The sequence below is a fragment of the Cornus florida genome, unplaced genomic scaffold, assembly GCF_030987335.1.
Source record: "Cornus florida cultivar Cherokee Brave unplaced genomic scaffold, ASM3098733v1 CherokeeBrave_3.0.0_Hap2_Chr08, whole genome shotgun sequence".
NCBI lineage: Eukaryota > Viridiplantae > Streptophyta > Magnoliopsida > Cornales > Cornaceae > Cornus > Cornus florida.
This window is the reverse complement of record NW_026775578.1, coordinates 17,568,333-17,693,362: the sequence shown is the minus strand read 5'-3', so window position 1 is coordinate 17,693,362 and position 125,030 is coordinate 17,568,333. Positions and strand designations below refer to the sequence as shown.

General features: G+C 34.1%; 12 protein-coding genes across 17 annotated transcripts; 7 read left to right on the top strand and 5 right to left on the bottom strand.

The window, feature by feature from the left end:
* Positions 1-17,778: 17,778 nt before the first annotated feature.
* Positions 17,779-28,281, top strand: LOC132270134 (histone deacetylase 9). Of its 3 annotated transcripts, XM_059771337.1 has the most exons (14): positions 17,779-17,934; positions 19,163-19,275; positions 19,400-19,517; positions 20,188-20,262; positions 20,339-20,558; positions 21,317-21,380; positions 23,710-23,802; positions 23,903-24,011; positions 24,156-24,205; positions 24,286-24,376; positions 26,655-26,725; positions 26,994-27,092; positions 27,691-27,757; positions 27,900-28,281. In XM_059771337.1, the coding sequence occupies exons 1-14, from the start codon at positions 17,898-17,900 to the stop codon at positions 27,983-27,985; spliced, it is 1,293 nt and encodes a 430-aa protein (XP_059627320.1). In that variant the 5' UTR covers positions 17,779-17,897; the 3' UTR covers positions 27,986-28,281. The 3 variants fall into 3 exon arrangements, with proteins under 3 accessions (XP_059627320.1, XP_059627321.1, XP_059627322.1); XM_059771338.1 differs by lacking the exon at positions 17,779-17,934 and having other exon boundaries at positions 19,162-19,279; XM_059771339.1 differs by lacking the exons at positions 17,779-17,934; positions 19,163-19,275; positions 19,400-19,517 and having other exon boundaries at positions 20,321-20,558.
* Positions 28,282-29,027: 746 nt separating this feature from the next.
* On the top strand, positions 29,028-37,363 carry LOC132270133 (alkaline/neutral invertase E, chloroplastic). The gene is made up of 7 exons (XM_059771335.1): positions 29,028-29,210; positions 29,763-30,493; positions 32,787-32,952; positions 33,039-33,250; positions 34,368-34,861; positions 34,958-35,006; positions 36,692-37,363. Exons 2-7 carry the CDS (start codon positions 29,840-29,842, stop codon positions 37,016-37,018), a joined length of 1,902 nt encoding a protein of 633 aa, XP_059627318.1. The 5' UTR covers positions 29,028-29,210; positions 29,763-29,839; the 3' UTR covers positions 37,019-37,363.
* Positions 37,364-37,540: 177 nt separating this feature from the next.
* LOC132270132 (serine/threonine-protein kinase D6PK-like) lies at positions 37,541-41,793 on the bottom strand. Its single transcript, XM_059771334.1, has 2 exons — positions 39,862-41,793; positions 37,541-38,593 (listed from the first exon to the last, which is right to left on the bottom strand). The coding sequence occupies exons 1-2, from the start codon at positions 41,577-41,579 to the stop codon at positions 37,720-37,722; spliced, it is 2,592 nt and encodes an 863-aa protein (XP_059627317.1). The 5' UTR covers positions 41,580-41,793; the 3' UTR covers positions 37,541-37,719.
* Positions 41,794-50,810: 9,017 nt separating this feature from the next.
* On the top strand, positions 50,811-51,763 carry LOC132268456 (zinc-finger homeodomain protein 10-like). The gene has a single exon (XM_059769301.1). It carries the CDS (start codon positions 51,089-51,091, stop codon positions 51,650-51,652), a length of 564 nt encoding a protein of 187 aa, XP_059625284.1. The 5' UTR covers positions 50,811-51,088; the 3' UTR covers positions 51,653-51,763.
* A 2,999-nt stretch (positions 51,764-54,762) lies between these two features.
* Positions 54,763-62,122, bottom strand: LOC132270124 (uncharacterized). Of its 2 annotated transcripts, none has more exons than XM_059771331.1 (3): positions 61,968-62,122; positions 55,115-55,274; positions 54,763-55,001 (listed from the first exon to the last, which is right to left on the bottom strand). In XM_059771331.1, exons 2-3 carry the CDS (start codon positions 55,271-55,273, stop codon positions 54,954-54,956), a joined length of 207 nt encoding a protein of 68 aa, XP_059627314.1. In that variant the 5' UTR covers position 55,274; positions 61,968-62,122; the 3' UTR covers positions 54,763-54,953. The 2 variants fall into 2 exon arrangements, with proteins under 2 accessions (XP_059627314.1, XP_059627313.1); XM_059771330.1 differs by lacking the exon at positions 61,968-62,122 and adding an exon at positions 61,208-61,368.
* A 7,584-nt stretch (positions 62,123-69,706) lies between these two features.
* LOC132270112 (uncharacterized) lies at positions 69,707-71,248 on the top strand. Of its 3 annotated transcripts, none has more exons than XM_059771317.1 (5): positions 69,707-69,852; positions 69,964-70,285; positions 70,516-70,626; positions 70,759-70,839; positions 70,939-71,248. In XM_059771317.1, the coding sequence occupies exons 2-5, from the start codon at positions 70,061-70,063 to the stop codon at positions 71,011-71,013; spliced, it is 492 nt and encodes a 163-aa protein (XP_059627300.1). In that variant the 5' UTR covers positions 69,707-69,852; positions 69,964-70,060; the 3' UTR covers positions 71,014-71,248. The 3 variants fall into 3 exon arrangements, with proteins under 3 accessions (XP_059627300.1, XP_059627302.1, XP_059627301.1); XM_059771319.1 differs by having other exon boundaries at positions 69,952-70,285; XM_059771318.1 differs by having other exon boundaries at positions 69,948-70,285.
* Positions 71,249-86,649: 15,401 nt separating this feature from the next.
* LOC132270094 (dehydration-responsive element-binding protein 1F-like) lies at positions 86,650-87,789 on the top strand. The gene has a single exon (XM_059771298.1). It carries the CDS (start codon positions 86,760-86,762, stop codon positions 87,537-87,539), a length of 780 nt encoding a protein of 259 aa, XP_059627281.1. The 5' UTR covers positions 86,650-86,759; the 3' UTR covers positions 87,540-87,789.
* A 6,672-nt stretch (positions 87,790-94,461) lies between these two features.
* Positions 94,462-95,871, top strand: LOC132270088 (stress-response A/B barrel domain-containing protein At5g22580). The gene is made up of 2 exons (XM_059771293.1): positions 94,462-94,668; positions 95,413-95,871. The coding sequence occupies exons 1-2, from the start codon at positions 94,550-94,552 to the stop codon at positions 95,609-95,611; spliced, it is 318 nt and encodes a 105-aa protein (XP_059627276.1). The 5' UTR covers positions 94,462-94,549; the 3' UTR covers positions 95,612-95,871.
* A 209-nt stretch (positions 95,872-96,080) lies between these two features.
* On the top strand, positions 96,081-99,168 carry LOC132270087 (uncharacterized). Its single transcript, XM_059771292.1, has 3 exons — positions 96,081-97,406; positions 97,495-97,599; positions 98,873-99,168. The coding sequence occupies exons 1-2, from the start codon at positions 96,854-96,856 to the stop codon at positions 97,596-97,598; spliced, it is 657 nt and encodes a 218-aa protein (XP_059627275.1). The 5' UTR covers positions 96,081-96,853; the 3' UTR covers position 97,599; positions 98,873-99,168.
* Positions 99,169-101,680: 2,512 nt separating this feature from the next.
* Positions 101,681-104,347, bottom strand: LOC132270083 (uncharacterized). Its single transcript, XM_059771288.1, has one exon. The coding sequence runs from the start codon at positions 104,172-104,174 to the stop codon at positions 103,275-103,277; it is 900 nt and encodes a 299-aa protein (XP_059627271.1). The 5' UTR covers positions 104,175-104,347; the 3' UTR covers positions 101,681-103,274.
* An 11,187-nt stretch (positions 104,348-115,534) lies between these two features.
* Positions 115,535-120,676, bottom strand: LOC132270079 (probable 2-carboxy-D-arabinitol-1-phosphatase). Its single transcript, XM_059771286.1, has 9 exons — positions 120,186-120,676; positions 118,840-118,945; positions 118,486-118,702; positions 118,261-118,379; positions 117,212-117,310; positions 116,899-116,952; positions 116,720-116,818; positions 116,494-116,610; positions 115,535-116,182 (listed from the first exon to the last, which is right to left on the bottom strand). Exons 1-9 carry the CDS (start codon positions 120,572-120,574, stop codon positions 115,817-115,819), a joined length of 1,566 nt encoding a protein of 521 aa, XP_059627269.1. The 5' UTR covers positions 120,575-120,676; the 3' UTR covers positions 115,535-115,816.
* A 424-nt stretch (positions 120,677-121,100) lies between these two features.
* On the bottom strand, positions 121,101-124,180 carry LOC132270077 (probable ribosome biogenesis protein RLP24). The gene is made up of 5 exons (XM_059771284.1): positions 124,089-124,180; positions 122,613-122,720; positions 121,910-122,023; positions 121,664-121,800; positions 121,101-121,563 (listed from the first exon to the last, which is right to left on the bottom strand). Exons 2-5 carry the CDS (start codon positions 122,691-122,693, stop codon positions 121,392-121,394), a joined length of 504 nt encoding a protein of 167 aa, XP_059627267.1. The 5' UTR covers positions 122,694-122,720; positions 124,089-124,180; the 3' UTR covers positions 121,101-121,391.
* Between the last annotated feature and the right edge of the window lie 850 nt (positions 124,181-125,030).

Here is a 125,030-nt window from a genome sequence, read left to right as displayed (position 1 = left end):
GAATATAATATTTTGAGAAAGTCAAAAAAAAAAAAAATATCATATTGTTTGGGAAAGTAGAATATAATATTTTGGGAAAGTGAAAAAAATATTATATTTTGTGGGAAAGTGTAAAACTGTGAACGACCTTTTGATTATATATATGTGTGGCACTGTTAAATTTTAGTGTACATATATAAAGATCTTTCCATAAAAGAAAAAAAAAAATTAAAAGTTCAGTGGGGACAGTTGCCCCCACTTGTCCCTCTGTGGCTACGCCACTGTAGGCTAGTAACCCTAAAGTAACTACGGTGTCGGTATTATCCGGCGTGATGTCCAAGTATCCACTTTGGTTTGATTTCACATTTAAATTCCAAACTTGATAACTATGTGATATTGTATCTCATTATGCCATGTTAAAAGTTCCAATGTCATTTTAATAGCATGGACTAAATTATATTAAATTGTAAACTTTGTAATAAGTTAAACTTATGCATGCTCATTCCCTACGAGTAAACTTGTTTACTCACCCCGAAGTTACTGGGTGTTTTTCAGGTAAAGAAACTTTATTTTGGGTTGCACAATATTCTTAGATTTGTTAGAACTCTTTGAGTACTTTTAGTGAGATTGAATATGCACTTGTTAGCATATCATGAACATTTTTGGTGTATTGTATAAAAACTTGTATTTATTGTCTAAGCCATGTAATGTGCACTTAAGTGCATCTTTTGATACTCTTTAGATGTGTATGTAATGAGACCAAGGGTTAAAGACACTCATATGCCATGTATGCTTCTTTATTTTCGTAGTTTGTTCATGGAATACATGGGGTTTCATGCATTGAAAGGTCATATTTTGCATATGACATGCCATGAGGTCGTAAGCTATTGTAGTACGTCTACTTTATCATATTACGTATGCTTACATATTCACTTTGATACATAATACCATTCTTGATGAAATAAAAACTTAAGGTTGCATTTTTTTGAGTTTTTACCCTATTCTATTCCAGGGGCATTTCAAGTATTTAATAATGTGTTTTTTTTTTCATTTTTGCCCGTGTTACCGAGTAGAAAACTCAATTTCGGGGCGGGGGGGAGGGTTCTTCTTTGTGTTTTTCCAGAAAACGTCACTTGGCCCTCAAAAACCCATATTTTTCCGAAAAATCCTTACTGCCAGGTTTTTGTTGATTTTTAATATAAGTGTACTTGGTACTATTCATCGACATTTTTTTGAAAAGTGTGACGACCGATCCGAAACTTCCGGGGGTCTTGTGGGTGTATTTTAAGATTGTATTTTTAATTTAGGCAATTTAAAAACCTCCCGAAGCCCCATTTCCTTTCCTTGGGCAGTAGCTCGGAATAATTTTAAACTTTTTGACCTAATTTTGTTGGGGTATTTTGGGCATTTTACAGTACATTTTTTTGGTTTCCGTTCGCGTTGTCGGGTAAAAAACTTGATTTGGGGGGGGGGGGGAGGGGGGGTTATTCTTCGTGTTTTTCTAGAAAAGTTCATTTAAGGGTCCGTTTTAAGCCTCAGTTCTGGAAACTTGGAAGAAAACCCTAGCTGCCAGCTGCACCATGCTCGTGATCGTTTTTGTTTTTGACATTTCTCCCTCGTCCGGACTCCAATTCGAGTAAAAAATTTTTTGAACTTGACTAATTTTTTGTCATCTATCCAACAGTGTGCTCATTTGTACCCGGATATTCCTGGATAATTACCAGTTTACCCTTTTAGCCTTAAGTGCTCGTTTTTCTTCCTCTTGCCATTTCTCCTTCGTCCGGACTCCAAATCATGTGATTCTTGAGTCCATCTTGATTGGTTTGTCATTGTCTCTCTAGTGGTGTGCTCAATAATATTTGAATCTATATTTTAAAAAATGACCATTTTGACATTGGGATTATTTTTTTGGTCATATTTCTGATATTTTGCTTCCGCATTCGGATCCATTAACGGGTCAGCACATGACGCACTGGGTTTGAAAATCCAGGGCCATCACAGGTGGTATCAGAGCTCTTAGGTTCGAAAACCTTAGGACGACGAGTTTTGGGTGCATATCATGCTTTTGTTGATCTACTTTGATAAATACATATGTTTTTGATAACATGTTTTGGCATTGTAACATGTTTATGTGTTTCTTGGCAACACACTTGGTACTATAACATATCTTTATGCTTATAGGCTTTTGTGTTTAAAAAGCATCATTGTTTGACATATATGCTTATTTGCTTAAGTGCTTAGTTATTTAAAGAGCTTTCTTTGATTGCTTTAGCATGACCGTAGGTTGCTTACCTTATCTTGCTTCGTGTTACATGCATTTATAGTGTGAGTTGCACTTGGTCATAATAGTTTGTGTTATTGTTGACCTCTTTCTTTGCGTACATTTAGCATCATGGTTGTCACGCGTGGAGAGTCTTCACGTCACGGCGTTGAAGAGTAGGTGGATGACACTGAGTTTACGAGGGGTCCAGGAAGGCCTAGGATTCCAGTTCGTGGAATGGGTCCTAATCTACCACAAGCTTCGACTTATGAGGAGCAGATTGCACAGGGAGTGGCTCTGGGGATATCATAATCCATTCAACAGATGTTTCATCAGCATATGGCAGGGATGCAGATTCTGGTACCGACACCAATTGTTAATGAGGCATTGGACTACTTCATGAAGTTACAACGGGTCAAGATCGACCAGTTTGCAGGGAGTATGGATCCGCTTGCTTCAGAGGCATGGTTTGATCTCATAGTACGCAAGCTCGATAACATGGCAGTGCCTACAGACCGATCGAGGATCTCCTTGACAGCCTCTATGTTCATGGGAGATGCCGATATCTGGTGGAGGTCTATGACCAATATCCACGATGCGGAGGTGATGACTTGGGAGGAGTTCAGGGCATTGTTCTTCGACCGCTTCTTTCCGAGGACTATGAGGCAGGACATGAGAGTGCAGTTCACAGGTCTCTATCAGGGCAGGATGAATGTCATTGAGTATGAGATAAGCTTCACTTCTCTTTCCCATTATGCAACGGAGGTAATAGCTACCAATGAGCTTAGGACAAAGAAGTTTCAGGATGGGTTGTATCTTCAAATTAGGCCACGGATTTCAGTGTTGGATTTAAGGACCTACAGAGAGGTGGTGCAGAAAGCTATGTTGGTTGAGGCAGGGGACCGAGATCAGATCAGGATCAAGGGTTCATATAAGCAGCCTCGTGGAGAGGCTTTAGCAGTATCTGTTGGGGGTCAGTGGAAGAAGGCTAAGGCCGAGGACAGTTTTCGTGTTCAGGGACAGTCATAACAGGCTCGGTCTGCACCCACGGTTCCTGTTTCCTCGAGGAAGTTAATTTGTCACCACTATTAGTAGCCGGGGCACATCAAGCCTCGTTGCCCACAGTTGTAACCTTAGGGCAGTCGTTCTTAGATGGGTAAGTCTTCAGCTTCGACGCAGAGGCTTCAGGGGTTTGTAATTACTATAAGCAGCCCGAACATTTCAAGAGAGAGTGTCCACGTTTACAGAACAGAGCATAGAGTGGCACCGGTTCACAGGCCACACAAACACAGTCTGGAATTTTTCAGTCGGATTTTAGGGTGCCTCAGGCACCACAGCCAGTGGCGCCGTCAGTTGGTTCTTATCCAGGTAGAGGTTCTGCGCTTACTGCTTCCGGACATCAGTCGGGCCGCTAGGGCAGTTCTCAGTAGTCAGGGACTCAAGGACGAGCTTACACATTATGTAATACCCCTAATTTTAAAAAGGATATTCCTGGTATTTAATGGTATTTAATTTATTATTTAAGTGCATTTTATTTGATTATGTGTCATTATTATTTTTTATTAGGTGCTTAATTGTTTTCTTTTGTGGTGATTTAATTTATTTCTTTTGTGGTGATTTAATTTATTTAAATGATATTTATTTTTAGTTATTTGATTTGAATTACTTGTTAATGTTTTAATTATTTAAGTGGCATTAATGGTTTAAGTGTAATTGGTTTAGTTATTTGATTGGAATTACCTGTTAGTGTTTTAATTATTTAATTGGCATTAATGGTTTAAGTGTAATTGGTTTAATTATTCTATGTGTGTCTTATTTTATGTGTGTCTTATTTGGGTTTAATTGGGTTTACTAATTATTATTCTGTTCAATTAGATTATTTGTTAAGTATTTAATGGTGAATAGGGTAATTAGGTAAATACATCTAACTAGGGTTTTAATTACAGTATAAATTAGGGTTTTATATTATAGTCGTCGTATGTTTCTACGTTAATTGGATGGGCCGGTTAGGATTGTAAGTTAGACTTAAATGAACCTAGGGTTTAGGAAAACTCTATAAGTATAAGGTAAACGTCTGTGTAGGGTTTTTTTTAAACAAAGCACACGTTTTGTGGAAGTGGAGAAGGAAAAACGCAGTTTTTCACATTCTGCCAAGGTTTGATCAAAGCTCCGATCCCGCTTCGTCCGTGGTCCGATCGAGCTGAATTTTGGAGGAGAGGTTCACGACTCAGTGACGCACAATCTGAACGGTGGAAATCAGAGTTTGACCTCGGGAACAGTGATTCGTACTCGTGAACAGTAACTGGGTCGCACAGGTTTTTTTCCATTCTGCCCAGATTTCATCAAACATCCGATTCCGCTTCGTCCGTGGTCCGATCGAGCTGAAATTTGGAGGATAGGTTCATGACTCAGTGTCGCACAATCTGAACGGTGGAGATCAGATTTTGAGTTCGGGAATAGTGTTTCGTACCCGTGAACAGTAACCTGATTTTGGAACTCGCCGGGATTTTTTTAAGAAGACGACGTTGAAACTTTGAACAAAAGTTTCTGAGGCAAGATTATATCCTTACTCTTTCCCTTAGGCTTCATACTCTTTGCACTCTTAAATGATTCCAGGATTAATGAAGATTAAACCAAACTAAAATGATATATGTTTTGCTATGAAACTGGTAGTTACAGTAGTGTTGTATGCTTGTTCAACCTAGACTAAGCATGTTTGTGGATGCATTGTGATTCTGTGGTTCACGTTTTTCCTTACCACTGCTAGTATAAATTATTGGAAGGATGGGTCTAGATGATAACTATCTTAACTTCTGTAATAGCAACTGTTGGAACTTAAATACTAGGATGATTTGAGTTTAACACTAGATCGGTTTTGTGGAACACTATAATTTGAGCATGTCTACATACATACTGTGAATATTATTTTGATGCTTACATTATCACAGTTAGTATCAACTGTGGAGGTTAGGATTTTGTGATACATACCCTACATATCTGTATGTCATTTGTAAGGTGTTAAATGGAAGTTTTAATTAATTCTGTCTTTATATCAGACTAAAGGGAACAACTTAAATTGGGCATGTATATGTTGTTGTTGTGACCTTGTTTATCAATGTTTATTTTATCACTGCTAATATTGAATGTTGGATGTTAGAATTTAGTTGATATATACTTGATTTATTGGTATTATTGACTACTGGAGGATTGGAAAGTAGGCACCGGTATGGGACGGTGGCATACTAAGGATGGGTTTGGTTTTTAAATCAATACCATTACCCACCTACTTGGAATAAGAATGGGATTAACTAAAAGTTAAGTCCCGTGGATTTGTATTGTCATGGCAACTACTTGTTGAGCGGCAATACCAGGGATTTTGGATGGATTTTATATATGTACTGTTATGGTGCCTCGGTATAAGCTTGAGCCTCAGGACCGATGGCTAGGGAGCGTATATGCATCTGGATGTGTAGCTGGCTACGATGGTTGGAGGTGTACCCTGTTTATGTATAGGTACATATGCCCACTTCGTGTGCGTTTTAGCATGTTACCTCTATTCAGGTTGAGACCGGCCTGTAGTCCAGTGAGAGTCCTTTAGTGTGACTATATATATATTTACGGACTATTAGTTATTGTTGAATTGTTTAGGATGTACATGCGTATCGGGTCTCTGTTTGGATTGTAGTAGTATAGAACTTGCGCGTGGGCCTGACCCACTTCTATTTTTTCAGGTACACGACAGTTCCAGGCTTAGACGTGTTCGTGCTGAGCAGAGGTCTCTATTCACTCTTCCGACGATGTAGGACTCTCTTTATAGTTTTATTTCTGGATGTTTATTACAGTTGTTCTATCTTCCGTTTGGATGTTTAATAGGGGTCCACTAGAGATGGATTCCCAAGTTTGTAAACTGATGGAGTTTTGGAGTTTGGGTTTGATGGATTTTAATAATTATAATATTTTGCGGATTCTATTTTTAGTTCCTTCCAGCTTTAATTTCATTTCTTAATTTATTTTGTATTCCGTGTTCATTATAAAATATTAATTGTTTGATATTCCCTCGGGTTTGGGCCTGTGCCTGATTAACCACATGGTAACGTCTCATTCCACCATATAGTATGATATTGTTCGCTTTAGGCCTGAGCCCGCATGGTTTTACTCTTGGGCTTTACCCCAAAAGGCCTCACACCAATTGGAGATGATGCACTTACATATAAGCACTTCACCTTTCCTCTACCCAGGCGATGTGGGACTTGTGCACCCGTAGCTCGCCAGTGTGGTAGCCTGACAGTGTCTCTTGCACCCGCCCACAGCACACCCGCCCAGAAGGTCATCACAATATATGCATCGGGATGTATAGCTGGCTACGATGGTTGGAGGTGTACCCTGTTTAGGAATAGGTACATATGCCCACTTTGTGTGCGATTTAGCATGTTACCTCTATTCAGGTTGAGACCGGCCTGTAGTCCAGTGAGAGTCCTTTAGTGTGACTATATATATATTTACGGACTATTAGCTATTGTTGAATTGTTTAGGATGTACATGCGTATCGGGCCTCTGTTTGGATTGTAGTAGTATAGAACTTGCGCGTGGGCCTGACCCACTTCTATTTTTTCAGGTACACGACAGTTCCAGGTTTAGACGTGTTCGTGCTGAGCAAAGGTCTCTATTCACTCTTCCGACGATGTATGGCTCTCTCTATAGTTTTATTTCTGGACGTTTATTAAAGTTGTTCTATCTTCCGTTTGGATGTTTAATAGGGGTCCACTAGAGATGGATTCCCAAGTTGTAAACTGATAGAGTTTTGGAGTTTGGGTTTGATGGATTTTAATAATTATAATATTTTGCGGATTCTATTTTTAGTTCCTTCCAGCTTTAATTTCATTTCTTAATTTATTTTGTATTCCGTGTTCATTATAAAATATTAATTGTTTAATATTCCCTCGGGTTTGGGCCTGGGCCTGATCAATCCGTGTCTCGGATCCGAGGAGTATCTCACATTACCACAGGCCGATACCTCCGCAGGGACTTCTACAGTTCGAGGTATCTTTCCAGTTTTTAGTTATTGGGCTAGAGTTCTTGTTGACACGGGTGCGTCGCATTCATTCATATCTGCTTTATTTACATATTCTTTGGGTCTAGAGGTCTCGCAGTGGGATAGTTTCCTTTGTGTTGACACACCAGTTGGGGGTCCAGTGTCTGTGGACTGTGTTTGTCGGGGTTGTGCTATCGAGATAACTAGGCGGATTTTAGAGTTCGATTTCTTTGTTCTCGACATGACGGGGTTTGGCGTCATTCTCGGGATGGACTGGTTGTCCTTTTTTCATGCCACGATCGATTGCTTCAGCGGGCGAGTGTTTGTTTACGCTCCCACGGGAGATTGTTTCCACTTCGTGGGGGAGCGATTACCACTCGACGATGATTTTCAGCATCGGTGATATGAGTCGCCACTGGTCCTACTTAGCTAGCCTGTTAGCCGACGAGGATAGCAGTTCGGGCTGTGTTTTTCCAGTAGTTGCTGTGGAGTTTCTTGATGTCTTTCCAGAGGAGTTGACAGAACATCATTCTCTTTGGGAAGTTGTCTTTGCATCGACGTCATTCCCAGTACTGCGCCGATCTTTATGGCACCGGCAGAGCTTGATGAGCTAAAAGCTCAATTGGATAACTTGAAAGCTAAGGGCTTTATTCATCCTAGTGCTTCACCCTGGGGAGTACCGATTCTTTTTGCGAAGAAGAAGAATGGGTCTTTGAGACTTGCATCGATTATCGCAAGCTGAACCATGCTACGATCAATAACATGTATCCTTTTGCCTAGGATTGATGACTTGTTTGATCAGTTAAAATGAGCCACTTGTTTTTCAAAGATTGATCTGAGATCGGGTTACTATCAGTTGAGGGTTAAGGATGAGGATATATCCAAGACCGCTTTCCGCACACGGTATGGCCATTACGAGTTTCTGGTGATGCCATTTGGTTTGACTAATGCTCCAGTAGTTTTTATGGACTTGATGAACCGTGTATTCAGTGACCATCTTGATCAGTTCGTCGTGGTTTTTGTTGATGACATTTTTCTCGTATACTCAGCTTCGGTGGAGGAACATGAGTATCATTTGAGGACAGTGTTGCAAATCCTTAGGGATAATCGGTTATACGCCAAGTACGAGAAATACGAATTTTGGCTACCGGAGTGAAGTTCCTTGGACATGTTGTGTCAAGGGGCGGTGTTGCAGTGGATCTGTCAAAGATTGAGTCGGTGATGGATTGGGAGCGTCCAAAGACAGTGTTTGAGATTCGGAGTTTCCTTGGCCTAGCTGGCTACTACCGGAGATTTGTTCGGGATTTCTCTCGTTTAGCGGCACCTGTGACTTGACTTACCCGTAATGGGGTCAAGTTCCTACGGAACGAGGCATGTGAGTTTACTTTTCAAGAGTTGAAGGTTAGGTTGACATCGGCTCTAGTTTTACTCATTCCTGAACATGGTTTGGGTTATGTGATCTTTTGTGACGCTTCACGGGAAGGTTTGGGTTGTGTCTTGATGCAGACAGAGCGGGTGGTTACTTATGGGTCTCGACAGTTGAAGACTCACGAGTTGAACTATCCGACACATGATTTGGAGTTGGTAGTAGTTATCTTTGCCCTGAAGGGGTGGAGACACTATTTGTACGGGGAGAAGTTCAAAGTTTTCTTTGATCACAAGAGTTTCAAGTATCTCTTCTCTCAAAAGGATTTGAACTCGAGACAGTGCAGATAGGTTGAGTTCATGGAGGATTACGACTTTGAGTTACAGTACCATCCGGGTAAGGCCAATGTAGTGGCCGATACTTTGAGTAGGAAGTTACGAGGGACTCTTGCTAGCATTTCTGTTCACAGATGGAAGATGTTAGAAGAGCTCGCAGATCTTGGCGTACAGTGTCATGAGGATGTTTCACCGGTTATTTTGTTTAGTCTTGTGGCTCAACCGGCACTTGTTAGCAGAGTTATTGAGGCACAGTTGGAGGATGGGGAGATGAAGGCCATCCATGTTCGGATTTCAGGCGGCGAAAATGTAGAGGGTTAGACCTTACATTCAGATAGTGGTCTCAAGTACAAAGGCATGATGTTTGTTCCTTTGTCTTGTCGTGAAGACGTTCTTCGAGATTTTCACCACTCTCGGCTCGCAGTTCATCCTGGTGGTATAAAGATGTATCACAATCTGCGGCGACAGTTTTGGTGGCAAGGCATGAAACGGGATATCCAGTTTCACAGTTTATGGCCTGATGTTTTACTTGTCAGCAAGTGAAGGCAGAACATCAGCGACTGGCGTGATTGTTGCAACTATTACCAGTAGCTGAGTGGAAATGGGAGCATATCACTATAGATTTTGTAACTGGACTTACGAGGTCTCAAGTAGAGAATGATGCCGTTTGGGTCATAGTTGATAGGTTGACTAAGACGGCCCACTTCTTGCCCATGGCAGTGACAGACAGTGTAGAGAGACTGAGTGGACTGTATATGAGGCAGATCGTTAGGCTTCACGGGGTTCCTGTATCCATTGTTTCGGATAGGGATCCGCGGTTCACATCTCACTTTTGGCAGGGTTTTCAGGAGGCTCTTGATTCGGGGCTTCACTTTAGCATGGCATTCCATCCTCAGACTGATGGTCAGTCAGAGCGCACCATCCAGATATTGGAGATATGTTACGGGCTTGCATCTTGGATTTTAGGGGTAGTTGGGAGGATTAATTGCCATTAGTTGAGTTTGCCTATAACAACAGTTACCAGGCCAGTATTGGCATGGCACCTTTTGAGGCGTTGTATGGCAGACCTTGCAGATCTCCAGTTTGTTGGACAGAGGTCGGTGATACCATTGTCTTGGGTCTTGACATTGTCATTGAGACTACAGAGAAAATCAAGTTGATTCGGCAGCGGTTGGCTACCGCATAGAACAGACAGAAGAGTTACGCTGACAGGAGGAGACGATCCTTGTCTTTTGAGGTAGGGGACCATGTCTTTCTTAAGATTTCTCCGCGCAAAGGGCTTCTAAGATTTCGACAGACTGGCAAGTTGTCTCCTAGGTTCATTGGACCATTTAAGATTTTGGAACGCGTCGGTGAGGCTACTTATCGTTTGCCGTTAGCGCCAGGCTTGGATAGGGTTCACGACGTCTTTCATGTCTCTATGCTGAGGAAGTATAAGCCGGAACCATCGCATGGTCTGCGGTGGACTGAAGTGGTTGTTGATGAGGATGTGACCTACGAGGAAGGTTCGGTTTAGATTATTGATTCATGGATTCAGGTCTTGCAGACTAAGACCATCCCATTGGTTAAGGTCTTGTGGAGACACCACGACATTGTGGAGGCTACCTGGAAGCTCGAGCAGTAGGTTCGCTCCCGGTATCCCCACTTGTTCTCTCTTTCAAGTACGGCTTGATTTTGGGGACGAAATCCCTTTAAGATGGGGAGGTTGTAAAGACTCGGTCTTTTCCTTGTTTCTTTTTTTCGGCAAAATTTTTTTAATTATTATTATTATTTTTTTTTTCCCATTTTTTTCTTTTTCCCGATTTTCCTTTTTGTTGCATAACCTTACCTTTTGTGCTCGGATTTGATTCCGGCTTTGCATGCGTCCATGATATTTAATTTTTATGATATCTACATTTTTACTTTTGTATAAAAGCATGCTAAATGTTTACTTTTCTTGTAAAGGGCATACATGCATAACTTTTGGTAATTTTCTCAAACTTTTGGGGTTTTAGTGTAATTATGCAAAGTAATTATTTTTCATCTTAGGGATCATTTTGTAATTTAATTTGGAGGATATTTTCAAAAATGACCTTTTTGTAATTTACGAAAAATGTGACAAGTGTCACATTCTCATTGTGCCACTTGTTGGCATTAGGGTGAGGAGACTTGGAGGCATAATCTTATGACACATGGAGGGTGGAGATTCACCCATTTGTTGGCCTAGGATTGGACCACATGTTGGCTTGGATGGTTGACAAGTATAGGCTTGATATTTAATCTAGGAAGCTTACTTAGATTCATGACAAGTGTATGACTCACCTTTAGTCTTGCAAGTGTGTGTGTGAGAGGTAGTGCAAGGGCACATAGTGAGTGGAGAATCCCACCAAATTGAACTTAGGGTTTTCATTTCATTTTATTCATTTCATCTCTTTCCTCTCAAGAACCCTAACATAGCCACCATTGAAGATAAGCTTGGTTTAAGGCTTTGACTTCATTTTTTACCACCTTTCATTCACCTTAGATCATTAAGTTTGGAATACAAAAGCCTTACCTCATCTTCCTCTTCGTAACCCTAGAAGGAAAACTTGAAATTCCTTTGCTTTCCTTGAATTCAAGAGGACCAATCCTCTTGTGAGGTAAGGGGTGTTCTAAATTATGTCTTTGATGTTTTATATGTTTTAATATCTTGATACAAATGGAATACATGTCTCTAATCTAAAATTTAAATGAGTAGTTAGTTATATCTTGCATGAAATTTAGCTAGGACATGATTTTTGGAAAGGCCATAACTTGATTCATAACTTATGTTAATTTGAAGTCATTTAGAGTTGTTTTGAAATATAGAGGAATTAGTTAATTAATTTGATTAATTTTCATTTATGTGTTCTTATGACTTAAATCAAGTTTTGAAGTGATATATGTAATGATCATGATAAGTTCTTGAACATATATTAAATTGAGTATGTTTAGATGATAAATTAAAATTAAAGAAATTAATTGTTTTGTTTAATTAATTTCTATCCTTGTTATGTGAATGATTTGAATATATATTGTATGTTAATTGCATGTTTAAATCATAATTCTAGACTTGTATTATAATTGTGGGATTATATTCTTAATATTGATGGACATTGTTATAAAGAGTAACAAGTTGTATAATGATTATTCACATTCTTCATGCCATTATAGTTGTGAACTTAGGGCATGTATTGTGTTTCCAAAATTGGTTTGTGCATGGTTGATGGCTTTACATTATATATATATATGTTATGTTAATATATATATGTTGTTGCACAAGTTGTTGATTTTGGAAACTTGGGATGTCGTTATTATGACTAAGGCTAGGGTATGGTTCTAGTACGGGGGATTGTCCCTCTACAAGTCTAGTGCACACATAGGGAGGTTACCCATAGGTTAGTAACCATAAAGTAACTATGGTGATGGTATTATCCGGCGTGATGTCCAAGTATCCCCTTTGGTTTGATTTCGCATTTAAATTCCAAACTTGATAACTATGTGATATTGTATCTCATTGTGCCATGTTAAAAGTTCCAATGTTATTTTAATAGCATGGACTAAATTCTATTGAATTGTAAATTTTGTAATAAGTTAAACTTATGCATGTTCATTCCCTATGAGTAAACTTGTTTACTCGCCTTGAAGTTATTGGGTATTTTTCAGGTAAAGAAGCTTTATTGTGGGATGCACAACACTCTTAGATTTGTTAGAACTCTTGGAGTACTTTTGGTGAGATTGAATGTGCACTTGTTAGCATATCATGATCCTTTTTGGTGTATTGTATAAAAACTTGTATTTATTATCTAAGCCATATAATGTGCACTTAAGTGCATCTTTTGATACTCTTTAGATGCGTATGTAATGAGGCCAAGGGCCAAAGACACTCATATGCCATGTATGTTACTTTATTTTCATAATTTGTTCATGGAATACATGGGGTTTCATGCATTGAAGGGTCATATTTTGCATATGACATGCCATGAGGTCGTAGGCCATTGTAGTACGTCTACTTTATCATATTACGTATGCTTGCATGTTCACTTTGACACACAATACCATTCTTGATGAAATAAAAACTTAAGGTTGCATTTTTTTGGGTTTTTACCCTATTATGTTCTAGGGGCATTTCGGGTATTTCACAATATTTTTTTTTTCATTTTTGCCCGCGTTACAGAGTAGAAAATTCGATTTCGAGGGGGGGTTTCTTCTTTGTGTTTTTCCAGAAAACACCATCTTGGCCCTCAAAAACCCATATTTTTTTCTAAAAAATCCTTACTGCCAGGTTTTTGTTGATTTTTAATACAAGTGTACTCGATACTATTTATCGACTTTTTTTTGAAAAGTGTGACGACCAATCCGAAACTTTCGGGGGTCTTGTGGGTGTATTTTAAGATTGCATTTTCAATTTAGGCAATTTAAAAACCTCCCGAACCCCCATTTCCTTTCCTTGGGCAGTAGTTCGGAATAATTTTAAACTTCTTGACCTGATTTTGTTGGGGGTATTCTGGGCATTTTATAGTACATTTTTTTTGTTTCCGTTCACGTTGTCGGGTAGAAAACTTGATTTTGGGGGGTGGGTTTCTTCTTCGTGTTTTTCCAGAAAAGTTCATTTAAGGGTCCGTTTTAAGTCTCAGTTTTGGAAACTCGGAAGAAAACCCTTGCTGCCAGCTGCGCCATGCTCGTGATCGTTTTTGTTTTTGACCTTTCTCCCTCGTCCGGACTCCAATTCGAATGAAATTTTTTTTGAACTTGACTAATTTTTTGTCATCTATCCAACGGTGTACTCATTTGCACCTAGATATTTCTAGATAATTACTAGTTTACCCTTTTAGCCTTAAGTGCTCGTTTTTCTTCGTCTTGCCGTTTCTCCTTCTTCCGGACTCTGAATCATGCGATTCTTTAGTCCATCTTGATTAGTTTGTCATTGTCTCTCCAGCAGTGTGCTCAGTAATATCTGAATTTATATTTTTAGAAATAACCATTTTGACCTTGGGACTATTTTTTTGGTCATATTTATGATATTTTGTTTCCGCATTCGAATCCATTAACGGGTCAGCACAGGATGCACTGGGTTTGAATATTCAGGGCCGTGACACAAATTGCACAAAAACCTCCCCTTCTTTCAATTTTTGGCATGAAGCCCTCAAAAAAAAAAAAAAATTTGACATCAAATCTCCCTAACATTTCTTTTATTGATGCAACATTGCACCCCTACTAACTTAAATGCCCCTTGAGGATTTTCTTTTTTAAAATCTTTTTCAATTTAGGTTTCTTTTCCTTAAAAATAAAAAATAATAATAGAACTTTTAAACAAAATAAAAAAGTGCACGCCATTAAAAGGATGTAATAGTGAAAAAAAAAGGTCCTTTAATATATATTAAAGAAAAAATAGGTTTTCTTTAAAATAATTTAAATTTTAAGTTTTCTTTTCTCTTTTAAGTTTTAAAAAATAAAAAATTAAGAAAAAATTAAAAATTGTTCCACTATATTTTATTTTTTTTTAGATGCAATCATTAATTTGTTTTTGCATAAATCATTTTTAACAACGCTATGATGACTGATGAGTGAATTATTTGTCCGCTTTGGGCCTGAGCGGGCACGATTTTACTCCTAGACTTTACTCAAAAAGGGATCATACCAATTGGAGTAACACACCTTAACCAGACGATGTGAGATTGTGCACCCGTAACTCGCCAATGTGGTAGTCTGCCAGTGTCTCGCATCTCGCCTATAGGATCATCACAATCCACCCCTTTGGAGGCCCAATGTCCCCGTCGGCACAATTCCGACTGGGTCAAGATCTGATACTATTTGTTACAACCTATTCTACCACATGGTATAATATTGTTTACTTTGGGCCGAGCTCGCACTGTTTTACTCTTATTAGGCTTTACCCCAAAAGGCCTCGTACCAATTGGAGTGACACACTTATATATAAAGTACTTTACTTTTCCCTTACCCAGTGATGTGAAATTGTGCACCCATAACTTGCCAATGTGGCAGTTTGTAGCGTCTCGCACCCGTCTTCTGGATCATCACATATAATATGGTATGAAGAAACCCCTCTCCCAAAAAAAAAAAAAAAAGAAGTTGGAATTGTACGACAAATTGAAGTGCTTCCAAATAATTTAAACATGTTCATTTTTACTAAAATGCTACTCTCACACCAAATTAAAACCCAACGGACTCTGATCACCATTTCCAAAACGGGTTTTCAAGAAAAATAAAATTGAAAAAACTAACAAAAGAATGCGCAGAATAGTCCAGGGAAAAAATTATAAAAAAAATGCATAGAATACAAACGGAGGAGACAGCAAAAACTCAAACACCACCACCAAATTAGCACCATATGCACTGCAACGCCTACAATCAGCAAGCCATTAATTGCACACCAATTAGCACTATTTTTTATTGTTGCAACTTGCAACATTGCACCTAAAGACGAAAATGTCTCTTAACTTTTTTAAAATAAATTTCATTTTAGGTTTAGGTTTATTTTTCTTAAAAATAAAAATAGAACTTTAAAAAAAAATAAAATTTGCACACCATTAAAAGGATGTAACAGTGACAAAAATGTCCCTTAATATAAATTAAAGAAAAATTAGGTTTTCTTTCAAATAATTTAAATTTTACCTTTTGTTTTCTCTTTTTAGTTTAAAAAAATAAAAATATATATATATTTGTTCCAGTTACAAATTTTTTATTTTTTATAGATCCATCATTCATTTGTTTCTCAAAAATATTTTTTAATAACGCTATGACGCCTTATGAGTGAATTAATAGAGACTTAACTACCGACCAAAAACAAACTTAACTCGTCCGAAACCTCTATTCTCAAATTGACATTTCAGTTCACCAACCCACACCTACCTAATATATTTGAATTGAAGGTTATATTCACTCGGTGATAAAATGTGGTATGGTATGAAAAAGCCCCCTCGTAAAAAGAAAAAATAAAAAGGTAGGGAGGGGACGAAGGTTCTCAAACTGACTATGTTTGTAAGAGAAAAAAAAAAAACAGATAAAATTAGTTAAGAGAGAAAATAAAAGAAAGGAAAGGAGATGATATAATTAGCTACTTATTATGTTTAGTTGATTAATAAAGAAAAAGAAATAAAATTATACTATTCGTAATGAAAAAGAAAAGAAACAAAAAAATATTATAATGATTTTACCATCATATCCTTTTTCATAAACTGTCTTTTATAAAATAAGGGCAAATTTGATATTAACAAAATTTCATTAAAAAAGTTGGCATTTCCTTGCCTTTCTTTCCATATACTTTCATTTTTTTAAGGATAACAAATCAACATGGTATATATAATAGGGGAAACTACGTATAAGTAGACTTAGTACCCTTAAATAACAAAATAGTCTATTTTTAAAGTTCATTTTTTAATTTGATTGAATTAAATAAAATAATTACAAATACATCAATAATAATTATTAAGGTTCAAAACACCCTCCAAACTCTTATTCTAAAATACCAAAATATCCTTAGAGTAATATAATTTCAAAATACCAGATGTCAATGAAGAACTATTGAATCTTGACGGTGGATCATAAGTTTGGAAGGAGCGTGAGTGAGAAAATTTGTGAAGAAAATCAAATCCATCACAACAAGCATGACAAAAGATTAGGGAATATCTTACAAATCCATTTTTTTTTTACACGGCATTTTCTCCTTCTTTATATGTACTATTTACATGTTTATACATATACCATATCTTCAATTAGATATGGTCTAATTTTTTCATTCTTTTTTATTTTCTCTTCAATAGTAAAATTTGGGATCAACCCTAGATGTTTATGGTTTAAGTTGTGACTCTTGTTCTTAATTTTGAAATAGATTTTCACTCTTCAATGAGACTTTCTCTCTCTTCAATTAAATCTTTTCTGATTTCAAAAATTTCTGAAATTTTATTTTATTTTATTTTATTTTTTTTCCCGGGTTATATATGTAACATACTGGATATAGATCAATTGACCCAAGAACCAAAATTTTCACTTTATCCTTTATTTACTTTTGGTAAGCAAATCATTGTAAATAAAAAGATGAAGCTTAAGCCACTGTACAAGAGATATGAGGAAGACAACAATGACAAGCCAATTCATCAAGGTGGTTGTTCATATTGGAACGAGAGGGAAGAGAGAGAGACGATGAAGATAGAGAGGGGCACGGAACGAAGAAGAGAAGATAGAGGGAATCAAACCAAATCTAATTGAAGAGAGAGAGAAACGTCCTTTTGGAAAGAAAAAAAAATGATAAGAGCGATGATGTGTCCATGCCGTGTACGAATCGGACCAAATTAGGCTCTAAAATATTGAACCAAGTATTATTATTCTTATATAATTATAAGGATATTTTAGTATTTTAGAATTAGAGTTTGAGGGGTATTTTGGACCTTAAAAATAATTGTTGATGTATTTGTAATTAATTTGCTTAATTTAATCAAATTGAAAAATAAACTTTAAAAGTATACTATTTTGTTATTTAAGGCTACTAAGTCTACCTATACATAATTTTCCTTATATAATTTGTTTCTTTCAAAATCCCTCTGTTTCCTTTATTTTTCTTTAAAAATTAATGCCAAACACAATATTCCATTCCCCTCCATTTATTTTCCTTCCGATACTCTCCAACCAAACTAGCCCAAAGGTGTCGAATAACTCAATAATCCTATCGACTTGGCCCGGAACATCTTGGATATGGGTATTAAAATCCAATACCTACCCGGATAGCTTATAGTCTATTGGCGCTTACGAGCTACTGTATTATTTTATTTTATTTTATGTTTTTTGGGAAGGGTCAGCCAAAAAAATTACCCATCTCATTTTATAAGCTCAGTAGAAAGTCCGGAAATGGCGAAGTCGTCATAAGACTATTTCTTCTTCTCGCTCCTGTCCGTTGGCCTGCCCGCTAAAATGCGCTCCAAGGACAAAATCGCATACTTCTACGATGGTATCACTGTCTTCTTTTCGTCATAATTTTGTTTTCTCGTATATATATATATATATATATATATAATACATCTCTGTACATATATATATAGACAGTATATGTTGATCTGTTTCTCTTTCTTTTTAAAGTTTGAAGCGTTCGAGATATCTTGTATTAATCTCCCAAAACTCGTTCTCAGTTTGTGCTTTTAATCGAACACATGAGGTTTGGTAGAACAATTTCCATTTTCAGTGACATCCAGTTATCAAGATTTGAGTTGATTGATATTTTTTTATACTTAAAACATATTAATAAATGGATTACAGTATAGGGTTCTTGTTTACACTGCACTTCGTGCCATCACTGGTCACCTATGAAAATGAACTATGTATATGTTTTTACCAAGTATTATTATTTTTTAATTTTATTTTGATGATGTTTAGCTTCAGTTTTTTTTATAGATAATTAGAGAATACATTGGGCAAACCCTGGATTTTTATTAATTAGAAAAATAATATTATCCGGTCAAATATAAGTGGTGGCCTACTAAATTTTATGATGGTCAATCAATCCATTTTCTGATGATTAATCAATCCATTTTTTTTTTCCAACATGGATCAAGTAGAAGATCAGCTGGATAAAGCTTCCTCTTATGCTTATAAACGGTTTTGGCTATATCTTCTTATCCGTATATGATGACGTATGATGGCATAAAAATCACATGAATTTGTTATTGAAAGTTATTAGAAGCCAACAATGGATAAGTTATTTTCGCTTTTATATATATATATATATATATATATTATAGATACTTACTATAATTGAATAGAAACTTAGCTTAACAAACAAATCAAAGTTGTACAAATTGTGTGATACATATCAATGATGTAAAACACTTGAGAATTTAAAATTTAGTTGGAAAACGTTGAAATGGAAATTTTCCATATGATAAAGCTTTATTTTTGATGTTCCAAGTAAATCGATTAGGCTGTTTGAATTTGATCTTTTGTTTATGTCCGAGACTCTGAGTGGATATTTTACTGGCCTCTGCATAATACCATGTATACATCATTTATACTCGAGAATTGTCTGAAGTTCATGGGGTGCAATTGTAATTGCCTGCCCCATTCTGTCCACGCCCGTGCATATATATTTATTCGGTTATTTAAAAAAAAAAATATACGGATGTATCATAATAGGTCAAAACTTCAATCTTTGTGTCACTAACTGTAAAGAATGTTTACTGCAGGGGACGTGGGCAGTGTGTACTTCGGGCCAAACCATCCGATGAAGCCACATCGTCTCTGTATGACTCACCATCTTGTTCTCTCCTACGAGCTCCACAAGAAGATGGAAATTTATGTTGGTATTTTTTAGATTAACTATGCCCTTTATCCCTTTCTTATATATAAGTGCCAGTTCATTATTATTATTGTGTGAGTATATAATCTTTTCTATTGTTAATGCTTTTTGTTACAAAATGCAGAGGCCACACAAGGCATATCCTGTTGAGCTTGCTCAGTTTCATTCAGCCGATTATGTCGAATTTTTGCACCGGATAACCCCAGATACTCAACACTTGTTCTCAAATGAATTGGCAAAATGTATGACTTAGTTTGCGGAATATTATTATTTTTCTGTGTGCTTAAATCATATCAAGAAAATTTGTCATAGTACTTTAGTATTTCTTTAAATGACTGACCTTCTTAGTTATTTTGTGGTGAGCTCTGAAAAATCTGGGCTTAAGTTCTCTCAGTTGAACACTTGGTTATATTTTTTGAAAATAAAAAAGTTTTACATGATTCTTATTTCGGAATATAATATAAATGGAGTATGATTATCTATCGTGAGTGGCTTGAACGTAATTATTTCCCTTTCATGACATGATCCTCTACATATTTATTACTGTGTATCTATCTTAGTTCTTGAATTAATTATGTTCCTTGTCTGATGGATTGGAAAAATAGTTAAGTTTGGGGATGGTTTGGTGTAGAAAACCTGTGTGCTCGAAGAGAATTTTGATAGATTGAGTATTTGGCACTTGTTGGAGTGTTTCTAGACATTCTGACACGTGTTGTAAAGTCAATATCCATACGTGTGATTTGTTGAGACAAACCTTTGCCTCGTCTCTTATCATTTAGGAAAGAAGTTAAATAGTCAAATATATATTTTTTTATTTTATTTTTTATCACAAGGGCCTTCATATATCTTGTTGACTAGTATGCTTTTTCTATTGAAAATTTGAATGTTTATCCCTTTTATTCCCTCCTTCAGATAATCTTGGAGAAGATTGTCCTGTCTTCGAGAATTTGTTTGAGTTCTGTCAAATCTATGCAGGTGGAACAATAGGTAAATTCAATCCTGATGGTATTTTTATTTAAACTGTCTATATATTACCTTAACTAAGGCTAATGTTTGTTAGCAGACGCTGCACGCAGATTGAACAATCAACTTTGTGACATCGCTATTAACTGGGCTGGTGGATTGCACCATGCAAAGAAATGCGAGGCTTCTGGATTTTGTTACATCAATGATTTGGTTTTGGGAATTTTGGAGCTTCTTAAATATCATCCCCGTGTTTTATATATTGATATAGATGTGCATCACGGTGATGGTGTAGAAGAAGCCTTCTACTTCACTGACAGGTAATGCAATCTTTTTTATTATAGATTGCAAATTCTTTATCGAAAGTTCAATGCCGACCAGGATGCAGGATTAACTTTTAGAAATTATAAATTCATTTGAAAAGCCATTTACATGATATTTAGTTGCTTGCTGTTATGAAGTCAAATGATCTGGCTGCTTCAAAATTGCTGATTCAGCTATACCTGCTCATTGTTTGAACTGTGTTGATATAAGAAACTGAAAAGGTACATTGCTTAAGCTAGACAAGTAATAGTTGGACTGTTGCATTTTTTTAAGTTGGTATAAATGTAAATTTCTAGCTTGCAAGCTGCCAGATGGGGCTTTGGGTCTAAGATTCAAAAGTGGAATGTTTTGTGCCCAAACCAATGACCCAGAACTTTGCTCTTTTTATAGTTATTATGTACTAGTCCACATTATTTGATTGCATTAAATTTGCTCAAACAACATGCCTACCAAATAACTCTTGTGGTCTAGAGGCTGAGTTTGACAGCTTTGTTGGGCAACTCTGTTTGTGCAATATGGTGTGGTTATCACTTTAAGAATTTATTGTTGTAGTTATTTGATTACCTTTTAAATGTCGCAGATGCAGGGAATCGGTCAGCAATTTAATAGTCATGAGTACATTTGAGATCATTAAGACAAAGACAAATTCTTTCAGAAAGATAGATTTTATTAAGAAACTTAATTTTCTAATAGAGTCGATATATCTTGGAACCTGAATTGATTTGGAGTCATTTGGTGATGTTTAACATGACAGGGTGATGACTGTTAGTTTTCACAAGTTTGGAGATATGTTCTTTCCTGGAACCGGTGATGTTAAGGTACTTTTTGTGCTTTGTTGCTATATTATTTTCTCTTAGTGGTAACTGTTGTTATAGGTCATCTTGTGGACAGTTTTGTTTCATTCACTTTCATTTGATGCATCTACTTTTAAAGCTCCAAACAGCATCTATTTTAGCCTCAGTTGTTTACCTTTTAAACTGTGACTTGTTTCTTTTCCTAAGATTATTTGTGGTTACTCAAAATGTGCAAATATTTTTTTTTTAATGAAAAATTATAAATATTGGTTTTTCAATTTGTCAGCGATAATGTTGACACTTGGTGGTTTTGAACTTTTGGTATATAGTAACTTAACACATTATTCCTTTACCTGGTGCTGCAACGTCAAATAAATTTTAAGGACAGATATAATGCAAGTGTGTACATGTTATAGCCTGTAGTAAATTCAATGCTACAATTACCGGTCCCGATGAATACATGAATTTAGGCTGAAAATATGAAATCTGGTTGGGCAAATTTGTCCAAGTTCCAGTGGTGAAGGCTTGTTTTGACGAGCTACGGGGATCAAAATCAGGACCTACTTTGTGATTTTAGTCTAGGAAACTGAATGGAAGTGTCAAGGATTCTGTTTTAATTGGAAAAAGAGATATTTTCTTACTTTTTTGCAGTATCTTATGTTATTTATTTATATTTTATTTTTGGAAATAGTCGTCTGGGTGTCAGCTTAGGGTTGCTAGTTTGTTTTAGCAACCACATCTACCTTTGCTCAATTGTTTATAGTTCTAGGGTTTGAAAGCTTTATTATCATGCTTCAGACGTCCAGAACTTCCACTTAAATTACCTGCTGTTTGGTCATCTTAGTTGCCTATTTGTTGAATTGGTTCTGAAAATTTTGTTCAATTGGTTCTGAAAAAAATGTGAAGCCTGCTACTGATATTTATTAAAATTCCAAACTGAATTTGAATGAACTGAAAATGGAGTACGATTATAAGTCAAAGTTTAATTCCACTAAGGTCACCTTGTTTAGTTAGTTTTTATTTGAACTTTGGTGTTCTAAATTATGGTTTTATCTGTTATGGTTTTTCTGTAGACAATACTGCAGTTCACTTCTCTGAATTGTTTGATATGGTTAGCTCCATATTTAGTTTTGGTTCATGAAAACAATTTATTTTGGGTGTTTCAGTGAACATTTGTTCAAGCAGTCCAAGTTTGCAATAGTAATTTTAAGTTTTCTCTAATTCAGTGGAATTCACAATTTCTTATGTATGAGAAAGTATTAAAGGAAATAAGTATCACTGTGTACAAGCATGAAGTGTAAATGCTAAAGGTCTTCATGTCAGAATAGCTTGCTTCCGCCTAATTCTTCATTTCTGGAAATTGTTTCTGTGTAGAGGTTAAATTAAAGATGCTATCTAATATCGTATTTAAATTTATATTCAGGTGAAAGCCTTGACTAGCTGGAACTGTGTTGTATTAATATTTCTTTGCTGGTGATCTTTTTTTTTGTACAATTCTATACTATTTTTTTCTGCTGCAAGTTCTATTTGGATCAATTTCTTCATCACCGTCGTACTCACCTCTTATAGAAATTAATATTGTCTTATGTATTCAGCAGCAGAATCAAGGATTATTAATTTCCCTATCCCACAAATTCATCCTAAAGATCATAAATGGACCTGTCTGTTGATTTTTAATTCAAAGCAATCATTTATCTTTAATTTTTCTTGAGGGATCTATCTATCAAGACGCGACTGTTTTTAATTTGTATATTGTGGTGGACTTACTTTTATACAAGATTTTCATATATATATATTTTTTAAAATCATTTTTTTCCCCCATAGTTATATGACTTCTTTGCCATCCTGCCTTTTCTTCTCAAAAAGTCTTATCTTCGTGACAAATTCCCTGGAGCCAATTTCCTAGTGACTGTTAAATTTCTCTGTGCCTACCCTTTATCACGGCATAGTGTTTATTTTGTCACAGTGAGTTTTTGGCAGCTGCAGTTTCATAAAGTTATTTAAATCTATCAACTTTCTTGCATATCTAACTGGGAATAATTGCTCTTTTCAAACAGGAATGTAGGGTGGCTAAATAGTAATATGCATGAACGGAAACAATGCATGGTTTCCTTCCAATTTTCCTTCCAATCAAAATGAGACATTTGAATTTTATAAACAACTCACCTGTTAATCCAAATCTTGTTGTTCCTGTTTACTATTTTTGAAATTGTATTGCAAAGGTAAGGATTTGGGTGCATCATAATATTCACTTTATGGAGATCAATCTAACTCATGTTTAGATTATGTTTCACAATTTACTAGTTCTATATTTGTTTGATTTTGAGAGTGATAGATCTAATTTGTTCTGAAGGAAATAGGAGAACGAGAAGGAAAATTTTATGCTATAAACGTCCCACTCAAGGATGGAATAGATGACGGCAGCTTTACTCGACTCTTCAAAACAGTAAGCTTTGATTAAAATTATAAATTTAGCATTAATACGTCTTTGTTATGATTTGACAGTGTCAAGTGTGACTTTTGGTGCGATGCGTCCATTTTTGTAGATTATTGCCAAAGTTGTTGAAACATATATACCTGGCGTGATAGTTCTCCAATGTGGGGCAGATTCGCTTGCTGGTGACCGCTTAGGCTGCTTCAACCTCTCCATTGATGGTGCTAATTTACTTGTAAACAGTTTTTTTTTTTTTTCCCTCCTTTAGATTATTGTCAAATATTGTACTGTGTGTTGCTTGTCTTCATGATCATTTCTAACATCTATTGAGCTAATTGGTGGTTTCATTGCGAATCGTCTTACAGGGCATGCTGAATGTGTTAGGTTTGTGAAGAAATTTAACTTGCCATTACTGGTAGGTTTAGGATTAAAAACTTCTGCCTTTGATATTAGTGTCTATGAATTTGGCATACAAAGATGGATTTATTCCTGCAGGTAACTGGAGGCGGGGGTTACACCAAAGAGAATGTTGCTCGATGTTGGACTCTTGAAACAGGAGCTCTTTTGGATACAGAGCTTCCCAATGGTATGCTGATATTTTTTTCCTATTTTAATACTTGTTTTGTATGAAATTAAACTCTGATGAAAGTACTTATAAATTTGGCATGATATATTATTCTTTGATATGTAATTTGGGCTCGTGATGATGTAGCTTTTGGATGCTCGTGGGATGTTGCGATGGATTCATTCTTTGTTTTGGGATTATTATTCAATAAAAACGATATATCACAAATGATAGAATCCCCTCTGCTAGTGTGTGTGTGTGTGTGTATTTTGGTGCTATATGTAATATTTGTGATAATTTCTGCACCTGAAGGTGTTTTCAAGGTAAGAAGAGGTTGATGGAGGAAATGGTGATTGCTAGTGTGGTGGAGGGTCGTTCGAGAATCACTTAATCCACCTAAAGTAACCCATGCTCTTCTTCTCTATCTGTTGATTTGCGGATTGAGTTTGGATTCATGGCCAATCCACAGATCAATTGTGGCCTATCCATAAATCAGTAATTTTGAGAGTGCAGATCAGCATTGGTCCAATAGGAGGTTGTGCATTTTGGGTTTTTATCTGACTTTGACTATGTTTTAAGATGGATCAGCATGCACCTGATTCTTTCTTTCTCATTATGGTAGAGGACTTGAAGCCAAGACCATCTAAATGTTAGAAAAGTCAGCAACCACTAACCACATTTTTTTTTCTTATTTTGGTCAGGTAATCACATTAGTTTGGCTGCCAAAATTTGGTTCTACTTTTATTACTTATGACAGTTGCATCATGCTACATATTATCTAACATTATATTATGCATAGGCACATATTATCTACGTATTATGTATTTTATATATTATAAATAATATATGCATGTACTATGTACATGAACATGTATGTATTTACATATTGCATAGGCACTCTGGACGTTTGGTAATTTCAAATTTGACATGCTCTCCTTTTCTTGCTCAGCGTCCTGGGCACTTGTGTTCTCTCTCTCTGTTTTTTTTTTTTATTTTTTTTTTATAGTTATTTCTGTCATTTTTTTGGGTTTCTACATACTCTACAGTTTGGAGTTAATTTGATGTATTAATTTCGTTTTCAGAATAAAGAGACTAGAATTGATTTTTATTTATTTTTATTATTATTATTTTTTTCACTTGATTAGGAACAATGTTGTGAAACTTTTGAGTCATTTGATAGCTGTTGGGGGTTGTTCAAGACCATACTATTAAGTGCTTTCTGGAAAAAAACTGAAAAATGGGCTAGCCAAGCTTGAATTCCTTCTTGCTGGCCGTTGTAAGAAAAACAACTCTGTTTAGATCTGAAATCTTTCTGAAAATGTTGGAGAACATTTACCAACTCTTATTTTATCAGCATACATGTTAGCTAGTTGAGAATTGAGATAGCTTGACTGGGGGTTCACAATTTATTACCAAAAGCAAGTAATTATCATTAATAAAGTCAAGAAAAACACTCAGAATAAATCACCTCTTCCAACACAGGAGGATAACCATTATCTAACACAAGAGTAGCTTTCCTCCTCAAAGCCCACTGACATAGAATATGTGATGCTCTATTCCCTTCACGAGGAGACCACACCAACCACAAAGATTGATACTGCTGCACCACAGAATACACATCATCCCTGATCACACCAATTGACACCAGAGTGGTGGAACCGCCAGTCGCGCTCAATGCCCCCCCACCCCTCTCCTTCCATCACCACACTAACAGAGCCCCATTCCACCGTCCATTGCATTGCGTCCTAGCGACTGAAGGTTCGGCCATCAATGCATCTCTGATGCCTTCGAAAAAACTCACCACTGCTGTCAAAACCAACCCCTGAGCATCGACTGGGGGCTCATAATTTGTCTGCTTGCTTTGGGTAGTATTATGTGTATCATTTATTTCGTCATTGATATTACCTATTGATTTAGTTACTTATTCATAAGAGAGATTACCTTTACTTGTCCATGTGTTTTCTCAATTGTTTATACTGATCAAACCAACAATCAGCAAGTTGCGTATGTCTATGCGCAACCATATCTCTTCCTGTTCAGGTTTTGCATCGTGCTCCTCTTTTCTATTGCCAACAAGGGTATTTATGTTTTTTGAACTTCTTGGAATTTCTTCAGTTGATGATTTTCCATGAGTATGGCTGCTTAAAATACAAGAATATCTTAGTTCTGCTTTAGGAAATGCTGGATTTTGATGCACATTCTGGACCTCCTGCTTTTTGTTATTTTTGGAGTGCAATGCTTCATTAGTTCTGCATATAATTGACATATAATTTGAAATCTTTCTCTTGTTTATGTACAGAGATTCCAGAAAATGAGTATATTAAATACTTTGCCCCAGATTATTCATTGAAGATTCCAAATGGGAACATAGTATGTTATCTCCTTCTTCATCATGTACTTATGCTTTGTTTATTCATTCAGTGATCCAAATATCACGTGCCAATTTTATGGCTTGATGCTATATACTTATATAATACAGTTGGGTTTAGATTACATAAGAGAAATTCAATCAGAGCATGTTAACTTGGGTGGTTCTATTTAATTTCACTGATTGTTTTGTTAGGTTTAAATTGAGCTACAAAGATCTTAAACCCTAATACCCTTATGAATTGTCATTTCGGTTTTGCTGATCAAACAGGAGAACTTAAATAGCAAATCTTACATTGGTACAATCAAAATGCAAGTGATGGAAAACCTTCGTTGCATCCAACATGCTCCGAGTGTACAGATGCAAGAGGTGAGTAGCATGGAAAGAGTCGCCCTACCGTAAAAACATTTTGATAAGCTATTTTATCAAGAAAAGTTATTTTCTAGGCATTGTTACTCCTGAAATTTTGCTTTCCAGCCCTTGCTATTGGTAGGTCATCTTAATTATATTTTATACTTGAGAATTGAAGAAAATGCAGTTTAGAGGTTGCATTTGCATTGCCGTTGCATGGCAACTGATAAATCTGCATTCTGCTTTGGTTCTAAGTTCTAACCATCCATGCATAATAACTTCTCTCATTTTTCATTGCTCAAAATAGAATCTGCTTGACTGGTTTCCTGAATCCTGATGTTCTATGGAAATAAAATAATTCCATTTGGTTTTCGGTTGTGTCTAGATTCACTAAGCAGTATCTTAGATGCATTCATGGCCGATTAAATATATTTTCATAGTTAACAAAGATCCATTGCCAATTTTAAATGATGTAATATGTTGAAATCCTAAAAATGTCTCATTGTATAATTAAAAATATTTGGTTCAAGACTGGAAGTTGACGACGTAATTTGATCATAGGCTAGGGAATATGTTGACGATATGGTGTGGACTGAGAACTAAGTTTTTGTTGTAGGTTCCACCAGATTTTTACATTCCTGATTTTGACGAAGACGAGCAGAATCCTGATGAGCGCGTAGATCGTAAGAAAATTCCTGAATTTACAAACCTGCAAACACAGCGCACACTTTCCCACTGTTCTTACCACTTCTTCTTCCTTTTTTTGGGGGGAGTTGCTTGCAATATATTCTGCTTATTTTCAATTCTACCAAACTGTTTTTCCAGAACATACACAAGACAAGCAAATCCAGCGCGATGATGAGTATTACGAAGGAGACAACGACAACGATCATAACATGGATGACGTATAAAATTAACCTTGGGAAGAATTTGAAGATGAATATTGTGAAGAGGGCGATCATAATGATAATGATGTGGATGATTTGTAAAACTATTTTTCGGGAAGATTTGTTTTTAGGTTACATGGGGGGCAGATGTAATAGTTTCCTACTGTGACTAACACATCATATTGTTAGAAGAATTTTTTGTTTTTCTTCTTTCTTTTTTTTTTTTGGTTCCCACCCCTCCCTTACTTGGGGTTTGTTAATATATCAAGTGTATCTTGAACTAAGTATAGCTGCTCAAGTATTTGACTCTCTATTTTTAATGCTGTGGACTTGTTCTTTTCGGAAAATGGCAAAGCTTAATAAAGGAGTGAAAAAAGTTACATTCAATGATGTGTTCGATTGCATGGAATTGATGCCTAGAAAATGGAATTTAAACAATTTTCTTCAATTCCAATTTCAAGACTCCATACAAACGAATATAACATTTGTGTATTGGCGACTTAGAGGTCATCTATTTGAAACTCCAGGTGTGAAATTTCAGACATCCTAGTTTTTATTTTTCTTTGATTACTGTATTTGAATCCTTTCAGGCACCAAACTCTTAATCCTTTTGTGTCAGTCTCTTGAATGAAATCCTTAAAACCAGGTATTCCTTCTCATGCCTTCAATAAACATGATGGAAATGAAAAGCAGAGAAAGGTAGCTAAAACAATATTCAATACAGAATGGTAAATATTTGGGAGCTATAAACACCAATTAGGGCGAATACAGTTTATTGATGATTGCAAATGAATCAAGTCCATTTGAACTTCAATTTATTTAAGCTTGGTTCTTTTGTTTGTAAGAAGAGAATACAATTTATTCATGAAAAGTAACATAATATATTTACAAAAAAAAAAAATAATAAAAAAACACATATAAATTATTATATTTTAAAATTAAAATATGACGAAATAAATTTAAACGTATATCAAAACGAGTGAATGTTCAAGATATATTTAAGTGGGACCAGCTTGAACATATGCGAGGATTAGAACCCTCGGTTGGTTCCTAAAATATTTGGGTTGAATAATCATTTTCTTTTCTTTTTTACAAATATCCGAGTAAGGTATTAAAGGTGTCTTCGTTTCACAGAGAACCGGTGAGCTCATGTAAGTAACCTACAAAGGCACGACCAAAACTTTGACTGAACATCAGTTCCGAACGCCTTATATTTTCCCGAGCAAATACGCAAAAACAGACGAATCAGGTGAATGAATAATCATCTTTAATTTTCTCGATATCCAAGCGGAAAATTTTGATTCTGATTCTGATTCTGATTCTGATTCTGCTCAGAAACCTGGTTTCCATGGAAAACACAGGATAATACAATCAATTTTATATTTAAATCTTGTTTAATTAGGGGAAACATAGAGTTGGATTGTTGAGTTACCATTTTCTTGAGAATTTTTTTTGGAATTCTGGATAATTTGTTTATATTTGCTTCAAGTATTATGACTTTATATTGTTCAGTTCATTTGTGTCCATATAAAGCTTTATTACTTTGACTCATGTGGTTTTGTGTTGTATTTACGTTTTATTTTTTGGTTCAGTTTTGTATCATTTCAATGTTAATTTAATCTTATGTGATATAAGGTTTTATCAATCATTGTGAAACAGTATATTTTGAATTATTGGTTTCCAATTTCCACCTATGCACGCATATATTCAGTGGGAACTTCACTATTTTGATTTATGGGGCTTTTATTTTGTATACAAGTTCAAAACTTCGTGTACTTCAATTTGTTGTGCTTTTGTGTAGGCACAACAAGCAAATCAAGTGGTCATCCTCGAATACATTGTGTTGAAAGCATAGTCTTGATCCGATTAGTTGTGTCGATGGCTACTTCGGAAGCAGTTCTTCAGGTTCTATCAGGGACTGTGCCTTATCAATTTCATTCCCATCCATGTCTTGAGACATCAAACTCATTGGTTTCTTTTAAATGCCGGAAAAGTAGTAGAACGGAAAGAGGTTCCATGTTGATGAAACGGTTAAATTGTTCGAAAATGTCAATAAAAATGAAGAGGATCTCGGCTCTTCATTCTATAGATAGTGTTTCACATGAAAATACTGTAAATGGCCGACTGGAGTCTGTGAGATGCAGGTGCCAACAGGCTGGTAGTGTCAGTGAGGTAATTGCGGAGGATGGAAATGGAAGTTTGGTTAATGGCGCAGCTGATGTTCGAAACGTTCAAAAGCTTGAGGGTGTTCGACGGTTGAAAAAAGAAAATGAAAACCTTGCATCCATTAAACTACAAAGAGTCAATGTTGATTCCATCGAGGATGAAGCATGGAATCTGTTACGGGAATCCATTGTTTATTACTGTGGCAATCCTATTGGAACTATTGCTGCTAATGATCCTTCTGATTCCAGTATTCTGAACTATGATCAAGTTTTCATCCGTGACTTTATACCTTCTGGGATAGCTTTCCTTTTGAAGGGAGAGTATGATATTGTAAGAAATTTCATCCTTTATACCCTTCAGTTGCAGGTAATGTAATCTCTTCTCTACTTTTTCATGTAGCAATTACTTTTACTAATTTCCATCATTGAGCATATGTTCATCAAGTTTTATAATAATTATTCTTTTATGATAATTGGCAAATCTAACCTGCTTATAATGAGAGAGGCTATGAATCGATTCCGGATTAGATATAATTTGCTTCCATGAAGCCATTTTATCTCGCCTTATTTTTGTGCTTGAAAATCAACTGTTCTTGCACCACCCTGCCATTCAGCGTTCTGTTCTTGCCACCACCCTGCCCAATCTCGAAATGATTATATGATGTATAGAAAAATGGAGCATGTTATAGTTCTGCGCAACCTTTTTAGTTTTCCTCCATATAGAGTTATCTTCTTTATAGAATTTATTTAGATATACTACTCTCACTCGCTTAAAAGAAGGCTTTATTCCAAGATTTGCCAGATTCTTCATTTAATAGTGTTGATGAATATAAGTTGAAGCTCTAAATGGGTGAAATTAATGAATGTTCTCAATCCTAAATTACAAGGACACTTCTATAAAGGAATTGTGTTGAATACGTGTCTAAGAGTGGCACTTCTCAGACACTTGTAGATATGTGTCAAAGAGTCCTCAGATATGTTTGTAGCTAGAAATAATTTCACGATCCTGGACAGCAGGACGGTTCTCAAACACTATGTGCTGACGCTTATAGGAGTCATGTCTAACATTCTTAGAACATTGGTAAAAGCATCCTAGGATTGAGAACCTAGGATGGTTCTCAGTCTAGTACATGTATGATGCCATGGCACATGTATGACATGACAACCACTTTCGCTACCTAGGATCGATAACACAAAAGGATGGAGAGATAGCTAGTGATAAAACTGGTAGAATTGGAGTGGGATGGACAAAATAGAGACAAGCTAGTGGAATTTTTTCAGATAAAAGAATAACACATAGACTAAAAGGAAAATTGTGTAGGATCGTTATTAGACCATCTATGTTATATGGAGCGGAATTTTGAGCCCTAAAAAAGAAACGGGTTCAACGCATTCATGTAGTAAAAATGAGAATGTTAAGGTATAGAGTGGAGCAAGTAGAAAAGAATCAAAGATAGGGTCACTAATGAGAGACAGAGAGAGAGAAAAATTAGGTGTAGCATCCATTGGTGATAAAATTAGAGACTAGACTTAGATGGTTTGGACACATACATCGGAGACCTAGAGATGCACCGGTTAAACGAGGAAGGCTAGTTGTAATAGAAGGTAAGAGACGGAGAGGGCGACCAAATTTAACATAGAACAAGGCTATTATACATGGCTTTAAAAAGTTAAATATAGTAGGTGAAAGGACATATAATAGAAAGATTGGAGAGAGAGAATCCATTCGCAAGGATGATGATGATGACGACGACGATGACAAGAATACAATTATATAGAAAAATTATGTATACATATATGTTTTTTTGATACTTTCCTTGATGGAAGAGAAAAAAAAAAGAAGAAGAAGAAGAAAGAAATATGAAGTTTGAAGCAGATAAAGACCATAGAAGGTATTCATCACAACTTCTCTGCTGCTAGCATGATGAGCTACCATTAACTAGTTCTCTGATATCTCATGCGGGTATGAAGAGATTCTATATATTGGGTTTAATTTTGTTCTGTCATTTAAGGCTCAGAAGTTATCCAAAAATTTACATAAATTATAAAGCTTGTATCCGAAACTCTTTAGTCAAATGCTGAGTTTAGAATCCTGACCTCTCTCAGAGAAGGTCTCTTGGTGCTTCTCCCTTACCACAGACCAATAGCTTAATGGTTCTTTGGTCCTTATGCAGTAACCCGCTCTTTGAGGATCACTAGATATCCTCTCTTGGAGGTTTACTTCAGTATATATTACAATAACCTCAACAAATTTCACTCTTAACTTTCAGATAAAGACTTTTTTTAGGGAATTATAAAATTTATACACTTAATGCAAGAAAAAGCCAAATAGTCTATTATAAGTAATACCACCACTTGAAGATAGATCAATGGCATAATAGAGATTTCCGTCTTCAATATTTTTGTGATTTTCTTTCATGATTAGATCAGTGTTCAGAATGATATTTCACATGCAATTTTTTACTGCATGGTTTTGTTGAGGCCTTTTTATAGTCTTCAATCCCTTTTGAACATGTTACGGAATAATGAAAATTTTGCTCATGCAAGGCTCCTTGGAAGCAATAATCTTGCTTTTTAGCATCATTGCCTTTCTGAATCTACTTCTTCTTAACTTTATTAGTTTACTTTCATTTAGCAATTCTCTCTTTGTATGTTCACAGAGCTGGGAGAAGACCATGGATTGCCATAGTCCTGGTCAAGGACTGATGCCTGCCAGTTTCAAGGTGCGCACTGTTCCACTTGATGGTGATGATTCCGCAACTGAAGATGTTTTAGATCCCGACTTTGGTGAAGCAGCTATTGGTCGTGTTGCACCAGTTGATTCTGGCAAGTTAATCATTCCGCTCTAGAAGTTCTCTTCTGTAAAAGTAAATTTGGTTTTATGAATAATCATGACATCAGTTGAGTTTCAGGATTGTGGTGGATTATATTGTTGCGGGCATATGGGAAATGTTCCGGAGATCTTTCTGTCCAGGAGAGAGTTGATGTGCAAACTGGAATTAAGATGATCTTAAAGCTATGTCTTGCTGATGGTTTTGATATGTTTCCGACCTTGTTGGTGACTGATGGTTCTTGCATGATAGATCGCCGCATGGGAATTCATGGCCACCCCCTGGAAATTCAGGTAGATTTTAATCTTTTGTCTCTAGGATATTTCATCTGCATTGCAACATGGAATTTCTTGCAACTTGTACATATGTACCACATCATTGACTTGTATGGCTTATTCTAGTCACTTTGCATGAAATTCCATTTTTTTTTTCTGTCAGGAGACTGCGATCATTCAGGACTATATATGTAAATAAAACCTCTTTCGACTGATTAAACTGCATGAAGGTGGTGTCATCCTAAGCTTTATCTAGGATATATACTTAATATTGTGGCAAAGTGGTGCAACCAATGTACCTGTATGTACAGTAAAAGAAAATTTAAATTCTCTATATAATCCAAAATTTTCTCTCTAGTAGGATTTTCCTCCTCTATAACCCAACTACTTAACAAACTAAAAAATCTACACTTCAGCTTATGAATAGGCTGCACGCTTACACCTCATCAAATTGTCAACAATTTTGTTTGTCCCAAATGCACTCATGAGACAGAGAGGAACTCATCTCACGTCTTCCTCCTTTTATTCATGTTCTTCCTCTCTATCCTTGAAAACATCCTAGCAACTCAAACAGTAGCAAGACAAAGGACTGCACTTCCTAGTCACCTTGCAATGAACATGCAGGTTTTTCACTGATTACCCATTCTCCTTGTACATGCAACAACCAATTGGGAATAATTTCACCATTACATCTCTAATTGTCAATAGTGATCTTCCGATTTGACGCTGATCACCCTATGAAAGCCGCTTTGCAAGGAGCTTTAGAGAGGCAACAAGGCAACTTTTCTGAGAATGTCCATGGTAATTTTGAAATAACACTACATTTTCCAACAAAATGGAGAAATGGAAACAAGAAACACAATCACCATTAAAGTTGTCTAGCTGTCATGCACTCCAGATGTTCAATCTGAAGCATATTGGTGGAACTTGTTTTAGCATTTGCTAGAAGGCCGTGAAAAATTCATCTAAATTATAATAGGAATGTAGAATTACAAGAAAGTATTAAATAGAAAAGGGATGTGATATTTAGGTTAAATCCATGCTTCAATGTTGTTCTGGAAAATGTTGAAGCTTGTTACTCATGTTCCTTGGCATCTTTTATCATATATAAATGCAATATTGCTTGTTCCTGCAGGCGTTGTTCTATTCAGCACTACTTTGTGCACGTGAGATGCTTGCTCCTGAGGATGGGTCGACTGAGCTAATCAGAGCACTCAACAGTCGTCTGGTTTCACTGTCATTCCATATCAGGGAGTATTACTGGACTGACATGAGAAAGCTCAACGAAATATACCGTTATAAGACAGAGGAATACTCATATGATGCAGTCAACAAGTTCAATATTTACCCAGATCAGATTCCTCCTTGGCTGGTGGAATGGATGCCCAATAAGGGAGGCTATTTGATTGGAAACCTGCAGCCTGCTCACATGGATTTTCGTTTCTTTTCTCTCGGAAACTTATGGTCCATTGTAAGCAGTCTTGCAACAGTGGATCAGTCGCATGCAATATTGGATCTATTTGAAGCAAAATGGGCAGATTTAGTGGCTGATATGCCATTGAAGATATGTTATCCTGCTCTTGAAGGTCAAGAATGGCGAATTATTACAGGCAGTGATCCCAAGAACACGTAATATCTTTATCCTAATGGATATGATGTTCTTTCGTTTCTTAATTTTGGCATCTTTTTTTATACATCACGTTTCTCCCTTGCTTTCTGATGCAGGCCTTGGTCTTACCACAATGGGGGTTCCTGGCCAACTTTGCTCTGGCAGGTTAGTTTCATATTTTTTGAGATTCAAGGTTTAATTTCCCAGGGGTTGGGTTGGGTTAGTTCTCATTCTGTTTGTATGGAGTTGGGCCTTCTATTGTATATCCTTAATATTTGTTCTGTTTTAGAATGGATTCTTCATTCTTCTTGCATTGTGCTTCCTCCTCATTCTATCTATATAATTTTCTGGTTTATCGCAAAAATGGAAAAATCAAATAGAAAAATTATAAGCAATTGGCCCTCCTTGTGAGATGTAGCTTGGGACCTTGGGTGATTTCCAAATTTTCCCTCCGCGGGTGAGGTGTAGCTCAGGTGATGTGCAAATGGTGCTCATGCAGTGGAAATGCGGAAGTGTGCTGTCAAATGTACAAATTTGGTTTAGTAGTTTGCCTTAATTGTTCTTAAATGCTTTCACTGCTTCTCCTATTTGCCTATTGTACCATCACCAACTTTTGTTCTGACAGAGTAAAAATTGAAAGTATACATAAAGCATATTACAGGTGGGGTTTTGGGGGGTGGGTGGGAAATAAATGCACTATAATCATTCTCAAACAAAGCATATTAAAGCATAAACTGTATGCGGTCAAACTTACAAATTAGTTTTGTGCCTTTTAGTTCTCATTGTTTTTAGTGTGATACATTTTTGTTTCGCAAGTTCTAAAAATTACAGGTTCGCAAGTTCTAAAAAATTACATGTTCTTAAATTATCTTGTCATTGTTTTTAGTGTGATACAATTTTGTTTCGCAAGTTCTAAAAATTACAGGTTCGCAAGTTGTAAAAAATTGCAGTTTCTTAAATTATCTGGTCAAATTGATTCCTGGATGTTTATGATTATCTTGCCGATAATGATCTTATTGAGACCATGCCGCATCAGTATGCTACAGTTACCACCATAGTGATTGAGGACCTACAGATAGACAGCAAACTGAAACCCAGTGCATTTTTTCAGGAACATGTTTGGGAGCCAATGTGGCTTCCTTTTCCACTCAGTTTGGACTTTATTGGTTTTGTTACTTCAGAGTAGGTAGTCAACAATGAGACTAATAGGAAAAGAGATGATAGGCTCAGGGAGAGGTTCTGTGAGAAAACATGTCAGGTTGCGCTCCTTTTATGCTTTTCAGTGTTTGACTAGACTTCGTGAAGCAAATGTACGTTTCAAGTATTTTGAAACCCTTAGTGTAATAGCATGTAATGCAAATAAAAGGTATTTAAAGGGGTTGCCTAGTTGACATCTGGCAGCCATGATCCATGACGCCATAGTCTGGTAAATAGTTGATAGTGATGCAGCGAGGAACGGAATTGATGTTAAATAGTAGTTATTTCTTTCTACCCTCCTTACGTTCAATTATTTTCAACCTGTCAGAATTTTATTTAAAGTCACAGGAGAACTCAAGGGGTTGTAATGAATCAAGACCAGGGCCCACGAGCTAACGCAAATTAAGTAGTCTGAGATCTCTACTCAATCCAGCATCTAGGCAGACAAATAAATCACCCACATGATTGTGGTAGAGCATTTTCCATATGGTTGGATGTTGCAATTTTTTTAATATATGATGTATTTTGGTAGTAGTTGTATACACACGAAATATGAATGTATTGTTGTTTAGCATGGTATACCTGTTGTTGGTTAGCATTTCACGCTATCTGGGGGAGTTGATGTTAATAATATAATTACATGCTTGTTTCAGCTAGCTGTAGCCAGCATAAAGATGAATCGACCGGAGATTGCTGAAAATGCTGTCAAGGTTGCTGAGAGATACATAGCTAGAGACAAATGGCCCGAGTATTACGACACCAAGCGAGCAAGATTTATTGGAAAACAGGCACATCTCTTTCAAACATGGTCAATTGCAGGATATCTAGTGGCAAAGCTTCTCCTTGCCAATCCAGAAGCGGCGAAGATCCTGGTAAATGTAGAGGATTCAGACCTGGTAAATGCTTTTTCTTGCATGTTGACTGCCAACCCAAGAAGGAAACGCACCCGGAAAGAATCGAAACAGAGCTACATAATATGACTTTGTATAACAGATCGTGATTCCCCATTTTAAATTGCAGTCAGCTAGATGTTATTGGAAAGAGTTTTATGCGAGAGTTTCCTACCCGAAAAAAAAAAAAAAAATTGGACAAAAAAGAAAAAGAAATTGTAGAATTATACACGGGTGCAATCACGTGTCAAATAGATTTCAGTTGCTGTAAAGATGATGCATTATTATATAAAAAAAAACCTCAGCAATATTAGTTAATGCCCTTTTGTTTCTGTTTGTGGAGATTTTTATTTTTATTTTTATAATTGTAATGGTATTATGTACATTGCAGATTAATTTAATGGATCATTGTAATAAATAATAATGTTATTGGTTTGTTTTGTCTTTTTTAATTCAATCTTGCATTTGACTGTGTTCACAGTTTCACGCACCACTTCTTAGCAGTGTCTGATGAACGAGTGTTCACATACCTCTAATCTTTTTGTCCAAACAGCCTCATATTACTACAATGCTTATAGAGGACCAAGCTCCTCCACTCATCTCTCTTCCGAGTCACAGGGTAAGTATTTCGTATTTGATATAACAAGCTCAACAACTTGCCAGTAATTCTCCAAATTACATGTATACTACTATATGCTATATATATCAATTACAACAAGGATAAGAAACCTCATGTTATAAAGGAAAACCACTATGTAACACTTTCCTTTCGCTCATCATCATATTACTCGCTAAAACATATCAAACTCTAAATGCTCTTCCGTAATTTTACTTTCCTTCTGACATTTGGTGCTCTCCTTATTCTGCAAATACATGTCTGAAGTGACGACATTCCCAAAATCACAGAATTTAGGCAGCTCCGGTGGTATTGCACATCGTATCAAAGCCCAGTTGAGGCCCTCAAAGAATGAGTGCTGTTTGATCTCAGCTGCTCCTTTCACAGAACCTAACCGATTCTCAGGCTCCTTCGCTAATAGCCCTCTGATCAGATCTCTGGCATGAAAACTAACTATAGGACTTTCGGGGAACTTGAGACTATGGGAAACAACATTGGCTAACGTGTCCTCATTTCCAGGGCCCTTAAAGGGTGTCTTACCGTAAATTAACTCGTACAGAAAGATTCCGAATGTCCACCAATCGACAGCACTCCCATGGCCCTCTCCTTTTATGATCTCTGGAGCCAGATATTCATGAGTTCCAACAAACGAGTTGGACCGGGCACTGGTTGGCTCTGCTACAAGCTGGGGCAGTGGGCTGACCTGGGCAGCTAGATCAGATTTTAACTTTCGGGCTTTTGCCGTGGCAGATAGAAGCTTAGGGGTGAAGCATGGAACATGCCAAGAGGGTTGGAGGCAGAAAGGGTCTATGCAGCTAGATTCTGTGCATGGGCTTGAAGTCTTTTTCGATGGTTTCGATGGCTCAACAACAGGTGATGCTGATTTGAGCACTATTGGACTGACAGCGCATCTGAGTGACAAGTCAAAATCTGATAGCATGATGTGACCATCTTCTCGGACCAGGATGTTCTCTGGTTTTAAGTCTCGGTATACTACTCCAAGCATGTGTAGGTACTCCAATGCAAGGAGGACTTCAGCAACATAAAATCTGCACAGGTAAATCATTAAATTAGACCAGGAAATATAGTGTGATGCAAAATTATGGAGATAAATATGTTGCAATCCTATTAAAAAAAACAGTAAAAGGACCACCAGAGCATTGGCTTGAGTGTTATATCCTCAACCTCACGAAGGGGAGGTTGAGGGTTCAAGCCCGAGTGGTGGGCATGTGTGAGTGAGTAAACTTTACCTATCGACTGGGGAAAAGAAAAAGATAACATGTAATATGGATGGTTAAGAATGTGTCAAGTACTCGTGCTAACAAGATGCAACATGGCATAAATAGGATGTGTCCAACAAAATGCTGTTGGACACAAAACTGACAAAGGCAAGGACATCATTCCAGATCAGTTCTCATAGACACACCTCTTGCAAAATTTCAAAATGTGAACAACTCTCATACTAGATACTATGTTACTTTGAAACGTCATCTTACCAATTGTTTACAAGAAGAAAAATGCATATCGACAATTCAGTCACTTCTGATGTCAGGTTGTATGAAACAGGCACCCTGATGACTAATACACAAGCAATCAAGTACATTCAACATGGCAAACAAAGGACAGAAACTCATTCCTGGGCTAGCCAACTCATTCCATCTACTAATTAACCATTGCATAATTGAGGTTCAGCCTTCCATAATCTTTCACTGGTTAATTCCACTAGGACCGTTTAAAGACTAAATATTGGCCAATTAATTCCACTAATTCACAGAGATTTACTAGGCCCCAGAAAGGTACCAGCTTCAGTATCCCAAAATTAAAGATAGAGCTTTTTATCCCACATAGAGCTGTGGTTTAGCACTTGACCTATTAACCTATAAATTATCCTGTTTTAAGATTTAAACTTTTGCTTGTAAATGAAAACCTTCATCCACATCGTGCTATAAATGCATGGACAGAGAAAGTGAATAACATATCATGGATCATCTCTTAAGATATTCTGAAATTCTAACAAAGATTTTGGATGTCGGTCATCTTGTAAGATATTTTTATTGCCATCCTACAGCTATATAGATTAATTAAGATTAAGCATAAAAGAAAGGGCAAGCGTTTAAAAGGTAGATAATCAAGACCACATGATACGCACAGACCAATTACTCAATCAGACATGGTTCAGACTTCACAGACATATATTTTTTTTTCCTAGTTGACATAAATTAGTTTTGAGCTGGTCACATGTAAAGTAAATGTCATTTTTAACTTGACAGAATATGCATCAATTATCAGCAATGAACCTCAACTTGAAAATGCCTACCTGGCTGCTTGTTCAGAGAAACTCTTGCCAGGTTGCTTTTGCCGGAGCACATGCAGATCTCCACCTGGACAATATTCCATAGCCAGACACAAAAATTTGTTTGTTGTAAAATGGGCATATAGTGTCGGGAGAAATGGGTGATCCAACATCTGCAGTATCTCCTTTTCAGTTTGAGCCCTTGCCAATTTCTTCCTGGTAGCCAAAAACTCATTGTCCATAACTTTCAAAGCAAATAGGCAATTTGTGCCACTTAGCCCAGCAAGGTAAACAGTTGCAATGTCCCCGCTACCAAGTTTCTTGAGGAGCTTAAAATGTCTCAAACCTAAGCTTCCGTGCTGCTTCTGAACACAACGGATGGCTTCCCATCTCAAGTCTTTTGACATGTGAGGCCTATAGCCACTACGGCTGGACCCACTTAGAGAGCTCTCCTCACTAATGCTTGTACTACTGCTACATTCACCAATGCTACTTTTTGAGCTGAGAGAGAACTCCCCTTTTTCTCTTGATCTTGAACTTTCATCAGCTTCTGTTACTACAATTTTACTCATGTTTCTACAATCTGAACTACAACCTATCTTGCTAGCACCAGAACCCACAGCAGTCGAACAGACTTCAATGCTAGATGCTTTCACCTTTTCTTTACTATCATTCTTTGGAGTATAGTTGGTCGTCTGGCAACCCATATTACTAGCACTGGGACCCAAATCATTATTGACTCCATTACTTGATTGATTAAAACTGCTGGAAGCAGAAGTTGGATCCTGTTTCAATTTCTTCTTGACAGATTTCTTATTCCCAAAAACAGGTTTGATTAAATGTAGGCTTGCAGACTTGATAACCTTACTGCCAGTGTCAACGCTAGATGGAGGAGATACAGACTGCAACTTGTCTTTCTCCTCCTTGTCTGGCCTTACTGATTCGATCAGAACTTCAACCGAGGTGGGAACAATCTCATCTACCATTGGTAGTTTCTCGCTACGAGTGCAAGAAGAAGAATGCGTGGATCTCAGCTTTCTATTCTGCACCAACTCTGCCTCAGAAATTTCATTCTCAGCACCGGTTGGCAAAGGAACAATTTCACTCTGCGGCAGTGGTTTGTTCATGCTTTCTTTTTGTGTAGACACATCCGCCGAAAGAGAAGAATACTGAGCAGTTTGGTTTGATAGTTCCACCTTGGACACTTGTTCAGTCAGCTTTTCATGGAAATTTGATGTGCTTGTTCCAGGAACAAGGGAGATTTCTACCAAATTCCCTTTACCTTCATTAATGGGATGACCAGACTCATTGGCCTCAACTACCACTGCTCTGTACAACTTTTTGATAGTTCCAGCTTCTGAGACCCTTGCTGAACCTGGTGGTTTGGACAACCTCTTCATGGCAGCCATCTCTGACGCCTGAGAGATACATAATCCTCTTAGAGCCTGCTTTAAACTCACAGACTCTGAAATTCCAATTCCTGATGCTTGAGATGAACCTACTCGAATTGGTTTCTTCATAGCACTCTTGTAAGAAGTGTTTTTACCAATTGGTGGACTCAGGCCCCTACGAGACATCCTGATATCTATTGCCTCAAAAAGCTGATTAATATCCTCCTCTATAGAATACTTTTGTCCAGGATTCAGCAGACAATGCTTTCTAGCATTTTCATCAAGTTTTGATTCAGCATCTAATTCTTCGATTGATTCAACAATTTCACAACAACCAGACGAAGTACCCATCTTTCCTTGATTAATTCAAATACTACAGAAGGTAGATGTTTGCTACAAGTTTACACTAACCCATTTCTGACAAAGCATTTCGGAGATAAAGAAGCCCAGGAATTAAGAAAACACAACAAATTCCCTTAAGTTTTCTTTAATCAAACTGAATACAATGATTAACGAGCTAGTAAAAACCCTTTTACTGTGTTCATAATGCAGCAGCTTCCAAATCCTGCCACAATCACCGACTTTCAGAAAAATATGCAAGTCAACAGTTTCATAGGGAAATACTCACAACTCATATTCAATACCAAAAAAGTCGATAACTCTATAATCATTCTTCCTATCGATAGCTTTTGTAAATTTGCTATGATTAAAATTTTCAGTTTCTGAATTGTCAGCCGAGCATATGATTCAGTTTCTTCTCACTTCATAAATTACTTATATCGGGATTTTTTATTCCGATTCACGTTGTTCAAAACAATTAAGTTTAATACAGTAGATGTCACAGAAAACAATAACCAACTACGTATCCAAATTTCAAAATAAAGGAGAAAAATCTGGTTTCATTTAATTTTTTCTCATTAAAAACACTGACATTCAAAAGAAAATATAATAAAAATTCACAACCCCAAACCATCATTTCATATCAGCTAAAAAATTATTTATTTGACATCAACTTATGACTGATTTCAGGTATAAATTCATATTTTAAAGGTACAAAATAATTCAAACAATTATAAAATTTTCTTGAAAACATAGATTAGTAAGAAAATATAAGTTCATTTAAGACATTTTATTGATTTTATTTATTTATTTTTTTTCAAGGAAGAGATTATATTGATGAAACTATACTTAATGTGAATCGACAAATTAACGAATAAATATCCAAAGTTACACAAACAAATTCACACTTTAGTTTTAGATCAAGAATCAAAATATGCATATGCCGAAAACAAAACCCAAACTACACCATAAAGTAGCAAGAAAACAGAATATTCAAACAGTACCGCAACCGCGAAACAAACCAAGAATTTAATCAAATCAGCACAAACAACATATGATCCATATATATATAGAGAGAACCGATATATGAACTTGCCTGACAGGAGATGAGAACCGCCGAATCTATGATCCGACAAGAAGTTTAGAGAGAGGTGTGCTAGAAGAATTAGGGTTTTTTTTAGAGAGAGAGAGACTAGTCACTGTATAAGCGAAGGAAATTGAAAGAAAAGAAATTTTTTGGGAGAGAAAGAAAGTGTTGGGTTGAAGTTGAAATTGAATGAGGAGAGAGAGAGAGAGAGATAAAGTCGAAAATATTGCTGCCAATCACGAGAATCGTCACTGTTTCTTTCCTCTCCTCTCAAATTTGGCGGAAGAAAAGTTGAAGACAAATGTGATATACATTAATAATGTACTACTCTTAGATATACATAGATACTGTATATATATATATACTGTATTACACAAACATATATATGCATGTATAGACTATAGAAGTATAGATACTAGGAAATAAAGCTATTATAAATACTTCGCTATATTCTATGCTAATATTATTAGTATTATTTTTCAAGAAAGAGACACCTATTCACTATGTTATTATTATATATATTTATATATTTAAGAAAGTGACACTCACAGACTACGGTGTTCTGAATAGCTCACATTTCCAAATATGTTGTTTTTCTTTCAAAAAATTGGTTTTTTGATGATTTTTTTTTTTTTTCAGTTGGATGAATATGAATTCAATTACATGTACATTCATATAAAGTTTAATAGAGATACACGTGTATATGCCAATATATTGACCTACATTTATACTACTATAAAATGTCTATAACTTTATATTAAAATGTTTCATAGAGTATTATTTATGAATTTTCAACCCAACAAATAAAAAGAAAGAAAGAACGTTTTACATTAAAAAAATATAATAGTAATAAATTATTTATTCCCTTTTTACAATATGGTAGAGCATAGCATCAAATTACCAAACAAGTTGTGTTTGGATAATTCAGCAATGGTGTGGACAGACCTTTTAATTATTATTTTTTTTCTTTTTCTTAAAGGCATGTCAGATATAGAACTATAAAAGTCTCCAAAGTCCAAACATATAACAACTGGCTTCATAACCATGGACCAGCAAAATTAAAAAGCTTACATAATAATTTATGCACATAAAGTGATATAGTTAGGATTTTTAAAATGATAAATGATGAATTTTCCCATAATATGTCACAATGAACTCGCGGGGGTAACTTAGTAAATAAATGGAATTTTGGAACAAACCCTATTAAGATTTTTCTAGAATGATATATGATGCAATTTGAACCATATTAGAATATGACAAAATAAACTTATATGTGACCTCACAAATAAATGAATTTTTAGAGCGGAACATAAAATTAAAGACATATAATTTTTGTATCATGTAAAATAATAAAATATAACTTAACGGGGTTGGCCTAATCGGTGAAAACTTGAACGGAGTGTCTCATGAAGTATTATATATCAGCTTCAAACTTCTATAAGTAAACAATATTTATAGGTGTACTTACACGGGTTGTGTCGGGCTAAGTCCTATGTGAATATATATATATATAAGTACAAATTGTTAACAAGCTTAGAAACATACAATTTTAATTTGTGGGCATGTAAAACAATAGAACATATTGGAAGCCATTTTTCACATGCATTTCCTTCCTAGCTTTTTATTTTTTCTCTCTAAGAAAAGCAAAGTTGAATAGAAATAGTAAAAAGGAAGTTGAAAAGAGAAGGGAAAGGACAAGAGAAAAATAGCTAGGCCGCGATGTGTTTTCAAAAAAGAGAAATAAAAAATCTTTGGTGTGACAAATTTAGGTTAATGCATGAGTAATGATGAGGACACTATGATTAAGCTAGCGTTATAACCAAGGAGAAGATGCTTTTTATAGGCTTGAAAAAACCTAGCCAAGAGCAAATTATAATGCTCATCCTTTTACTGAATTGAATTGATTGCTTTGGAGCCTCTTATTGTTTTACCCATTACACATACATATATATATATATATAGATATAGATATATATGTACGGTAGTGACATAATTTCCTTTAAGTGGGATTGGGTGAGATTGGTGTTATATATATGGATTTTAATGCAAGGCTTATTCAATGGAAAGTAACAGGAGAACCACCATCCACGTTGTTATCATTAAAGGAAGGAAAAAAGAAAGAAAGAAAAGATGAAGGCAAACTAATATTAATGTCCGTAGTATATATATGTTTGTGTAATACCACTTAATTAATTATTTAAAATAATATTTATATTCATAACAGTTCTTTTTATGTTTTACTTGGTTCTGATGCATACGTGAATAGGAGATGATGTCAGAATCACAAATCTCCTACTCTTAAATACACACACATATATATCTCGAATGTCATGACTTAGATTATTTGTCATTTTTTCAAATTAAAAAGTCCAAATTCGACATGCCAGGAAGAAAATTTTATGAACATATTATATATTTGTGTGTATATGTATGTATATACAGTATATTAGTCTTTTTGCACAAGTACTGGCTTGTATGAATGGAAATGAATTTTATGTACTTTGTTTGTTAAACCATTGAATGCAATTCAATTTAAGTAACTTAAGTGGCATTATTGCTCAAGACAACTGCATAACTTTAATAACATTTATCATGCAAGTCAACACTGATAGTGATCTAGACTCTAACTCTAATTCCAAGCGATGTTGGGTGTGTGGATTTTCTTTTACTTTTGAAAAAAAAAAAAAAAAAAAAAAAAAAAAATTGTGGTATAATTTTTACATGACTTCAATAATAAAATGTAACAAAAATAAAGGTAATTTTATTTATAGATTAGGTGTAACATATAAGCGCTTGTTCATTTATTCAAAAGTTTAAATTGTTGAGTCGTACTGCATACCCATTCATTTATACCCAATCACTCTCTTATCTAAATTCGATATGCGACAAATCTCTTTTCGTAACACTGAAATTGTCATACATCAGCATAACAAATTATTTTGTGTTAAGAAATAAATAAAATAAAATATTAAGATGATATCATTCTCGATTAATATAAATGTAATTAAATGAGTCCGACTTTCAAACATCGCGTCACACCACAGTTGTTACCCAATATCTATCAGTTCAAAATCAAGCGGAATTGTAAGCATATGACAGGGACATTAGTGTGTTTTGTGGTTTTAACTAGGTCTGAAGAAGCTAAAGCTATTCAGGCGTGTCATATGTTGTTGTTACTTACTACAACTGATATAACACTTTAGTCAACTGAAAGTGACTGAATACTATATAAGTATCAATTGGGGATCATAAAATACTATTGTTAATTGTATGAATGGAAAATGATAAGCTAAAAACAGACAAGTCATTGTGTCCCTTCTTCATGTGTTTAATCAAGGGCCAAGACAAAAAAATTTAATTAACTGCAAAACAAACTAATTATATCCTAGAAATGTTTGTGTAATTAAAGTTAGACAATGTAATTAAATTAATCATTGTGATATTATGTCTGGGAGCGTCGAATTAGAGCCTTGGATTTAAAATTGTGTCCCTTCTTCATGTCTTTAATTAAGGGTCAAGACAAGATTTCTTAATTAACTACAAAATAAACTAATTAAAATTAGACAATGCAATCAAATTAATGTTTGTGATATTATGTTTGGGAGGTTCGAATTAGTGCCTTAGTTTTAGAATTGTGTCCCTTCTTCATGTGTTTAATTAAGGGTCAAGACAAGATTTCTTAATTAACTGCAAAATAAACTAATTAAGTTAAACAATGCAACCAAATTAATCTTTGTGAGTTTAAGATTAAAGTCCGACAATGTTAGAGTTTGAACTTTGGTGCAAAATTTTATGGCCCGTAGATCTACCATATGTTACAAGATATGGTATATAATAAATCTATGAATTTCCATTAAGCAAATTTTTTTTTATACATGTCAATTAAGCAAAATGGTCAAGAGTTCGAACGTCTAAGCACAGGAGCCTGCAGTTTTCAATACTAGACCCGCCTATCACAATTGTCCACCCAATATATATATATATATATTATTAGACTTTAAAAAATACTGTATTTCACTCACTTCTGACTTCACTTCGCCTATTGCTGGTAAGTGGTAACTACAGTTCGCACTTCATCTAACATTCTAACCATCCAAAAAATATTATAAACATGTTTTTTTTTGGGGGGTAAATTATGAGCCCAGTACACAACTTTTTAGTTCCCTATATTCTACCAAATTGATGTTTCACCTAGGGCCCTTATGTGGCCGAGGCCCAATATGATGGCCCAAGTTGAATGATCTTCTTTTTTTATGTTGGGTAAGTGGGGGACAAAGACTCGATAGAACAGTAGAAGGAAGTTAAACAAAAAAGAAAAGAAAAGAAAAGAAAAGAAAAATATACATGAAAACAAAATATATAAAAGACAGGGAAGCCTAGGCAAAACGGACATCACCTGGGGAAAACTTGTAATCAACAATGAGAAGTTGATTCTCCAATCCCAATGGCCTTATTCAAGCAAATCAACAATACTCCTTAATTCGGTACTAAAAAGATAGGTGGATCAATTGAAATTGATTCACATGAAAAAAAAATTGCCAATTACATGCATTGATAAGTTATGGCATCAGGGTCACGGGATACTTGCATGTAATGACAATTTCCATACACACACACACATATATAAAATATAGATACATATATTTTCAAAACGTATCCAATCGAATTGTAATATTTATTTTATTTTTGAGTTTCGAGGTTGGAATTGAAACAAGTGCTAATTCACCAGATTTATATTTTAATTGAGAGCTAGTTGTCTTTAAGTCAAAACAGGTATATTTTGACCTTTAAGCGAAAGTACAACCGGTTGCACTTTAAACACAACCGGTTGCACTTTATGTAAGTGAAAAACTAGTTCTCAGTCAAAACAAAACCAGTTGTGTTTACTCTAACTAAAACTTGTTTTCAGATTAGCTTTCCAGAGTAAGATCACATTTTAAGGGATTAAAGTAGTGTGAGCTTGTGACCAAATGGGACAAGCATTAAAGTGGTTGGATGTCGAATGGTGCACGCCCAACCCACCATGGGTAGCAATCAACTCTCATGAATTGTTAAACAAAGTTGATTTATGCTGTCCGTATTAACCTCAAATATAATATTAATTACAAATTTGTTTTCCCCTAACTACACGATCTCTCATAGGCTTCTCCCTTCACTTTTTTCTCAATACAATGAAATCTCATCCTTACCTAAGGCAGATATTTCAATTGGCAATTTCAAAATTGGATGATTATGAATTTGCGAGAAGGGCATGAACAGTCTATGAATCAAAATCTTGGAGTTGTAAATGAAATTAGGAATCTCAATCTTGAATTGTTGATCCTCACCCTAACTGAAATCAAGGGTATTTCTTTGTCGTGGATGTCAATCTTAGTAATATTGTTGCCTCCTGCATTCTTAATTATTATTATTTTTTTAATTTACATGTTCTTGCTAGAATCAAAAGAGATTTCTTTGAGATAGGAGTGTTCAAGGATATGCATGCTAAGAATAATTTCAATGAGCTTCTACTTCTCAAAACATCACCTAAAATTACTTCGAAAAGTCGCATTCACCAAACGGCTTTTCTATTCTAAGTCCATTGCGACAAAGTAATTCCTTAAGGCCTTTTTAGTTAAAGGACTTTTTGTGTTTGAAAGCTCCCCCAAACACTTAATTTCCTAATGGACTTTGGAAGGGAAGAGCAAGTTTAATTTAAAAATGAAATATGGCCCAAAAAAAATCTCTATTTGACAGGCTTCTTCATATACCTATGAATTAAGAAGAAGAAGAAGAAGAAGAAGAAGAAGAAGAGGGAAAAAAAAAAAAAATAAAAAATAAAAAAAAGGAAAATGTGAGCTCTCTATCAACTCACTAAAAGAAAATGGTTTTTCTAAAAAAAAGGCATTTTTTATTTTTATTTTTTTCTGCTCTTACTTCTTTTTTTTTTTTTAAAGGGCAATAAATCTTATCAATTTTTGAATATGCCAATTTTTGGGCTCTTTATTTCCTTCAATTTATTTCTCATTTTCATAATTTTACTATACATGCAAAAATTCGTCAACTTAAAAAAGTTAAAAAAATAATCATAACACATTTGGTAAAGGAATCAATGTAATGGAAATAGGAATAGACGGAAATTACACATATCTTTATTAAAGGTTTATGCTTCTATTTTTACAAATTTATAGAAGAATTAGGATTGGACTTAGCGTTACTCGTCGCCAATATCCTTCCATAACCGATATTGTTTCCTTCTCCACTTCTACCGTATAAAAGAAGTATATGGGTCAACTGTTTGGCCCGGAGACTGGTTGCTGGGTTAATTATTCATGGGCCTATTTCACAGGCTAGAAGCATGTCTTGCTCCGCATTGGACCTTGCCTTTGGGCCTAGTATGTGCCAAGCCCAAGATGTGGGCTTCATTTGTTGATGTGTCAGATTCTTATTGGGGATAAGATTTTTTTTCCCACATCAAGAGTTCTAAATAGATACATACTGTTGGCCTACTAAAAACGATAAATTAGGGCACTGTTTTTGTAGTATTGTGTAGGGAAACAGATTATTTAGTCCTACCAAAAAGGCCGAATATCTTATCATGTAGCATAGCAATGCATGTGAATTGTGAACAGATACCACTCACTTTTATGACTGGACACCATTGAGTTGCAGAAAAGGAAACAGATCAAATGTTCCCCAAAGCCGACGACATTCTGCCGACATGTCAACTGTACCCTCAACCCGTAAACCATGCCCTCCACAATTCCCACATAAGATTACAATCCAAACAAATGTTGGGACATGACACCCCCTAAATCTATAATCAAAACAACGTCATTAAATTAAGAATACATCGTAATTGTATCGTTGTTGCGTATTCAATTTATTTACACTGAATGATAATGTAGCTCGACTTCTTATTTGCTTACTAAAAAAAATCATATAAATAACAAATAAAGAAGAATAGATTTCAATGCTATAAATTTAAATAGTGATTTATGTTTAGTGTCAAGATATCTGGTTTGAACTTAAGTTGCATTCTAAATAAAAATGATCTATTTTAATTCATATAATCCACGTGTAATCTAAATTCTGTATTCTTATAACAAAAATAGGATGATTTTGAATTATAACTCGTACGTAAATTGACTTAGATTGATAGCATTTCTTCATCATTTAATTAGTTAAAATAAAAATTCAAAATTAAGAAAATAAATAACTAATCGAATTCAATCTCGAGTCGAATTAATCCAATCATCTTAACATTTAATTTATTCGTATCAATGATCTGAGTTGAAATCTTTTAAGACGCGCAACACTTGTTCTATCGCATTTTATGGATCCCGACCATTACTAGTGTCCACTCATCCCACTTTCAAAAGGATGTAAATGGACAAATTGAGGTCACCACAACAGTATGTGGCTTCCCCATTGCACAGTAAAAATATCTCGCACATGTGCAAAGGTACAAAAGCACTTTTGCTGTTTTTGTTTGTGATGAAATTGGAATTCTCGACTTCTTCTTCTTCTTATTTTCTTTCATTCCCAACGTGCATTATTGAGGCCCATACCCATGAAGGGTCCCCTCGTGTAAGAGACCATGAAGCCCATCACTTGTTTTATTTTTTACAAGTAGGGATTCACTTTATTTGCATGTTATCCTACGAGCACCCAAAATTGCCTACAACATTATCATCATTTACTGCACAGAATATTTGTGTTCATGAACCAGGACAAGCTGACTCACTTCTCTTTTTTTTTTTTTTTATTCCTTCCTTTTTTTTTTTTTTTAGGTACCTTCACTTTTTCCAATAATGTTAATTAATACGGAGTATTATTTTGTTTTTATTTTTAAAATAACACACATACTAATGGCTTGGCACAATATTTAAATTATTTTATTGTGATATGAAAATCACGTGTTCAAAAGGTAAACTAGCCTTTTTATATGGAGAAATAAAATTGCATACATTTTACCCTCTCCCGACTTACATACACGCGACCCCCTTCGTATCCTCTAATAGAAAGAGTACAGTACGGCATACCAGGCCCTGCGACGCAATAAATACTGACACAAGGACTCCCTCTCAATTCAAATGAGACTGGGATTGACAAAAGCCCACAATAAATCTTGGTGACGTGTGTATGAAATTCTTAGTGTTGGCAATATTGCATACACTAACGGAAAAGCTAGGAGGTAAGATATATATGTATTTCAGATCAACCATACATTTTACTATCTATTTCATGAGTAAATATCAACCATACATTTTAGATCTACTCTAGCAGATAGTAAAAACCATATGCTATAATATACCTCATTGGCAATGTAAATACACAGACTCAGCTAGGATCATATTGTAATTCACCATCTTCCTTACCTTCATCCATTTATATGCTACTGCAAATTAACAAAACAACACTCCAATTGTGTGTGTAAGAGAGAGATCTAGAGATGGAAGGAGACAACTCAAATGCACTCTACAGAGAGTGTTTGAGAAACCATGCGGCCAGTCTCGGCAGCTACGCCACCGACGGCTGCGGGGAGTTCACGCTGGACGACACTTCTCCCGGTGGCCTCCAATGCGCTGCATGCGGCTGCCACCGCAACTTCCACCGCAAACTGTCCTACGCCGCCCCTAGAGGAGTGAGCTGCAGCAGCGGCGCCCGTGATCATCATGATCAGGACCACCCAGAAATGGCTGGCGATATGATGATGATGGACTGTGGCGGTGGCGGAGGGCGGCAGGCGGGGTCGGATTTGCCGGAGTCGGAGAGAAGCTACGGGAAGAAGCGTTTCAGGTCGAAGTTCACGGCGGATCAGAAGGAGAAGATGCTAGCATTTGCGGAGAAACTGGGATGGAAGCTGCAGAGAAAAGATCAAGAAGATGAGATTGAAGGGTTCTGCAGAGGAGTTGGAGTGAGCAGACAGGTATTCAAAGTGTGGATGCATAACCATAAGAACTCTGCTTCTTCTTCTACTGCCTCTACTGGCAATGCCTCTTCTCTTACTCAGTAGAGATCGAGCTAGAGACAAGACATTTCTATTTTTAGGTTTTTTTTAGTTCCTTTTTAGGTCATGTTTGGTGAATTTTTTTAAAATTATTATTATTATTACTATTTTTGGGTATTTGTGGGTAGATCTAATCTTTGGTTGTGGCTTCTTATTTTTATTCTTTTATTTTTAATATAGGTTTAACAAAAATGAGAATGGAATTAGTACTGCAAGGACAAATTGATGATATATATTGCAATATAAATAAAGGATGTTTGTTGACCAATATTGATAACTAAAAAAACGAGAAATCTATTACAAAATTATGTCCGGCCCAAAAAATAAAAGAATAATTAATAAAAAAGAGGTCATTGTAAATTGTAATTACTAGTACAAACCTAGGTGAAGAATTACCCTTGCATCATTGTATCATGTTTTTGTGTGCTCTCTGGTGCCATTAGCTTCAAATTTGATAGGCGATAGTTTCTTTAACATTGTTGTATAAAGGTCAAATGTGGAATTTCAGTTCATTGTTCTACCCGCTCATCTTGGATTCTTGGTGTGCTTTTGTAATTACCAGTACAAACCTAGCTTACTAAAATCAACTTTATACCATAATCTTATACTCTGTATAACAAAAACCAATATTAGTATTGATCCCAGATCCATGAGAGGGGGTCATGTGGTATGTTCTATTGCATAAAAATTAGGGTGGTAATTAGGCGGGATGTGAATATATCATGAATTTTTTTGGTGATTTGTAGGTCGACAAGTATTAATTTGACAAATCAACTCGCATCTAACCCAATAACTGTAATATTTTCAGAGAAATAAACTCAGAATTATAGTGAGTTTAAACCTAACTAAAAGCACAAAATGGTACCACTCAATTTGTATTGGAAAAAAAAAAAAAACAAAAAACAGTCACTCAAGGCATTGTACCACTCAATTTCTGTTTTACTCTAATACAGTAATGATCTTTGCAGTAGAAAATGTTTTTCATGATTTTTTTAAATTATTAATTATTTATAATTAGGATGCAATGACGTTAACTAATTATGGCTATTGTACCACTCAATTTCAGGTTTACTCTGTCTCATTCCCATTTTCAGTTGGGGTAGCTTAAGTTTTGACACAACTTTATTAGTGAAAAAAAGAGTGTGTACTCCTTTACTTTTTGACAATACTTGTCTTCGGAAAACAAAAAAATATCTTTCTTCTGGTAGGTGGCTCAATAAAATTTTAACACGTGTCTTATAAAAAGAAGTAATATTAAAAAAATAAAAATAGATTAGAGCTAATTTTTAATGGGTTAATCGGTAAAAAAAAATTTCGAGCAAATCTCCCCGATAACTTCCAAACCCTAATCATCTTTCGCGTGTCTTCTTCTTCTTCTTTCTTTTTTTTTTTTTTTTTTTTAATTTTTAATTTTTTTTTATTTTATGAAACCCTAGTTCAACCGCAATTCATAAATTAAAAAAAAAAAACGAATTCACAGTACCAAACACACATCACCACTCACCAGTTTGCTTACTGTCTTCTTTATACTAAACCTTTTTTTGCTCAAACACGAGGGATAAAAACATGGAAGAAGTGTTGGCTTTGTAGATCAAAGCTTTAAATATACAAGTATTTTATGAAATTCTTCCAGAAACTTTCTATCCCTCTTTTTGTGATTATGCAACGACTTACACAGAAGATGGTAGGGTGATGAAGACCTATTTGCGAATCTTTCTTGTAGTTGGAGTTGTTAGAGAAATCAGAAAGGGTTTTATTTTAGGAAAAATTACATATAAATGGAATCAAAGTTCCATATTTACTTAGAAACTGAGTCAAAGTTCCATATTTCTCTAAAATGAATTGCTGAGGTGGCACATGATTTTTTACTGTTTAGAAATTGTGGTGCCTAAAATACCCTTCCGCGAAGGTACTACTTTTTTTTCGAATGTACTACTTTTTGGCGTCCAGATACCATATTTTTTAAACACCCGCGAATGTACTACTTTTTCTCTGAAGGTACTACTTTTTTGAACTGAATGTACTACTTTTTTGTTAGGGAATGGCATTTTAGGCACCATAATTTTCTAAACAGTAAAAAATCATGTGCCACCTCAACAATCCATTTTAGAAAAATATAGAACTTTGATTCAGTCTCTAAGTAAATATGGAACTTTGACTCCATTTATATGTAATTTTCCCTTATTTTAAACCGGATTAACTCGTTCACATTCGAAACCTGCATGCATGACTTCCTAAATCTAACGTAGTTTATTCTAAATAAAGAGCACTAATAGCATAGCAAACTTGTTAACAAATCTTTATAGACACCACAGATATATATATAATACTCTCTATAGGCTAAGCACATGCAATTTCAGAACTTCGAACGGTTTTGTTAAGCATTACACCAGTATTCGTACCCCTAAACCATGTTTCACCATGGCATGGCTTCTTCAGAGTAGGAAACACCCCAAGCAACACAGCAAATCTCCTCGCTAAATTCACTCCTCTTATACTACCAGAACATAAAGTTCCAGGTTTTCTCGGATTACGAGAAGAATTGAACTTAAAAGTTCTGGAAACTGCAGAGCAATGCTTTGCTGTTGCATTGTAGCCACCAAGCAAGCAACGAATAGATTAAATTTCCATTTCAAAATTGGGTTCTAGGGAAATAATTCAAATCGTCAGGATTCCTCTACATTAAGGAACAGTTCGAATTAATCAACAACTCAAAATGTTTTAGGTTCTAAAAGCATTTCCGAACTAAAAGGCATGTGACCTAATGTTATCTTCTCTCCTTTCAAAGTGGAAGGTGGAGGGTGGTGGTTCAAGTCTCTCCCCAAGAGCATTGTCGGAGTTATTTGCCAAGGGGGAAGGGACCAAAAAAAAAAAAAAAAGGACTGAATGGTCAAAGAAGTGAAAACATATTCTCACCATAAGCTAGACTATGCTGCGATTTTATAGGAAATGCCCCGACACAGCTTCTATGAAAAATATTAGTCTCAAATAGAGATGCAACAAGCAAATCAAATCTACAATGACAGTAGTTCAGTAACATACAAGATGCCCATATGCACGCACTCAAGCCTATCAGAGATTTTGTCATGCACAAAATTATTTTCTCACAACTAGAATTTAAGGCAAAACACCAATGAAAGTATTTTCTGTGTCCAAAGTTAAACCAATGTTGCATATTAACATGTCTGCAACTATGCAATTATTAGAGGTAAAAAAGTAGGAACTTAGAAAATAACATCCAAGTTCAAAAGCATGTGTTTTTAGCAATTAAGCAGCCATAGGAATCCTCTTTGAGCAGAGATAATCTTCATTCTTTCTTTCCAATCCCAAGAGACATATTATAGATTCCCCGTCCCTGGATGGGTAACATGTTCAAGAACATTAAACAGAAATGATGCATCAGAATTAATTCTATATAGATATGGCCAGAAAATAAGCTTTAAAGAAGAATCAGAAGATTGAACTTACAATCAAAAACAAGGAAGCCCCTGCCAAAGCAACAGGAATGGCAACTGAGGTAAGCTTATCATATGGACCTTTCAGATACGTGTGCTTGTGGACGCTTTGGAAATATTTTTGCTTCTCAATAAGCTTCTCTCTCGCTCGAAAGGGTGCTTCTGTCGTCATCCTACATCGTTTAGCGAATATATGAATTTAGCATCCACGCATAAAAATAACTACACAACTCTCTCTCTCCAGAAAGTACGCACATACTTTTTTCATAGATATATACATATACATATATATGTATCCTATATACAGCTTCCTCGAGTACTTTGTTGACTAAGGTACAAAATTTCTACACTCCAAATGCCCACAAAGAGGTAGGTAGCTAACTTTCCTGGATAACGAATTAAGCAATGCTAAATTTCCTCAAATAAATATTGTTTCCATATGCCTCTTCTTGTTTGATCCAATACTAACAGCATCCAGCAGCTGAGTTTCAAGAAGATAATTCGTTTTCGAGAAATGAATCAATTTTATTTTTGTGGATAATCAATCATGTGATGTTAAGTTTCCTGAAATAAATAACATTACCATGGTAGCAGAATAATAGTGAAGAATATGACTGTAATCCTTGAAATCCTTTTGGAGGTACTAAACAAAATTATTATTATTATTTGTTTTTTTATAAGTGTACTAAACAAATTGAAATCACCATAATGAATGTTCGATCTAGTACTAAGACCAACAAGTAGGGTCACACAAGAACCACACTGCAGACCCAAAATAGAAAGGAAAATAGGAACTTATCCCATCTACTACACTACTACACATCAGCTGAACCAGTTTTCTAATAAATCTACATATCACCACTAAATTTTTGTTTGTAATTACTTGTTTGCTTAAGAACAAGAGCTGAACTGAAAGATACTCTCCAAACCTCATTTTCAATCAAAATTGAATAATATCAGAAAAGCACAAATGTAGAAAATTATTGGAAGTCACAACTTTACCAATTCATATGTAAGATGTTTTAAAACAATAAGGTAAATTCTATTTTATTAAGATGCTTTTCTTTTCACAATAATCATAGGTAAAGTTTTAAGGATTCAAAAAGCAATCTCTCTAAGCAACTAATAACCATGTAAGTTCATCAAAAGAAACCAATTCAAATAACGTTCTAATTGACTAACATATGGGTTCTTCCCAGTGAACCTTAATCCTTTCGTTTGAAAGTAATTTTTTTTTCCTAAATTCGTTTGAAAGTATTCATTTTAGCTACATGGGAAAGATCCCTTCTTGGTTTCTATCAACTAAATGAAGACAAACACATAAACCAAAAAAAAATTTGAATTTGTGTGTATGCTATAGTATTAATATACATATGTAAAGTATGGAGGAAGGAAAAAAGAAAAAAATCACAGACATTAGCTAATAGAGTAATATTCTACTCAGTCCATTTAAAAAAAAAAAAAAAAAAAAAAAACTATAATTTCATATCCACAGCCCATAACTTCACATACAAATATAAATATAGAATTGCACATTACGTGTACAAACATATATACACATGTAAAAAGATTGTAGGCTTATGTTATCTAACCAAGGCCAAATCTAGCTTGGATTGGGATCCAATTTCGTTCCAGATCAAACCCTAGAATCAAAGGGGGATAAAAACCCAATAATTTGAAAATGGGGTCAGCTCACGACAAGCAAAGATCATTAACTTGACACCTCTATCATCTACAGCTCCTTTTGGAAGTATATCATATAGGCATCAAAACCAATAATGATAATAACCATAATACATTCTCAAAAAACAAAAACAAAAAATCAAAATCAATAATATGGAACACAGCACAGGAAATGAATCAACAGTCAACAGAATACACTGAAGATCCAAAAAAAAACCTAATAATACTAGATCTAATCAGTTAATAGAGTAAATAAAGAATATCACAAACCAAATGAGGAGAGCAATATCAATTACGAACACGTATAGATATAATCAGATGATACACAACTACAAATAGATACATATAGAACGAATCAAGCTTAATCAGCTTATAGAGAAATATATATATATATATAAATATGTATATATCCACACATACATACACACCCATAGGTATAAGTAAGATAATAAATATAAACGCAAAAAATCAAAATTACAGGTGAAAACCCTACTCTTGAAATTGGGTACGAAGATGAGAAATGGACTTATGGGAATGTGAGAAAGTTGGAGTCAGGGAATGTGAGAAGCACGAACACAAAATGGTGAGCGGAAGATGCTTCGTGCACAGCTAAGGAATCGATGAATAAATGGATGTGAAGAAGATGTAGGGACTTGAGGTCCAATACAATTAGTTTCGGCTGGTAGAGCCTAGTGTTTGCCAGCGAATTGCCAAGTCACTATCTAGATGTTGAGAAATGTTAGTGTTTCAGGTCCACCATGAAATCACAACTGGAATAGTTGTTAAAGGCTCAAGGCGCACTAAGGCGCCAAAGGTCTTCTGGAGCCTAAGCGCAAGGCGTAGTATAAGGCGCGAGCTTGATCAAAGTAAGGTGCATGTATATAATAATGCATATATTATTATATATATTCACAATCAAGTTGTAATTGCAGTTAATGTAAGTAGTGAACCATAAATTTATGAATTTTGTCAAATATTTCATAAAGTTAAACAATACGGTATATGATATAGAACCTTTTAATTTAGTAATCAATAAGTAAATAAGAAAATGATTAAAAAATACAAGGTGCGCCTTTTTTGAGACTGGAGCCTACTAAAAAGTGTGAGCCTAAGGACTTTATGTGAGCCTAATTGAAGGGGCCTAGCCTGTAGTAGGTTGAGGCGCTCTAGCTAAGCCTGGGGCTTTTTTGGAGCCTAGGCGTGCCTTTAACAACTATTTACTGGCGTGGAGGTCAACCAACTTAGTATTCACATGTCTAACTTTAATCAAATGGGCTTTTCAAAATTTGATATATAATAGTATATATTTATTTCTCATTATTATTAGTCGTATTAACTTAGGTGTGTTGTTTGATAAAATTGAAAATTATAAAAATTTTAGAAACTAATTTTAAGAGTTGACTCAGTTTTAAAAAGATAGGATGGACGAGCCATTATCGCTTGTTTTGTTTGGTTTAGTGGAAGAGAAGGCTCTTGTTTTGTTTGGTTTAGTGGAAGAGAAGAGAGGAAATCGACACCTTCACAACTTGGTTAGAAGGGTGAGAAAGAGATTTTATATATTTTTACCATTATATTCTCATTATCTAAATTAATACAAAAGTAAGCATTAAATTCAAAGGCATGCAAAAATTGAAGGATAATACCGTCATTTTTGGATGGATGAAAAATGTCATGGTCCACCGAAGGGCCTCTGGCCCAATGGTATCATTTCTTCTCTCCAAAGGGAAAGGTTGAGAGCTCAAGTTCCATTAGGGACATATTGTACAAAAAAGGGAAAATGCTATGCATCATCTACAATTATTATATTTTTAAATACCCCATAATAGGTGACCGGGTACTGTATTATCGGTACCCCGGGTTACCCAATACCTGTTCCTCATCTACCACCCTTCTCTTCGCCCTGTATACCAAACAATGGATCCTACTCCATTCTTCCCTCTGATCCATCCTTTCTCACTTTCCTCCTCCCTTGATACCAAACAAAGCAATAAAATTTTTAGTGGCATCTGAATTAATTGAGTTATCAAACATATTTAATCAAATTAAAATTTAATTTATTCATGATTATTAACTGATTGAATTATCAAATAAAACCTTAATATAACTTTTTGTTTGTCTCAAATAAAAGACTCCAATAATCAAGATTAATGCGCCAAGAAAAAGTTGCCAGGTGGGTCTGCAACTTTATTCTAAGGGACATCAATAGCCTTGATGACTGCTATGTTTCCAATATATTTCCACAAATTTGGATTTGCATCTAACCACCAATGCCCGATAGGTCAGTTGGGAGCATTAAACTGAAGATCTGAAGGTCGCGTGTTCGATCCACGGTCACCGCAATGTGCAATTTTCATTGAAGTTTTAATGCATTGTCTTTTCTCAGACACAACATGGCATGGGTACTATAGATTTCTGTATTAAGATCTTTTTCTTTTCACAATAATCACAAGTAAAGTTTTAAGGATTCAAAACGCAATCATTTCATATGGTTTCTTCCCAGTGAACCATAATCCTTTCCTTTGAATGTAGCTACATGGGAAAGATCCCTTCTTGGTTTCTATGAACTAAATGAAGACAAACACAGAAACAAAGAAAATGAATTTGTGCGCTATATATAGTATTAATATACCTATGTAAGTACAAAGGAAGGAAAAGAAAAAAATCAGACATTAGTTAATAGGGAAATATTCGACTTAGTACAATTTTTTTAAAAAAAAATAAAAAAAAACCCCTTTAATTTTATATCCATAACCAATTTCACATACAAATATATATATATATATATAGAATTGCACATTACTTGCATAAACATATATATACACATGTAAACGATTGTAGCCTTATGCTATCTAACCCAAGCCAAAACCAGGGCCGGCCTTGAGATTCCAAATATTTTGAGAGACTTTAGGCAAACTTTCAAATGTGAGGCCCTTAGTTTCACACGCAAAAAAAAATTATAAGAGTGCAAAATTTTAACATGGCATTTTCAAAATTCTATAGCTAATATAATTGTGCGCCTGTGCATTGTGCATAAGACAACTAACTAATAACTATAAATTTATCACCACCAACAAATAATTGTGCGCCTGCACAGTGTGCATAAGACAACTAACTAATAAGTATAAATCTATCGCCACCAATAAATAATTGTGCATTTGTGCAGTGTGCTTAAGACAACTAACTAATAACTATAATTTTTTATCACCACCAATAAATAATTGTGCACATGTGCAGTTTGCATAAGATAACTAACTAATAACTATAAATCTATTATCACCAATAAATAATTGTCCGAATGTGCAGTGTGCATAAGAAAGCTAACTAATAACAATAAATTTATCAATTAAAGAGTGCAAAATTTTCACAGGCACAAAATAAAAAATGAAGAGGACAATTTACTAGAGACAGAAAACTGCAGATTCTTTTACATTCATTGTTTATATAGCTACTAAAATTTGATGATTACAGATGACAAATATATGTGGAGATGTGGCGACTATATATATATATAGAAGGCTGAACTTGTAGTACTGAAGAAGTAGTGGGACTTTTAGGTTATATGTGGCATCCACTATCATATATAGTTTTGTGTTTCACTCTTTATATTAACTACACTACATTTTGTGTGTGTGTTTTTTTGGGAGACAATCACCCTTTTCTTGATTTCAGGATGAGGAATCAACTTTAGTAGCAGTGATTGATTGATCATTGCTACAGAAGATCTGTGCAAATTAATAGAAAAATCATTAACTTTTGTTTTGTTAAAGCTTGCTCTTGATTTCCATGTGTTTGTTGTACATTCTGATGGCAAGTGCTTTGACAGTATTATTAACTGAAATTCTAGCTGAGCCAACTTCACATAACATCAATAATGGTAGTATGTATCTTCATATAAAAATAAAATATAAAAAAACACTTAATTTGGCACTTTTAAGTATGAGAATAATTTAGAGATCGAAAAAGTTAATTATTACCTCAACGGCTCAACCCACCAGAAGGGATCCTTGATTTTCGTAGGATTGAATGTGAAAATGCAAAAAATAATGAGGAAAAGGGGTATGGTTGCTGCTGTTGTGAGATTGGAGTGGAATTAGGGAGAGGGAAAAAAAAAAAAAAAAAAAAAAAGTACCTGCCATAGATTATGGACTCGATCGCCATGAAAGACACATGTAGAAAGGCACACATTTATTAAAATACTAAGAGAACCTTAATATATTCATTCAGCTTTTGATAGCCATCACACACAATGACACACACACACAAAACCCTAGCTACTTTTCACTATTGGAACAAAGGTAAAGGCCCGAATCAAACGAACCAAAGTTAGAACAAATCAAATGATGAGATGAACGAAAGAAAGAAACATATATAAAAGATCGATTCACGCAAAAGGAGAGAGAAGAGAGAGACAGGATGAACATACCTTGTCACCTGAGGCGATGGTTGAGGCTGCGCCCTGAGGAGTGTCGAAGCAGATTGTGTCGGCTGAAACTTGCCCTAACTTTTTATATATATATATATTTTCCATCCCCTGTGGGCCTCAAAAAATTTGAGGCCCTCCACAATCTAAGGCCCAAGGCGACCGACTTGGTCGCCTTGGCCCAGAGCCAGCCCTGGCCGAAACTAGCTTGGTTTGGGATCCAATTTCGTTCCAGATCAAACCTAGACCCAAAGGTGGAATCCATAAGCCAGTAATATTAACATGGGTCAGCTCCAGGCATGCGAAGATCGTTAAATCCGCACCTCTATCATCTACAGTTCCATTTGGTGGCATATCATATAGGCATAACAATAATACATTCTCAAAAAAAAAAAAGGAAAAAAAAAAAATCAATAATATGGAACAGAACACAGGAAATGAATCAATCAACAGTCAACCGAATACACCGGAAGATCTTAAAAAACCTAATAACACTAGATCTAAACAATTAATACGGTGAATAAAGAATTTCACGAAATAAATGAGGAGAGCAATATCAATTAGGTACAGGAATAGATACAATCAGATGGTATACAACTACAAACAGATACATATAGAACAAATCAAACTTAATAGGCTTATAGACAAATATATATACACACACCCATATATAGGTAAGATAATACATATAAACGCGAAAAATTAAAATGGCTCAGGAAACCCTAATCTTGAAATTGGTATGAAGATGAGAAATCGGACTTACGTGAAGGAGATAAAGTTGAGTCTGTGAAAGTAAAAAGAACAGCAAAGGACGGTGAGTCGAAGATGCTTCGCGAGCGGCTATGAAATTGACGATGGAATGAATGTGAAGAAGATGTAGGGAATTTAGGTCCAATACAATTAGTTTCATCCGGTAAGGCCTAGTGACTGCCACCGATTTGCCATGTCATAGTCAAAGATTTATTTTTTTTGGCGGAATTCACCTGACCCCATCGGACCCATCCCATACTGCAAATTCGAGATACCGTTGATGGTCTCGTATCTCGGCAACAATTTTAGTTGAAGATTATAATGACGATAGACGGATTGGATTCGCTAGATTGAATTTCATCGTAAAAAAATGTTACCACGTGTATTTTAATCAAAAGGGCGTTTTGGACTTCATATATAAAATGTTATATTTATTTCTTTCTATTTTTTTTTATTTCATTATTACTATTCCGTAATAACTTAGGTGTGTTGTTCCATAGAATTGGAAATTATAAAGAAAAATTCAAAGCTCAATTTAATAGTTGACCGTAAGTTTCTCATTTTGTTTCCTTCTAACAACACGAGAAGAGAGCAAATAGAAGCTAACAAATCCACGGCTTAGTTAAAGAAGGATGAGAAAGAGATTTTACATCGTTTTTACCATTGTATATTTCTTCTCCGGAAGTGGATGAATATCAGTGTATAAATGACTAAATTATATTTCGATAATGTCAAATTAAATGAAAATTCCAAATTAGGCTTCTTAAAAAATGTACACGGAGATTGTTGCTATGACCATTTGCTGTAATATTCTGAATTTTTTTATAAAAAAAATATAAAAATAAAAATGTAATTGGAAAATGGGTTTAAATGTATAGATTTATGGTCGGTGGGAAAATCTGAAACTTATGTGAGTTGAAATTAATGCATAACTACAATTGGAAATAAAAAAATTGGAATATGTTGCATTAGTACAAACGGAGTACAGTATAATGTGGAAAATAAAAAAGCAGAGGCAACGGAACGTGTGTGAGGGAGGGAGGGACAGAGAGTAGGAAAATCTACCATTCAAAGGCAAGTTAATTTTGCACTATATTTCTATATATTATTGTAATCTATTAATTAGATGCTAAATTTAGAATTGCCTTAGATTATATTAAATTCACGATGGATTTAGTTGACGGGAACAAGCATGTATGAGACAATGTTCTTAGTATATGAGTTTTAGTACCTTCATAAAGAGATTTAGATTTGTGTTTTATATATATACCTTTCTGCTAACACTTGATTTACCATTTGAGATGATATTCAGTAAGATTAGCATTTATATTCTTCTCATTTGCTTATGGGTTTCAACTTGCAATGGAAATCGGTTGTGCATAAAATTGATGTGGATAAGGATATATTATTCTCAAATAAAATTGTTACTCCGTATATGTTTTGTGTGGAATTTGAAGGACATTATCTGATTAGTTGGACAGGTGGTCTTAGACTCTACGAGGACTTTGCTATAGGCATGGACTGGGACAAGTTTCTTTGGGAGTGCACTACCTGGTCATTGGGTTGAGCAAGCCTTTATTACGTGGACATAGTCTGGAACCATACGAGTGAGTAAACGTATAAGCTCAGTCGCATGTGTATTTTCGATACTTCGGGACTATGCGATGCAAACCACCTTGTTAGATTATGGGAGTGTTTAATTCAACACTCATGACTTTGAGAACAAACCACCTTTTTTTAGGGGGAACTCAGGGCTCATGTAAAATATAAGTGGAAATTTTAAAGTTAAGCTAATTAAGATGATGAGCTAAGAATTTATAATCAAATTAGTCTCTTCGTGCTTTGAGTACGGAAGTAATTTTGGTGGTTTTCATGAATGGTGTTTTGCCGTGGAAATCGGGTCGTGACAAAATGATATTAGAGCTAAACCTAGCTGGAAGTGTGGTGATAGTGACGATGTAGACAGTGTGCGTGGGCGGGTGCCGGGCACCGGCGAGCTACCACAACCAGGCTAGGTTGCGCTATCTCTGTGAGTAACGCAGTGTGGAAGCTGTTAGTTGATTTAGTTGTGATTAAATCTCTAAATGACCTAGATGAGAATAGTATGTTAACTTGCCCAATTTTTTTGATTGATTAATTTACCTAAGCAATATGATCAATTAAACATTCACAATCACAAAGATAAATACTGAAAAGTAAAGCAAGTAAAGTTAGAGAGATGACACCAGGATTTTAGCGAGCTGTCCCGAGCGTAATGATAACTTGCATGTAACCGCTTGCTTCCTAGGCTGCCAAGTGTCCCATGACTTTCTACTTGAATGTAACCGCTCGCTTCCTAGCCTGACATGTGTTTCGTGACTTTTCACTTGTATGTAACTGCTCGCTTCCTATGCTTCTTAGGCTGCCATGTGTCCCATGACTTTCCACTTGCATGTAACCACTTGCTTCCTAGGCTACCACGTGTCCCATTACTTTCCACTTAAATGTAACCGCTTGTTTCCTAGGCTGCCACGTGTCCCATGACTTTCCACTTGTATGTAACCGCTCGTTTCCTTGGCTGCCATGTGTCCCATAACTCTCCACTTGCATGTAACCGCTCGTTTCTTTGGCTGCCATGTGTCCCCATGGCTTTTCACTTAAATGTTGTAGTACCTTTCCATTGGAAACAACTAGGGCAATCTTCTACTAGAAAGTGGAAAAATATGGTGTAAAAAAAAAAAAAATTGATAATTGAAGGACATTTTTCTCACTTTATCCCACATACATATTATATAATCAATGTTCTCACAAGCATCCCTTTGTTGGGGCTTGAACCCTCCCCAATCTCTCTTTTTAAGGTACTAGTAATAATATTGTTTTTATTGCTAGTTTACATGTGATTTTAACAACAAAAATCCCACAACTGTAGTTATGTGAGTGAATATTTACCTGGGGTTTGGGGCAGCACTAGAGAGAGAAACCCCAAACCCCTCAGATCCTCCAACTCTTCTTTTCATTTTGATCCAGTTTTCTATTCTTTGTTCATCAGAGTTTTCTTTCCTCCTTTGCATAAGAGCTTTCTCTTTTCTTAAGAGATTATCTGTTTGTTAGAGTGTTTTCTTTGGATTTCCTCTTGTTCTTTTATTCCTGATGGATTCCTTTCTGGTGCTCTTGGGTTTTCCTTTCACTCTTTGTCCAACCGGCAACTGTGCGCAGCGAGATGTGAATCTGGGGGTTCTCCATTTTGGAAGACTTGAGGACCCATCAATGCAAAATTTTCTTTTAGATCCATATCGCTATAAGTTTTTGTATTTTTATGTTAGTGTTATCTTATTATGGTGTCTTTTGCCTTTCAGATCTCGTGGTTTGCCTTTATTCTCTTTCTGGGTGAAGGCTTCACCGTTTCGGGCTTGGTCGGCGAAATCAATTTCTCCAACTTCTTGGTTGCCGACGCATCTGGGTTATCCTAGTGGGATGCTCTGTTCTTTGATTTGTTGGCCTGTGGTAAAGAAATTTGGGGTACACCATTTCTGTTGGGTATTCAAAAATGGATGTTGTTATTGGTGTTTTCTAGTCACGGGGTTTAGTTTAAGCAATCCGTGGCCTGGTCAGTGGTTCGGCTCCATTCGCCAGCGGCGTGCTCATGGGGTTTGCTGGTTTGTGATTGTCGGTGGCTTGACGACTGGGTCGACTTGTGCTTCTTCGGCTAGGGATGCCATGACGTCATGGCTGATGTCATGCACATTTTCTCTAGAAGTTGTCTTTTGCTTTTTTGTGGGCCATAGTCATGAGTGTTTTTGGATTATGTGTGAGGCGGTATAATTTGATAAGTAATCTTTTAAGTGCTTTGGTGGGTCCAAAATTTGACCATTCTGGACATTACAGGGCTCTGTTTCTTTTTCTCAGTTATTATCAAGGATGATATCTTGACATTTGGGGGTGTTGGTTTTGATGTTTTGTGTTCATGGCACTGAATGCATTTCTCTGTTATGATATGATTTCATGTTCTTGCCTATGGATGCTGTATGACTTTTTTCTTGCCAGGTTAAAAAAAAAATGTGAATATTTACCTAACACAAAAAAAGTGTTTTTCAGAATGAAATTGCCATAATCATATAGATTTTGTTTGGAATTGTGATTTCAACAAGAATAAAAGCACGTACAGTAACAACGTTTTGTTGAAGGAAAGTGTTAATGTCAAATAGTACATTGAGTAGAAAAGAGATTATATAGAAGTTTGGAAATGTTGGAGTTGTTTTGCACAATTAACCGGATTTGATACCAGTTATTGTGGCGGAAACACAAAATAAATAACGTTGTTCAAGGAATAATCACAAGGAATCACAAAGAAAAAGGAAATCAACACAAGATATAGATGGTTCACCCAAATCTTAGGGCTACGTATATGGAGCACATCGAATAACGTATAATGATCCTCTCTTTTTTTTTCTCTCTATTTTTACCACATCTTAAAATCTGATTGGAGTTAATATATATAGCCCCAAATAATTTGTCCTACAAGAAATTGTCCTTTGTAGAATCCAAAATCAATAAGGAAGTTAAAATAGATCAGGAAACTGAATTTTTCTTAAAATTCAGCAGTCTTGAAATTTCCATATAATTAAATCTTCCTAAAAATCTTTTATCTAACCAAACTCCACAAAACCACAACAAGAAGACCTAACGATACTTGGAACCAAGGTAATGTTTGGCGTGGCTTCTTGGAGCTCTAAAATAGGCTTTCAAGTCCAAAAAGGCATTCCAAAAAAAAAAGTGTTTGGTAGATGATTTGTAAAGGACTTATGCCGGGAATGGAAGTCATTAAAGCCCGTTAGACTAAAAAAAAAAAAAAAGAGCTTTTAAAAACACGTTCTCGCCAAGTTAGCCGTATATAAGTAATAAATTATACTTTACAAAATTATCCTTACATATTATATCAAATTTTTTATATTAACCCTCAAAGTCTATCAATAAATTGCAACCGATTTTTCTCTCAATCTTTTTGTTTTGCTGAAAGTTACGGAAATACGAAGAATACCGATGAAATAGAGAAAAAGAAGAACTCCAAGCCAACAAACATCAAGTCGACAAACATTTTTTTAGTGCTTGTGATTTTTAATACTACCATTGATCGTATAATTTTTCTGCGTTGAAAGTCTTCTTCTCCCATTCAAATTCCATTATTATAAGAAGTTTCTTATTTGGACAAGTACTCTAAAGAGTCTTCTACTATCATTCAGATTCCATTACTATAATACTTTTATTGAATGAGTTCTATAAGGAGTCTTGAGTTTTTTTATTTTTTATTGCTTGAAAGATTAGGAGGTTTAATATGTAATCACTATAGCAATGTTACACGTAATTCAAACTTCTTAATTCTGGACAAAGAAAATAGCCATGGCCATAGCATCTGCATTTAACCCTTAGATCCGAAAACTTTTAATTTCAAGGTTCATTTTCTCTACAATCTATTGTTTATAAATAGATGTGTGCGTGCGTGTGTGTGTGTATATATATAAGTACGGAATGCATGAAAGTTATGTTGTCACGGTTTTCCAAAAGAGACATTCTTTTTAGGACAGAGGGAGTATTTGATTAGGGAAGTATTTCAGTAATATCTTTGGAGAGAAATTTTTTAGATTAATTATAAAGGATAAAAATGTCAACTTAAAAACTATGTCAATTGTCGAAGAAATTTCAAAATTACATTCAACAAACAACTTTTTTTCTTTTAAATTCCTTTCATTGAAATACATTTTGCAAAGGCCTTCAAATGGAAGGAATTGTAGAATTTGGAAGCTCCCCCAAACAGAGACCCAAGTTAATTTCGTGCATATACAATATAGAGAAAGTCTACCAAAGATAGGAATCAAAACAGAATAGGAAGGTAAGTTACCAAAATAGATCTGAAGACCTTGAACCCATTCTGGTTGAACCGGTTCAAGTTGACTAGTGAGTTTTTGAAGAAAACAATCTTTTACACTTGAGCCGGTTCAAGTTGGTCAGTGAGTTTTCAAAGAAAACAATTTTTGACACTTGAACCGGGTCAGGGTGGTTGAACATGTTCAAGTTGGTCAAATTTGAAAACCACTAAAAAGTCTCAAAGGTTGAACCTGTTCCAAAATACTTGAATCAGTTCAAGTTGGGCAGAATGTAAAGTTTTCCTAAAAACATAAGTTTAAACCTCTAAAGTGTACTCACATACCCTCTTACCCTCTATAGCATTGTTTTCATCATCCCGAAGTATATGAAGCATGAACATTTGAATTTCTTCAAATCCGCTTCCGATCTTGAATCTTGAAATTTTGAACCGAAATTTTATAACTCGATCGGACTTGTTTTAACAACAAAATTCGCCAATTACAAAATATATATCTCACATGAGAAATTTGGAAAAGTAAGGCAATGACCTTAATGTTATATCTTTCCAATTATTATGAAATAAGTTTGATCTTTAAATTTGGGGACGAAATTTTTGTGTAGGAGGAAAGAATGTAATTTACTGATTTTTTTTAAAAAAAAAAAATAAGTGTAGTTGGAAAATGGGTTTAAATGTATAGATTTATGGTTGGTGGGAAAATCTGTAACTTGATGAGCTAAGGATTTACAATTGAATTAGTTTCTTCGTACTTTGAGTACGGAAGTAATTTTGCTGGTTACCATGAATGGTGTTCATTTGTTGGTTATTATGAATGGTGTTCATCTCACGTTGCCATGGAAATTGAGTCTTGACATTTGCATTAAAAAGTGGCTTCCTTCACAGCATTGCATTCAGAAGCAAAAAGTTGGATGCATACTTTACCAAAATTCTCTACTTGCTTCTACTTTCTAAAAACCAAAAAAAAAAACATAATTCACTTTGGATTTAGCTTTATTAAATTGGTTTGTCCATCATTAATCTTTGCAATCTGTAGAAAAATTGTCTCCCTTGAAATGATAGAAGCAAATATAAATTTGCATTTAAATATGCTAAACAGAGTACAGATCATAAAGTCCATGGTCATTGAACAACAAAAGCAAAAGGTTGATAATCATCAATTGCCAGAAAGGATCTTCTTGAATGCATAAGATTATTAGAAAGAATGCAAGAACAGAAACATCTGTGATCTTGGATAATCTCTATCGTCTGATCCACATATATATTTCTTTATTTCAGTTTAGAAATTGCAAAACAAGATGAGACGTAATCAGAGCAAGCAAGTCTTAAAAGTAGTCCATAGATGATCATAGCATGTTAAAGCAGTAGATTAAAAGATAAAGATAAAAGGCAAAGGTTCTTGCTTAGAAGCCCAAGCAAAAAGGGTAATCATATTTGACAAAGGCACCTCTCTCCTACTTTGTCTTGGTCCCTAAGGCTCTCATTCATGTCATGTGTAGGTGAGTCCTTACCCCCCACACACTCTTCAATAAAACTTCCACACCAAACACCACCCCTCTTCAAGAAAAAAGAAGATTTACCAATATTCCTTGGGACTATTCAACATACACACACACACACACACACACACACACACACACATATATATATATATATTGAAATTATATCCCTAATTTGGATAAAATTATGAACCCCCAACAACTTTTGTTTTATACACTTATACAATGTATAATTTAGCATATATCAGGTATTGAAGTGTCATAGTCATGAGGGCATAGATTATCTATGTAGAGTAACAGTAGTAGTTAGTTGAATCTGTCAATATATATACCTACTTAAGAAAACAGCTCTCTTACCAGAAGAAGCCCATCTAGAACCATCATCAAATTTTCAAATAATATATGAAAAAGAGAAATAATTCAAGAATTCAACAGCAGTGTCTTCTTTAATTAGAACTCAATAAGGAAGTTGTGAATGTGTTTATCAAGTGGGTGCTCAGGAATGTATGCTGTCACTAAACAAAGATGGAATCCTCTCTAAGGTATTAAAATGAGTGGGCAATTTGGTCATTTCACTTGTTCTGTTGTAAAGAAAGCTAGTTGGTTTCAACCCTCTAAAGTTAGCCTTGTTTATAAGCTAGCATTTGTAACAGGGGAAAGAGAACCATCATTGCAAGCACAAAGGCAAAGAAGAGAGAAGATAAAAGATAATTACAAGCAATAGAGAGAGGAGTTTTGGAGGCAGCAGCAATGGCAACCCCGCCACAAGTACTGCGAGTGAAGAACTCGGGAATAGTCAATTACAATGGGAGCCCAATAGAAGACAGGGATGAGGAGATTTCGATGTCAGCTCTGTCTACATTCCGCGCAAAGGAAGAAGAGATCGAGAGGAAGAAGATGGAGGTTAAAGAGAAGGTTCAGGCTCATATTGGTCGCGTGGAAGAAGAGACTAAACGCTTAGCTGAGATCCGAGAAGTAAGTTGAAATATATTTTCATACAATCATACTAATGTTTACATTAAGATGCTTACATAAACAAACTTTGGATCAAAATCATCTTACAGATATATGAGTCACATATGCTTTTTGTCTTTTTATCTGCAATATTTGTGCATAATAAAAATACTAATATGTGTGTATATATATATATATGTATACTTATATTGTGGTCTCAATCATTAATGATACAACTTAATGTCTATTAGGAGCTTGAAGCTCTTACGGATCCAATGAGGAAGGAAGTTGCAATTGTACGTAAGAAGGTGGATGTGGTTAACCGAGAGTTGAAGCCATTGGGACAGATCTGCCAGAAGAAGGTTAAGCAATACAATTCACCTTTCACTAACATTCCTTTTTTGTTGTTATATTTACATCCATCATATGACCTATTAAAGTAACAGTGTAGTACTTGTCAACAAGTAATTCTTTTTTGTGAAAACTTTTGACAGGAAAAAGAATACAAAGAAGCACTAGAAGCTTTCAATGAGAAGAACAAGGAAAAAGCTCAACTAATCACCAAACTAATGGAGGTGAATTTACTTTGCTTTGTCTGCAAGTGAAAGCACTTTACTAAAATTACTACATGTATTTGTAATAATTTTTTTCTTACCCTCTCCTTTATTTGTCAGTTGGTGAGTGAAAGTGAAAAAGTGAGGATGAAGAAGCTGGAGGAATTGAGCAAGAACATAGATTCCCTACACTAAGTGAGCTGTATTTAGTATCTCTATTGTTGCATTTTGTATAATTGATTGTTTTATGTGTCTGTATTTCATTGGTTATTCATGGAGGGTTTATAGAGCCATCCAAATAGATTTGCTATTACACATATCAACTTTGGACCTTCTGATTGTATTTTAATTCTAAATTTGACCATGTAACATAGCCTGCTGATTCATATTTTGAATACTACAGCTAAAGAATTTCCAGTTGTATATATCATGAACTATGCTGTCAATCCAAAAACTGAAATTGTACCCAAACACAACAAATAACATGATGCTAGTTGAATGGAAGTGTAAAATCATCGCGGTATCGTAATTGAAAATTTCTTCCTTTTCATCATTTGTTCTGCCCCAAAATGATTTTTCATGGAGTTTTTATTGTTTATTATGATTTGTAGTTACTTAAAAAAAGGATTAATATCTAAGTGGAAAAACATGGGACATTTCTGAGGGATTATCAGATAAGAAAAATACCCCCAAAAAAAATACTTTCAAAGTGATTTAAAATTAGCCCTTTACAGAGGGAACACTTCCATTCCAGATCATATTCAATTGGCAAAAGAATTTCATGCTATGAAGCTTTTCTATGTGGAAAAATATCAGATTGAATACAGAAGAAAAAAGGAGGTCAAATAAATAATTCACATAAAATGTATCCAAACCCTCGTAAATGGCATTGTCTCATAACATTTAAAAATTGAATTTGGTTGAACTTCAATTAAAGATTCGGAGTTCAAATACTCTTTAGGTCAGGAAATTTTTCAGTAATTGTTCAATGCATGTGGGACGAGAGATGTATGTGTCTGGTGGTGGATTATGAGGTACCCATTCTAAGAGGCCTAACACTACCATTGTGACTCAAAAAAAAAGAAAATAATAATAATAGATTGTTGAAATCTTTTTAAGAAATAATTACAGTGAAATATGTTAGCTAAATAGTTCAATGAACATCATGTACTTTCCTCTTCGTCAATTTTTTTTTTCCCTTCGATACAAATAAGGTTCTTCATTAGTCACTATTATCACGAGTTATGATTTAGTGGTATTTACTCTCCTTTCAAAGAATATTGTGAAAGTTCTTTATCACGACAAAAATAAATAAATAAATTTATCACTACCCATTTCTTTCCCTGAACAATTCAGGAAGGGGAACATAAACTCTACAAGGCAGTTCCAAACACATGTAAATCCATAACTTCAGTTCAAGTTTGAAACCTATTTCTTGGGCTTTAGTGGTCTTGTTTGGCCCTTGGGCTTTTAGCTGGTGGGCTATCCTTCTTTTAAAAAAAAATTTGGTTTGTTTACCCATATATTACAATAAATAAATATATAGAAATCGTCAATTTGTTGGACTTGGATCCATGTATTATTTTATATGTGGTGTTGAACAAAATTTTACTTGGAAAACAAAAGTATTCTTAAGTGGTAACTTAACACGTTTGGTCCAATAAAATTTTTCTCATTTTTTACTGAACAGTATACATATAAAATTCAATTCAGAAGCAATCAACAAATGGCCAGGTCTACTTTTTGGTGAGTTTAGATTCATAGCATATGAGGTAAACATTATAAATATAATAATAACATGACCTATTTGTTACTAATATTCAGATTTTAAGTACGATTATAATCTACATATCGTGAACACAGAAATAGAATAAAAATTTTGAAAAATATTTTTGGGATGATAAAAAATTGAGTAGCAAAAGAAAACAAAAATTAGTTAGTTATCACTACAGCTATAAGCGGTTGGCTTATATAATTTATTGTGCTCGAAAGATTAGGTAGAGAAGAAGAAGACAAGGGATGGGTTGTTGAAGATTCAAGCAACAAAATTTTGTCAGGTTAGTTGATTAATTAAAGAAATGATGCATCATTTTCATGACATTTTCTTATTAATTATCTGATAAACATGTGGTTCTCTTCTTTCTCCAACAACAATGGAAAGAAATGTCAAAGTTCGGTAAATTTACTTTATTCAGTAAATTTGGTTGGATTTAAGGCCTTTGCTTTTAAAGATGTGATTAATTGTGGTGGAAAGAAAAATTTAGTTTGGTTTTGACTAAGGTTTGGATGTAAAAATATTTTTTTTTAAATATTTTTTTTATTTTCTGGTATTTGGTTGTTTTAAAATATTTAAGAATAAAAAAAATATTAAAATTTAATAAAAATAATTTATTCATCAATTTTTTGTGAGTTATTTTATATACCCTATTCGATAGAGTCAACTTCAACCTTTGCAAAACAATGAAAAAATAAAAATTAAAAAATATTTTACCTGAAAAAAGAAACATAACCTAAGTGAAGATACCTTTTTCTCTTTAAGGAGAAGACTATGAAAATGTAAACAGAATGGCCTTTTATATATATATATATATATGAGTAAAGTATAATAATAATAATAATAAATCCCGTGTTGTTAATTTTCTGCAAATAATTCATAGCAAAAAATTCTCTAAATTATAAAAAATCTGCAAACAAGAGTTACAACTTACAAGGCCATGGCGTTGTACTACAAAATTACAAATATACCCATTGGTAAAACCAGGTCGTTTTTTTGGCAAAATTCATTTGTTTAGGCTTCCAATAAAATTTTGCCTTCTGCTGATAATCTTTAAGATTGAAAAGGATAAGACCCACCAACAAGTGTTACCTACCCGATTTGAAAATGACATTTTCACCTCATCTCTTATTGGACCACCATTGCCTCCTGGTTCTCTTTCTCCAGTTACTTTATTCATTATGTGACGAAAAAACACATGAAATTTGTGAAGTTAATGTTTTGATTAAGAGTTTCGATAGTTTGAAAGGGAAATATATTGGACGATATTTATGTGAATGGAGAAAGAATGTCACTTTTCGTAATAATATGTCACCTCCCACCAATATAAAATAAGAGCTAAATATATTCAAAAGTCTTTTTTTTTTGGGTCAATTTTCCTGTAAAAATCTAAACTTAGTAAAGAAAAAGAGTAAAAAAGAAGGATGAAAAGAAAACCTAATTGATTTTTATATTCTATTTCTCCCTCAACTCCATCTCTTTCTTTGATTCTTTTCCTCCGTTTAGAATTTATACATTTTTGCTTCTATTGAATTTAAATATATCATTCTATCTTCGATTTAATTGAGTAAAGAAATTCCAATAGCCCTTTCAATTGTAAACTCTCCTCGGAATTCTCTCATGCATGTTCAGAACTGTGGGAAAGGAAACACGCATTATATATGTACACATAACATATAGTATGTATTATGTATATCACCATGCAGAGATCAATGGGAGTGTGGAAATAGCGATCAATGGAGAGGGAACAGGAGTTGAAGTTGGATTAATAGGGCAAATATATATATTTTTAATTCTTGATAAATTTAATTTTTGCGTGCTGATCCAATAAATGATAATAAGTTTTTTTTTTATTAATTTTATTTTAAAGCAATTCACTAAAATACCCTGTCTCCACTGAGATTTGAACTCTAATATTTCTTTAAAAAATAGAGGCTTGGTACCATTGCGCTACTAGCCCTTTGATAAAATGCTTGAGCATGTAAAGGTAATTGGCTTGAGTTTGGCCTTTAGACCAGTCACTTTGAAATATACCAAAAAAAAAAAAAGAAAAAAAAAGGGGGGTTTTTAACAAAAATAATAATAATAATAATTGAGGGGGTTGTTTGGCCTGTAAAAGTGGTCAGTTCCGATGGAACCAGATGGGTGTGCCAGGAACTACTGTAGTTCTAAAAAGAGATCCAAACAATATTTCAGATAGAAGATTGCGAGACCAGATGATTGTGATGAGGTATGGAATGAACAACGTTACTTTTGAAAGTAATTGAATGGACTGTAAAATTATCTAATGTAAAGTAAAGTGTGGGACTTAGGCTAAACATATTGAAAATGCATTGCAATGAAATAAAGATTATATTGAAATGCTATTATAATTTAAGTTGTGTGTGTTGAACAGGCCTTCTAAGTAACAATAGTATGCCCTATTTATAAAATTTAGTAATGGTGGCTTGCATGTAACCGCTTACTTCCTAGGTTGCTATATGTCCTATGACTTTTCATTTGAATGTAACCGCTCGCTTCCTAGACTGTTATGGATCTCATGACTTTTCACTTATATGTAACCGCTCGCTTCCTAGGTTACCATGTGTTCCCTAACTTTTCACTTATATATAACCGCTCGCTTTTTAGGCTGCCATGTGTCCTATGACTTTCCATTTGCATGTAACCACTCGTTTCTTAGGTTAGTATGTGTCCCGTAACTTTCCACTTGCATATAACCGTTCGCTTTCTAGGTTGCTACGTATCCCATGACTTTCCACTTAAATGTAACCACTCGCTTCCTAGGTTGCCAAGTGTTCCCATGACTCTCCACTTGCATATAATCACTCGCTTCGTTGGCTGCCATGTGTCCCATGACTTTCCACTTTCATGTAACCGCTCGTTTCTTTGACTGTCATGTGTCCCATGACTTTCTACTTGAATGTCGTAATACCTTTTTATCGGAATCGATTAGGGTAATCTTCCACTAGAAAGTGGAAAAATATGGTGTAAACAAGGGTAACTAAAATAATAATGATAATTGAAGGATATTTTTCTTATTTTATCACACATATATATTATATAATCACTGTTCTCGCAAGCATTCCTGGGGCTTGAACCCTCCTCAATTTCTCTTTTTAAGGTACTAATAATAATGTTTTTTTTTTTTTTTTTTGGTTAGTTTACATGTGATTTTAACAACAAAAATCCCACAAATGTAGTTATGTAAGTAAATATTTACCTAACACAAAAAAAGTGTTTTTCAGAATGAAATTGCCATAATCATATAGATTGTGTTTGGAACTGTGATTTCAACAAGGACAAAAACACGTACAGACTGTACAGTAACAACGTTTTGTTGAAGGAAAGTGTCGAAGTCAAATAGTACACTTCCATGTTCCTCACGAGAAAGATGAGTTGTAGAATTTAGTGGGGCTGCGTCAGACTTCTCATACTTTTCAAATTCACATCACTCACCATCGGAGCTCCTCTTTATCATCTTAATATTTTAATTAAAAAGCATGCATCATATATAGTTTGGAGAGATATATATATATATATTGTAACACATTTTATAGAAGGCAATATGGATAAAGGTGTTGGTTTCTGCATTGGGAAATTGGATTATATTAGTGTTGATTTTTGAGCTTGAAAGCTACTAAAGAGCTTTCTATTACTGGAGTTAACCGTCGGTGCTAAAAAGTCGTACAAGTGTTGAATTTCCAATGGTTTTTAGTCACTATTGATTAACATGTGTTGATTGCTTCATTTGACACTTTTGGATTTCTTCTATAAAAAATAATAATAATAGTCTATATTCGTAATAACAAAATTTTAAAGAAGAAAAAAATGTTTAACATATCATAATTAACTTATATAAATTATAAAATTAAATTATTTTACTTCAGATAATATATTCAAATATGTTGTAAAATAATAAATTTTTGAAAATTAAGAATATTTTATAATTTTGTTTATATTTGAAGCTGACATCTGATGCAAATACACACACGCGTAAAAAGTAAAATAAAATATTTTGAAGAACTTGGCCCATGTGTATTCTGCTTGCGATTTTATTTAATATTATTTATAAAATAATATAAGTCTTCAAACTTCAATTACTTTTTATTAAAAAGACCAAAAAGTATATTATCTTCTATTCTATTTCTATGGACTAGCAAGGTCTAAAGTCTAAAGCAGTAGCCCCTGAATTCAGTAGAAAGTGGAAGGGTCGTGTTTTTTGCTACCCATGTCATTTTCTCACCTGCTTTGACAAATTCATCATCTGGAAATTCTTTTACATGAAAATATTAATAATAATAAAAATGCTTCTTGTCCGCTTATATGAACACGATGATAAGTTGAAATCACATTTAACACGCACAATAAGGATATAAAAATAAATAAAGGTAAAAAGTGATAATTATTTAATCAATTTAACTAAAATAGTAACCTATAGCTATAATAGGCACTAACTCCATTGACATCCTATATTACCTATGAAAAAAATATGCAGTGTGTAAATAATTTTAATTTTCAAATCCCAATTGTTGACCTCCCAAACTTAGGCTAGGGATGCACAGGAAAAATATTAAACCAATAAATTGGATGAGATTGAACCGAACACAAGGTCTAGTCTGGATCTATAATGAAACCGTCCGGTTCCGATTTTATAAATTAAAAAATTATTAGTTACGACTTGATTCTAATTTAGAGTTCAAAAGAACTAAACCAAATCGAATCGAACCGTTCGTAATATATATAAAATTTAAATTTTTGTAATATATATATAATGATGTCTAAAACCGTAAAATTAATCATTCACTATAGTTTTAGTTCGTTCTAATATATTTAAAATGAATAAAAATCAATTTAATTTTATGATAAGTCAAATCCGTGTGCAACTAACTCAGACAACTACTATAATATTCAACTAATGTGAAATGAGGAACTTGAAAATGGAAAAAACCTAGTCCAAATATTACGGCTTTGACTCTCTCACAAGAGTCCAAATCGAATCGAACAGTTCGTAATAAATATATAAAATTTGAATTTTCATAATATGTATATATATATAATGATATCTAAAATCAAATCGAATCAAATCATTCATGACAATTTTATCCATTCTAGTATATTTAAAATGATTAAAAATTAATTTAATTTTAAGATAAATCAAATCAAACATTGTGCAGCTAACTCAGACAACTACCTATAATATTCAACTAATGTGAAATGAGGAACTTGAAAATGGAGAAAACCTAGCCCAAAGATTACGGCTTAGACGTTCTCACACGAGTTGGCGCGCGCGTGTGTGTGTATATATATATATATATTGTTCATATAAGCCTGCTCAGTGTGCCTTAGATGTGCGGATAGAAATGTTGTGAAATGAAATTTCTATGTGCGCATAGAAATGCTCAGTCAAGACCTAAAAATTGCAATGAAAGTTCACAGGACTCCGTCAATTCCGCGGAGACAAGGCTGGACCACAAAATAAAGCTGCTGGAAAGTGGAATATATTTGGACCACTTCCCAGGAAACATGGACTTCACTTCACACGTAGGACACAATTGAACACTGTTATAAGTAGGGCAATTTCGGGACGCAATTAGGATGGGGACATTGACATCCACGTGGCAAAAATGCTTTAAGGATGTATTTATTTATCTGTATTTTGGACATTTTCAAAATATTACAAAACAAATAATATAAAAATGTGAGTTAATAGGAAAATAATATAAACTTTTAGTATTCCTAAATCTAAATTAGTGATTACATTCATGCTAAATTTTACTAAATAAGCAAACAAAATAAAATTTCCTATATGCAATATTATATAGTTAATTTATTAATATATCCAAGCCCTTGCTGTATATTTTTTATATTAATTATACGACGAAATAATGAAGCAATAATGTGTCAAACCATGTTCTCTTCATATTATATCTATATTTATAGTTAGTCATTCTGAAAATTGCAAATTTGCAGGTGACTTCTTCATCATTATTATTATTATTATTATTTTAAAAAATTCTGCAACAATCGGCAAAATCATATTTTCTTCTTTTTCTAGTGTCACACTTTCTTTAAGGGCGTTTCACACAAGACAAATTTTTTATTTTTGGCTAAATCAACACAATTTCTTCTTCTTACTTCTTTATTGGCCCTGTTTTGAGACACACATTTATTTACACACACACACAACACACATTTTTATATTTGTATGAAGGACCGAAGGATTGAATTATCTCATACTGAGATAAAAACGAAGCAACAATGTGTAAAACCATATTTTCTTCATTCTCCAGTGTCACTTTTCTTTAAGAGCGTTCCACACAACACAAATGTTTTAATTTTTTTTTGTAGGTAATTCAACACAATTTCTTCTTCTTACCTCGGCCATGTTTTGAACTATTCATTATCACACCACATACACACACAAAACACATATTTTTATTTCTTTCACATTTATGATGTAGACTCCACTTCCGGAACCTTAATTATCCTCATCATGCCATAATAATGTCTTGTGTTTTATCCATGTTTCATAGAAAACGTGATTATTACAACTCAATTTTTGGCACAAAACCTATTTATAAAAAAAATAATACCTACCAATTCACCGGTGAGTAAGAAATTCACACTTAAATAAAATAATATTACAAAATACAAAAAAAGATCTGAATGATGAATAGAAAGCATAACTATTAAATGTAGTGATACATCGATATTTATTTTCCGCCTAAAGAAAAAGAAGATAAGAAATAAGCAATAACAATTTATCCTACAATTAACAAATTATCAATTAAACCATGTGAACCAGATTTTATGTAACTGGATGTACGTACTTTAGATAAAAACGATTGATAAGTATATACAAGGATTATACATTAAACCATAACAAATAAAAGTCAAAACTTTCAGTATTAGGGTTTCAGCGGAGTAGTTTGAGAAAGGAAAAAAGAGGGAGAGAGTTAAATTAGGATTTGATTTTTCCATAAACATTCAATTTTTTTTTTTTTAATTTTTATTATATTGTTAATTTATTAATATATCCAAGTCCGTGTTGTGTATTTTTTATATTAATTGTACGATGAACGAAAAGATGAAATGATTAAATTATATCATATTGAGATAACAACGAAGCAACAATTGTAGGCTAAAGAATCCAAATCCGCTTCGTAGAGCGACCTCTTCCGACTTGGATCGACATGTTGCAAAATACACGTGTACGACAAACCAAAACAATCATCCTGTCTTTTTGCCACATATGTTAAACACGTGATTGTATACCAATATGAAATAAATGAGCTCTGTTAATGCCATATAATTACAAAAATTAGAAGTGTATTATAGGGGTAGTATTTCCTCCTTTTCAAAATTTTTATTCATTTTTTTAATTTATTTGGAGAAATCTCAAAATACATGTCACATTTTAAGAATAAATATACTATTTTTTGTAAATTCCTAAACTATCATTTTGACTAAATAAGTGGACTAATTACAAAATACAAGTATTATTTTACCTTTTAACAAGATAAATTTATAAATTTACTCTTATTAATACAATAAAAAAAATTGTACCGAATTGTATTATAAGAGTAGTATTTCCTTTATTTCAAAATTTTTATTGTATCTTTTTATTTTGAGATGTCCCAAAATATATGTCACATCCCAAAAATAAATATACTATTTTTTTTAATAATATTCTTAAACTATCATTATCATTGTGACTAAATAAGTGAACTCATTACAAAATAAGAGTACCATTTTGCCTTTTAACAAGATAAATTTATAAATTTATTCTTATCACTATAATACAAAAAAAAGTAATAAAAACTCACTATAAATATAATAAAAAGTTAGATTTCACAAACAGTCCCAATAATTTTGGGACAAAGAGAATATTTACTTTGACAAATTACTCATGCACATATTTTATTCACAATGAAATTTGATTCTCAATTTTTTTTACCTTGAAAGATAAAAAAGATGGTACTAAATTCCAAAAAAGCAATTGATCATGCGAGTATGTATAACATTTTTGTACACATGCACGTGTAGTTTTGTAAAAATCTTGATTTTTGGTCGTTCTGTCCAATGGTCCATTGCTTCCACTGTCAAACTTATTTGGATCTGCTTGCTTCTTTTGGGATATCTGCGACATGATACATCCCTCTGGACATTATGGAGCCTTCTTTATAATGTGGTCCAAGAGGAGTCTCCTACCACGGAAGAGTTCAAAGTGATAAATTATTTACTTTAACTGTTGCAACGATAACTTGTGGAACATTTTTTATAATGTGGTCTAAGAGAAGTCTCCTTACACAAAAGAGCCCAGAGAGGGAGAAATTATTATTGCAACGAAGAGCAACAAATACTCTATCAAAACACATAATTAACTTTTTAATTTTAAGGTAAAATACAGCTACACCTCCTGAAATTTGCCAAAAGAACACTCAAAGAAAACTTATTCATTTTTTGGACAAAGACATTCCCTAAGATTACGTTTGGTGTACAGAAATGTAATGGAATACAACTTGGAATAGAATGAGAATAAGAATGGAATGGAATGAGTATTACCATTCTAATATTTGGTGTGACACAGTGAATCGTTTTGAGATGAAATAATTATTACCATTCTATTGTTTGGTTGACTATCATTAAATTTAGAATGGAATGATTTTTTTCAAAAATGCCCTTTTCATTGGCTTATATTACTTTTTAATTCTGACGATGAATTATTGAAATATTATAAGATGCCCAGTACTGCTATTGAAAAAAATAAAGAAAAATCTTAAAATAAAATAAAATATTATTTTTAATGAGATATTAATCTTAATAAATGACTGCAAAAGGAAAAATATCTAAATATCTAGATATTAATCTTAATAAATCAACCACTAGAGCACTGAAGTCATAGGCCAATAGGTATTTTGCTAGATTTTCCATTCAAATTTTTTTTGTAGATTTCTTGAAAATTTTAGTTTTGATAAAATTCGAAAGTAAGGTTCTCCAATCATATAACGATGAACTTGACAAGGGTCAAAAAGTCAAATAAGTCTACTTTGGCTCAAGATGATTATTAAATTTTATTTTATGTGATTATTAATTTTTATTTTATATAATCATTGCTTCATACGTAAATATTAGAAGAGAGAAAAATGGAGAAATCACACAAACGTTTCAACACAAGATACAAAAAAATAAATAAAAATAAAAATATAAAAGAAAAATAAAAAAGTGATATATTAGGAAGATAAAGAGATTAATACATACTTATCAAAAAAAAAAAAAAAAAAAAAAAAAAAAAAAAAAAAAAAAAAAAGATTAATACCTGCAATTTTGGTTGGAAGTCCTGCAACTTTTTATCAATAACAGTTCTGGGTATATTCAGAAGAGAGGGAAGATGAAAGATTACACCTTTACCACGTCTAATAAAGAATCTTGACAAATGTGAAAAATAAAATGTGAAAGATTTTGCCTTATTGGAATGTGATGAAGGGCTTATTAGGAATATTATAAAAAACTTTAATCTTACTATGGAATGGAATGGTCATTCCATAGGTTTAGTGATGGAATAGATTTTCATTCTCTAGAATGAATTTTCATTCCATTGGAATGGTCATTCCATTTCATTCCTGCACACCAAACAAATGAATGGTTGGAATGGGCATTTGTAATACCCTTAATTTTAAAATGACATTCCTAGCATTTAATTTAATTATTTAAGTGCGTTTTTCCTAAATTATTTGTTTATTTTTCATTAAATTGTGTGTTTTATTTATTTGTTTTTATTATTTTATTTAACTGACATTTTATTTAATTTGTGACTGGTTTAATTATGTGCTTATGTGCCTATTTAAATAAATTGTTTTTTTAAAAAAATTAACTGTTGTTCGTGTTTTGGTTGCTATGTATATTAGATGTATGATTTTATTTTAGTTTTTAATTAATCATATGAGGGATTTAGCCGACTTAAGGTTGGTTTTGTATTAGAATTAGGGTTGTGCTGAAGCCTATAAATACAGTATTATACGTTGGTTTAAGGTTACAAGCAAAACCCTATTCACTACAGTGAGACAGAGAGAACTTTGAGAGATTTCCAGAGAAGTTCAATGATAACTGGACGAAATGCTTCCGGGTTGAACCAAGAGCACCGGAGGTGTAGAACAGGAGTCTCGGACGTGGACGGAAGCTTCAGAGACGGTGGTTTAGAGTTTCAAAACTGAAACTCAAGGCAAGTCTTTGTTCTATTCCTTCCATTTAATTCGTGTTCTGTGCATGCCTAGTTAGACTCTAGGGATTAATTAAGCATTAAAACAGATTAAATTAAAATTAATATTAATCTTGTAAGCATGTTTGAAACAACTTTTAAATCGTCGAATAAATCTGTTTTTGTGTTGAAAGTTGTTCTCACTTAAGAATCTGTTTGCATTAGTTTTAATCTTGCTTAACATTAGTGTATTTGGGATTGGATGCATACTTATAATTAATTCTAGGACATCAATTGAACCCTGAAATAAGTTATAAAAACTGTACAGTGACTCTGAACTTCGCTGAAGGCGAAGAAAACGAACAGGTTAGGGTATACGGCTCACCCAAAAGAGGGAGCCGGCTCTAGGGCTTGGAGAGTCGGCTCCACATGAAGTGGAGGCTGCTCCACCAAGGGGAGAGCCGGCTCCTTTGTTTTAGGAGGTGGCTCTACCCTATTTTCTTGGTTTTTCCGTGTTCTAGGTTTGGTTTGGACAGTAGGGGTTGGTTCTAAGTGTTTCCAGATGCTGTGAATGAAGAATAGACCCGTTATAGACTTGTAAAAACTCTTTAAAAGCATGTTAATGCTAATATGTTGAAGCATGAAAAATTAGAAGGTTAAACAATAAACCTGTATGTGGGAAGTTGGATAATCAATTGAAACTGCTTCCTGTTTTTCTAAAGCAATTTGGTTTCTTCGCATGATTTAATATTGTTAATCATGTCTCAGTTGTGTTATAAGCATATAGTTATTTATCTGAAAAAATAAGTATGCTTAGATGGAATTAATTGATGTTTGTTTCTACTGTTTGTTTGCATCAATTATGGTACTGTTTGGAGGAATTAAATGTGTAGTCTTACTTCATTTATATAAAAGACTGGAATAGGATTTCTAACTCTTATATTGGATGCATAATTTGTCATACACATGTTAGACTATATTTATGCTAATTCTGGAGTATGGTTGATAAGTATCTATTACTGTTTTGTCAACTTTGTTAACTAGAGGACTGTATGTACCAGTATGGAACGGTGACATACTAGGTATGGACTAATTTAAATATTAAGTCCTACCTAATTTGGATTAAGGTACGGATTAACCATCTAGGTTAAGTCCATCATCTACTTATGTCATATCAACAATATAGTTGAATGACTTAATGTGGTTTCAGGACGGATGATTATACATATATCAGACCACTACACAGATGGATGGTATTTTGTATTAGGAGGAGTACGGACTTTATATATTTATTATATGGTGCCATGGTATGAGCTTGAGTCTCAGGACTATGGTTAGGGCGCCTATATCGCCTAGGATGGATAACTGGATATAGGTGTTGTTCCCTAGTAGGTCTAGGTACTCATGCTCACCTTTGGGTGCGTTTTCGCATGTTGCCTTCTGTTCAGGCTGAGACAGACTTATTGGGCTAGCGAACGTCCTATAGTGTGTACTATATATACATATATAGACTACTCTAGATATTGTTGGGCTATCTAGGATGTATCTGCGTATCGAATTACTGTCTGGATTGTAGTAGAATAAGACTTGCATGTGGGCCTGACTCACTCTTTTATTTTTCAGGTGTTCGTCAGTTTCAGGGTTAGAGCTTGAACGTGCAGTGCAGATACAGACATTTATTCCTCCGACTACGTAGGAATCCTTTTTATGTTTAGCTTTAGATTCTATTTATGATGTTTTAGTTTCTATTGGGATTTTTAATAAGGGGTCCACTGGATGGATTCCTGAGTTGTTAAACTTTTGGAGTTTTGGAGTATTGAATTTTAATAATTATATTTTCAGGATTTTAAATTAGCATTCCTTTAGTTTATTTTTTTTATTTTTTATTTCACTTTGTATTCTGTATTAGGTTTCATATTGATTGTTTGATATTCCCTCGGGTTTGGGCCTGAGCCTGATCAACCCATGTCTCGGATCCGAGGGGTATCACAGCATTCCATTCAATTCTATTTCTGCACACCAAACGTAGCATAAAGGTTTAAAAATGGACAAAGACACCCTTTACATGAAAATTTGACCAAATTACCCTTTGACTGTTTAGGAGATTTTTTTAACTTTACAATTTAATAAATTGGACCAATCTACCCTCATGAATAAATTATGCATAAAAAAAAGTAAAAAAAAAAAACTTTATTTTGTTCACTTATTTATTTATTTATTTATTTTTATTTTATAAATGTCTCAACTTCTTAAAAATGTAGACGTATAAAATGATTTTTTGATTCAATACATATATTTCAAATAAATTATATTTTGTTATTGTTTCTTTTCTTTTTCTTTTTATTTTTAAATTAAGATGCTTAATTCTTTCATTTAAAAAAATTAAACTAATTTTTTTTTCCTTAAAAACAAAAAATATGATACCAATATAAATTTATGCATCTTAAATTATATATAAAATATTATCCATTTCCCAACATAAAAGAAAATAGGTACCAGTATAATTTTATGCATGCCTTTGTTTTTATTTTTATTTTTTATTTTTTTCCCTTTTATGTTGTGAAATACATAATATTTGATATATAATTTAAGATGCATAAAGTTATACTGGTACCATATTTTTTATTTTTAAGGAAAAGAGATTGGTTTAATTTTTTTAGATGAAATAATTAAGCATCTTAATTTAAAAATAAAAAAGAAAAAGAAAAGAAGTAATAACAAAATATAATTTATTTGAAATATATGTATTGGATTAAAAAATCATTTTAGACGTCTACATTTTTAAGAAGTTGTGACATTTTTAAAGTAAATAACAAAAAAAAAAAGAAAAAAAAAGTGAACAATATAAAGCTTTTTTTTGTTACTTTTTTTTTTTTTTTTTTATATATAAATTGTTTATGAGGGTAGATTGGTTCAATTTATTAAATTGTAAAGTTAAAAAAGTCTCCTAAACGGTCAAAGGATAATTTAGTCAATTTCTCATGTAAAAAGGTATCTTTGTCAAATTTTGAACCTTCAGGAGGTGTTTTTGTTCAAAAAATAAGTAAGTTTCATCTCAGTGTCCTTTTATCAAACTTCAAGAAGTGTGGCTGTACTTTACCTTTAATTTTATTATATGTTCATTTTACTTTGATGAAGTGTTTGTAAATGTCCATTGCACACTCCTATTTTCTTAAGTAAGGGTGAAGTGTTATTATTGAAACAAAATGCAGAGTTTTTTTTTTACATGCAAATATTATTAGTGAATAGTGATTGAGTCATGATATCTTTTCTAGTTTTCTGTAATTTGATTGTATTTATATATGACCTTCATAGGTTATTGTTATTATTATTATTATTGATTTGAAAAACTTTTCAAATTATAAAAATAATGAAAAATTATAAATTTAAATGTTTTAAAAAATGAAGACTATTCAATATATTTAACAAAAAAAATAAATAAATAAATAAAGATATATGGTACCAGGGACATCACCAAGTTAGTCAAGTTGTGAGTGACTTAAATCGTATGGTAATGCGTGTGCATAGGATAGGCCCACTAAAAAGGGCCACGCAATCACTTACATCCAACCTAATTGTAATTGATGACGTACGGTCGAGTTGGAAAGTGATCGTCTTGGAGGCGCTCACAAACCGTCCACTTCAGCTGCTTTTTTTTTATTCACGTGACTTTTTTATATCACATAACATTCACCCACGACTTTCACGTGAGCCAAATATCGGCGTCACTCACGTGGTTTTTGCGTGTCCCACACCCTGTTCAATTCGCATGACTTGTCGTTGCTCATTACATGCATATATATAAATATATCTTTACTGTGTGCACTCATATAAACACACACACAAAAAAAAAAAAAAATAGTCCGTCCATCTTTTTTTTTTTACATTACACTATATATATATATATATATATATATATATATATATACTTTTTATACATATTCAATTCAAACTACTTTATCTCTCTAGATGAACTCTGAAGAAGAGTCTTCTTCAACATCATCATCCTCTTCTTCCTCATGCGACATTATCAGTTGCAACCCTAATTCTCTGTCACCACTGGTCTCGCACAAGCGAAAGGCCGGAAGGAAGAAGTTCAGAGAGACCCGACACCCCGTGTATAGAGGTGTCAGGCGTAGAAACGGGGACAAATGGGTGTGTGAAGTTCGCGAGCCGAACAAGAAGTCGAGGATATGGCTGGGCACCTTCCCTACCCCGGAAATGGCAGCTAGGGCACACGACGTGGCTGCACTAGCTCTTCGAGGTGAATCCGCCGCACTCAACTTCCCTGACTCAGCTAGGGTTCTTCCGCGAGCCAATTCATCTTCAGCTAAGGACATACAAGTTGCTGCTCTTGAAGCTGCTAGGGCTTTTGCTTTCAAGCCAGCAACACCCTCTTCGTCGTCCTCACCTGGTTCATTAGGGTTTTTGAGGCAAGGGAAGAGCTTAAGGAAGGCAACGAGACCACGTCCTATTGCTATACCACATGATAATAACCAAAGTCAAGAAAATGTTTTGGAATTGGTGGGTAAGATGGAGTTGGAATTTGTTAAGGGATCAGCGGAGGAGGTTTTGGATGCTTCAACCACGACGGCGGCGTTGTTCTTGGACGAGGAAGCGTTGTTTAATTTTCCGGGTTTGCTTGATAGCATGGCGGAGGGATTGATCCTGACGCCACCGGCGATGAAAAATGGGTTCAATTGGGAGGAGGTGGATTGTGACATGGAGTTTACTTTGTGGAGGGACTAACATGTGCTTCATTTGTTCATCAGTTGACATGGAGAGAGAGAGAGAGTGATGCATATCGAAATCTTGGCAAAACTGGGTTAACTCATATTGTTTCACAGGTACGTTATATTATATAGGTAATTAGATCAGGTGTACATTTGGCCTATATCTTCGAATATGTAATGATTGATTACAAAAATAAAAATAATAAAATAAAATAAAATTAGAGGCGAAATGATTACCGTTCGAAAAAAAGAAAAAAAAAAAGAAACTCTCTCTCTTATCCTTACCACCAAGACCATGTACATACCATATAACTCTACCAGTATCTCATTTGTTTTAGAAGTGGAAGGCTGAATTAATGTTCAAGTTCTCGTATGGATTATGAATTTGTGCGTTTGTCCTTTCACTTTTGATATATAATAAATTTTTTCTATTTTTTTTTTTTAATCTTGGCAATTAAACATATAGCTTTGTTCAAGAGTGATGGAATAGTTAGACCTTTAACTTTTCATTTTGAGAGATAGATAAGATACCATTAAATTAGGACCTTAGTGATGGAAAGGACATCGAAATTAATATTATTTGAGGGGTTAAGAGACCTCTCCTTCGTTTTCATTTCCTTTATCTTCTCGATCATTTTTTAAAGGTAAATATGATGCAAGTTCTCCCTCATTTATCAATGGGGTAATTCACCTCGATGTTCATAAGCTCTCCTTTCCAAATGGACAGTAAATAATAATAATAATAATAATAATAATAATAATAATAATAATTAATGCACAGTGACAGATGGGCATAAAAAAAAAAGAAGTGTAATTGTGTGCTGAAGAAGATAAACAGTGACAGATGGACATTAGGTTGTGGTTGGGCATAACTCGTAAGCTTATGCTTGGCAAGGGTAATAATGTCTTTTTTAAAAATTAGTGGGTCGCATGACTTCCTCAGTTTCTTTACCGTCATTGAACCATCAGAAAATTAACAGAATGTGATTTTTTGTAGCAAATAAAATAATTTAGGGAGTTAAGTGTCATAACTATAGAGAGTTTATTGGGAGAGAGAAAATTGTGCAGGGAAATTAATGCCCTTAACCCCATATTTATTATATCTTACCCGTTTGTCGGTTAGATTCTTCTCTCCTGTTTGTTTTTTTTTTTTTTTGGCCTTTCTTCGCTGGGGTTAGTTTGGGGTTGAGAAAGTGAAATGTGACTTTTTACTTTAAATTAAATTGGGCCTAAGGTTATATAACTATATAGTGTATACGGGCTTTGGTTGTTTAGCCTTTTAAAAACGCTCATATTATATTGGCTTTGGGCTGTTTAGTTACTTGAGAAGGCTAATATCATATGGTTGGGATGGGCCAAAACTTTTAAGACTTTAAGTTAATATGAAATGGGCTTAGAAATAGAGTATAATATATATATATATATATATATATATATATATATATATAAATTCATGAGCTCAAATCGAGCCTATTAACGTGCTTATTCACGAATTAAAGAACCGAGTAGAAGGGGTTTGAGATTGGTTCATTTATTAATCGGACACATAAATCTTGTTTGGATTTGGTTCGTTTATTAAACAAACGAACATAAACCAAGCCCTTAAGCAAGTTGAGCCCGAACTACTTGTCAAAAGGTTGGCTTTTTTGCAGGTCTAAGTGTCACTATTTTGCTCCATTTTAGGTATTTTTTTTATCTCTTAGGTAATCCAGGTCTTTAAGCATCGTAGTCAATAATTTTAGTTTTTTTATATTCTGAAATATAATCGAAAAAGAAAGAAATAGTTCCATCATGTTTATATAGAAACATATATTAAGCATGGATAATGCCAAAATTCCGAGAGGGCCTCTTCTTGACCGAAAAATTATAAGTTTCAAAATCTTTTCAAAACCAAATAAATTTTCATTATTTTTTTTTGCATTTTTAAAGATTTTTTTATTATGAAGAATTAATTTTTATTTCCTTTTCAAATCCACAATTTCTTACCATAATATAAGAATTTTGGCAATATTTATGTTTAACAGAGTAGATATATTGCTGGATAAATTTTTTTTGGGTTAAAGATTGCTGGATAATTTTGATCAATCATTATGAGCATGTTTAGGATTTATTCATTAACATATTTAGACACATCTAGATTGTCACATCACAAAGACTTATTAAAATAAATGGTTAATCGGCATTGAAATACATATTAAAATTATAAATATATGAAAGCATAGTTAAAATTTCGGTTTGAGTTAGCTACATATTTGTGACACTTTAACCTAAAGCTTAACCCTAATAATATATGCAAATTAGTTAGTCAAGCCTAATAATATGGATGAGATTGTGGATCGGCCCATATTTCTAATACATTAGGTTAGACTCAGGTCAACCTAATTAATAATGCAGATATTAAGAATAATAATGATTTAAGAAATAAATTCGGTAGTTGTTGAATTCAATTTATGTAAGTGTGAGATTTTCATTATATGATGTTACTATAATATCATGTGATGGGATTCATCACCTCTTTCACATAATTTAAATTCGGTAATGTCAAATTTATGTGGTCTTTAAATCACTATCCATTTCCCCTTTCCTCTAAAAATTCAAAGTCTACGGAACTACATATATTATGATTTTAATTTAAAAGCAAAAAATTGTTATACAAGGGCCATATGGAGAGTAAGCAGAGGTAATAATAATATGACCTCGTCATCATTCAGTAATATCAATTGGCTGAGGTTTTAAATTGTTTACGGAAGAAATACCTTGGTCACATAAGGATCGTGAACCCATCTAAGCATTATAGAGAATAAAATTGGTCGCGTGGCCTATTTAATACGGACACAATTACGAGATACGAATACAATACGACAAGAATATGTGGACACGTCAAATTTTAAAAAAGTAAGACACGAGTATCACGTAAACATGACTACATATAAATATAAATTTTTATTTTTATACATCTATTCCGTAATAATATTATACTAAGAGTTGCTCTGAAATGAATTAGAAAATAAAATTATGTCATTATTGTAATAATTTTTATATCATATATAACATTATTTCATTACTTTGTCATGACAGTATTCATATTATTTTCAAGATTACTGGGTAGACCATGGTTTGCAGTATCGATAACGGTCGCGATAGCAATCGCGATGTAACGGATTCGGGTAAAGTGAATGTAAACTGGTCGATATGGGTCGCGCATAGGACCATGCGATGAACCACAGGGTAGACTTTTATTAGAAATGTTCGGAAGTGTCGACGAAGTGTCCAAAATAATAAAATTAATTTTTATTTATAGACATATATATGAAGTGTCAAATAATATCCGAGGAATATTCAAAAAATATGGGTATTCAATATGAGTACAACTCTTCTGTAAAAAAGTGTCCATATTTCTTAAATCAGTCAAACTAACAAAGTTTTGAAAATCAAGAGACTTTCGCGAGAAGTGCTTAGTACAAAGGGGTTACGTGTATAAATTTCATAGTAGAGTTTTTATGATTTTACCCATGTGAAATTTTGAGAACATTGCTATAGACTATAGTACCCTATGTATAGGGATTGCGTGCAAATTCTACCTAACGTGCACCTACTTACTACAGTCCCAAAAGAGGGAAATTTAAATAAATAAATAAATAGAAAAACAATATTTGTCCTTAACTTGTTACTATTTGTTGTATTGGTTCAAACTTCACACTTGATTGAACTATGCAAGTGCATCACCTCACAGTAAATCCAGGATCCAATGGGCTTTAATACAGAGCCTTAAACATAGAATTTGGCAAAAAAGTAATGCTAATACTTTCCTTAAATCAATAAGTAATTATATAATGTGTGTTAGAGAAAATTTTAAAACTTCTTTAACCAAAGTTTTAAAATTGTAATTAATTGGTCTTTTAATGCGGGTATGATTTTTAATTTACAAAATTGATTGTGCTTTATAACTATTTATTTTTTATTTTTTTACTGTTTTGAGTCTCTATTAAGAAAATAATTGATGGGCTTCTTGCTTATATGGTTTAGCCTACAGGGGAACCAATAATTTTGGTCTCCCTGTTTGCTCCCACAACTTTAAGTCAATTTGTTTATCACGTACCTCTCTACATCACACCAATTTTTTTTTTTTCATTATACTTTTATGGTAATACTAGTATTGTTTTATTTTATTTTCTCCTCGACCTACATTTAGCGATGGATTCAGAAAATTTTGTGAGGGGAGCAGTCTTTTAATTTGTGAGGCAAACTTATATAGTGGGTTAATTTTTGTAATTTTAATGGTTTCTTCATAAATTTTTAAAAAATTAAAGTATAAAATGCAAAAAAAAAAAAAAAAAAAATTTAATTCAGTACGGCAAATTGTAATTTTAGTGGGTGTATCTTCATAAATTTTTAAAAATTTAAAGTATAAAATATATATAAAAAGAATTCAAGTGAGGACGAATTGTAATTTTAGTGAGACATCTTCATAAATTCTAAAAAAATTAAAATCTAAAATGAAAATATAAAAAATTCAGTGAGGACTCCGTGCGTGCCTACATTACATATTATACGCGTGCTTATATATATTCATTTAATATTTACAAAACCTACTTTTATTGTCAATTTGATTTTTTATTAAGTTTAGTATAATTTTCATTGATGTAAATTAGTGCATAAACTTTCTTTACAAGAAAGTGGTAGCTAGATTATTAATTAGTAGAACTAGAAATGGAATATTAATTTTTTTTTTATATCATGATAAATTAAAAAAATAATGTGTTCGAATACAAACTCACCTATTCAAGTGGACTAAGAGGAGCTAAGATCCAAGACTTTGGAGTGTGTGCTTGTGGCCTCGTCGTCTTGCATATTGTCTCGATTGTTGGGCCACTAATTAAATGGGCCTTGCTTTGAGGCCCAGATTGAGCAGTGACCCGGTCAAAGACACACGTTGATTTGTTATTATTATAGGAGTACGTACTGCCTACTGCAGATATGCAGTGGCTGTTTAGCGGGTGGACTCACTTGGACTGGTACAGTGGTGCTGCACCGTTTCTGTGCACGTGCATGTGCACGACCATGATGGCATAAGCAATCTGTCGGCAAACCCACGTGCGTGTACATATACACACTTATACGTATATATTTATATATATGTAGAGCTGTAATTGTGCAATCCCATGAAAACTTGAAATATAAAAATATTCAGCCGATACAACCTATGCATTATTCTGGAGTTCCCAGATTCACATCTATTGTTGAATATTGTTGATTTGTGTCTCTTATTTTCTTTCATTTCGGGTCGTGTTAAGATTTTCTTTTTCTTTTTTTAAATTTATTTTCAATTGTAGCCATCTGAATGAAGTTTTTTAATCAATTTTTTGTCTTGCGAGTTTTGGACTCGGATTTTAGTTCTTATTGTAATATGATATATATAAAGGTGCTAATTTTTATTTTATTTTATTTATATAAATTAAAATTTTAGAAATAGAGAGCTGGACTTAGATTTTAATTTTTATTGTAATTTAGTATAAGAATGTTTTTTTTTTTTTTTTGGTATTAATGATGCAAATTAAAAATCTAGAAATAGAGAGAAATAAAGGGTGTACTATGCACCGTTAGGGTTTGAAAAACATCCAAATCTTATTTCTTTTGAGAGTTTTTCTTGAATCAAACCACGTTGGATTTATGTATTTTTTTATAGTTTGTAATTAACATTTTTTTATTATTACTTTGACTATTTTATGCTTTGTGACTCTTATAAATATCAAAATCTCAACTCTAAATCGAACTATGGTAAAACTAACCCTAAGGGATTGACTTAGTGGTAAAATTACCTGGCTTGGGTGCTTACTAACACCGAGGTCTGGAGTTTGATTATCACTTAGAACTTACGACAATTTGGAGCCAAGGCTCCGAAGTCATACTCATAGACTTACCCGGGTCGCAGTGGTGAGGCGTCCTTGTTAGGTTTTCGGGGATTAGTTGGGACGAAGCCTTAGATACCTCAGGTTATTCAAAAAAAAAAAAAATAGGAGTTCAATTCTCACTATAGCTTACGACAACTTGACCCGGCTTGGATGGGGAGGCGCCCTTCCTGAGTACTCGGGATTAGTCGGGGCGAAGTCTCGAATATCCTGAGTTAGCAAAAAAAAAAAAAAAAAAAAAAAAACTATGTTAAAACTCTGTGCTTTCTTGTAATTTGAAATTTATGATATATATTTTTTTTGATATTGTGCTTTGTGGTTGTTATAAACATCAAAATCTCTTTATCCTAATTATTCAAAGCAAATAAAAAAGAATTAATCAAAAATATTTTGTCAACTTTCGCACATTATTAATTTTATGAAAAAGAAGTGTGAACTAAGATTCCTTAAAGACAAGTGATGTTATATCAAACCTCAATAATATACTCTGGAAGCACATGGGAAGGACATGGAGAAAAGTCCAGCAACTCACAGAGAAAAAGTGGGTAAAAAAGTTCCTCCAATTCATTAATAAATCCACACACAAAGAAATAAAAAGGTCTGTCATGAGATGATATTGCCTCGGAAATGAGGTAACCCCAGAACAGAACTCAAAACCCTAGAAATCAAAAAAATGGCACCAAAAATAAGGACCCCATTCGAGTGAGTGATACATACACACACACACACGCGCACACACACACAATATATATATAAAGCAAAAATAAGGTTACGACAATGGGTTAGGACAGTGAAAACTGTGGGGTGAAGCGAAGAAGATGCTGACTAGTAGGGTATCCTTCCCATGCAGCTGTACCTTTCCAAATATTGAGCAGCAGATATTGTTGTCTAATAAAGGAGAGACTGACTTACTTTCATGGCAATACATGATATTACAGAGTGTGACACATGAGACTGTGTTTGAAATGTTTGACATCTATCTATCTATCTATCTATATATATATATATATGTATATATGATACAATTAAGTTATATATAACTATGCTTGCATTGATGATGTGTATATATTGATGCATTTGGTGACTCATTTTGGTTCATTAGTGATAGTTGTTGGCCATGGGTGGGTTCAAGCACTTGGTGGTGGTCAAGTTCAAGGAGGAGGTGGTGGTGGAAGATATCTTGAAAGGAATGGAGAAGCTTGTTAATGAGATTGATGCTGTCAAGTCCTTTGAATGGTTTGTTTGTTTCATGGTTTTATGAACATATGTTATATTTGCTTCTTTTGTGGTTGAATTAAGTTTTTTTAACTCATTGATTTTATATTTTCTTGTATGTGTTCTTGATATGAGATAGAAATGTTAGGAAAATTGGTTTCTTCAAAAATTAGACTGAAATTTTAAGCACTATCATAAAGTTATGCTTGGTTTAGTTTTCTAATAACAGTTTCTAGTTGTGCCATAATCGGGGGGAAAAAAAAAAGGGCCTATTTTGGAAGAATACAGTTTTTATTTTTAGTATTTTCTGTAGGAAGATTTCTTTATCTGTTTTACTACAAAACAAGCAGGCCCTCAGGGTCTGTTTGGTTTAACTTTCTTTAAATAATTCTCAAGAACACATAAAACTATTTTTAGTGAACTATAATATGCATTTATCTCTAGTAATCTAAAAACGGACCTTTTCTTTTTAACGAATTTTCATAAAACAATTTTCAAAAATCATTAATTAAATATATTTTTGTACAATTTTCTAATTTTTAATTATCGAAAAATAAAAATTTATTTTTAAAAAACTGAATCAAACACGCCCTTAATCAATATTTTTTTTTACTAACTTTTCTATATTTATTTTTTATCCGATAGTAAAGTGAAAAACAGAACCAAACAGACCCACATAGCTGAAAATCTTTTGTCTGCATGTCTTTATGTATGTTTTATAACAAATGAATTGATTCAATGTGACACGAGTCTCAATCTTAACAGGGGACATGACATTGAAAGCCCAGAGATGCTTAGACAAGGCTTCACACATTCTTTCCAGATGAATTTCAACAGCAAGGATGACTTCACTGCTTTTCTTGGCCACCCTACTCATCTCGAATTTTCGTCTACTTTCTCGACAGTGATCGAAAAGTTTGTGGTTCTTGATTTCACAACTGTTCTTGTCAAGTCACCAGCATGATCAACAATGTCATTCAACCATATCCGAGAAGCTAGCTACTATCCAAAATAACAGTATTTGTACGTCTGTGTGTGTGAATTTGTGTGTGTGTTTGTTTGCATAATTGTGGAGGACTATGCAAAATATGTTATGAAGGCAACTGAATATTTAATTTCAGCCTTGTATTTAGTATCCACTCTTGATCAATTGATGATTGCTATATATGTGGTATTTTATATCTGAATCAAAGTGAACTAAATAAAGTAGATTGTATTTGTGAATTTGGAAAATGATAAAATTACTTTTTGACTTTGTTGCTTCACCTAATCTTAACTCTTTACATGATTCGAATGAAAGGAAATAAAGGTTAACTACCTTCAATATTCAAGGTCCCATGTTATAGGTTTTTGTCTGCCACTTGACTTAGATCTCAAAAATGAAGCATGTGTAATTACATATTTGCGCGCATTTGTTGTATTTTGGAATTAAGCACGTATCCTCCACTATAGTACATCGGATGGATTCCATCACTCACACGTCTGTCCGTCTGTATTGTGCAATTGAACACGCATCTTTTGCTATATCACAGTAGATATATCCCATCACTCACGGTGGGTGAGTGATGGGATTCGCTTGATGTGGTACAACACGCTTAGATATGGGAGATTTTTTATTTTTTAAGTAAGAAGTGTGCACAAACAGTGTATGAGGAGGGGGAAGGCTTTTGTCAGTCAAAAGCTTCATTATATTACTGAGAGATAATGGAGAGAAGAAGAAACCTTTAATAGAAAAGGATGGGAAAAGAAAAAAAAAATTCCTGTGAAGAAAAGGGTGTTGCAGAGGATCTTAACAGTCCACAAGAACATGGCTAAATTTAAAAAAGGGAATCATTTCTGAGGGAAAAGTGAAAATATTCATTTAAATAAGATATAAACACTAGACAGAAAGTAATATTTTCATGACTAATATACAAAAAGTAGATTCTCTGTTTTAATACTTTTTATCCTTCAAATTCCCTCTTATCATCAAAATCACCACCCTGAATTTCCTTCCCCTTGATTTGAAACACCAAACCAGGAAAGGGAATAGAAAGAAAATGAAGAGGTTGAAGAATTTACATCTTCTTCATGTTCTCCTCCTTGCCCTCTGCCTTTTCTTCCCAACATCTGTAACCAAACAGACCCCAACAAGCTATTGTGGCAAAATCAGATCCAAAACTCTTTATTTCCTCAAAACTCAACAAATCCATCACTTTTGAATCAAATGGTCCTCTGTAAATCTCAGAAACTATACTTCAGAACCTCTCTTGGTCTCTTCCCTATCTCCTCCATTGATTACAAAAGTAAGCAACTCACCATCTCTCACACTTTTTGTTCTTCTTCACTCCACTTTGTCTCTCCTTCACTTCTTTCAGCTGGTTTCCCAAGGCCCGAGTCCAATTCTCTGCTTCTCTTCAACTGTTCAAAAAATAGAGATCATTTGTTGCCACTTATAAGTAATTGCACTCACTTGCATGGTTGTAAAGCTTATTCTGATCTTGGTAATCAAGAACTTGAAGGGTTCTCTTCTTGTTTACTTGTGGATGATCTTGAGAAAATGAAGGAGGGTTTTGATCCAAAAGATTTGAATTGCTCACATTACAGCAGAGTATATAGAAGGAGTACTTTAGTTGATGGTGACTTTGAAGGATTTGAGTTGGGGACAAGGATTTCTTTTGATATTCCTGATCATGTACCAAATATATGTGATGAGTGTCAAAAGCCTAATGGGAATTGTGGGGTTGGATTGAGGTGTGTTTGCCATCCAAAAGAGTGTAGTAAGTTCTCTCATCACTTGCAAATTTGCAGCTTTTTTTTTTTTTTTTTTGGAGCTTATGATATGTGGTTTTAATGGTGTTGTTGCAGAAGATAAAGTCGTATCTATTGCTGTGACAATGAACCCTTTTGGTAATATCCTCTTCTCTTTGCTTCCCTTCACTGTTGCAGTGATTCTATTCAAGGGTTATTGAGGTAATAAAACAGAAACTTAGTTTGTTTTGTTTTATTATTATTATTAATATTATTTGACTAACGCTGCTAAGAGGCCTCTCTCACGAGAAGAGAGTCACAAACTTTATTGCTTTTTAACTTAGATGTTTTAAATAATTAATTTTATTTTTCACACAACTCAAAAACTGTTTCATTTAATAGTTAAATGAGGTGGATTCATTACTTTTCACATTAGAGATGTCTCTTAAGAGTATTATGTTGAAAAATGATGCTATAAGAGTGGGACCCACATGAGCCCTTATGTAGCATCCAAAAACTAAATTGTTTTAGGCTCAGCTTTTCCGCGAGAAAGTTGGGATAAGTCGCCTCTCTTCTACTTCGTGGTGGTGGTGGTGGTGGTGTTGTTGGCGGTGGTGGTGGTGGTGTTGTTGTTGTTGTTATAATGCCTGTTTTATGTTACAATAGTAATATTTACATCGAAAATTTACAGTGAATTACTTAATTTAGTAATTTTTGATTAATTATTTATACTAAATATAAATAAACGGAGGACTTCACTTTCTCATTTATTGTATTAATAATCAATTAAAAATACTAAATTTAACAATTCACTATAACTACTTCGTGAAAAAATCATTTACCTTTATGCTATGTTGAAAGGCCTTCACTTGATAATTGTGGCAAAACAAGTGTAGAGCCTTGTGGATATATTTGAGGTCTATCCCATAGTGCTTCAATATATAAAGTCAGTCTAGCCTTTAGGCACTAATTCAAGGGATGTGAGAAGGAGTAGTGTCTATATATCCGATCAAAATTTATATTCCATAGTGAATGATTTCCCTGTCTATTTTAAATAATAATAATAATAATAACAATAAAAAGTGAAAATGCATTGGATTTTCATAGCCTACCATAAAAGTAGTTGAAATGAATATACATAACCTTTTAATTTTACCATATCTTGCCATATTATGTGATGGGTAGTAGATTCGAAGTCCCTCAACCACTTGTGGGGCAATTGAGCAGTCTCTCACCCTACAAATTGTACACTATACATTCATCCACATGCAAAAAGTGACACACTATCATATCATATCGTACTCTTCTTATTTATTTATTTATTTTTATTTATTTATTTTCTTCTTGGCTATTCGAATATATGCTCTGTGATCAGATATATTCAGTAGGGACAAGAAGAAAGACAACTTTGCTTGCCATTCTAATCAATCAAAAGATAATGTATGTTCTGTTGACATGAAAATGAGCCTAAGCTACCACACTTTGTGTTTTTTAGGCTGATCAAGGTAGAACTGCATCTGAGTTGTTTGCTGTTTCGAATCCGAAACGAGCTCGAAAGTCGAGACACTGGTCCTTCCTGTGCTATGACTTTCTAGGCAAGTTCTTACGTTCTGGCTTTTCTCACCAATGTAATATTCTGACTATGAAAGATATACACATAAACTCTGCATAATTTGAGACTCTTGAGTTGATGGTTCATTCAAACTGTATGCTAGTGAATTTATCTTTACCACCAGTTTGTATCAACATTGAAGCTTCACTGAATTCATTGGATGAAGATGAACACCTCAATTGTGTGAACTAATTTATTCTTTACTGCAATGATATTTTTATAAATATATATATATTTTATGGCTGCGCGCAGCTATCAGAAATAGATTGTTCATATTTTCGAATTCAAGTCCATAATCAATGGTAGTAGACATTGGTTTTTTCATAATCAGATCTTCTCGAATCCTTATAGAGTAACACTCTCATGCTTAATCAAAATTTTGAATTAATCACTAGCAAAATGCAAGTCACTCAAATTGGCCATTCAAATATTCTAAATGTAATAATGCCACTTGACCAAACAGTGAAACTCGGATATTTTAGTCATCATCGTGTAACACAATTTTAATCCATATGGTCAAAGTTTTCGACTTGTTTTTTCATTCAAGGGATAGAAATTCCTCCATTAGCATCCTCGTTTAGACAGTTAGTCTGAGATTAATTATTCAAATCGAAATTATGTTATTTTAATCATAGTTTATTTTGGGGGAAAGACTTTTAAGGGCTTGCCAAGCAAAGTGGGCTGCGTGTAGGCTGCCAAAGTTCAACTACAAAACCAGTAATGTGCTCTTTGTCAGCTTGAATTCAAAAACAAAAAGTAGGTCAAGTTCTCACAAATTGGAAGTTGGAACTTCAGTTGAATGAACTTAATGGGCTTCTTATCACTAAAAAAAAAATGAGTGTTTTGGAATCACAAGCAAGTTAGAAAGACTGAGAAGTTAGTTAAAATTCCAATTTGGTGGCCAAGAAAATTTAATCAAAAAATGGCAGATAATCATGAGAAGATATATATATATATATATATATATATATATATATCATTTGATCTTGAACCTAATTAATTCTCCCAACTTGTGTGAAGATGTGAATGGACCACTTTGACAGGCATGTTAGGCAATAAGCCAGTTTGGTAGTGTTGAATGTTGAATTAATAAAGGAAGATGGGTTTGCATTCAAGAGAAAACCTTGTTGCTTGAGACCCCGGAAAAGTTGGGTGGTCCTGAGGCTCCTCCTGACTTCCATGTTAGGCAGTGGAGCAGATTAATCTGACCCTGCAGCAACTATAATGATGGTTGCCCAAAATGTTTCTTACCCAAATGCCAAGCTCCCCTTTTTTAGTGGTCTCAAAAGCACCATAAATGGGAGCCGCACTCGGGGAATTTTTTTGGTAACTGTCTGGTGCATATGGGATAAGAAGACTATACGTGTTTGGTGATAGATTATGGAGTGTTCTAAGAGGTCTGACACAATTATGGAGTGCTCTAAGAGGCTGACACCACAAACTGTAACATATCTAAAATGTGGAGTATATCTAGAAAATGGGAACTTAGTACTTGTCATAAAGATAATTCACCATTTTCTTGTCAGCCAAACTAAGATATATCAACTTCCACTCTTTCTGAAATTTTGACCACTTCCATTTCTAAGCATTTGTGTAAACAAAAAGTTTGATTTTGAAAACCCTGTGTGTGAGACAGTGAATTAGCAAACCACTACACTCTGTTTTCTTCCATTTCTCAGTGTAATAGAAAGTAAAAGACAAATAATTTAAGTAGAATGAGATCGTATTATGAAGATAAATATGCGACCCTACCAGAGATTTTAATAGCTGTTATTTAATATAAGAGTTATAGAGCAGTGTACTTTGTTTTCCTGAAGAAACTATGAACCTAAGAAGCAGAAAAGACTTCTAAATTTAATGAGACGCAACAAAGCAACCGCTCACACTAAATGTACTATTCACAAAATTAATACGAACTTGGTCCAAACAGTCCCACCTTTTGGAGCTGTTTTAATGTGTCGAGGACAATGTTGAATGGTCATCCCGATTCACTCGGAATTGTGAATCAAGTTATACAGATCCCAATGTCTAACATGCAGAGGCAATATTAATAGTAGATCTAATTATTGCTGAGAGGAATGTTGATTGCAGTCGCACAAGCGACTGTCCATTCACAGTCTGCAGTTTGGATTAGTTAGTTTTGAATACATTAATTATTTTGAGTTTTTATTTTTATGGACTCTATTAATATTATTTTTAGACAAAAATACCTTTTAAAATTATGCTTTTCTTATTCTCTCCTCTTTTAATCAATTTATATAGGGATGTATACGTATGTGTATATATAATAATAATAATAATTAATGTGATATGAATGGATGCTGAAAAAGGAGGAAAAAAAAAAATTAAATAGGATAATCCATTCACAATAAGTAGATCATGAGGAAAAAAAAAAAAGAGAGAAAAAAATCCGAAAAAGAACAAGATAGATTCTGAGATTTAAAATATATATATACAAAATTAGTTTTATACACATATATATTTCTTTTTTGGTGAAGGAATTTTTTCCTTTTCTTTTATTTCCTTTTTTTTTTTTAAATCCTTTTATACAAGGATAGTTGTAAAAATTAAAAATAAAAACAAAAAGAAACACACACACATATATATATATAGGAAAAAACAAAAAGGAAGAAATATATAATCGATTTTTTTTACCTTTCTTTTTATTGTTTTTGGATTTTTTGCTCGCTCTTTTTTTTTTTCCTTCTTCCTTTTATTTTTTTCCGAATCCATCCATCTCTTGTGAATGAATTATCTATCACATAACTAACCACATACTCCATTAAAAGAGGAGAGAAGAAGAGAAAAGATTAGATAATTTAAAAGGGTATTTTTGTTTAAAAAATAATGTACGTAGAGTCTCATAAAAATAGAATCTCAAACTAATTAATGCATTCAAAATTAACCTATCATAACTGGCGACTGTGAATAGGCAGTTGCTTGCGCGACTGCAATTAGAATTCCTCTTATTGCAGATGACAAGTACTATGTTATTCGGGTTATTCCCGTGAAAGATGTGTTTGAGTCTTACACTCTCCATTTTCCATTTAATTACTAACCTATAACATTCTTGCCATAACCAAAAAAAATAAAAAATAAAAAATAAAAAAATAAATTATTGCTCAAGCAAACTCTATATAAGTGCATGCTTTGAAACCGTCATTCGTGTCTGCTACTAACCCTACACATATAAAATCAATGGGCATTAGCGTAAAAGTTGAGTGTTGGAGTCTTAATGAAGGCAATATTATGAGGTAAGTGTACTTGTTTGAACTTCCGGACAAAAAAAAAAACCCTACTATTTGAGCCCGGCGGAAGAAAAAGAAACCTTTAATTCCCCCTCCTCAATTAAGGGTTTTTTCTTCTTGTTTGTTCTTTTTTATGGTATCTTTTATTCTTTGTGATAATTTTCTAAATGCTAGTATAGTAAGACAAGTAAAAATATGAAGAGCCTCAGAGAAAGTACCATACAACTAAAAATGATGTCGATATGACCTAAGGAGCTACATGTGAAACTATTCTTAAAAAAAAGCAGGGGAAATTCTAACAAAACAGAGGCAATTGAGTTGTACGATCAAGGTATCAAATTACAAGAAAAATCTAACATTAGTTGAGCATTTCTTAAAAGGACAAAAAGAAAATAGAGAATAACTAAAATAGTAGTACTAGTTTAGCCATGGCCGAAGTGTCCAAATTCAATAAAAGCTGAAACAATGCTAATACATTATGCTTTTGTGTTACACCATAGCCATAGTTGCACTCTGTAACAAGTGGGGCCTAACGAGGATCATTGTCAAGAGATTCTCAACTTTATTCTCCTTTTACAGCTCAAAGCAAATATCATTAACATCTTTCAAAAATACCCAAAAGCACTTTTTCTCAAATCTTCATTTAAAATTTTCAAAATGCCCAAAAGTACTTTCTCCTAAATCTTCATTTAAAAATTTGAAAATGCCCAAAACCACTTCCTGATGTCTTCTACTGTTACTTTTTCCACCCCTTTGGTGCTTCAAAACTCATAACAGTCAATTATGGGATGGGTCAAATTATGGGATTTAAACTCACACACACTGCACACAATAGGCCAAAGCATTTCAATCATCTATCTTCAATTTCACATTTCTGAAACTCATTAGCATATATAACTTTGGTCATGCACTCCAAATTATTTTCATTCTACATAATCAACATCATGAATATCTATTCCTCTCAGTATTGGAAAGAAAATTAAAAGAAGGAACTAAAATATTGGCAGTGAAAAAAAAAGAAAGAAAGTCAATCATGTTTATGGGCTCTTACTGGCATAGATCAACAATGAGAATTCAACTTTCTCTTGTTCTTTCTGCACCAATTTCTCCTCCAACCACAACCTGCTATCCAGCCCACTTCTTGTTCTGAACATAAACACCGCGTAACCGGAAGCCGGATTGAAGAACCATCCATGAACATCCCACATGAGATCGACCAGCAACCCATCAACAAAAATGGTCTGATTCCCGCGGAAATTCCACTGCAGCCTCTTCACGCGAATCACCGTCTTCTTGTCAATACACACTGACAGAACAGGATGCCTCAGGCCTTCGTTTTCGCAGCTACAATGGATCAAAATGTCGTGCGAAGTCCCCGAGTCGCAGAACTGAGCCTTGGTGGAATAAAGGGTATTGCCGGAGAAGTGTTCCCGCCGCGAAATCAATGGGAATTTGGCAGCCGGTGTGCCAGTTTTGAGCTTTCTGGTCACTGCTTCTTCAGCCAAGTTGCCAAGAACTAGTCCGAGCTGTGAATCAACCATGACCAAGACATAGTAGCCATCAATTGGTTCAGGTCCTGTTTGGTACTTGGCTGTGGAGAGATCCCAAAACACTTCAAACTTGGAACTGTTGAATTCAAATGATTTGCTGCCTTTCTTCTTCCTGAACAGCCTTGAATTGGTGTTGAGTTTGAAAACCGAATTCGGGTCGTCGCCGAAATTGATGGTTAGGCCTTGAGTCATGTTGTTCTTGCACCAAGTCACTGTGAGCAACTGATGGATTTGGGAGGAGAGAATGGTTTTGTATATGTAAGTGATTGTATTTTGAATTGAAGGTTTGAGGATTGGAGAAATACAAGAATGGTTTGAGTAGGTAGAGCAAGAAGCATCAGAGACTTGTATTGCATATTCACCAAAACAAGAAGCTAAATCTCTCATTGTGGAGAGAGAGAGAGAGATGAAATGAAGAGATTGAATTAATGAGAGAAAAAGGCAATGAAATTCACGTTCCTGACAGGCACTTTATGTGTGTCTTAATTATGTTTCTCTCACACAAGAAAGAGAGAGAATAGAAGAACAATGAGACAGAAGCTTCCAAGGTTTATTTTTTTAAGCTTTTTGCCAGATCAACTTAGATTTCAAATATTAAAAAAGAAAAAAAAATGATTTAAATGATGGAGTTGGACCAAGTCTGAGTCTAGCAAATATTGTGGAGCGCCATGATTTTTTTTTTTTTTTTGGTTAATTTCATTCACACCTCTTAAGGTGGGATTATATTTCACTTAAATGAAAATTTAATTTTTAATTTGTACTCATATTTAAATTAGTGGCTTAATATTTCACTTACATCTTAAATATTAATTTTTAGTGAGGTCACAGTACTTTTGAAGTGTTAGATGATTATGTTACCCTTCAACCTCATCTTAGATGACGGAATCAATTTAGAATTTTTTTTTCCTTACCTTTACACTAATTGTGTTGGTGGTTGAAGGGGGTGGGTGAGAGACCGTAGACAAAAGAAATGAAAGAGGGATGTTTATGTCATTTAAAATTAAAGATATTTTGTATTAAAATTTTAAAGGTAAAAGGGTCAATTCGCATGTGTTTGAGGCCAAAAAAAACAAATTAGGATGTAAGTGAAAGTTAAAAATTAAATTTTCATCTAGATAAAATTTGACCTTATCTCAAAGGGTCTGAGTGAAATTAACCTTTTTTTTTTAACATCTTATTAAAATCTACAAAATTTGTGAATTTCAATTTATGACTGTATGGAGCGTTGAAAATATGGATTGTGGTAATGGTAAGTTTTTGGTGACAGTCAAATAAAGAAAGTTTTTGGTCACAGTCAAAAAGTATTTTCCTTTGAAATATGACAAATGGGTAGTGTGGATGGAGTTAATTTTCTCAACCTCTCTCACGCGCAAAGATAGATATATATAACCTTTCAAAAAAAAAAAGAAAAAAAAAAAGCCAAAGATAGATAGATAGATAGATATATATATATATATATATATATACATGGGATATGATCATATGGGCAATTAGATGATTGTGATGGGGAGTGTTGTCCCCCACAAATTAAAACCACTATCGAGTCACCAACTCCTACTCCTAACACAGAATCTTAAAGGATTATTGTAATAATCTACAGAGGCTTTCTTTTATGAGGAGTGATAGGGCAGTTTGCGGGACTGCCATTCATAGTCGCATCTTAAAATACCAATAATGAAAGTTATAATTAATGTGCTTTTTTTTTTATTTTATATATATATATATTTTATAAAACTTTAAAATAGAATTTTTTAATTACCTTTTAAAATCATTTCATCTTTCACACTGGTGCTTATTATATATAAACATAAATATAATCTTCATTATTTTCTTTGTAATCAATTTTTTTTTTCTTCTCTCTCCTCTTTAAATTCATATTCCTGAATGATTAAAAAAAAAACCCTTATATGAAAAGATTCTTCCCTTTCCTAGTATGAAAAAATCCCTTTTTTCATCAATTCTTTTTGGTTCAATTGGCTTATATTTCTTTTTTATTAAGTTGTCTTATATATATAAGCTCGCTTGATGGATTGGATTTTTATCATTTTAAGTTTTAATTGAAATAATATTATGAGATTGAGTTTTGGTTGAAATAAAGTTGTAGAATTTGAATTTTAAATAATGTTTGAAAGAGAGATGAGGATGGTTGGAATCCCTTCACAATATGGTTTATACACGCGCTCGTAAATAAAGGAAGGGAAAAAATTGAAAAAATAAAGGAAGGGAAAAGAAAGAATCATTCACGAATATATGCGCACCTTGATACGTCCCGTGAATTAGTACCTTAGGTGATTTTGGGACTCTCTATATTTGCTAATCTAACTTCTAACTCTTCTTACTTTGTAATAAAAATAAAAAAATTCACAAATATATGAATTTAGAGAGGAGAGGGGAAAAAAAAAAACAATTATAAAAGAAATAATAAAGATTATATTTCTTTATAATCTTAAGAGTGAACCCCATAACAATAACGTCAGGTTTTACAATTTTTCTAACACAAATAAATTAGGAGGATTCATAAAACTTTTTACATTTTAGGTCAATAATCTCCTTCATATCTCTCTCCACACTCCTCTTATAAAGAAATTATAAGGTAAAGCAATATTAATTTCATTTGCTCCATAAAACGAAGATCAAAGTAAAGCTAAAGGCATATTGATATGATAATCAAATATTAAAGTTATATGGTAGGTGATTGGGGTTGAAAAAGAAGGAATTAAGTGGATAAATAAAATATAAGGTCTATGCCTCTATAAAGCTAAAAAGAAGGATGATGAAATTGAACGTAATGATTTAGAACATGCAGGATTCATATTATAATTACACCTTTTCAGTGACATTGATATAATCTTTTGATGTAAAGAGAAGATGAAAATTTGTTTGAATATGCGAAATGGACAGAGGATTGAGAATCTGTCACAAAAGCATATAATATAACAAAGAATTGGAGGTGGTCATTATTACTTGTCTTTAATTTGGTACACATGAGAGGGAAAGCTTTGGGGTATGGACCCTATATCGTAGGGCACGTCTCTTCATCATGGCCAAATATATTGTAGTGATTAAATGAGAAAGACACAGAGATCAAATCTATTGATGTGTTAAAGTTTTACTATTAGGGATAATGTTGTGATTGTTTAAATTATTTTAAATAAAATAGTAATAATATCTCTTAATTGTATTGACACATTTTAAAAATAGCAAGCCTACAAGCCACATTGATAGATTTGCAAACTAGGTAGAGAATGGCTGATTAAACCTGCTCACACCGTCCATTTGTCAGAAAAACTTAAATACTATACTATTTTAAGAAGTAAAAAATCGAAACTGCTTTACACCTTAATTAAAACGTGAGAGAGAGAGAGAGAGAGAGAGAGAGTATTATTAGAAGTAACTCACCATTGATTGGAGTGTATATATTTTTCCAAAATGTTCCAGGACCCGAAAATGATTTGCTCTGACTTTTTATTTTGTTTATAATGTTGTTTTTTTAGTTAACTATGACAAAATCCACTATAAGAATTAAGAAGTTACTTCTCAGATTATATTACTAGCTCGATTATTATTTTCTTTTTCTTTTTTTTTGGGGTAAAGAAATAATATTCTTCTTTCCCGGTCGCAAGAGTTCACCCTTTTAAAAAAAAAAAAAAAAAAAAAAATCTCCATACTTCAAAAACTTCTAAGTAGTTATATTCAATCAATACTCTCCTTTAGTTATGTGACTAATTTTTCAAACAGCGATCAAAGCTCGCACTTATCTTAAGTCTTAACCTATTTCTTACTAATTATTTCAACCATGATCTAAATTAACAAAATCAAGTACATTGGGATAAGTATAATATTTAAAGTTCATATATTTTCTTCAATATCGATGTATAATTATCCAGAAAATGGTTATACTTAGTTCAGTCCAATAGTAGATTAGATTCATCATCATTACCTGCTTTATTATTAAAATTATTATATCTTTTTTGGGTGTTGGGATCTGTGGGGGCGACCTATCATGGGGATGCACTCTGTGAGCACACCTTTGGGTCACACTTACAGAGAAGTAAAGATCAAAATATATGTATATAATGTGTTTCCAAAGGCAACATAAGTAAAAATGCTTAATTTCTTTTTTTTTTTTTTTTTTTTTTGAGACTTTAATTTTTCCAATTTTATCGAACAACATTTTACTTTTCTTTTCCTAAACAAATAGGTAATATAATTGGTGTAACGAGTAAGTACTTATCTATTTACTCAAAAGTTTAAGTTATTAAGTAATACCGCATACCTACCCATTTATATCCCTTTTACTTTTCCATCTGAATCCAATGTTGAACAAATACCCTTGTAACATTCTTTCCCACCCGAACTCCCATTTCCGTATCGCTCATGATATATATCATAACTCGAACATCCATTTCAAGCGCATATCCCATTTTTGAACAACAGGGTTATGAAAATCCACGAGAAGCGACGGGGCGTATTGTATGTGCCAATTGCCATTTAGCTAATAAGCCCGTGGATATTGAATTTCCACAAGCGATACTTCCGAATATTGCATTTGAAGCAATTGTTTGAATTCCTTATGATATGCAACTGAAGGAAGTTCTTGCTAATGGTAAAAAGAGGGCAATGCACTCATCGCGGCCGAACCACTTGAACGCTTTCTGGACCAGACGCTTAGCTTGACACCAAATCAAGGACTAAATCTGACTTTAATACCAACTGTAACGAGTCGGGTGCTTCGTAATTTAATTCAAAAACTTAAATTATTAAGTAATATTACAAACCCACTTTAAGACTAAATCTAGCTTTAATACCAACTGTAACGGATTGGTTAGTTCGTGATTTAATCCAAAAATTTAAATTATTAAATAATATTACATACCCACTTTTTATACTCTTTTCACTTTTTATTCAGATACATGCGGGGCAAATACCCTATACACCATTTGAAACTAATTAAAATCTTATGCTGCCGGTAGTTCAATTGTCAACTTCATGCTCCCTCCTAAGCTACTGAAAAGACGGATTTCCATTCCTTTTTCCTGTTCTTTTCTCCACAGAAGCAATATAAAGCAGAGACTCAAAAGGCAGTTGTGACACAAACACCGTTAACGTGCAGACAACAATCAAAGAGAAAGCAAGGACACTAGGAGAGAATTTCTTCTCTTTACGCCTTACATTACATCAACAAATTCTCACCAACCAAACAGATCATGAATATCTTTTCTAGGCAAAGAAAATTTCCACATCAAAGCTGCAACTACACATACAAAACCCATATATAGTAATAGCTTATATACTCTTTTCACATGCCTTGTAGAGTTCCGAACATGGCCCACCTGTTTAATTTAAACTTCAAAGAGAAGTATTAGAGGAAATTCAAGAAGATGACCAGTAATTTAGTTCATGGACAAGCACTTTATCATTAATTTAGAGTATGAAACAATCTTGTAAGCAAAAAAAATATTATGTCATGCATGTAGAAAGTTGGAGTGACACGAAACGAAAGACTCGGTGACCGTCACACCCAATTGATTTATAAAATAGATTCAAACAGCAATACAGCATTTAAAATTAACAGGAGAAAGAGAATAAAAGATTGAAAATGGGAGAATAAATAAACGTTCATGACTTATTTTAGATGTCTAACTAATCACAATTGATATAAGTTAGATTCTCAACAAATATATAAAGTTTAATGAAGCATCAAATATTTTTAAGCGAATCATATGAACTACATATGATGCACAATGTTCTAATCTCTAAATAATTTCAATAAAAGTTGTCAATATTCACCAACTTACGTAGCTTCAAACTACTCCAGAAACATGAAAAAGAAACATTAACTACTTCCACCTTATGGGGCATTTTTCTGGCTTCCTGTGATCCCAGGACATAAATGCAAAATGATGAGACATATCATCTACTATATAATAGCATGTGAAATCTGAGTCTTTCTACCTAAACCATATTAAAAAAAGAAGAAGATAATTATAATAATGCAATCCCTACATAACAATAAATGAAACTTGCAAGTCAAAGATATTTTAAATTACTATACAGCAACTGAGAATTTGTAGACTTGTCGCTTCTGGGAAGTTGTTGAAATCTGATTTAATGTTTGTTAACAGAAATAACGATTATAAATCTAGAAAATGGCACTTTAAGGTCTCTGCTACTTAATTTCTTTGCACCTTAGATTTATTTTTCTATGAAATCTCAAGATTAGTGTGCTAATCTTCAAGCCCATAGTCCACTGATTTCAAAATGTGCAGCTTACATGTGCAGAATATGCATATACACTACAGAATTGAATGTACATGATTGATTTGATCACAGTTTTTTTGTTGGTAGTTATACATCTGTTGATAAAGTTTAGTTTTTAGATTATCGTAATGTCATCCTAAAATTAATAAACGGCCAAGAGTTTAGCTCAAATAACATTTTACTCAACTTTCCTAGGGATGGCAACGGGGCAGATGCCCCTTCCCCGTCCAAAACTGTGTAGCAAACTCCCCCTCCCACTCTGTTCCCGCCCTTGTTTAGATTCTCCTGGCCTTTAAACTCCCACTCAATTTTTTTCCCTAATTTTTATACTCAAATTTTAATAGTCATATTTAAAAATATAAATCAAATAAACTCAGAAAATAGAACCAAAATTTTCTCCAATTCCAACTCCAAGTCTCCAATTCAATGCCGAACACAGCCTTAGAGTTTTTAGGGCATATATATCAAGGGTAAAATAGTAAATTCTCAATATAAACGGAGCGGGATAGGACGAGGCAACCTTCCCCCATTTCTGCCCCCTGCACGAGTTTTCACTCCTAAAACCAGCCCCCCAGCCCAAAACCCTATAACTGGCCCCAAAAACCGTTTCAAACCGGGTGGAGTGGGTTGTTTTGCCATCCTATACTTTCCAACTGAAACATTGTCAAATCTTGGTAAGAAGGCCACAAATTACTTTTCAACTGAAGTGTTGTGAAGTCTCATATAAGGAACAAGTGTTAGTGACTCTGCTCATATATATATATTACTACTTACCAAAATAAAAACAATGTTAGAGCAGCTTTAAGCCCTCAAGCTGCCTATAATTCACCCTTTTACACTTAACATAAAGTGTTGGTCCAATCCAAGCATATATGTTTTTTTACTTATTCTTTGGGTACGTGTGCAAGACCAACTAAGATGAATTATAAATCATGTCTTATTAAACAAGGTACAAGTGAATTCAAGACTCAAAATCACAAATTTGAGATTATAAAAACACGTGTCTCATTAAGCACAAGGCTGCATCTTCTGCCTAATCTCCTGCGTCGTGTCTTGTGAACAAAGACAAACTTATATCAGTCTACATATTGACATCAATTACATAAAAAACTAATTCAACTTCTATGGAGCATCTAAAAGGACTTTAACCACGTAATAATACACAAAATACAGTATCAATTTGATCCATCCTAAACCCAAAGTTCTAAACTGGTCAAAATAGTAAAAGTTATAGCCAGTTTTCACTAAACCTGCTTCAATTATACCTTTTCAAGATTCCATATGATTTTGCTAGAATGTTTCATTTGACTAGAATACCTTACAACTTTTTCTTCTTTTTTTTTTCCTAGTCGAAAATCGAAATACATAAAAACTAATTACACTAAACTAATAAATAGTATATGGTTAGCAACAGCAACAGAAGCATAAGATCCATGAGAAAGATTTTATCTATATGTAAAGATCATGCAGAAAGAAATAAATATGCTGATAGATTCTTATGTAAATGCATGCAGAAGAGAGGCATGACAACAACTTTTCAATGTGGTATTTTCTGGGGAGAATGGATGTTTGGTCAACGAGTGCGCGTGTGAGTGACTGAATCAGAGGGCACACGGCATGGCATGGTCCATAACCTAGGCCAGGTGCCATCCCATTTTTGGTTGAACATATGAAGGATGGTTGGACAGCAGCAAAGTTAGGTTTCCTACCTGTAACCACACCAGAATTAAAGACCCTTCCCTGCATGCCAGGCAATCAATGGAAAATAAAGTATTTCAATGAATGAACAACTCCTCAACTATACCCAAGCCAAGTTAGTCATATTGTTTAAAGTGACTACTCTTCACACTTGTAAGTCAAAACACAAGTAAGATTGCATCAACACATATATATATATGTGTGTGTGCGTGCGTGTGTGTGTGTGTGTTTATATGTAATACAAATATAAGTTCTATGTTTATATCTTAAAAATAATTGCTGGAAAGCGTATTTTCTGAAAGCTATTTTATGTCAAAAACAACAAAAATAAGAAATTTAGCGATTAGTTCATAACAGCCCAATCTGTGAGATAAGTCCAACAGCCAGATCAAGCAAATCTGGTTTTAGTCTAATGCCATAAACGTTTTATATAATTCGACTGCATTATCGAAAAGGAAAATTCTGAACACATCCGTTGCTAAACTATTTGTTATAGAAAAGAACATTCTTAACTCTCTTTTCTTTACTTTTTTTTCCCTTTTTTCTTTTTCATTTCTCTTTTTTTCCTACACAAAAGATTAACCTAAGTCTGTTCAAGGCAGCTGTATAGTGTATACATCACAAATTGGGTGTCTCTGGTGGATTCAGACTTAACCCAAGTTCTTGGATGGGGTTTAGATTTAACCCAGGCTATTCCCTTTCAACCCAAGCCCAACCCAGTCCAACCTTCAACCAGAATGTCCGAGCCCGATCTCAACTTCAAACAGATTTGAACCCAGCCCAACCTCAACCGGAATGTCCGAGCCCAATCTCATCTTCAAACAGATTTGAACCCAGTCCAACCTTTAACCAGAATGTCCGAACCCGAGATCAACTTCAAATGAGCACGAATTGAATATCATATTGGCTTCAAACTGACAGAAGTCCGATGATTATTTTACCTCAAAATCTCAAAGAACCTCTCAATACAATAATTCTAACAGAAAGATGAAGAAATAAAATCTAATGGAAATTTTGTAAGGATCATGATTGACTCAAGTTGGTAAATTCGTATCCCGTTCAACTTGCCAGATAATGTAAGCCCAACCCAAATTAATCACGGTACATCTTTTGTGAAACTGCATCCTAAATTCCTTAATGCCAAAGGACCCCTTTCTGTGGTGATCAAATGGTAAGAATGCAATGCATTTCATCTCATTTCTTGCATTAAAAACACTGCTGTTAACAACTAATTTGTACTAAAACCGCTGGGTTGATGCAGCAAGAGCACTTTTAATTTCAGAATAGCATTACTATTGCACATTAACAACATCACGACATTGTTTTTCTGAAAATGTTTCAGCCTCATATTATTGCCACTTTTTCCAAAATTCATCGACTGAATGTATTACTTGAGAACAAACTGAAAAAACAGCTTATGCATCTTGATTAACGACTCAGCAAAGTGGGAGGAAATAAAAAAAGTAGACGGTTTGCTATTAAGTTATATAGACAGAACAACAAAAATGCTCACCAATTGACCATGAAAGAGCTGAATTTCAAATTTAGAAAAAGATAATAAATTCCAAAAAAAGGATAACGCAGAGCTCTTTGGTCTCTTCAGCAGTGACATAGCTCCTGTGAAACAGAAATATCTTGAAACTGCTCCCCCCTAGATGGGGCTCACATAGTTGGCAAATCTACCTGTCATCAATTGAAAATCAAATATAATATTGAGTTGCAATTTCTCAGTTGCCGGTAACAAATTCTTAAATTAATTTGAAAATGTGAAGCTAAATTCAGTACGTGCAGCAGATACCATCACTATTTTTTTTTCACCTATTGGAAACTCACACACGCTCTTTGCGACTATGGAGACTTGAACCCTCGACCTTGTACCTTTGGAAGGTGAAGAAGAACCACTAGGATGCAGCCCCTGGTGGTGATTGTCACTACTTTATACAGCATCAATTTTAGAAAGAAAAAAAAAAAAAAAATTGCAAATCTCGCAAATTGGAAATTTGGAATTTTATATTTTTTGTTTCAGTATAAGGTATGTTGTTTTTATGTGTATAACTTTTTTCTAAATTATATTATCTTACAGGCCTTACATTCTTGGCTCTTTATATATAAACACACACACACACATATACAGATTGGAGCTGCTAGTATTATTAACCTTTATGTCGTCTGTGTTTAATTAAGAAGATGGGGCATTATGGTCTAGTTTAGTTTGGGCTTTGTTATAGGGTTTGGTACCGCATTTTTAGGTCTTGTTCAGCTTTTAGATTATGTTTTATACTTTAACTTGAATCTAAAGACGGTCAAGAAAACTGGTCTACCCTTTGTCCTAGTGGCTCTGGGTCTTCACTCCAAGCCCTAGGTCAAGGTTTCGAGATTGGTAGACTGAAAAGAAAGGGGGAAAAAAAAAAGACAGTCAAAGAAAGATGTCTTCAATTTTGCTTGATTTGTATGGAGTTCCGGTGTCTGCCCTTCGAGGCCACCTTTTTTCTTTTATAAAAAATGTAAGAAAAAATAATTAACACTACATATGTACGCAGTTAAATCTCATAGAGGACTCAAACATTGAAAGTTCTGGTTTCATGTGGAAATGAAGTTACTACTAGCAAAAATAAGAATGCCACCACTGACATAGCACAGGCACATTCATACACCAAAGAGAACTTCAACTAAAAAATGATGGAAAGAAAACAATCCATCTTGAACAAAGAAGAAACAAGATTTACTCATAGCTCAACAATTTAACAGGAAATCCAGAACACTGATAGAAAAATAAAACGATAAATACTCTAATAAAAGCAAAAACTTTCCAAAATCAAACATGCAACACATTTTCAATACACGCATGTGTGTATTTATAGAAAGAGAGAAAAGAAGAGAGCGTTACTTTGCGTATACTTGTTGACTGCGGTAGGAAGCTTGGAGACAAGGCAAGCAGAAGCAGTGGCACTGTGAATAGGAAGCAGAGAACTCAATTCTCGACGAAACCTTCAAATTACAAAGTTGCATGATATTAGGTCAAACAAAACCACTTAACACATAATAAATATGAACACACACATAGAGAGAGAGAGAGAGAGAGATTGCAGAGGAAAAATGGAGAAAGAAGAGTGGGCTACCTAGAAAGATGAGGAGAGATTCGAGTCTGACGAAGCGTGAAAATGGAAGGAGGTGAATTAGAGAATTTAGCTGATGTTTGCGTTGTTGTTGTTCTCCAGATTGTACGCAAGAAAGTGGATCTTCTGGCAATCGATGTTGCCATTTCTCTTCTCTCACTTTCTTAAACCCTAAAAACCCCGTCTTTTAAACCTAATTGACCGATTTTATAAACATTTTGGGAAATTTGAAGTGTGGATGCTAAACGATTTGGGCCGGGCTGGTCCGACTAGTCCGAGATCGATTTAGGCCTGCCTAGTCATAGTATTAAAATATATTACATAATACAATAATTCAACGCGATCTTATATAATGGCGTTTTATAATTAACCAAAATTTTATAAGCATAATAAAATGGTCGTATCAAGATTATTAATTGATTCCCTTAACGTTGGAATTTTTTTTCTCGGAAAAAAAAAAAAAATAAAATAAAAATATTGGATTGAATTAATTAGTGAGTGATTCATTACTCTAGGGAATAGGGTCATTGGACAATAGTAAAGAGTCTTATCTCACAATTTGGAGGTCGAGAGTTGAAATTTCCAAGAAAATTTTTCACATTTCAGTATTTCGATGCATGTGTTATTAATCATTTAGTCTTAATTCTTTGTTGAAATGAGGACAAAGCAGCGTACAACAAACTCAGCATTTTGCATATAACGCCAAGTCCTAGTATGTTTTGCATACAGTTACAATTAATTAAGTCAAAACCAACAGAAAAATCATGATTCCTGAGCTAGCAATGGGTTAAAATGGTAAATGAAAGTTCTTTAGAAGCTTTAACCCTTTCTTGTAAACTTCTGAAGACTAAGTGGCCTTGTGCCAAATTCAAACTTTGTACAAACTGTAAAGTGTTTTGCAGAACCATTCTGGAAATACCTTCTCGCCAGTTAATTTCAGATCCATAATTACAGTTAAAACTCTTCATCACCCAGTGTCGATTTCGTAATGGGTATTGACCACCTCCCCAGATGAGCAGTATAATTAATACATCGGATAACAGCTCTTCCAGCAGGTCCATCAGGGAAGTCGACGACACTGATGCTACCCGAATCAAGATGACATGATCCTAACCATTCTTTTGTAAGATTTAGGCCGTGTCCCATCAATGCAATGTGTACAGCAGGATGGCCAACTACGACGACAACACCTTGTTGCTCAGATACTTTCGATAGCTCATCCAACACAGATTTCCAGGCCTTCCCTGACTGATCCCACAATGCCATCATTTTTCCATCATGGATTCCATTCAACAATCCAGTACCGGTACCAAATGCATCCTGTTCAAGAAAAAAGAAACAACAATAAGATGCAAACACTCCACAGAGAGAAGACGTGTAGCTTTAGTGGCAAGCCTCCAGGAAATATCAAACACTAAATGTGTTTAGCTGCTATGTATAATGGAAAAGAACAACCTTTCAGACAAACAACAATTGTTCCAGTTTCAAATATTTTTTTAATTCATTTGATTTTTTAGTTTTATTTTGCTTTCTGTAAAACCAATTCCTGATTATTTTAAGATTCTATTTAAATCTATTTCCCTCCGTCTTCTTGGTGACCAAAAATCATTAATAAGTTTCGTAGTAATTACATCTGTTGCCTTCTTTGATTGTTGAAGGGTGTTCTCAACATTTAGGTCTTCCATTTGCTTCATTTCCACATAGCGTGGCACACAATCAGCACCCAAGCAATCTGCAGCTTCTTGAACCTATCAGCATGTCAGCCAATTCAGCTCAATTTTTAAAGGAAATTAAATGCTCTATTGAAAGAGAATACGAATCACTACTCGTGGAGAAGAACATTGGGAATGGACTTACTTTGGAGATCATCTCTGCTGTCTCAAGTGAGGCCACTTTAGAGCTGCTCACTATAGTTGTTACCTTCAAATCAAGAAGTAACTCTGCAGTTTTCTGGGACTGTCATGCATCCAAGAAACAGAATCAGATCATACATCCTCAATAATCTTGACGGTTTAATATGGAAAAAAGAAAAACACCTGTATAATCCCAAGCATGTTCAATGGCCTGTCCCCAGAAAAAGGTATACTAGTCTGTGTCACCAGATGTAGAATTTCAACAAGTTGTTAGATTACTCTCTCTCTCTCTAAGATCAATTGCAAGAATCGTAAAAATATGACCCAAATTGTTAGCCAGAAGGCCCAGAACGTTCAACACCAGCAACTACGGGAATAAAAAAAATTCAACAACAGCAGAGATCAAAAAATTAAAGTTGCTGGCTTGCTTACAGCAATCAAAGGAGTGAATGCAATAAACAAACCACCAACTGTTACTTAATCATTGGTTTCATACCTCTGAATCGGTTTGTGAGGAGCCATGACAGACAAGTATGATCCTCTTACTGGCTTTTCTACCTCCAGAACTTCCAGCAGAAATAGGTGAACTTGGGGTCTGCATCAACAAAATTTAACTTATGGCATAAACTTGAAAGCAAACTAAAAGACGGGAAAAATTAAAGTTCACCCTAACAAATAAAAAAGATCAATAAAAAGCCTAAAACCAGAAAAGGGCACCTCAATATTGAACGACAGAGACAAACCATTAAGTTGATTAAGTAGTTATTCGGTCAAGGTCCCCGACTCCCCGAGGATGCTGGAAGGGGGACTAAATTATAGACCTTCTTTTTGGAATTATTTTCACAAATTGACTACCCTAAGACTTGAACTGCGTTTTTACAATTGAAAACCTACATATTTGTCACTGCACCAAGCAATTCCTCCCTCCTCCCCCATTTTTTATTTGACAAGTACACCAAGCAATGGCCCCTCCTTATGAGAATCTATGTCATACAAATATTCCCAACATTAATCTTTCTGGAACTTGTCATCCAGATTGAAATCTATTGTTTTTAATCTTATCAACTTTATGCAAATAAATGTATTTTAACTTGTTTGTTTGGCTGTGAGGCAGCTTTAGAAAATGGTAAAACCCACAGTACAGCCCAAGTTTCATGCAAAGACTGGTACACTATCAAGCTATTTAGTTCCATCTTATGTTTCAACCTATCTATTTGAATCAAACAAATAAAGTTGATTACAAATACTTTTGCCTCTGAAGTGCTGTTCCCTCTTCTTTCATGCACTCCATGTATTGAATTTGAAATCCATCCAATGAATAAATAAAAGTCTTCCTCTATCTATGACAGGTCAATGTATCATAAAAATGGAAATAAAAGGAGACAAAAAGAAAATGAAAAATGTTGGATCATCACGCCCTTCTTGAGTCCAGCCCAAACAACCTTGTCAATCAATTCAACCATGTGTATGGCAAGCAAGTTACAAAAAACCAAAATTTTTTCTGATCGATAGATTGAATCCTTTAAGTATGAACAGGTTAGGTACCTGATTTAATCGATTGAGACATATATATGGAGACCCACCCTCAGGTCGTGGGGTGAAATCCAGCACACTCACACCACAATTGCTCTGAAGTAAAATTCTGAAATACTCGGTGCCCAGTCCTGATTGGTGGAAAGAAAAAATAAAACGAAAATAAAAGAAAATTACTTTCAAAATTAAAATCCAAAAATTAAGACTTTAAATTACCACAGGAGGAGGAAATAGTACCAATGGCTGTAGCAACAAGAGCTTGATTAACAGCATTATGAGCAACCACAAGAACAGACCTGCTTTCATGGGTTAGGATTTTAGTCCAGCAGCTTCTAGCACGTGACCATAACTCCCTCACTGGATAATGACCATCAATACTGAAATTTGCCGCATCTGTTTGCCACTGATAAAAAGCCTCACCAAACTTTGCTTTTCCTTCATGCTTTAGGAGACCCTAAAGTCAATAATGGAATCCGCAGCCATTAAGATATCTTTGGTTGGGATATTATAAATACCTATATTCAAGCATCATTAAGTAAATTTAACAAAAGAGCATCAATAATAAAAGAAATGCTGTGAATTAAAACTAACTTGAAATGAATAAAGGTCAATTTCCCTCATGTCAGATTCAGTAATGATCTCCTCCTCACGAGAACCCCATATTATTTCGGCCGTTCTCTTTGATCTAATCAATGGACTGAAACATACAACCAACCATCGTCAATTGGTTCTTTATTGACTCCATCAAAGAATCCATTAAATATATAATGCTTGAGATATAAAGCTTCATGATCAAAATTACAATATATGATAATAGTGCATTTGGGTGTCGCATAAAAAATGGATTGGTTTATTTTGTTTTGCAGAGTCTCAGAATATGCAGATTCATTTCTGAGAATAGTGACACAACATATTAAGAACCATCACCACAAATTGTTACTAACTACTAGGCTCCCATTTTCAGAAATCGACCATCCCGGGAGACAGATCTGTGCCCTTGAGATGTCATCTTTTGGGTACTTCAGATGCTATGGGAATTCTGTGTAGCCATTCAAAGTCCACGGAAAGTCCAAACAAGCCCTTTATAGTACATAATCTATATTTTGTGACCGGTGTAACATCAATTTAAAGTGACTTCTTCTTCTTCCTTTTTTTTTTTTTTTTTTTTTTTTTTTCGTTATGAAAATATTATTAACACAAAGACTATGCAATAATAATTAAAGCAAACTGAGGGAGAAAAAAAAAAAACACCCTTATTACATCATGTTAAAACAAAAATTAAGTAACTAACAAAAGCAAATGAATTTATCCTAGAAACAGATAAATTTCATATAATACCAAAACACACACACACACAAAAACTAATAACATAGTACAGAATTCAACTATTTGCCCCACTAACATAGTACAGAATTCAACTAGTATTTGTTAAGAGCCACATACACCAAATATACTATATCACCGCAACAAATAAACTTTCCTATCTATATCTTAAAACTATTTACTTTCAACTTTGTACTGGCCAATTGAATAACCTTGCCCAGTGAAGCCTCATGCAACTGATTTTGTATTGTACAAAAAAACATAAAAATAAAAAAATAAATTCAACACTTCTTTCCCAAATGAAATTAGGAACATAAAAAATAAAAAATACTAGTAAAAAAATAAAGTAAAATTTGTTATTCCTAATTCAAGAATTTGCAATATTTAGAAGTAAACTACTTCTTGAAGCTGGAAAAAATATAATAAGAAAACTAAATTTGTTCTCTAGTTCTTCTATATATATATATTGTTCTCTGGTTAGAAAATTTAAAGCATTTCCCCACTTTTTTTGAGTAAATACGAGTACATTCTTCGATTTCAAAAGCAGCAAAAGCAATTATAAATATTTGAAATTAACTGAAGCTGAAACCTTAACATAGATCAATCAATCGAACCTTGAGAAGCAAACATCGAAGGAGTCATCTATGAGCATTTGGCGGGAAGTTTCGGCCTGAGACTCGCCTTTCTGGGTGAGAACCGAGAAATCGGAGCTCCCTTGAATCCTACCTTCCTGGTTCCACGTGCTCTGCCCGTGCCTCACCAACACCACCCTCTTCGCCGACTTTATCGAAGGAAAAGGGGCCGAAGCGTAAGGCTTTGAACTCGACTCTCTCTCCTCCGACGACTCGTCCAGAGGTTTATCGATCTCTTGCAAGGTCGAAGATGATCGAACAGTGAATCGATCAGTCGGACGATTTGGTCGGACACAATTGGGGAAAAATCTAGGGTTTTTGAGAAGAAAAATATGGTCGTGGCCGACTAGAGTTGCTGTGACTGAAAACATTTGGAGGGGTGTGTGTTTTTCACCCACTGTGTTTTTTGTGATGTCTGTGCGTTTCGCGCTAAAACGGTCGGAGTTGGTTTATGGTTACTGTTGCTTCTAATTTCGAATAGTACTATCGATTTGTGAGGAGAGAAAAAAAAGATAGAATGACACGTGGTAATTGTTAGCAGATCACTTATCGACTAGACTCGCACGTGCTGTGAGGGACAAAGCATTTCGTGAGTTTGGATCCTATGTACTCTGTATGTTGTATACTGGCACTCTGCTATACGAATGTTATACTCTGGATGTACAGTATCGCACGAATGTTATACTCTGGATCGTATGCAATATCAGCCGTCCAATATCGGGTGTGCAGATAAACATATATATTTCATTCGTTTTTCCTTCCATAATTAATTAATTATTACACCTGTAACTTTTCGAACTTGTCTCAGATCACTTGCTTCTGTTTAGATGGTTGCTAGCCCCACAAATTCAGGATAAATGCACACGAAGAGCTTAAATGGATAGAATACTCTTATAATTTTCTCTAGAACAAAGATTTATGATCAATCAATTTAAAAAACACTTCACAACAAAGAGGTCCAAATGTCACAGTAATGCACAAAAGCATGGTTACCTAAGATACTAAAACAAGGCCAGGAATCTAACAATAGCTATTTGGTTCACCAAAACCTAAATTTAGACAAAACCGGAACAAAATTCTTTTGCCTCCACAGACAACAGGATTGCAATCTTGCTTGTTAGAATTACAGGCACAAAAATAAGCGGAAAAAAAGAACCGAGTACAACGCATTCCATAGTAACAACAATATCACTCCTCCATGCGATTTTCCTCCGACTGCTGTTGGGAAACCTTGACTTTGACCTTTGGTACAGTGAGAGATGGCTCTTGTTGGAGGGCCTCGGGCGCCTTGACCATGTGGATGCTCTGCTCCAACTCCTTTGCTGCCTCCTTCCGCTCCTTGCCTTTCTTTCCCTTCATCCTGCACAAAATTTTCAGCAAATGTTCAGTGGAGTTAGAAAAGGAAAACAGCTTATATTGCTCATTAATCCAGCTACCAACAAAGAAGAAGAAGAAAGAACCTCTTTGCATGGTGTCTGGCCTCCCTATCCACTCTGACTTTATCAATCTTCTTAATGGCCTTTAGTGTGTTCTCTGCAAGATTCCTGTCATACCTCTCTGGTCGATTTCTCTTCCTCTCAAACTCAAAGGTTGAGTCCTTGGAAACAGAAAGTGCAATAGATTATGACCACAGTTCACATGAGCCGTTGACAGTTGGGGAAACATGGGGAAAGATCATTATACAGAATTAGAGCTAGTTTCTTTACCTGTGTCATGTCCTTTCCATGCAACCGCCTGTAAGCCTTAGTCCACTTAACTTTGCGGGGGTTCCTCTTCATCTTAAAGTTCTTGTGGCATTTAGATCTACAAAATCGGAAAATCTGCATATAGAACAAACATCGAGGTCTTAAGCGAGATCTTAAGCAGAACATAAAACCCAAGGACTAATACAAATTGTACAATCAAATCAGAAACCAAGCAATGTACAGATTGATAGAGATCATCAACATCCTTGCCTTAAACCATGTGCATTGGGCCAGCCATATAGTTCCATAAAGATCAGGTCAGTCAATTGAAAACCTAAACACCTAAATCCTTGTCAGTTTTATTTGTGTGATATGCACAATTGCGTTTAGTTTCTTTGATCATGGCTTCAAGTTCGACATCATTTACTCAATCTAAGAAACAACAATTAACATTTTCTAAAATCACCGCAAGTAAACTGTAAACCTCAAACATGGATGGCTAATAATTGAGATGCTTGATTGTATCAGGTCCAATGAGATACAGGCTAGGATGTTTGTTAAGCTTCTAGATTCTTAATCAAGTCTCTAACTAATTAAACCAACAAGAACCTTAACTCAGGTGGATGAAAATTTTGAATTGCACTAAATCCGACTAAGGATCAGAAAAGTTTAGTGTAACATATAGATGAGTAAGACACTAGGAAAATATGTCAAATAGAATTACCTTTGCATCATTGCGAACAAATTGAATGCCATGTCCAGGATATACTGTAGAGGAACAGAACCAGCATTTCTCCAACCTCATTGTGCCTTTGTGTCAAGCCCCTATATCCTGCAAAACATAAAACGTATCAATATGCCATACAAACTGAGAAACAGAAGTATATGCTCATCAAAGGGAATGTATTAAGTTGTGAAGGATAACAAGTCCATCACTAAGAGTCCTGTGTTCACGTGCACATGAGCTAAAACAGCAATTCTTCTTAACAAGCTTCGAACCAATGATAGAAAGAAATTTTCCACACTTGTACTCTCAAAACAGAATAAGATTAGAAACAAGCTTAAAGTACTACTATCAATCCATCGAAAATTCAGAAAATTAAACCAGCACTAAATAGAAAATTAAAAAACCTATGCAAGTGTTGGAAGATACAAACGGATCAAAAAATGAAGTCTTTTTTTTTTTTTTTTTTTTTTTTTTTCAGACTAGAATTTCGAACTGTCAAAACAGAATAAGGTAGGAAAAAAGCTTAAAGTACAATCAATCCATCAAAAATTCCAAAATTAAACCAGCACTAAATGAAAATTAAAAAACCTATACAAGTGTTGTAATATACAAACGGATCCAAAAATGAAGCTTTTTTTTTCTTCTTCTAACAAACCAAGTACCCAAAAAAAAAAAAGGGGGCATCACAAGCTAAATGCAATAACTACAGTTACTATCATTATATTTCTATGCAAGTGTTGGAAGTACTATTACTATATATTGATATCAGAATAAGATAAGAAAAAAGCTTAAAGTACAATCAATCCATCAAAAATTCCAAAAATTAAACCAGCACTAAATGAAAATTTAAAACCTACAGTGTTGTAATATACAAATGGATCCAAAAAAGAAGCTTTTTTTTTCTTCTTCTAACAAACCAAGCACCCAAAAAAAAAAAAAAAAAATGCATCACGAGCATCAGCAAGCTAAAGGCAAGAACTATAATTTTGGGAGCACCAAATCGGCCCTTTTGAAATTAAATTTCCTCCAACTTTGAACTAAATTTTCTACAAGTTTCATCACCAAGAGCAACATAAGTTTATTCCGCATAAATTATCTTTCATTTGCAAAACACTATGGGTATGACCACTGCAAATCACTGAATGCAAAATTCGTCCGTTATGAAGCGCAAAACACTGCACAGATCTTTTCTGGCCAATCAACCCTATTGGGGCCTGATCCGACCTGATATTTACATCATTGTTCAAGACCACGATACCGTCAATTTACCTATTCAACCTTTTTCTGGGGTTTGGACCGATTGCGTAAAAGATAACACACTAAACACGCCCGTGAGAGTAGGGTTTAACTCAACCTCAACTCCCAATTTTTGATTTCTTGGACCAAAATAAAGAGAACAGTAATTAATTGAACACAGATATATATACATATACATATACATATACATATAAATAGAGAGAAAGAGCGACTTACTAGTGAAACCCTAGGTAGCGACCACGGCTGCAGAGCTTCCAGCTGAAACCTCGTGAGGGAGGCGTTGGACGCGGTATTATCAGAGGAATGGTTTTTACTTTAGTGGTCTGTTGGGCCGACTTGGTTCTGGATCATTGGAATTTTGGGCTAGATTTTTCTTAGCAGATTTAGCAGGCTCAACCCATCCACTTTTATTCCCAAGTTATGAGCCCACTTAAGTAATCAACTGTTCCTGAAAAAAAAAAACAAAAAATTAATTAACTATTTAGAACCGCATAAATAATAAGCACAAACTTTTATACAAGGATTAGTAACCTAGGGTTTGATTGTTTTGTAACTCTCAAAATAATTTTTTGTTTTCTGAAAACAGAAATTGTAAAAAAAAATTTACTTGGTTCAGTTTTTTGAAAACTTAGTTATAAAAATGTATGTTTTTAAAGAATTGTCTTTTATTGTTTTTTGAATTATTGATAATTGTTTTTAAAATTACAAATGAAACATATTCTTAGGAACACTTTAATATTGATATTCAAAATTCTTACAAAGTGGAGCTATACGATACCAGACACAAGATAGCTCTTTAAAAAAAAATAACGTTGAAGATATAATTTATAACAAATTTTTAAGAAGGTATTGTTTGGTATTATTATCACTTCTTACAGAGTGGAAGTATACGATACCAGACACAAGATTTTCAAAAAATAACAACGTTAAAGATATAATTTATAACAGACTTTTAAGAGGGTATTGTTTGGTATTATTATCACCTTTGCTTCTAAAAGATTCAAGTTCTAGATGAGGAAAGTGAGTGTAAGGTTATTTGTCAGAAGAAAGGTGATGGATTACTTCACTTCTTTTTTATGCTTTTTTTGTTGCCCTTTTTGATAGCATGTTAGGCAAACAGGTTAATATGACATTATCAAGAGTGTGTCCCCTACCTGT

Bases quoted from the DNA above. Each gene is read 5' to 3' on its own strand.
- LOC132270134 (XM_059771337.1), top strand. From the start codon at position 17,898: ATGCGCTCCAAGGACAAAATCGCATACTTCTACGATG. The intron at 23,803-23,902 runs GTAAGCTTTGAT...CCATTTTTGTAG, and splicing joins TTACTCGACTCTTCAAAACA to ATTATTGCCAAAGTTGTTGA. The intron at 24,206-24,285 runs GTAGGTTTAGGA...TTATTCCTGCAG, and splicing joins AATTTAACTTGCCATTACTG to GTAACTGGAGGCGGGGGTTA.
- LOC132270133 (XM_059771335.1), top strand. From the start codon at position 29,840: ATGGCTACTTCGGAAGCAGTTCTTCAGGTTCTATCAGGGACTGTGCCT. The intron at 34,862-34,957 runs GTAATATCTTTA...TTTCTGATGCAG, and splicing joins GGCAGTGATCCCAAGAACAC to GCCTTGGTCTTACCACAATG. The intron at 35,007-36,691 runs GTTAGTTTCATA...TGCTTGTTTCAG, and splicing joins GGCCAACTTTGCTCTGGCAG to CTAGCTGTAGCCAGCATAAA.
- LOC132270132 (XM_059771334.1), bottom strand. From the start codon at position 41,579: ATGGGTACTTCGTCTGGTTGTTGTGAAATTGTTGAATCAATCGAAGAA. The intron at 38,594-39,861 runs GTAGGCATTTTC...TTACCTGTGCAG, and splicing joins TTCTCTGAACAAGCAGCCAG to ATTTTATGTTGCTGAAGTCC.
- LOC132268456 (XM_059769301.1), top strand. From the start codon at position 51,089: ATGGAAGGAGACAACTCAAATGCACTCTACAGAGAGTGTTTGAGAAAC.
- LOC132270124 (XM_059771331.1), bottom strand. From the start codon at position 55,273: ATGACGACAGAAGCACCCTTTCGAGCGAGAGAGAAGCTTATTGAGAAG. The intron at 55,002-55,114 runs GTAAGTTCAATC...TTACCCATCCAG, and splicing joins GGGCTTCCTTGTTTTTGATT to GGACGGGGAATCTATAATAT.
- LOC132270112 (XM_059771317.1), top strand. From the start codon at position 70,061: ATGGCAACCCCGCCACAAGTACTGCGAGTGAAGAACTCGGGAATAGTC. The intron at 70,286-70,515 runs GTAAGTTGAAAT...AATGTCTATTAG, and splicing joins GCTTAGCTGAGATCCGAGAA to GAGCTTGAAGCTCTTACGGA. The intron at 70,627-70,758 runs GTTAAGCAATAC...AACTTTTGACAG, and splicing joins GACAGATCTGCCAGAAGAAG to GAAAAAGAATACAAAGAAGC.
- LOC132270094 (XM_059771298.1), top strand. From the start codon at position 86,760: ATGAACTCTGAAGAAGAGTCTTCTTCAACATCATCATCCTCTTCTTCC.
- LOC132270088 (XM_059771293.1), top strand. From the start codon at position 94,550: ATGGGTGGGTTCAAGCACTTGGTGGTGGTCAAGTTCAAGGAGGAGGTG. The intron at 94,669-95,412 runs GTTTGTTTGTTT...CAATCTTAACAG, and splicing joins GCTGTCAAGTCCTTTGAATG to GGGACATGACATTGAAAGCC.
- LOC132270087 (XM_059771292.1), top strand. From the start codon at position 96,854: ATGGTCCTCTGTAAATCTCAGAAACTATACTTCAGAACCTCTCTTGGT. The intron at 97,407-97,494 runs GTAAGTTCTCTC...GTGTTGTTGCAG, and splicing joins TTGCCATCCAAAAGAGTGTA to AAGATAAAGTCGTATCTATT.
- LOC132270083 (XM_059771288.1), bottom strand. From the start codon at position 104,174: ATGAGAGATTTAGCTTCTTGTTTTGGTGAATATGCAATACAAGTCTCT.
- LOC132270079 (XM_059771286.1), bottom strand. From the start codon at position 120,574: ATGTTTTCAGTCACAGCAACTCTAGTCGGCCACGACCATATTTTTCTT. The intron at 118,946-120,185 runs GTTCGATTGATT...TGTATGTTTCAG, and splicing joins TTCGATGTTTGCTTCTCAAG to TCCATTGATTAGATCAAAGA. The intron at 116,611-116,719 runs GTAAGTCCATTC...ACATGCTGATAG, and splicing joins CAGCAGAGATGATCTCCAAA to GTTCAAGAAGCTGCAGATTG.
- LOC132270077 (XM_059771284.1), bottom strand. From the start codon at position 122,693: ATGAGGTTGGAGAAATGCTGGTTCTGTTCCTCTACAGTATATCCTGGA. The intron at 122,024-122,612 runs GTAATTCTATTT...TTCTATATGCAG, and splicing joins TTGTTCGCAATGATGCAAAG to ATTTTCCGATTTTGTAGATC. The intron at 121,564-121,663 runs GTTCTTTCTTCT...AATTTTGTGCAG, and splicing joins GCCAGACACCATGCAAAGAG to GATGAAGGGAAAGAAAGGCA.